Here is a 144,179-nt window from a genome sequence, read left to right as displayed (position 1 = left end):
CAAGTCCTAAATGCAGCAGCCCAGAGCTGGAGGGAGCAGGACAGGGGTCTGTATTTACCTCAGTATTGCTGATAATGGCATCTATTTATGCATGCATTCTTAGACTCCTTTCTGAAAGTGGTGTAACTGCAACATGGGATTTCTATTTGGCTAGTTCATACCATGCTGCTGTCTTAGCATTGTCCCTTGGTGACTGGTGCTATGTGTCTCAAAACCTATATTTTCATGTTTGAAACAGGTAGGGTTTAAGAAGTCCAGTGAAGACAGCTTTCTAATGCTGCATACATACATTTGCAGATATGAATGTCTAGAAACTGGATTTTTGTTTGCTGACAATGTAGAAAAGCCACTTTCCTGTCAAATGCAAACTCAGGTTGTCACAGCAAAGAAAATCTGAGGTCATGGCTTTCAAATGTCCAGACCTTCTTGTGTTTTTACCTTTCTAAGTGTTGGCTCCTGGCAGCCCTGAGGTGAGATACTTAAAAACAGGGAACAGAGGAGCTGAGCTTGCAAGGAGCCACACGCTTGGCTCCAGGGCTGCATGCTCTCAGCTTACCACTAGCCCCTTGCTTAGTCAAACTGGCAGCTTCTCACACATGCCTCCTCAGCAGACAGATCTGTTCACTTTTTGCTAAAACATCTTCCCACAAAACACTTCAGTTTTGATAAATCAGCACTTTCAGATGAAAAATTGTTCTATATAAAAATAAACAACCAGCTTTAGCTTGGAGAGATGTAGATTAGTTAATTGTATCAGCGAGTGCTGACTTTGAAGCTTAAACATAAACACATCCTTAATACCCAACCAAGCTCCGCTAAGAAGAAAGGATGATTTATAGAGCAATGCAGAGGGTGGCAGAGCCTGAGGCTTGAGATTAAGCCCTAGCTTAATACTTGTTGATATTACTGCATCCTATGCCTCCCAGAAGGGATCACACAATACAGCAGAGAGGGACCAGCTTTTGGATATGCTGTTTTCTGCTCCTGTTAATTATCTCCCAGGTTGAAGTGATCATACTTTGCTCATGTGTATGCTAATAACAAAGGATCTGTTACTGTCACACTAAAAACGTTTAGCAATGTGTCCTGAGCAATAAGCTAGGGCAATGTTTTGAGTTGTTTCCCAAAGAATACCCCTCGACTTGGGTTCACTTCACAAATTACATTCTAAATGCTTTTATCGTACTATTTTGCCCCCTGAAAATGAGCTCTAACATTCATAGCCATCTTATTTTTCACTTTCAGGTAAAATTGTTTCTTCGTATGATTTCTTTAATCATTTTCTATATCATATAGAGTCATATGGGAAACAGTGACAAGCTATTTGTCATAGAAACAGCTAAAATGGCACATGGAAGGTTTAAAGTTCATTCCACCTGGCCACCATGTGAATTATTTTTTTACTGTCATGAATTTAAGGTGGGAAAAATGCATCAAGAGCAGCTGAACATATGATCACGTTCCCACCAGCTTTATGCAACCCTGCACATGGGGCACAGTCAAAGCCACTGCAGACCAATGGCTCCAACAGACACCAGTGATGTGAAATTGCATGTGAAATTGTGAATTGTATGAAAATGTGAATTGTATGTGAAATTGCACTGGCATCATTTTGTCTTCAAAAGTGTAGGTTAGGCATATCTGGTCCTATGACAGTGAACTCAGGGAACATCCTGCTAAGGCAGTAGCTGGAATATAGATTTATAAACTCTGAAATATTCCTGTGAACTGCTCTGATCCCGTAACTGTGAGTAGTGCAAATAAGTTGACTGGCTGCACGCCAAAGTGCTGGCACTTTCTGGTTGGAGAGTATGCTTTACTCTCTGCCAATGCAAATGTCTAGTCTACCAAGTGCATCCTAGTCATCTGATATTTTCAATTGTTTTTAATAAAAAAATAAAATAAAAATTAATTTGTCAATATCATATGATGTTTTCGTAAAGGCAACATCTGTTATATACGTTATTCAATGTGAAGAATGTTTCGGAGCCTGCAAGCAGCATACCAAAATCTCTGTATCACAGAGAGCAACCCCATGACAGCTGAATAGAAGGGACATCCAAGCCAGTGTTAATACTCACTAATGAGCAATTTCTCAGATGAGCACTAGTCAAACTAAGTAAAGGACAGAAGGAGAACTTCTCTGTCCCAAAGCATCCAATATTCTGCCTACCCACAGAAATCTGCACTAGTCTAAAGTTTGGAGTAGTCACTTTGGTGACATCATTTCTTTAGTAAAATCTCAAGGAAATTTGATAAGCATGTCTGGCCCCCATCACCCTCAAGTTTGTCAGAAGGCCATCTTCTCCAGCTGGAGACCTGTGACTAGCGGCGTTCCCCAGGGGTCAGTGCTGGATCCGGTCTTGTTCATCTTCATCGACAACCTTGATGAGGGAATAGTGTCTACCATCAGCAAGTATGCCAATGACCCAAAGCTGGAAGGAGTGGCTGACACACTAGAAGGCTGTGCTGCCATTCAGCAAGACCTGGACGGGCTGGAGGACTGGGCAGGAAGAAACAAAATGAAGTTTAACAAGAGCAAGTGTTGAGTACTGCACCTGGGAAGGAACAACCGCACGTATCAGTACAGGCTGGGGGAATGACCTGCTGGAGAGGAGCTCTGTGGAGAAGAACCTGGGGGTCCTGGTGGACGACAGGTTGGCCATGAGCCAGCAGTGTGCCCTGGTGGCCAAGAAGGCCAATGGGATCCTGGGGTGCATTAAAAGGAGCATGGCCAGCAGGTCAAGAGAGGTGATCCTCCCCTTCTACTCTGCCCTGGTCAGGCCTCACCTGGAGTACTGTGTCCAGTTCTGGGCTCCCCGGTACAAAAAAGACAGGGATCTCCTGGAAAGAGTCCAGCAGAGGGCCACAAAGGTGATACGGGGCCTGGAGCATCTTCCCTATGAAGAAAGGCTGAGAGACCAGGGATCTTATTAATGTTTACAAATACCTTAAGTGTGGGAGACAGAGGGATTTGGCCAACCTCTTTTCAGTGGTTTGTGAGGACATGACAAGGGGCAATGGCCACAAAATGGATCACAGGAAGTTCCGCACCAACATGTGAAAGAACTTCTTCATGGTGAGGGTGACGGAGCACTGGAACAGGCTGCCCAGTGAGGTTGTGGAGTCTCCTTCTCTGGAGATATTCAAGGCCCGTCTGGATGCCTACCTGGGCAACCTGCTCTAGGGAACCTGCTTTGGCAGGGGGGTTGGACCCGATGATCTCTGGAGGTCCTTTCCAACCCCTACAATTCTGTGATTCTTCCCATCCCTGTAAGCTATAGTAAGGCAATCTGTTCTGCTTAGGCAACAATCATATGTCAAGTCCTTTTCAGACAATGCACAATGGCCTGTCTTAACCTCATAGCACAGCAAAGCTACATCACTTGCTGCAATCATAAAGAACTGCTTTCCCTAAAGCATACTTTGATTTCTGTTGCTATTTTTATTTTCTTTATGCAGAACTTTTTGTTTTTCTCACTTTCTCCCATCTTGCAAATCTCTCCTAAGTACTGCCTGCAAGTTTAACTACTGAACAATTTAACTATCCCTCTGCGACATTTCTGAAGCTATTAAAGTGTGCAGAGATTCAAAAACGGGAAGAAAAACTGGTCTAGGAAATGGAAGTACTGTTGGAATTAGTGTCATGTTCTGAAATTCTGCTTGGAGAAATGACATTGATAAGACCAGTATATATATGTGCTAATTCTTTAAGAACTCCCCCCTTATGTATCTTTGCCCCTGCCAGTTAACACGCTCAAGTTTAATTAGATCTTTATTAAACATTTCTACTTTCTTGCCCAAATCACATTAAAACTTAATTGGCAATGCTTCTTTCCTGCGTATTTTTATTTATCCTATTTTTCTTTTCCCCCAGGCCAGCTGGGTTAAGCCAGAGAGCCCTATTCCCTTAACCTCACCAACAACCAGTTCTTTTTTTGTCTTCATTTTTTCCTATTATGCACTTCTGTCCTGTTGTTTTTTTTATTCCTCTCCAGCTACTGTGTAATTCTTCCTGAGCACCAGGCTTAATTCTTGACAGAAATGTAATAACTCGAGAGAGTTTGTACATGCAGGTTTGTGTACTGAGGCTTTAATTCAGAAGTGAGTACCAAATTTAGAACAAATCAGTTACACAAATCTGTTCACATTACTTTTTCCCAGTATCCAGAGATAGTGGTGCCATATGCAATCAATAGAAGCCAGTTATCTCTCTGACGCTCACTGCAGGTGAATAGAAAACAGAAGGTGCACACTGAGATCTCATTTTCTCCTCCTTGTCATCCATGTCTGTGGTGAATAACTGGTTATAATTAGAACCCCTAGATCTTCTGAATGTAAGTGTTGATGGACTCCTTAGAGTTTCAGATGGCCATATTTGATTGGAAGGAGTTGAAAAGAGCTGGAGAATAGTCCTTCCTCCCCATATCTTGTTAGCTAGTACCACTATGGAGGGAATATACTCCTCCCTAGTAAAAATTTATATATACCTTCTGTTCTCCCCAGACATACAGGTGAATATTGAAATTCAGTATTCATTGATTATTGAATGACCAGAGACAAAAGGTAATTACTTTAAGAAATTGCAATATAATAAATGTAATATATAAAAAATAAAAGTAAAACTTTAATAGATATTTATGATAGAAAGGAGGGATCCACATTTTTGCATATGGATGGTATTATTATGTTTCCTTGTTAAAATGCTCTAGCATAGTTTAATCCATTATTTTGATTCACAAATCTTGATAACAAAGACCTTTTCAGCAACAAATGCTTGACAAAGTGCAAGCTTATCATTTATTTACCTTCCAATGAACTTTAAGGTCAAATGAAAAGCTGTCTGTTTCCCAGTGTTAAAAATAAAAATTGTTTGTTCTTGACTCTGAGTAGAAATATTATTGATCTATCATGTCACAAGAAAGATGTTGCATGACCTCGATCCCCTCATACCTGGGATCAGATGAAAAGGTTTTGGAAATTGACCACATGGCCAGTGCGCCATCACCCACTCAGTAGGAGAAGTGCTTCCTGGTATTGAGAGGGAACTATTTGTGTTCCACTTTGTGCCCATTGCCTCTTGTCCTGACACTGGGCACCACTGACAACAGACTGGCTCCATCCTCTTTGCACCTTCCCTTCAGGTATTTATGCACATTGATGAGATCCCCTCTGAGCTTTCTCTTCTCCAGCATGAACAGCCCCAGATCTCTCAGCCTGTTCTAACCGGAGAGCTGCTCCAGCCCCTTGATCGTCTTGGTGGCCCTCCATTGGATTCTTTCCAGTACGTCCATGCTTCTCTTGTACTTGGGGGCACAGAACTGGACACGGTTCTCCAGGTGCAGCCTCACCAATGCTGACTAGAGGGGAAGAAGCACCTCTCTTGAGCTGCTGGCAATACTTTGCCTAATGCACACAAGAATACCATTAGTCTTCTTAGTGGTGAGGCCATATTGCTGATCTTACCAAAGGGCCTGGATTTCACTGGCAATACAGCACTACAAACTCTCCTACCAACCTATCCCACCTGCAGATGCAGTTTCTTGGTGACCTCTGTACAAGCTGTAAAGAAGTAACAGTATTGCATTGTAGCCCATATTTTCCCAGCCCCTGTATTGAAATTAGCCCCTGACAAGCAGTGGCAACTGCAGCACCTCGGATCTTCTGCTTCAATATGACCAACATACCCAGCACGTGCCCAAATGGCATCACATGCCATCTGCTGTTTTACATCCCACCCCAACTTGCAGTTTGTCTCCAGGACAATGAAAAATGGTTTACAGGACTGCTTAAAGAGATGTTGTAAATGGGGTATTCCTGCAGCATGCCAGTTTTATGACTTTCCTGTGCCTACTCCAAATGTCTCCTCCCGTGAGACGTACTCCTCCTGTAAGACATAATCCTCCTGTGAGTTCCTCATAAATGGTTATGTCTTGGAGAAAATTATGCTGTTTGCAGAACAACAGCAGCCACTGCCCAGCAAATACCAGGTATATAAAAGGTCAACTATTTTAATGTACTTCAAAAGAGGAAGAAAAACCTCTCCCCTTCAGAAAAATCAGGAACCATAACTATGTCCACTAGGTGCATGATAGAGGAGCTCTTCCTGATACAACTACTTCCAAGACTTTTTAAAGTCTTTCTCCTCATGTTATCTACTACAACACATTGTTCTCTATTCCAATTTATCAGCATTTGGAAAGCAAGGAATAGTTAGTCATGTAATGACTAGTCATATCAAATCTTCAGTTGCCTGAAAGGAATTTCATCTATGAAAATGTACTTGTATTCTATAAATTTATTTTTACAATTTGCAAAGGCAGCAAGATGCATACATCTACCTTAGAACAATGTAATTCAGTCACTCTTCAGCAGCTGCTATTAGGCATCTGCTGTACAAATGACACTACCACTTGTAGAAAACAATCAGTCCAGCAAGCCAGAGTTGGTATGTCCTTTGGATATGGTCTCTGATGAATAGTCCCTCTTATTCTTCATTTCCAATCTATTATTAATAACATTGTCCGTGATCATCCAAACACAAAGAATTAAGACAATAATTCACTAAGTGAATACCAAAGCCTTATCTTGCCCAATGGAATAACAGTCATTAAGTTTCTGCCAAAAGACCATTGCTTCAGACATAATGATGAGCAATTATCATCCATGCTTGGAAAGTGTTTATGCATAGTATAGTAAGTTAAAATATCCTCTTTTCTTGGGAGTTGCCGTGTGAGATACCAAACCTATCAATTAAATTACCTAATGAAGCACATTTTAATATAAAGCAATCTTCATTCCCAGTGTAACCATCTTCTTAGCAATAGAATATCAAGAATACAAATTAAACCTTTTGTATATGACCATCTTCCTGTAGAAAAACTTAATGAAAGAAAAAAAATGGGTCAGAGTAGAAAAAAAATCTGTGTTGCCAAAATCATGACAAATTTTAGGGGAAATATATCTAACTTCTTGGGACAAGGAGGGGGATGTGAAACAAGCAGGAATAACAGTTTCCTAGTTAAGCATGCTTACCTTTACCTGCCTAACTTTGGACACTGTGGATAGTCTGAAATAACACGCTGGTGTCCTAACACTGAAATCCTGTGGCTGCCTCTCTACTGACTACATAGGGAGGGAGTGTTCACAGTATGTTCATGAAGTATTGCAGTTAGGAGCTAGGAGATAGGTGACTGTAATTTAGACATCACAGTTATGTGCATACAGAGTGAGAAGATGAAGGCAGGCAAAAGAGCCTGCTGAGTCACTCAGATCCCTGACCAGTAAACTTAGGACAATGTGCAAGGCATGCCCGGCAGTTTTTGGACTTCCTGGCAGTTTTTTGGACAATCACCCATCCCCATCCTTTTGTACCTGATCCAACTGTTCAGGGTGAGCCATAAAACTGCCGTTCTTGATGCGTAACTTCATGCTGGTTTCTCTTTGAGAAAGCAACCTGGTGCAGGGGGAGAGTGGACTGCACAGTGACTGTCTTTTGGCTGTATCTTTGAATGCATAAAGAAAATGTTGTGGTTTATGGGCTGTAGAAACTGTGGTTACAGCCTTCCAAATTTCATATCCTCTTTCCATGAATTCCATGCATAATCTCCTCTCTATAAACATAGCTTTATTTGTCTTTTTCCATGTCTTTTAAAAGTTACGCATTCTCTTTATTTCACTTAACAAAACCTCAAACTAAGTCATTGCTTTTCCCCAAAGGAAGTTTAAAAATGGCACTAGCACAAGGCAACACCCAAATTCTGAATGCATCCTGAAACACAAAGGTATTCGAATCTGAGATATGTATCTATCCACAACATCCTTCTCTGAAATATCTCAGCTGCAGTTCTGCATCCGGTCTGCAGAACTAGAACACTTTTCTGTCCCTCCCTAGATTGTAGGCAGACTCAGCTCTAGATACAAGCACGCCTCTTGTTAAGAGAACAGCAATATTATTTGGCCCTGCAGTGCCAATTTTAAGTACAGTTTTACTTTCGGTTCCAAATATAGGGAAAACAGACTGTTACGCTGTGCTACAGGAGGCAGCAGGGAGCACATGATAAGGATGCATGTTGTAACATACAAAACCTAAAACACATACATTTACCTAAAAAAAAAAAAAAAAAAAAATTAATTAATATATATATATAAGAGAAAAAAAACCTTTAATTTTTATGTTAATCTTTCATCCTGTAGAAATAAGTGTTATTCTACGGGAATGCTGATAATTTAGAATCTCTCTCCTTTGCATACTAAGGAATTGTTTCTGAATAAAAGTGATGACCAGAACACTAATTGATCTTCTGACACAAAAGCACATCAGATTCCCAGATTGATCTATACAGTCTTGCAAAGCCGCATCCCACTGTCTTCGGAATCTTCTGTACTGCAGAAGTGATTCAGTTCCCAACTAAGCCCTTCTGAAAAGTGTTTGATTTCTTTCCTTTGTTTAAAAAAAAATACCTTCAAGAAAATGTACACTACAATGTACTCGTTATTATTTATCAGTGTTTATGATATTTTACTATTTAATTACTAATATAAAATGCTAATAATTATTATAATTAATATTATCATTGATTATTAGAAGTAAATTTTAAAAGTATTACCAGTCAACATGTTTTAAATATCTATAGAAAACAGAATTGCTTTACAAATAATTAGAAAGTGAAAATTTTACCTACTTTAGCTCCTTTTGTCTTTAATTTTCCATTTTGTCTACCTAAGCAATCTAAACAAGTTTTCTGGCTTCTAAATATTATCTTAAATCTTCAACCCTTTTATTGCTTTGCACAGGCCTTATTAGCATGCACCTAATCTAGGAATGTACTAACAGTCAGGTTCTCTCATCAACACATATTGCTCTTGACAGTGCTTAGCTATAAATAGTCTAGCTTAGCTTTTAATTGTGTGATGTAGAGTTATGAATGACTTGCCATTCTTAATGCACAGTTTCAATTATTTTTGCCTCTTAAACAAGGCTCAAATTTCTTGTGTTCTTTCATGGTTCAAAAGGTAGCTTTATTTAAAATTTGGTGAATTATTACTGACTGAACTGATTTTGAAAACAAAAAGGCATTGTCCAAAATTAGTGGGTTTCATAGATGTAAAACTAACTGTGGAAATGTCAGGTAAAGAATTTGCTGAATAACACAGAACTTTCTCATATGAAGAAACAAGATTTACAAATAATAAAGTTCATATTAAATGTTTTAGAATAACATGCTGACACACGCAATATATTGCTTGTCTGATGGTGTGTTTCTTAAAGGTTAAAGAAATGTTCCAAGAACTTGCAGGTGTGCAGAATTACATACATAAGCCTCAAGAATGCCAAGCTATTATGATTAAATATACTAATAAACGAATCAGAGAGAATTCTTCATTCTGTAGCAGACATACATATATATATTTGACATATATACAGCTGTTACTCATAATACCATTTTTTTTTGTTTTTGTTTTAAGCCTGAAATATTCTGAGAAGCTGAATCTTCAGATTTGCTAATCCAGTAAATTCATTAAATTTTATTTAATAAGTTTTTTGTTTTGTTTTGTTTTGTTTTGTTGTTGTTTTTGTTGTTGTTTTTGGTTTGGGTTTTTGTTTGTTTGTTTGTTTGCTTAAGCAGAAGAGTTTGTAGGATCAGAATTTGGCCAAGATCAGAGAATTTGCAAAATATTATTGGTATTTAGCATTAAAGTGCTTTCAAAAAGCAGAGTATTCAAACCATTTAAAAAATAATGGTTCAAAAAATACTTTTAGCATTTCCCTTTTTTACTTTTTTAAGCTATATCAGAAAAGATTGTGCCCCCTTTATCCATTTAAACAGAAGAGCCTACTACACCATTTCTTCCAATATGAGTACTTATCATAGAATCATAGAATCATAGAATATCCCAAGTTGCAAGGGACCCAGAAGGGTCATTGAGTCCAACTCCTGGCTCCACACAGGTCTACCCAAAAATTCAGACCATCGTGGTGAACACATTCTTTCCTCTCTGTAAAGTTTCAGTACATATTCAAATGCCTGATGCTTTTTCAGTGATCTTTTGATATATTGTTCTGCAATATGTATAGAAAAAAATTACTTTTTTTCTGTTTTCTTGTTTTCATAGTTTCTAAAGTGCTATCATTGGAAATATATCTGTGTATCAACCCATGAATGTTAATACAGTGGACTTAAATTGACCAAAACCTGTTCTCCCTTTCTGGTTCCAGGCAATATTCCTTAATCTCTCCATTATTATTAAGTAGAAGAAGGGGCAGGAACATTCGGTCATTCAGGAAACCTACTGTGTTCAATAATGAGGAGTTGGACTGCAGAGATGGGAGACTGGACTGCACTGATGATGCAACTTTCATCATTTTCTTGCCCTCAGTCAGTCCTGCTTTGCTGAGGATGGGTAACTGCAGAGTTACCCAACTTTAGACAAAAAGGCTAGTTTCATCCTTGGCAACATCCTCAAAATGTGGGTCCTCCTGCATAGATAAATAAAGGAAATGATCTAACAGCTTCCCCATTTCCTGCTCCTCTTTACCCTTTCTTTCCTCTCTTATCCACATTCATTATTAAAAAAAAAGTGGACAAAAACAGGCATTAACTGCACATCTGTTTTAGCTCTGGCAAGAGCTCTCAGGATGCAAGTGGCAACAACTGCCAAGTGCCTTAATTTCAAAACGGAAATTTTCCTGTGAAAACTTTCTGTGAAAGACTGATTGATCTCTGCTGCCAAGTGAAACAGGGTATGGCCATAGCTAAGACATTGTTGTAAGTCCTCTGCTTTCCAAACACATAATAGTAAAATGCTGTCCATGAATTCAGTTAAAAGAATGTGAGGGAAGGGAAACAAGTGATGTTTTCTCCAGCCATTTTGACCCAGATTGCTGATAGGATTTCATTTTTATGAACTGATTTTTTGTAGGCTGAATTGGACTTCAGGGATATGATTATTTTTTCCTCCTCTTTTTAATACTGCAATTAAAATAAAATGATAATATCAATTCCTGATATCAAATGTGTTTTGAATAAATAGTTTTGCTGGACTGTAAATTAGAATATTTCTGAATGCCACCAGAGGGAGCCAATGCAATTGCAAACTTGAAATTCTAGTTCTGCAAAGAAACGCAAGGAAAGATGATTATCACCCTGCCAAATAGCAGTGAAAGAAATAAAGATTATTGTTCTGAGGAACACTGTTTGTGCTTTTTGGAGCAAAAATCTCCTCCACATTCTAACCGCACTTGATGAGAAACACTAACATAAATGAAAAAAAAAATTGTTTATACATTTTTCCACAGGAGTAGATGTGTTATTTTGCATTGCGTTGAATTTTATTAACCCATTATTTTAATTATTGTTACCTTGACAATGGCTCCCTTCACATATTGCCCCACACCAATTACTAAGCCTTTTTATCATCACTTTGAAGTGACATCTCCAAGCCAGTGAGTGCAGATCAACATCTCCCATCTTTAGCAGCTGTGAGAAAGTTATAATATGCCCTGTCTTCTCTGAACCTGGTTGTACCTAGCAATGTATCTGATATTTTTCTCTTGCTGCTTTTTGTTTTCTTTTATTAGAATTAATGATTGTGAATTAACTAGAATTAGATATCGTGATTGTCAGACAATGCATTGCAGAGACACGGTAGTGTTGAGCTCTTACTTAAAGCAGCTGCGCTCTAAGCACATCATTCTCAACTGTTCCTCATTTGTGGTTTTGGCTCTTCAACTGCCTTTAAATATTCATCTCGTTTCAAAATTTAAAGTGCACTATGATTCATTTCTGCATCTTTTTTAAGTGTCAGGCCATTACAATTGAACAAGATAGTTAACCATCTATCACATCTTGAACACTCACTGGTGAATTGTGGGCCAGCAACGTGCACTTGCAGCCCAGAAAGCCAAACGTATCCTGGGCTACCTCAAAAGAAGCATGACTAGCATGTTGAGGGAGTTGATTCTCCCCTTCTACTCTGCTTGTGAGACCCCACCTGGAGCCCTGCGTTCAGGTCTGGGGCCCCCAGCACAAGAAGGGCATGGAAGTATTAGAGCAAGTCCAGAGGAGGGCCACGAGGATGATCAAAGGGATGGAGCACATCTATGACGACAGGCTGAAGGAGTTGGGGTTGTTCAGCCTGGAGAAGAAGAGGCTCCAGGAAGACCTTACAGCAGCTTTACACTACCTAAAAGGGGGCCCACAGGAAAGCTGGGGAGGGACTCTTTGTCAGGGAGTATAGTGATAGGACAAGGAGTAAAGGCTTTAAATTAAAAGAGGTTAGATTTAGATTAGATATAAGGAAGAAATTCTTCACTCAGAGGGTGGTGAGGCACTGGCACAGGCTGCCCAGAGAAGCTGTGGGTGCCCCATCCCTGGAGGTGTTCAAGGCCAGGCTGGATGGGGCTTTGGGCAGCCTGGTCTGGTGGGAGGTGTCCCTGCCCATGGCAGGGGTTGGAACCAGATGGTCTTTTAGGTCCCTTCCAAACCATTCCGTGATGCTACGAAAGTGTACATTTGTATTTCTCTACCATGAATAACATTGGAAATGGCAATTAATTTCTGTAAAGGCTTTTTGTTTTGTTTTATACCATCTTCCTTCTTTCATTTGACAAATCTAAAAACCTATCCATTTCCCTTCTATTGTTCATCCATCCCCTAAAAATTGCATCAGAAGCAAAAGAGGCCAATCCCAGAATCTTCTCCAAGCATAGCTGAAGAGGAGCAGCAGTTTCCTCTAGAATCTAAATCACTCTTTTGCATCCCCATGATTTGGACAAGAGCTGGGCTTCCAATTTTTCCTTAAGGAGAAAGAGTAAACCAAGCAACCAACCAAAAAGGTAAAAGAATAGGGAAGAATAGTGAAAAGGGAAGGGAAAGGCGAGCAAAATTGCAAAGTGGAAAAGCCAGAAGTAGGCGTAATATTACAATGCATGACACGGAACAAAACAAAACAAAACAAAACAAAAAACACTACTGAAATAAGACTTAAGCCTTACTGGCTTTTATAAGCCATGAGGACCACTTGGGGTTTCTCAGTGTTTCCCTGTGCGCACAGATTACTACAGTCCTTGCAGCACTCCCTTGAGTAAGGAAAAGACGACTGTGGTTTCTATGTTGTGTGGCCCCTATATCCCAAAGAGAGGGGAAGGGAGCAAACTATTACCCCATCAAGCCATGGGTTTGTCTAGAACAGAAGCTATTCTTCTCTTCCCTGTGCACAGCACAATGAAATAGTACGTGGTGGTGGCCAGAGGATCAGGAACACACAGTGAAGCCAGCACTACGATAAACCGCTAGAGTGCTGGTAGCTGTGATCTAGTGCTCGGTTGTTAAAATAAATGAGTTGTCAACTTTGTCTTTTGCTGAGACTGCTTTTACCACTTTTGTTATTTTTTTAACCTTTATCTTTTTTTTTTTTTTTGAAAACATTCATCAAGTTCAGAAGGTCTTCTCTAATTGAACCCTTAGAGAAAGATTGCCAGCCTACATTACATTGTTCATCTAAGCTCCATTAACTCAGATGCTATTTAGAAGATTCCAAACTGCCATTCATTTTGCTTTCCACTCAATACCAAATGCTTTCTCGGACGAAATGTACCTTGATGATGCAGTGTGATGTTTCAGTGTCTGTTCACAATGCTGCTTTCTGTCTCAGTTGCGGGGTTTTCTTAACTCTGAATTTTGTGAGTCACCAAGACATTTTTTAGTGATGCATTTCTGTCTGTCATGCTGAAACTTCTCAAAATCTTCACAAAAGCAGCAAAACAAAGAATCATAGAATCATAGAACTGCTTGGGTTGGAAGGGACCTTAAAGCCCATCTATTTCCAACCCCCCTGCCATGGGCAGTGATGCCACCCACTAGATCAGGTTGCCCAGGGCCTCGTCCAGCCTGGTCTTGAACACCTCCAGGGATGGGGCATCCACAGGTTCTCTGGGCAGCCTGTGCCAGTGCCTCACCACCCTCTGAGTGAAGAAGTTCCTCCTAACACCCAATCTAAATCTCCCCACTTTTAGTTTAAAACCATTCTCCCTTGTTCTGTCATTGTCTGCCTAAGCAAAAAGTCGCTCTCCATCTCTTTTATAAGTCTCCTTTAAGTACCAAAAAGCTGCAATGAGGTCACCCCCATTATACTTCCAAAGCACGTTCTGATAGCATTTTCAAGGTGAGGTCAGTTTCCCTTCTGTGAACTGCTAGATAAAAACTAAACTGACTTTTATTCATTCTTGGCTCAGTACACTGACATTTTTTAACCTACTGATTTTCCAGTACTACACTAGGACAATCTCTCAAATGTACAGAGCAGCACTATTCAAGGGCTCTGGCATTACTAAGTTCTGATGTGGGAGCATACAATTCTTTCTCCAAAGCTTTCTGCAGGTTCTTTTGTTTACTTCTAATTTTATACCTTAGGCAAGCATTGACTATTTGGTTTTAATACCACTTCATCCTTAAGCTCATCTCTGTTTTAGATGTCCAGTTTACCCCATCATAATCACTTGGCCTGCACTTGTCCATGATGTTTGTACCTAGTGAGCATCAGAATGCATGAAAGAAATTTCTGATGATCAACTTTCTAGGATTAAGTTAAATTCACTGAACATTCATTTATTCACAATTGTGTAAAATGGACACCTTTAAAGGTCTTCCCATCCTCTTTACAGTATGATTCATTTCTCTGTGTGATGCCTCATGACATTTTTGATTTAGTCACCTAACTTCAGTCTGTGATGCATTTGCCTGTAGTACTTTCTGTGGCTTTTGTTATCTCATGTTTTTTCCTGTCTCTACACTCCATTTTGCTTTCTTAGATTCACTGTTCCTTTTTTTTTGGAATGGCAGGTGTTCACTCCAAGAAGTGATATGATGAGAGAGCTGGACCTCACGATTACATGATGGCTGTGTATGACAGTACCTGATTTATTTCCACGTCTTTATCTCTAGAATTCTCCTTCTTAGGCACTATATTGTGGTCTACTTTGAGGCAATTTATTGACAGTTTCAAGCTCCTAAGAAATGCCGTATTTCAGACCAAGACAGACCAATGGTATAATTGTTTGGATCCACTGCAGTCTTTCATCACAGCTAGGAAGTTATGACTGTTCTTACAGGTACATGATAGGGATATTCTGGTATCCAGAAGTGCATTACTCAAGGACAATTATATCAGTACACAGCGTATCCAGATTTTGCCGTATCCTAACATCTCTAAGGATTTTGCTGCATAAACACTCTTCTGAGATTACTCTGAAACTATACGTCCCTGACACCTGAATTCTGTACACAAATTTAATCAACCATCTTCCCTTTAATTACTGAGTCCTATCCTCTGCTTTCTAAGCAGGACATCTCAGTTTTTTGCTGCTCTGAAGTTGAAAACATTCATTAAAAACAGCTAGCCTCTACTTTTCCCAATTTAATTGAATTTTCCAGTTTTTTATAGTATCTATTCAATACAATTGCTTGGCAATCCCCTTTGAGGGGAGAAGTGATCAGAATGTAGATTCTGTCTGGTAAGAAGTTTATTCTTATTGGGAATATCCAATAGATTTATACCTTGCTATAGGAACATAAACAGATAGATTCAACTGTTCAACTCTTCTTTCATAATGTTTTTTACCTAAATAGAAAATGCAGTTCTGCATGGGCACTTCTTGTCTGTTTTATTTCACAATTCTTAGGACATAAATTTTCAAGCCCCGAGATTCTTCCAACAAGTTTTTAACAGACTCTCTTTATTAGACAGCTCACGTGATGCAACACGGAGAGGAAGCTGCCCAGCTGTGTGGCTGCATTTAGTACTGTATGAACTACACTAGGCATGCTAATAAGGGAAGGCCCCTTACGTCCCTCCTCCCAGTAATACATCAGGCAGTGCCATACAATGTCACAGTCCCCTTTACCTGGAATTTTTTCAGCTCTTCAGTTGCTGATTTTACACAGGAAGTCCCATCACTCTTTTCCTTAAGTGATGTAAATTTTTCTAATGACTTCTAAATCTTTGTTTTAGCTTGATCATAGTACATTAGCACAGAAAAAGATCGCTAAGTCATACAGACTGCACAACAAATCCATGACACTGTGCAGAAATTACATAAGGTGAAAAACTGTAAATAAATGAGTCCTGTAACTTAATATGCTGTTTTATAACTCATAAATTCTTAGCAAAAAGCTAACTAAATCCTGTGCTGTGAACTTACAGGGTGAAGACACAGACAAAAATTAAATGTAAAATAGAACACAAAGAGCAGACAGAGGGCTGGGTATGTATGAATGGGCATCAGCAGGAGTGTAAAAAATAGCTAAGAGTAATCAGAACCACATATATTCAGTTCACAGCATCTCTTATGGACTCAGGCAACAACCACTGAAGACAACAACACCAAAGAGCTTGTCTTCTCTTCTAGGGTTTATTTTTACATTGATTTAGGAGCATTATTTGGTACCTTTTTTGTCTTTCTCTGTTTGGACCCCTTTGGATGGGGTTATAGTCATCTATACAGCAAATCTAAACCCACTGACAATTGGGTCACTTTTCCTAGCTTTCTTCATGGGTTCTGGTTTGAAAAACCCTGTAGATAACTTTCCTTCATCAGGGCAATTTTCCAGAGGCTGTAGTACTTTAGAGGTGACACGGTGCAGGTGTTGACAAGTACTCACCTTGACTACTCTGAAGCAGGTATATTTTTAAGTATTAATATATTCTAAGCCTATCAAAAGCTATCTCAAGAAAATAGAAAGCAATTGCAACATCAAATAGCTTCCTATTTTTTTAATGTGGCCATCAGTCATGTTGTCTTTATGAAAAACAAAGCTTAATGTATTTAATAGAAGACATCATTTTTATAGTGAGGTTTAACAAAGCAGTTCATACTGAGATATGCCCTGATGTAAGAGGTTTGGTCTAGTTCAAGGCATTGTTACATGGCCAAATTTTAAGTGGCTACTTCAAATTAGAGGTGACTTGACTTTGTACCTCTGTTACCCATGAACATGTTGCCTTGTATCCTGCATGCACTGTGTCAAATCCACTGCTTCTGGACTCTGGGATATGAGCACAGCTGCACTGTGAGGATATTGTGTGCAGCCTAGCCTTTAGTTTGGGAAACCTAGCAGCATCTCCAATTATAAAAGCAACTGATGCTCTCAAAGGCAGGAGTGCCGTTCACTGGGACTTTGCCAGGCTGGAGAAATAAAACAACATGAATGTCTTCCAATTCAGCAAAGGCAAATGCAAAGTCCTGCAGCAAGGATAGAATAACCCCATGCGGCAGCCAGGAGCTGACTGCTTAAACAGCAGCTTTGTGGAAAAGGCTCTGGATGTCCCAGTGAACAACAGGGATGGAAACGAGGGAGCAATTGCTCTTGTAGCAGTGAAAGCTAATCACATACTGGGCAGCATTAGTAACTGCACAGCCAGTAGGTCAAGAGAAGTGATTACTGCTCCCCACACTCATTGGTCTTGTTTGAGACTGCCTATGGAGTACTGTGCACTGGGGCTCTGCAATACAAGAAAGATATTGATGAACTGGAATTAACCAGACTCACCAAAAAGATAAGGGAGCTGGAGCACATGTCACTGAGACAGATGGGTCTATTCAGTCCACAGAAAACAAGGCTACAGGATTATCTAATTGTTGTCTTCAGCTACCCAGCAGGATGGTATAGAGACGATGGAGCCAGACTCTTCTCGGAGAAGCACAGCAAAATGAAAAGGCCAACCAATCAAGCAGCAACTTGGCAAATTCCAAGCAGATACAAGGGGAAAAAAAATACTACAGTGAGGGAGGACAACCCATTGCAGCAATGAGGTTGTGGAATGTCCCATCCATGATGATACTCAAAACTCAACTGGGCAAGTACATCGCAAGCTGACTTTCAGGTAAGCAAGCTGAAGGCGGGGTAACAAGATTCCAGTTACAAGGCTGAGCTAGATCCCAGACCTACTCCTGCTTATGGTCATAAAAGGGCCTCTTACAGATGACTGTTGCTCCAGGGATCAACACTCTAGTGATAGCCGATCACTAAACGTACCATGATGAGGAAAGGATGAAATGAGGTTTGGGTTGGGCACATGGAATAGCTATATGCAAATCCTGAAGAGAAGGTAGATGCTTCATACACCTTGGAGCATTGATTCTAGCTCCTAGTACCTGTTCTGCTTTGCACTTACATGTCTCTATGACAAATCATCAGGGAACGCATTTGCTGTGTAACTGTGAGTCACTGCAGCATTGTAATAGTCCATCCACTTTAAAACAACACTTTTGCTTCATAGCTCAGTGCCTCTTCCTGCTTCTGTTCTGCAGTTAATCATCTTCTAGGTTGGAGCACACAATGATGACTTTGAAGACTAGCTTCAGAAGTGCGTATCGGCTTCAATGAGGAAGCAAAGGTGTTTATTGTTTTCACCATAGCAGCGTAGTTGATTAACCCTTCTTTAAGCCTATGTACCATCAACAGCTCAGGTCATAGTACGTATTTTAGCAGATATGATTATTATCCTTGCCAGATGGGGAGTGGGTAGAGGTTGTGCAAGAGCATGAGCTTGCATATTTACGGGCACTTTTGTTTCAGCATTGCACTGGTTGGAAGAAGGTATACAAACTGTGTAAGATGGCTGATGCAGGTAACAGTAGCTGTCCTGAAGTGGGAGTGGGGCAGTTGAGGCATGACCAAGGACTCTCACTACTAAAGTAGCTTCTGTTCTGATACGATACCCTTAGCAATGTACTAAGCCATTGAAAATGGGGTGAAACATAACAGAGAGGAGAACATCTTTAGTAAGCTGTTGCAAACTTTGTGTCACTTGTTCTTGGGGCCTTTCAGAGGAAGCCTGGGAAACGAGGAGGTCAGTCCCAGCTGCCAACAGCCGTTCTCTCACTGCAAGGTACCTCCATTGATGCAGCGTTCATCCCTGGATTCTCTGAAATGGTGAACTGTAGAAGCGGTACCAACACTCTGCTGCAGAATCACAAGGACCATGAGAATTATGCAAGCAACATCACTCAAGTTCCTCGTAACACTGCAAGATGCCTCCTCCTTGGACTGCAGTGCTAATATGGCCACTTGTTCTTCCTTTAGACTCTTCACAGCCTTGGCTTGGGCTCTGCAGAGCCCCCCTGTACCTTTGCTGAAAATGCTTCAAGAGTGTGTCACACCATAGCCTTTCCTTGTATCTCCAGGAGGTTCAGAACTCCCAGACAGATCCACTTGTGCCATCATGGCCAAAGCCAAGGAGCAAAACAAAATACCTACATAATTTGCAGCGAGCCCGGTTCTGGTAGTCCAAAAGTACTTAGCGATGCTAGAAATTTGCAAGAGATGTTATGGAGGTAGCAGAGGTCCTGTTCTGAGAAAGGAGAGGTCTGTGTAAAAGCTTTAGGCAAAACCAGCTCTGAGGCAAAGAGCAGCATCAAAGGAAGGTCAGACTGGAGCAAGCACCACTGCTTACACACAGTTGGTTCCACCTCAGCTGCCTGACCATGGGGACCAAGGAACCGAAAGCACTGGGAAGTGACTGGTGAAAAGGCTAAACTAGCCAAGCACAGGTGGTCCCACAACATGCAAGCAGGCAATATTTGATCCAGCAGGAAGTCCCACAGGTTAAAGTTAACCATCAGCACCTTTTGAATAAAATTTGAACCTGCCCAGCAAGTTTAGACCAGCCTAGCACCACTGGTTTTGATCCTGCTCCGTGAGGTTTAAAGCCCATCACTTGATCATGGCCCTAGCAGTATGTCTCATGACACCACCTCTAAAGTAATGAAATTATTATGAGACTTTAGTTCTTGGTTTTCACTTGTCGGGATAAAACAGGAATTTGTTGCATCTGCTCAGGAACATATTTATATTCAAATGCTCAAATGAGTAGGCCAGTTTTCTGAAATGCGTCAGTCACGGGTCACATCTTGAGATGCCTACATATGGATTGCTGTTTGTTCTTTAGCTGTGCTTGTCTGAAAAAGCCAGCCTGGTGTCCTTTTATCCAACGAAGTATTAGTAGTAGCAGAGATCATCAAAAGAGAGCATGGCTTATTGCAATCGCCTGCTTGCGTGTGGAGCTAATGCTTCATCTAAGAAGTTAATAAAGGAAATACAGTTTCCTGTCTTACGTCGCTGTGTTACCAACTTACAACCACCTTACTGCTGACCAAACCAGGACAGAGCCGCGCAGCCGGCGTGTGTCCTTCAGCCTTTTACTCTCAAATCTCGAAGGAATTGGTTTCCATTTCTCTCTTTCCCTTTTTAGGTAGGTGAGGAGCAGGTGCTGGAGTCCCTTCACCCCAAGGACTGCTGACTGCAGGGCTTCTCAGGTTCCCGTAAAAAAAAAAAAACTCTCTGCGTGAACCAGATGCAAAAATACGAACGCGAAGGCTATCCGCGCTGCTTTGCTCCTCGCTGCCCCGAGGCACGGGAACTTCCCTCCCTCCCTGCAAGCAAACGAGGCCCAAAAGCACACAGAAAACGAAGCGCAGCGGGGCTGGCTCCCCCCCATGCTCCACCGGCTGCTCCCCGAGGCTCAGCCCCTCGCTTCCCCACCCCGCAGGGCGCTGCGGGGCTCCGGGCTGCCCCGCACACGAGGTCGAGGCCCGGGGCCCGGTGGCCGGGGCCCGAGTCCGCGGCCCTGCCCGGGGAGCGGCGGCGCGGCGGGCGCAGCCCCGCGGCTCCTCGTTAGTATAGTGGTGAGTATCCCCGCCTGTCACGCGGGAGACCGGGGTTCGATTCCCCGACGGGGAGAGGCGCTGCTGCTCCGCACTTGTTTTTGTCGTTTCGGGCCTCAAGGAGGCGGCCAGAAAAGGGCCGGCCCCGGGGGGCGCCGCTTCCCCCCGTGCCGCTTTTTGTTTGTTGTCGTTGGCGGAGCGGCGGTGCGGGAGGGGCTTGGGGCTGTTGTTTTTTGAAAAAAATCGTTTTTGGCCTCCCCGTCGGGGAATCGAACCCCGGTCTCCCGCGTGACAGGCGGGGATACTCACCACTATACTAACGAGGAACTGCCATGGTAAGGGAGTTCATGGGCACAGTTTTATGGGTAGGACCATCTTCCACCAGCCCCAACGTTTGTAGTGGGGGTCCGGCCAAGGGGCGGCCTCTGGCCGGTAACCGGGCCCCGCCAGCCCGCGTGTGGGGCCGGCCGGCGGCGCTGAGCTCGACGCCCCCGAGGCAGCGAGAGGCCCCCGCTGCGAGGGGCCGGCAGTGGGGGTGTAGGCGAGGGGCGTTCACGATTCTGCGCGGGAAGCGGGAAAGGAGCCCGTGGCGGAGGGGAGGGGCCGCGGCGGCGGGCTGCGGCTCGGGTCGGTTCGGTTACCGCAGCGGGGGCGGAGGGGGCTTCGCCGGGATGGTCCCCGAAGGTTCGGCCCCGGCCCGGCCGCGGCCTGCGGTGGGCGAGTTGTAAGGCTCTGCCTAAGGCTGCCCAGCAGGACCTCGTGGCGCAACGGTAGCGCGTCTGACTCCAGATCAGAAGGCTGCGTGTTCGAATCACGTCGGGGTCACTTCCTTTTCCTGCTTTTCCTCCCCCGGCCTTAGCCTGCCTCATCTCGGGGGAAAAGGAAGGACTCGCCGTGCTGTTCGGTTTTGTTTTTAAGGCGGGACTTCAACCTAGGCGCTTCTTTAGGCATTATGGGTGTGCGTACAGGACTTTCTAACTTCACACGTAAACATGTGTCCAAGAGCTCCACAAAGACGGTGGGAATTATGAGAAAAAGTTGGAAAGATGCACAAAAAGAGGAGTTCTAAACTTTCAGTGGAACTGAGGCCAAAAAAAAAAAATAAAGAAACCTGCCAGGAAGACGCTGTGTTCGTGCTCCAGCTCACACGAGAAGTGAAAGTGAGGGCGGGCAGCCTGTGGTACAGGGCGGCCCCAGACCTTTGGCGCCAGCAACCTCGGGGGCAAACAAAGCCCTGAACTGGGGGAGCCAGGTGAGGAGAGTCATGTCAGGACGTGGTGGCTTTAGGCTACGCCACAGAACAATGTTCCGAGTCGCCATTTCCACACACTGAGGTGCCGAAGGCAGAAAGACACAGAAAATAATTTATTTTGATCTAGATGTGAGATAGTGAGCCCGAGAGCTAGTATTTTTGTGGTTTGGGTGGCCTAGGAAGTTTGACACTTAACGAAATTTCCTTAGGACGGAAACAGAATGGCTTGTCAAAGGCCTGAATTTGAGAGACAAACATGGCAGAGAGATCTAGGTTTGTAAGGATGGTTTATTAGTGTTGTAAACCATGGCAGAAAATGAAGAGAATACACAAGTCTTAGAAACCAAACTCAGCAGAATCACCACACTTTTTTTTAGACACTTTTGTTTTTAAAGCCTAAGATTTGTTCCATATACCCTTAAAGCCTTACACAAATTATGCAGCCTTTTATGTGCTCTGTTCTAGTGTTTTGCTATCATTACTGTTATGAAGCTAATACGTGTAGTTTAACCATGATGTCTCTTTTGTTGTAACTTAAATCCAGTACTCATGCTATTGCCAGCATCAATGGCGAACAGTTTATTCCCTTCCTTTTTATAGCTACTTCTTCCATATTACAAATTTGTTGTGCCTCCCCATAGCTGTCTGTTTCAGACTAAGACCCTGTTTGCTGGGCCTCTAAATATTTGTATTGCCTGCCTCTGGAGTCTTTCCACATGAGTTGCATTTTTAAAGTGCCCAGATCTAGACGTAGTATTTCAGTCAACGTAGATTGTACTGGTTCTGAACAGACAAGGAGGAGTGCCTCACATGCTGTGCTGACCGTACATCCGTTTATGAGGTTAGTACCTTTTTTTTTTTCCTTAACAACGTGATATTGTTACTAAGGGTCAGCCTGTTTTCCACCACAGCACCTAGCAACTCCTCTGCAGGGCTGATACAACTACTGCCTTTTCCCTGTCCTGTTCTTGTTAACTCGATTACTCCAGGCTCAATATTTTACACTTATCCCTATTTAATTTCATTCTGTTTTTCTAGATCATTTCCAGTTCTTCAGAATTAATTTGAATCTTAATTTTGTCTGTCAATATAATTACGGTACCTGCGAGGCTCATATAATGTGCAAATTTATACCTATGTTTTCTATCCCATCACACAGATTTTTAATGGAAATATTGTACAGAATGGAATGCATGAATTCTTCACAGCTTTTGCAGAAAATAATTGATATTTTTTGCAGAAATTAGTAAAATATTGACAGTTTTTGCAGCAACCATATACATATATACACACATACGTATATACATATATGTACATATATGTATACATATACCAGTTTGATCTACTCCACGTTTTCCTGGATTGTGTTTGGTCATATTGTGTGATAATTTGAAAGATGCTGGTACAATCAGGGTATGTGTACAGTCAGGGTATATATACAACATATATTGCATGAGCAGACAGTAATGTTGATCAAAAACTGTTTGGGCCCGGAGGGTAGTGGACTGTGGTGCAATGTCTATGTGGAGGCCAGTAATGAGCGGAATACCGCAGGGGTCAATACTGAATCCAGCCTCATTCAACACCTTCATTAACAATCTGGACAATGGAGTAGAGTGCACCCTCAGTAAATTCACAGACCACATGAAACTGGGGGGAGTGGCTGCCTCACCAGAGGGCTGTGCCACCATCCACAGGGACCGCGACAGACTGGAAAGGTGGTCTCACAAGAATCTCATGAAGTTCAGCAAGGAGAAGCGAAGAGTCCTCCACCTGGGGAGGAACAACCCCAGGCACCAGGACATGGTGGGAGCCACCCAGCTGGAAAGCAGAAAAGGACCTAAGAGTCCTGGTGGACACCAAGTTGAACATGAGTCAGCAATGTGCCCCTGCCACTAGTAAGGTTAATGGTATTCTTCGCTGCATTAGGCAAAGTATCGCCAGCAGGTCAAGAGAGGTGATCCTTCCTTCCCCTCTACTCAGCATTGGTGAGGCTGCACCTGGAGCACTGTGTCCAGTCCTGGGCGCCCCAGTACAAGAGAGACATGGACATACTGGAAAAAGTCCAATGGAAGGCCACCGAGATGATCAAGGAACTGGAGCAGCTCTCCTGTTAGAAGAGGCTGAGAGAGCTGGGGTTGTTCAGCCTGGATAAGAGAATGCTCAGGGGGGATCTCATCAAGGTGCCCAAATACCTGAAGGGAGGGTACAAAGAGCCAGGCTCTTGTCAGTGGTGCCCAGTGTCAGGACAAGAGGCAATGAGCACAAACTGGAACACAAGAGGTTCTGTTTGAACACCAGAAAGCACTTCTCCACTGCGTGGGTGACGGAGCACTGGTACACGTTGCCCAGAGAGATGGTGGAGTCTCCTTCTTTGGAGGTCTTCAAAAGCCACCTGGACATCGTCCTGGGCAACCTGCTCTGGGTGTCCCTGCTTGAGCCAGGGGGTTGGACCAAATGACCTCCAGAGGTCCCTTCCAACATCAACCATCCTGTGATTCTGTGATGTAATTCCTGTTCCTTCTGCTCTATTTACAAGGCCCTTTGGTTCATCACAGAAGAGAACTGGCTTGATGTGATTTCCTCTTGGCATACATTTAGTCTTGACCTTATCTGCTAAATGCTTACAAATTATTTTAGTATTTTTTTTTCTCCAAGAATGAAAGATGAGATCAGCTTAGTCATAAGAGTCAATAAGAGCACTTTATTTACCCTTTTCCTAGAAGGTACTTTCAGCTTTACAAGTTTCTGAAGATACCCACTTAAGATCTTGCAGCTGCTAAGTTTCTCAGAATCATACGATGAATTCCCAATATGAAAACATCTGACTTACTTGATTACTTTCTGATTTGTTTTTTTCCTGTAGTAGCCTGGGTTCTTTCCCCTGCAGTGCTAATGGTGTTAAATGCTGTCAAATTATTTAGAAAAGCCTGAATCAGTTAAATGGTAATAGAGAGATATATCCAATTAAAATAAACAGTGTATCCTACCCTGAAAAGAATATGCATATTCTTCATAAACTTTCTAAGATACAGAGATCCCCTGCAGAAAAGTCAGGTGAGGAAAACTAGACCGGATGCATAGTCTGTTACATGCTTCACTGGTCCTACAAAATGTCTTATGTCTTCACTTTAGCACCCATCGGAGAGGTGGATGTAAGAAGTAGTGGCAATCTGCTTGCATTCCTGCTCTGCTGCCAAAGCAGGTGTGCTGCTCCAAGCATTCCAGATTGCTGCCAGATGACACCCCTGGCTTGCGGTGCGGAGTTCATCTGATGCCAATACAGAAGATCTATTAATAGCATCGCCGCTCTCAGGGTGTGGTTTCACCCTGCATCTAATGTGAGGGCAGGCTGTCACACAGAGGTCAGTCTCGCCTTCCCCTCACCATCCCTGCCTGCCCGTTTCCCCCATTCCACTTGCATCACGTCTTGCCATTGTGCAGCAACAGCTGCTGGCTCAGCGTGAGGGCCTGGCGGCACAGCTACGAGACCCGACACAAGGCAGGCGTCAGCAGCGCGTGGCCTGGGATGGGATGAAAAGCGTAATTGTCCCTTTCAACAGCAACACACAACTACCAATGATTAGGTTTAATTTTCTGTCAGTTGTTCTTTGGAGGGACAGCCGTTCTCCCAAAATCAAAGTAATTTAATTCAAAATTAAATGAAAGAATTAATGCTATGTTCAAACTTTGAAATGTCTGAGATCTTGTGAGCGTTTTTTCTCCCTCTCAGTTCCCTATTGGTAAAACGGGGATAATAATTCTCTTCAGTCCCATAGATGTACTATCAAGTTGGCTCCATTAATTCTGAGGCACTCGAGTACTCTGCTGTGTATTTGTTTCTACAGTACATGTGCTTCTGTGCTTTTGTCCCTTTTAGCTTTCGAATACTGCATTTTGTAACCTGCCTGATCTCCTAATACAGATTTTTTTTTCTTATGAAATTATTACAAATTAAATATAGACATATAGACAATAACTTAAATTCTCATAAGGTTAAAAAATCTTGGAGCTGAAATAATAGCTCACATATGGTAAATATAGCTTCTGCTTTATCTTTGTCCGTATATGATAAAAATACATACCGCATACATCTTGTTTGGAAATGATTCAGTGCAGGACACTCCTGTGAACTGTTCTTTTCACTTCATTTTTAACTGTCGGTGTACTTAAGTGGAAACTGATAGTTCAGTTTCCATTCCTCACTGATACAGGCCCTTGTCCATCACAACGCCAGTAATAAGTTTTAAACCAGCTAGACCATCCAGTTGTGCACTTTTCTTTCCCTGCCTGCATACAGAGGCATACAGACTTCCCACAAAGCTGGACACCCCTGCATTCAGAACAAGGGCAGCCGCCTGCCTGCCTACCACATCAGGAGACCAAGAGTGTTCCCCAGTGGGTGCAGGAGCCCAGCTTGGTGCCCTGGTAAAACCACGTCCTCTGGCAAATTCAGGAAGAGATGTAACTTTCAGTAAGGCATGCTTTTTTTCTTCCTGCTTTGCCATTTCTACATGGATTACATTTAAAAAGACATTTCTGATAAGAATGCTAGTGCTCATAGAAAGCCACATTATTTTTCTAAATTAGCCAAGAAGATGGACAAGCAACAAGTGATTCTAGAAGGTATAGTTACATTACGCCATAATGATTGGGCAACTGCTTATTTTATTTATAGCAATGCTTTCCAGTTTCTATTGCCTTTCTAAGAGGCAGTATTATTTTCATTGTCAAACTCGCTGTACAGCGAGACTGAATTAATGTTTCATATAGGTTTTTTACATTTCATTTAAATAAGGAAATTTCCATATCAACACAGTCTGAGACAAGGGCATGTCCGTAGCACTTCCTTAAATGTCTTTGCCATGAATGGATTTACAGTTTTCACAATTTTAATATGTATTTTGAGGCAAATATCTAACATGAATGCAAATGATACATGCATATTTCACTATGGATTAAATGTTATCAAAAAATTCCATTGAATTTAGGATAATTTTTTGAACACGCAGATAGAGATAACATATTTTGTCAGTGTAGTTTTTATCATCTATCAGTGGCATTAGAGGTTAAGTACCATAAACATGGGGAAACTCTAAGCTAGAAATCTGAGATAATTAAGAGGCATTCAGTCTTCTCATATCAAAGATGACTGTATGACAGAAAATCTTTTCCTCACACTCAGGAAAGCTAACAAATTCCAGACATTTGGGAGGGTTCTACAAAGGAAGGATTTTTGGCTTCTACTTTCAGCATATTTCACATTTTTAGGCAAGCTTACACCCTTTTTCAGCCAATGAAAATGGCTACAGTCTTACACCATTTTCACTTTTTTCCTAAACCTTCTTTTTGTCACCACTTACACTGACAAGAAGTAAAACATGACTGCCTGTTTCTCAGGTAGAAGTAGGTATTCGGGTCTTTGAAAAACGGAACTTGCTCTTAGCAATAATCATTTAAGTACTGAAATGTTTCTCACAAGGCATGGCAAAAGAAGAGTTGTACTCCAGCCTTTAAGACGCAAATTGTCTAACAGGCGTATGGACCACTTTGTGCTTTTTTCTTTTCCTGTGAAATATTAGAAAGATCTTTCGAGCTGATTCATAACGAACTTATTCCCTTTGAGTGCTGCACTATGCTTCAAAATGAAAGCTTTCTTTCCTTCAAAGAAAGCAAACAATAAAGGCGCAGATCCTCAGCTATATTAAGGTCTAATTGTGGTGTTAGTTGCAGGTTTGCAGGTTACAGTCACAGACTGGAGCAGGGCTCCCTAGAGCAGGCTGCCCAGCACCACGTCCAGGCAGGGTTTGAGCATCTCCAGAGAAGGAGACTCCACAACTTCTCTAGGCAGCCTGTTTGAGCGCTGGCACGCTCGCAGTGAAGATTTTCCAGTGCTAATCATTATGTATGTGCACATGTTGGCTCTCTCACATGTTACTTTCTGTATCTTTACCTTGCCTGGAGAATGCCTGTTCTTAGGGAACAAAATGAAAATTGTAGAGCTAGGGAATAGAGGACAGTTTTGTGCCAAGGTTTTTTTTTTTTTTTTTTTTTGCTTCAAAGAGAAGTCTACTGCTCTGAAATTGGGAGATACAAAAGTGATATGGGTGATATGATGCTTTTTTAGTTTTTGTCACTTTGGAAGCACCTGAAGATAAGGCAATGAGAGTCCAGTGTCCAAGCAATGTAAAAATACAACCAAGAAAATCGCTCATGACAGATAATGTGTGTGTCTGTGGTTGAGGAAATAACTTTAAAAACATAAATGGAATGTAGATAAGAACTATAAGTAAGATTAATCTGAGACTGTGGTTCCACAATCACTCTATTGGATTTTGAAGCTAGCCAGTGCACGATGCAGAGTTTCTACTGTCTTTATGCTTCCAAGCCAGCATGGCCTGAGAGCAGAAAGACAAAAAATACAGGTCCAACAAAAAGCCAGTTAACCCATCCATTTGTTACAAACAAATCAGAACTGGGAGTGTAACTTTGTGCTGATACTTCATACTTTGTACTTATTACTTCATACCGTATTTCCTTCCATGGGAGGAAAACTTCCACCCGCAGTTCAGCCTCATTGTCTAACAAACTGAACAGATAAAATACACAACACGAAGAAATTTATACTTTTAGATATGTTATAATGAACTGTGGATGATGGCCAGCCACCTCATATCATTACTTTCACTAAGGTAAATGAAATTCTGCAAACTAAGCTTCTCCCTTGTATTCATGACGTTGTTACACCACACCAGTTCCCGAGTAGGAAGCATCAGACTTGTTGTGGGTAGGCCCCTGCTTTACCTCAAAGTTCCCTTCTGCAGATAACCCTCAGCACTGACACTGCTGTACTACAGCTGACACCATGGCAGTGCCTAGGCAAACCAGAACGACAGCCATCATATTTAGTGATGGAGCAAATCAAACCAGGGGAATTCCTTTTTGTCAATAACCTTAAAGTCTTTCAGGAACTTCAAGAGGAGCGGGTGCAAACACTAACAATCCTGTTTCACGTCCAGGGTTGATGGACAAATTGAAATATTCACATTTCAATTACGTTCACCTCTGATACTGCAATACGGTTCTCAAAAGTGTAGCGTGCATAACCAGAGGTAAATACTAAACAGTTCCTATTGTAAAATGTGAGCAAATTCACAGCGGTGTGCGTTCCCAGCAGGCAGTATGTAAACACAGGAAAACATACACGCTTGTTCTGAAGACTCTGTATTTTAAAGTGAGCCCTTCTTCCCCGGCTGGGCAGACTCCCGTGAAATTTTTGAAGTCAGCTTGAAAACAAACAAACAAGCAAAAAGCAAAACAAAACAAACAAAAAAAAAACCGACAAGCTTTTCCAGTTTTGCAATACGACAGAAACCACTCGAATTGGGTTTTTGTTTGTTTACGGTTTTTAACACGCAAGCCGTCACGGCTGCGGCAGCCGCCCCGCCAAATTTCCCGCTTCCCGCGCGGGTTCTCGATGAGGCGGTGCGGGAACCCGGGCACCTCGGCGGCGATAAGGGCGGGCGCCTTGGCAGCGCTTCAGCGAGCCTCAGGGAAGGGCTTTTGGCGTATGAGGAGCCCTGCCGGGGCTAGAGCCGGCGCCACACGTCGTGGGCTCCCCCTAAAACCCCCTACTATCGCGACAGGCGCGAGAGAGGCGCGATAGCGGGCCCACAGAGTCGCCCGTAAGGTGGTGGCGGCGGGGAGACGCCGCCCGGGAGGGAGGGAGGGAGATGGCGGCGGGAGGGGAGATGGCGGCGCCGCCCGCGCCTCTCCCGCCCGAGCCGAATTTAAACTGCGCTGCCAGCCCTCGCGCAAAGCACCAACGCGGCCCGAGCCCGCGCGCCTCTCGCTGTTCCCGCCCGGCGGCCAATCGCGGAGCCTCTTCGTCCCCCTCCTCGCCAATCGGGGCGCGGCTTATTGCGGGCTGGGCGAAGCGCCCGTCGCCGAGCTGCGCTCCTGGCGCGGGGCAGGCGCGTCCCCCCCTCGCCGCGCTTTGTTGCCGCCTCTCCCGGCGGGGCGGCGGCGGCGGCGATGCCCGAGTTCCTGGCCGACCCGTCGGTGCTGACCAAGGAGAAGCTGAAGAGCGAGCTGATCGCCAACAATGTGAGCCTGCCGGGCGGCGAGCAGCGCAAGGACGTGTATGTGCAGCTCTACCTGCAGCACCTCACCGCCCGCAACCCGCCCGCCGCCGCGCAGCCCGACTTCTCCAGCGACGAGGAGCGGGAGCCCACGCCGCTCGGCCCCCGGGGCCGCGGGGCCGCCGCCGCCGGCAGGGTGAGTGCCGCCGCCGCGCTTCACTGCCGCCCGGGGCCCGCCCGCCGCTCCCCCGACGGCCGCTGGAGGCGCGGGGCCGCTCCCCGGGGCCGGGGGGGGGAGAAGTGGGGACGGCTCGGCCTCCCCTGGGCCGTGTGGAGCGACCTCTACCCCCCGGGAGACCCCCGATGGAGCGAGGTGAGGGTTGGAGGGGTGAGGGAGGGGAGCCCGCGGCTTCCTTCAGGAGGGAGCCTTCCCCCAAGCCGCCCGGAGTCGCCCCGAGGCAGCGCCGGGTGTGTGAGTGTCCCCACGTGGAAGGGGGAGGCTGCGGAAGAGCAGCGTGTTTGGGTTGTGTGGTGCTGCTTTGGTGCGAGGGTGCCCTCCCGTGTGTCCCAGCACATGCTTTATAGCAGTGCCGCTGCTCTGCGTTCTGCCGGCCAGCTGCTGCACGCTTTCCCAGACCTCGTTTTTAATGTCACGTATGTGTAAGGAAAAAGATGGGAGCCATTGCCTCTTAAAATCTTTCCCTTTAGGGAAACGTGTTTTCCCTTTTATATTTTAACGAGTACCCTGTAAATTTGCATGTATTAAGAAAGCTTTCTTTTTATTCATAATTTAAAGGAGGGTGCACTGTCTGCTCTCACGCAAAGGTTTGTACAGTGATTGCAAGCTACTGGAGTTGAGATTTGTGTGACACTACACTACTCTGAAATACTATCTTTAAAAGCTCATTTGTAAAGCAGGGGCAGAGAAACAGACTCTTTAAAAGAGATTTCATACTTAAAGTTTTTTAAGGGGGGGGGGAACAACGGTTGGTGAATTAAGAGACTGAAAATTGCAGCTAAAAGAAGATTTCTAACCAAATTACTCATCTGTTTTTTTTCCTAATATCTGCTCAATTCAAACACTTAACTAGTATTCACTGGAGTAACTTTATATTGAACTAGACATTTCTGTAACTTACAATAGTCTGCGTGTAGCATGTTAAAAGTGTTTTCGAGTCCAATAGGCTGTTTGTGTTTCACAGCCTGTAGGAGAATAGAATAGAATTATTGGGTAGATAGAACCATTAAGGTTGGAAAAGACCTCCAAGAACATCTGGTCCAACCGTCCCCCTACCACCAATGTCACCACTAAACCACGTCCGTAAGCAACACGTCCAACCTTTCCTTGAACACCCCCAGGGATGGTGATGCTACCACCTCCCTGGGTAACCTGTTCCATTGCCTGACTGCTCTTTCTGAGAAGAAATGTCTCCTCATTTCCAACCTAAACCTCCCCTGACACAACTTGAGGCTGTTCCCTCTAGTCCTGTCACTAGTTATCTGTGAGAAGAGGCCGACCCCCAGCTCCCCACACCTTCCTTTTGGGTAGTTATAGAGAGCAATAAGGTCTCCCCTGAGCCTCCTCTTCTCCAGACTAAACAACCCCACTTCCCTCAGCCGCCCCTCACAGGACCTGTGTTCCAAGCCCTTCACCAGCCTCATAGCCCTTCTCTGGACATGTTCCAGGGCCTTGATGCCCTTCTTGTACTGAGGGGCTCGAAACTGAAAAACGAAAGTCTCATAACTGCTAAAGTTCCAAGATGTTTTTTAACCTCCTTTCCCTTTTCCTGTGCTTGAGCTTGAACAATTGCGGGTGACTTTTCTGTTGTTTGCAGAGTGGGTGTTACCATTACAGTTAACAACAGCTGTAAGGTGCTGCGCTGCTTCTGCTAGTGTTGTGTGTTAATTTCATAGCAGTGTATCTTTGTGTTCCAAAACTTCACGGAATATGCTAGTGGCACTTGTTTGGATCTGGGTGTCCTGTGTCCTGTCTGAAGCCCGACATCCAAGGGAGTGGGTTTCTGTTATGGAAACAAAGTAAAATATTTTGATAAGACTAAGAGGGGACAGGAGGGAAAGCACTCAGACTTTTGAGAGAGAGGAACTACAAGCACGGGGCAAAGGGAGGATATTGAGGCTACGAGGCATTATGGAATAGATAAAGGAATACTGTATTTCCTCAAAGTGCCTTTGTAGGGCCTGGAAACAAAGGTGGATTCAGCATCCTCTACCTTCCACTGTTCTTTGCAACTGCATTGTTTTGTCTTCAGTATTTCGGTTAGGTGTGCACTTGAAAAGGATCAGCAAACAGTTTGCGCTGCATGCGTAAGGAAATAGAAGTGTACTCTATAACTTGCACTGGTACAATAGGGAGAGCTGCATTATTTTTAGGCTGAGATGAGACCAACAAAGCTGCAATGCTTTACTAGTTCCGTTTTTATTTTTATTGCAGGTCTTAGAAATTATAATATTGGTTTGTGTATATTGAGGGGGAAAATGTAAATGGGCTGTTTCAAGCCTTTAGGTAATCAACTTGACAAAACTGTAAAGACATCTCCTGTTATTCTGTGGGATTAAGAAAACAGTGGGCTACCGTCTTCTGTATCACTCCTGAAAGTTGGAGTACTGCTTAATTTGAAGGTTGCAAAAGTCTCTCCCATCCAGGTGATTCAGTCGAGGCTAGTATGAACTTGTAAAAAACACTGAGAGAGCACTTAGGTGGATTTGCATGTTGGAGGGTTCTGGCCCACTGTGCTTTTTTTCTTTGTGTATTTCTTTGGGCATAGCTTAACTTCATACGAGCATTTAAAACCAAATCTGGCTCGGCGCTGAATTCTCGCTCCCGCTGTTGGACGAGCGAATGCCTGATGCATGGAGGGAGAGAGGGGCCAGAACCGCGCCCAGGGCAAGCAAACGAGCGCTTTGAGCGGAGAGCAGCAACGCAGGCGGGAAGCCTCACTCACCTCTGCCTTCCAGGGCTTGCCCTCAGCGGTCCCGGCCCTCTGGTGCCCCTGCCCGCAGGGACCCAGCCCCGGGCCAGCAGGGACTGCCCGGGCTGGGTGCCGGGGGGCCGGGCACGGCACGGGGCGGGGGGCAGCCGCCAGGAGGCGCGGCGGGGAGAGGTTAAGGGAGGGAGGTCGTCTTTGGGTGCCCCGGGGTGGCTGCGAGCAGCTGGCCTGGAGGGTGCCCTGGGCAGCCACGCTGCAGGTGGTGTTGGGAAGATGGGAGCTAAACCGGCTCTCCGGACAGCACAGGTGGGTAGTTTGGTGTTGCTGTGGTCATTGATAATGTTAAACCTTCTGCTGCGGGCAGTGATGGCTTTAAACAGGTTATGCTGCCATCCTGACATTCTTCTCTGAGCTCTGGGCATTTGGTAATGCATTCAGGTGCAAGTTGCTCTGTGGATCTTTATCAACAGAGATTGAGAAGAAAAACATTTTCATTCTCCTGCTGCAACTTGGATCTTTTAAATCCGCTGCTCTTCCAGCACAGCTTTATCAATACTACATCCTGATTACCTTTCTCAAAACTAAAAGCCTCACTATATTAGTGATGTATTGGAGGACAGCAAGCTTCATGCACCCATAGTGCCTGTTCTTGTTTCATTTATATTTGTGTGAGTTGTAGAACTTTTTTGTTCCGATACAGTAGTGAACGTACAGGTGATTAACATGAATGTATGAGCAGATAATACCTGAAAGGGGAATTGTTCTGTAGATGGTATTTTTAGGACCTGAAGACATCACATGTTGGAACAGTAAACTCCTAAGGCAGTTAGTGTATTTTTTGGAACCTGAATGTCACAAATAGACTATTGTAATGTAGTAAGATCTTGTATCTCCTCTGAAACTCATTTTCTTACATGTAATGTGATACAGTAAAAATTTCTATTGCTTATGCTGCACTCTGCATTGCACAAGGTGACTTTAAGTGCTGTGAAATACATAAAACTTCCCAAATCAAAGTCAGGAAAAAATGTCATCCCAAATATATTGCTTAAAAGAACTTCCCTGTGAAATATTTGAAAGTGTCTTTTTAAGTGTGGACGCTTCTGTAGATGTAACACCTCTCTTCTTGAGCACGTTCCGGGGGTTTCACTGTAGCTATATGTGTTTACCAGGAGGGGAAAAGGCTTTTAAAATAATGCTTTTTGGGAACACGCTTTCTGACGATGATGTCTGCAGTATCCAGCTTCTCCTGCTCTACTAATGTGTATGGTTTTTTTTTTGTCTGGTGTTTTTTTGAGGGGAGGAGGGGGATTTGTCCTCCTTTTTAGCACACTGGTATGTGAGGACAGTGACTGGTACAGGAGACACCTTTTTGCTGCAGGGGGAACCATCTGCATCTGGATGCTCATGGTGTTGGTTGATCATGACCTGAATGTCAAGACAGACAGCTCAAAACGGAAATAACTACAAAATAGTTTTTGCCTCTGGAAGAGCATTGCTTTCAAGTACGTACCAAAAAAAACCGCCTTGACATTGTTGCCAAACAGGAGCTATTCAGATCTCAGAACACGTAGTTTTTTGACTTTGGTTACTGACGCCTTTCATGTCTCCCTGGAAGAATTTCTTCTGAAAGTGATATTTTTTTTTTTACCTTTAAAGTGGTGATATAAAAAAGATCAGTTGGATATCTTCTCAGTACTTCTGTAGATGAAGGTATAATGACATTTGGACCTGAAGGACCTATTGAAATTTTACAGGAGATGCCTATCAAATGTTTTTATTTTTTTGATCAGGTAGCCAGGTAAACACAGAGCTAGCATCTGCGCTTAGTGGTGTAGTTGATACGTAACAATAGCTGTAGCTGATATAACTGTACAATTTCAATCCCTTCCCTGTTGGAAATGGGCAGAATAATAAATCTGTACACTTTGTAAGATGAAGAATGTGGAAGGTGGGACTGCCTGCTTGGGTAGGTGAGAGAATGTAAAGTTTATAAGCTACCTGGTGACAAAAGAGGATCTACTCGGTGTTTCCTATGTGGTCGTATCTCCTGATGATGATTTGTTGTACAAATGTGACCTAGAGTGCAGATCAACACCTTTGTGGGCTTTTAAATGGTGCTCATCTGCAGTGTGAGCAACTGAGTAATTCCCGCCTCAGTGAGAAGTCCTGCCAGGCTCTTCTGCACCTCAGACTTTCTGCAGCTGTAGGATCTTGAACTTGGAAGGCACACTTGTTAGTATGCTAGTGTAAGAATAGTGGCCATATTTAAATAAAATAGACCCAAGTGTCCTGGTGAAGCAATTTTGTCTAACACTTCTCTGTCACTCCTGAACTGACGTGACAAAAGCTGCATTTCCAGGTCAGTGTTCAGCTGGTTGAGCCCTGGGAACATCTTGAGTTTGGTTTCTTGATTTGCTTCTTGTTCTGAATTTTTACTTTTTCACCAGAGACTGTGGTGAAACAACTCTTCACCGTGCAGCATTGATCTGTTTTCAGAGCAGATACATTCCTTTTGCTGACTAATGTAGAATTTAGTGCCTGGGGAGGAAGGAGTGGGAGGGGTAAGTAGTCCCTAATCTTATCGTTTAGGACTGTTACCATACATAGGCATGGAAATTCCAAGTCTGACATGTACTAGCTAGGGTTAAAAGGTAGAATTCTCAAAGCTGAGTGTATCGGCATCTCTGAATTATTGCTGCATAACTTCCTTTCCGTTGTTTATTTTGTCTGCCATGTAGCTTTGTAAATATTATGCCAAAGTCCAAGAGGACTTAGTTTAAAATTAAATTATTCTGCAGCAGAGAACTTTGTGTATGATTGAATAAGAAGTGCAAGGGGAATAGCCCTCTCTATTTCCCTGTGCAAGTCTGGTATTGAGACTTGGTAACTGCTGTTCCTTATCTTTTCCCAAGGAGAAATAACTAGTTGCTGCCAGAGATGACGCTGTACAAACAGAGAATTAAAGAGCATTCTGTTGACATGATTTGGGCTTCCTTAGCCTGTCTTAACCTCATTCAGAGAAATAGTAAAGAAGCCCTAAGCCTTTCTGCTGCTGGTGATGAAGCTGCACCTGCTTGCAATTAAAGCCCTTGAATATCCTAGTGTATGGGGCAATTTATCTCAAGATTTGAAAATACTTCTTTTGCTTGATGTCCCATAGTTTTGGTATTATTCAACGACTTCTTGAAGATGTTAGTTCTTGTCTGGTGCACTAGTGCTAGAACTAGTAAAGGTAGTGGTATGGTCTGTCTGACAAACTGGTGTGTGGCTATTGGATTTCTATTCTGAAACTGAGCCTGACAGATACGCTATCAAATGGCTATGTATTTGACATGAACAAATCTCTCCCTAGTGAAGTATGCTGATGCTCTTCCTAGAAAATGGGCATGACTGGAATTTTTTTAATGCTGCTAGCTCTTGTTGGAATTACAGGATCTTCAGATAAGGATTTATTAGTCTGGGTACAGCACTGCAAGAATATTGACAGCATTATAGGCAAAGTGATCAGCTATACCACCTTACTTCAGCAAATCTTGGTGTTCAACACAACTTCATTTTAAACACTTCCTCTGCACTGCAGTAAGACTTTAATTTTACTGAAAGTCACCAAACCGGGAATATGCGTTTTTTGTATTTTTCTTTGTATTTGCAGTGATAAATTTTATTGCAGGTTCTTTTGATCTGTCTCACAGGATAGTCCAACGAAAAAGTTATGATGCACAGAAAATGTAGGGGTGTGTTATAATATGATTATGGTAACTTCAAGTAATGTTGCTGAGATTAATGTGGTTGCACCATGGACAAGGTATGTGAGAGGTTCTTTCCTGTCTTCTAGAAGCAGGGACTGCTTCTAGGGACTAATCCTATGGACTGGTAAGTGGTTAAATGGCAGCTTTGTACTTGTACAAATGAAATCATTTGCTTCTCCTTTAAGGAGAATAGGTATTCAAAAGTAAAAGTTCGAGACCTCGCAGAACACAAGGAAATCAACGCATTGTGCCCTGTTATTGAAGGACACAATTACCTTCAACTTTTCATCCTTCCACTGCCCTTCTTTTCTGCTGAAACTGACTATTCTGATGGTCTAGATTTGTGTTAATACAAAGTGAAACAAAATAAGACAAAGTGAAATGGTGCTTGAAAGAAAAGTATCAAAGATACTGTAGGATGCAAGTTCGCTTGCATTGGAGGACCTTATTACTCATAAGTTGCAGTTAGATTTCTGGTAGCCAAGATTTTTGTAAACTACTTAGAATGCTGCATAGTTCTTCTGATATCTATTTTCAAAGAGTACAGCCTCTTTTGTGGCATGTAAGAAATATAAAGGCAATGGTAAGTTAAAATGGTTGCAGTTTCTTTAACAGTGTTGGAATGTTGACTTGCTGCACCACGTTAGTTGTCTTCTGAAATACCCAAGTATCATCCCAGTTAACCTGACTGGTGGTGTGTGCAAATGCTGGAGCTGACAATAGTCTAAACAGATCCTAACAAGCAAACCCAGCATGCGTTTTGGAACTCTTCCACTGTTTGTACAGGTCAATAGTTGAGGGGGGGGAAAAAGTCCAGATATGAAATTCTTGTTATATAGCAACACTATTTCAAGTTAAGTGTGACCGACAGATTCAAAAGTAAATTCAAGTCTCCTGTAGTTTAAGGTTGGTTGGTTTTTTGTGTATGGGTTCAGTGGGTTCAGTTATTTCAAAAAATAATCAGATTTTTACATGTTAAAGAAATTGAATGACAGATTTATACCTCACTTGATCAGTCATTAGTCAGATCTGCTACTTCAGTGATCTTATCCTTTCTTCAGACTTCTTGGAGTCTGTTTCTTGAGAACCCTAAGTTCTTAGATTCTTGTTTGTCAGCAGTTAGTTTTAAGTTCATCATGCTGGCATTTTCGCAGTCCAAGAGTTAAAGAAAATCTAACTTAATTACAGAAACAGTTTACGCTGGAAATCCTTATAGCTGTTTAGCTTTAAATATCAAGACCCAGCTTATATTCAAACCAGTATTAAACCGGCACTAATGGCTAGCTAGGTACTGTAGACTTGTATTGGTGATCTTACAGTCTTCAGTGCTATCTTACTAAATATACCACGGAAAAGCTGTTAATTGTGAGTGAATATGACAACATACTTGCATTTGGAATTTTAGGGTCTTCAGTAAGTAGAAGACCCAAATAGCTCTTCTGGGCAATCAAGTTGCATTACATTAAGTGTATAACTTATATCTGTTTATATCCTCCTACTTCGAGATAGTACTTCAAAGTACTTTGTGTTTCTATCGGATTTTCTCATAGTTGAGAGCAAGCAGTTCCTAAGCATATTTCTGCTGTCATACCTCATCAGTCTTGCAGATCTTGGAGCCTGGAAATGTCTATTGTAGTAACAACACTTGTTCAACTTGGGAAGCCTTCATGATCACTCTGTTTGGATATCGTGGAAACTGCTAATTTGGGAGTAGCATCTTGGCAGATTATTTTGATAACCATCTGTATGTGATGGTGGTGTGTTGCCAACTGTTCAAGTTGTGTTGCCAGAGTTGGGTTTAGCAAGATAGAGCTACAGTAGCAGTGGCCTAAGCAGGCAGGCAGGCTTCTCAGAATTTGAGGGTGTTCTTGGCTTTGCCTTTCCTCTACTTGTTTCATAACATCGTGTAATCTCACAGAGAACACTAGGAGAAGAGAGGGAATAGGCATTTGGGGAACTTGGATGGGAGGATGTGAATACTGAGGGACCTCCTTCTTATCATTAGAGGAAGAGGTATTGACCTGCTAGGTAGGAGGATAATGCAAAAAATGCTAATGGCACACAGATATTTGTTGTTTAGTGCTGGTTAAATGTCTAGTAGCTTGCCTCTCCAGTTATTGGAGAGACTCTCTCCTGTTGTATACTTCAAATTAAAATATGTGATCAGAATAATGAGTAAGATTTCTTTATTATTATTATAGAGACATCTTTTAATGGTTATTTCCCTTTATAAGTAGGAAACACGTGTTTATTTGGTAGGTGGAAATGGTTCGAAGGGTTTCATATATGCTTTAAGTTGAGGTGTGTGTGAATATCATCACTTTTCTGGACTCTCATAGCTCCCTGTGCCCTCAGAATAAATGAATAAATAAAAATGTATTAACTGGAAACATTCTGCCTTTTGTTTTTGCAGAAAGCCACGAAAAAATCTGACAAACCTAGGGCAGAGGAGAAGGATGACCTAGATATAACAGAGCTGAGTAATGAAGATCTTCAAGAACAACTTATGAAGTATGGAATAAATCCTGGTCCAATTGTAGGTAAGTCAACTGAACTAGCTAAAATGATCACCTGTTGAATGTGTTGAACTTCACTTCTGAGTACTCTGAGCTTTTCTGATTTGGTCACTTACATAATCAATACTGTTATAGTCTTGTGTTTTGCTGAGGATGGGATGTTTTCATTGAGCTATTTACACTGAAAATGCTTGAAGCACTCCTGTGTAGGCAAATCCAGTTTGTTCTTCATGTTCTAGGCCAGCTGTATGTGTTCCAGCTTCTGTTCTGAAGCTATGTAACTATTAAAGTTTAGCAGTGTGGTAATAAGCAGGCAACATCTGTACTAGAAAACCTTAAGTACAAAATATGTTACATAATAAGACATTATTATTCAAGAGCAGGACAAGAATACAGAATTTGCCCTTCCTTAGAGCGTTTCCTACTCTGTATTGTGCAGAAATCTTTTCCTTTGCTTGTTTCTTTTCTGGCCCCTTGAACTTTGTGTTCTTCCATCCTGCCTGCTGACCTACTTCAGCAGGAGGAATAGGGAGAAGTCCCCACCCCAACTTAATCTCCTGCCTTAGGCAGTCTCCTGTGTTACAAGATCAAAGCTCCTTGCCTTAAAAGACTGTGCGCTGACCTGATAGCAAGGTACTTTGATTTCACAGCTCTTCAGTAGAAGATGGTCTACTCTAGCATGCTGAGCCTTTTGTAGAATGTTTGAAATCCTGAGTGGAAGTGCCAGTGATAGAGCCTGGGAAATGACAGTGATAGAGTCTGGAGTCCTGTGTGCATTCAAATAGTCTTTTATGCATAATACTTTGTTAGCTGTTTCTGTATGTTTTCCCATTCAACTCCGTTCTCTCAGATAGCACTTAAGCCTTCTGGAAAATGCAAATACCTCTGCAGTCTACAAAAATATGTTTAGAAAGACGTTTAAGTTTTTGGTTTTAAGTAAAAGCCTTAGTTATTACAGCATGTGGATTCTGTTTCTTGTGAGAGTCTTCCGCTTCTTTTTAAGGATGGCTTCTTCTTAGAAGTTTCCTGATGAGGTTGGACTTTTGGCTGCTAGCAGTGCAGGCACTGGTCACTTCTGCAGATTTTTGCCTGCCCAATCCTGATGTGAGAGTATGTAATAATTTTTTGTTTGAAACAGCTGTCCTGTCAGATTAGGTGAGCCGTCCTAACAGCTAAATGCGGGAAACAAGGGGTTCTGTTTTTGCTGCTTATTTATACCACCTCTGTTTATTGGGCTGAATTTGCTAATAGGTCAAACGTTAAACTAGGAGAAGCTATGTTAATTCCAGGATAAAGAGGTTAAGAGGATAGTGGAATCTGCATGGACACTTACCCTCACAAAATTTAGTGAGATTGACACTGCAAGGGCATGACAACTTGCATATTGTGGCAAATGAAACAAAAAATCTAAAAAGCAGGTAAGTTATCCTTCCCTAGAGAAATGCTTGTAATATTCAGTTTGCTAACAGATCTAAGCTTGTCTTAATTTTCTTGAACCAAAAATTTAGAAGCCTTAGAGGAAGAATTATATACCTGGAGGTATATGCTTTGGGTCATACAGACTGATTAAAAATAGAAAACGTGTCTGGAAATTTGCAAGGGATTATATAATGGTCATGTTCTAGCAGTCATCAGGAAAGACTAAAACTGCATCTGTACCATGTATCTTCCCTTGCTACAGCTACAACTAGGAAACTTTATGAGAAAAAACTGTTGAAACTGATGGAGCAAGGTCCAGAATTGAAGTCACCCATGCCTCTGCCAGTGATTTCTTCAACTACTGAGAACACCAGACAGAACGGAAGTAATGATTCTGACCAGTACAGTGACAATGAAGAAGGTAAGACTGAAGTGGAACTTGCATGTGAACTACTCAAATTATACATAAGTAATACTTGAAGTAGAAGAAATATCTAAAGAGGGCATGATCTGTTGTTGAGGCTTTAATATACTGTTGTAGACCATGTGATAAGTATACTTCATCATGGAGTGCTAGCACAGTGATCTAGGGGCCTGCTTTGGGAAAGGACACTCCAGTGGTAAAATGTTCCGTTCTGTTTGTCCATTTTTTCACATGGAGTTGAGCCTGTAAATCTGGTTCCAGTTTTCATTGCACCTTATCTTTGAGTCTTGTCTTACAATGCACCCAGTAGTTATCTTCATTAGGGGATAGTCTATAAATGTTTGTTAAATTTCAGTACATTAAAAGTATCGTTTAATGTGTTTCTTGTGTATGATAATCTCTTATGTTCTGTTCCTTATGGATGTAGCTTGGTTTGAGTTGATTATTTTCTGGGTGTTTTAATATGTTTGTAAAAAAAAAAAAAAAAGTATGGGGCAGGAGAGGCGGGACCTAAAACACCATCACCAATTACAAAAAGTAAAAACAATAGGCTCTAAGGAATACATTGGATGGAATGTTTGAAGATGATTATTTTGTGTGGTTCATGGTGATTGCTGTAGTTCTGTGGATTTTTTTTTTTGAAAGGAACATCCAGAGATAGAGCATAAGGGATTGAAATACAACTAGGAAATTAGTTGGATCTCCTTTGTATTGTTGTGCTTGCTTTTGATCTTTGATTTCTTGTACTTGGTGGTGGTGATGGGGTTGTTAGAGGGTTTTGTTTTTGTTCTGGGATAGTCAAGACCCCAATCGTAACTTGACAGCTGTCTCCATTTAATTACCGAACTGTTCAAACATTGAAGGAAAAATGGAAAGTTTCTATACATTCAGGCTTAAAAAGCCCAAGGGATGTTAATAACTGAACTTGAAATCTGTGGTGTAATGCTGTTAGAGTTTTAGTAAGGGGACTGGAAGTGATGCATTCTCTTACTGGTGAGATGACTGCTAACCACTTGCAATTCTCTTGCATCAAAAAGGAGTTCTGTATAAGTACCTATTCTAAAGGAGACTAAATTTACAACCTAAAGCAATGTTGAAAGCTTCAGTCCCCTTACTACAATAAACAGTATGATGTTACTTTTGTTAAAGCAATTGTAACTTGGTATCAGTTCCGAAATGGAACTGCTGGATTAGTCAAAGCTTATCTGAAGTGTAGGATTATTTTTTTGAGGATAGAAGTGACATACTTGGGTCAGAATTTGGAAGTAATAAGGTTATTCTTCAGGAGACTTAGTTCTCCATTCAGTGGAGAAACTTAACCTGTACTTCACAACTTTTTTAAGGAAACAATAGTTTGTAACAGTAATAGTGCATCTTAAAATTATTTTTTGGTACTAATTTAAACCAGGTGTAGTTTATTAACAAGTAGTATTTAAAAAAAAATATTAAAACCACTTACAGATCCGAAGACTGAGCTGAGGCTTGAGAAGAGAGAACCACTGAAAGGCAGGACAAAGACTCCAGTAGCACTCAAACAAAGAAGAATTGTTGAACACAACCAGGTATGCTTCATTTAATGGCATCTAGAACAGCTACTAACTGCAGGCAGTGTACTTACTAAATATAATCGCACTTGACAAAACGGGCTATGCTGTTTTCAAGTTTAGTTTTTCTTAGCCTATTCTAATACAGCATGAAAATTCTGTGAATTAACTGTAGCTGCTGGTTTTTGCTTGTGTGAGAACATTCAAAATTATGGTCTGCAAAAAACTATTTGCCTCTCTTGCCGGCATCTGTAGCTCTATGTAGAGGAAAACACTAGGTCAATCGTAACATGCTTAGCTTTGGAAGAAAATAAGTCAGAGGTACTGATGTAGTCCTGTTTTATGTTTGTAGACGACTTAATAAAAGGAACGGTTTCTCAAACAAAAGACTTGGAAAATGTTCCCAATCTTTTTGTCTGATAAATATTTTTTTAAATGCCAGAAACATTATCATATTTCTATCTATTTTAGTATCTATCTCTAGATACATGTATGCATTTATAAATTCATGTGTTTATAATTGAGTTAAATATAACAATCCATAAAGTCATGTATTGCATATATATGCACATAAATAAATGCAGGCATATACAGAAATACCCGCATGTGTGTACACATGCATGCAGTTTCTATATAATAGTTCTTCAGCCACACATGTAGCAGCATTACTAGAGTAGACATTAATTCATTGGAAAGCTTCTCCTTAGAAGAAAATGATAACTGATTTGAATCTCACTGTATGTACTGATTGTCTTTAGAAATACTATTATTGGTTCTCTTTTCCTGGGGAAAGAAGGATTTTACAGAAGCACCTCAGTATTTAGCCAGCAGTTCAAAAGCCTGGATTCAGTGTTTGGTGGCTGATCTGTCCTTACGATGTGACAGTGTCAGTAAATATCCTGTTGCACAGCTTAGATTACTTAGGATATTTACAGCACTACTCATCTGACCAATAAGTAGCAGAGTTGTGCTACAGTAAGGACTTGTCCAGAAAACATTCAGGAGGGGCACAAAACCTAACCTGCTAATAGTTTGATATTAGCAGATCAGTATCTTAGTGGATCAGACTTGTCTGACTACTCTGTAGTATGGTAAATGCTAGATTCTTCCTATTCAGATGGCATGTGTGTGTATCAGCATCCTTTTACTATGGGTATTTCTTAAAGCAGGTAACACGCAGCTGTGAGCTTGGGTAATACAACACAACTATGGAGTTCCATAACTAGTTCTGCGTATTTTTGACTGGCTTCTTAGGGATACAGACTAAACTGATCTCACTTCTACAAATCAAAACAAACACATGGTTCAACACACAAAATCAATATTCATTATTCAGTCAATTTCAGCTCGTGATGGTGTTTATAATGGGCATCTAGATTTATAAAGTTCTTGTACTTCTAGGATTATTGCTTCCTAAGTTGCTATCCACCCCAAAATCCCTGCTAGCCTCAATATGTTAGGGTTATTTAATACAGCTATCAACAGACAAAGCTTCATAATCTTTAGGAACCCATTCCCTTTTTATTCTGTATTTTCATGACATTTTTTAAGTGATGAGGTCTTACTTTTTTGTTCATCCAATTTCACTGTCATAACATTGAGTTATTACTATTTTCTCTTGTAATCTTTGTAATCTTTATCATGCGTAGTATAGATGCAATGTTTTTGCTACTTCCATATTTTAGTAACCAGTGGTTAATGTAATATCACTTGATTAATCCAAAAAGGTATCATTTCAAAGTGATGACACATTCTTCAAGAACTCTAGCTTGTTCAACCTGTGAACTCCTGACTGCTGTTTAAAAAACAAAACAAACAAAAAAACCACCAATGCTTTATAATTGCTCGAAGCCAAGAGGATGCAAAAGCCAGTGTCTTGGGCCAGCAAATACATAGCCATGCATTTTGCTGAGAACGAAACTGGAAGACTGGGAAAATTATAACCTTTATTTTCCCCTTCTGTGAAATTGGATCTTAAGATTGCAGCTTATGTGTCAATTAACCATACTCATTCTACAGAATTATATGCAACTCGTGTTTGCTGTGTGGCACTGGATCTAAGACTGGGGCTCTGAAGAGTGGTGGGCTTGGACTGGTTGGCAGTGTGTTGTTAACAACCTGTTAGACACTTCTAGGTCCTGTGCAGCACTATTCTTAACCTAGAATAGTGAAAGGATTGTCTGTCATCTGGTGCTGAACTGAAGACTTGGCACTGATGGATGTTGCTATTCTCTTTTAAGAAAAGAGTGCAAATAAGTCTTAGAGCAGGCTGGTTGCAATAGAAATTTGGGGGGGGATTTTATGAGGTCTGTGCGTCTTATCAGATAGCAGTGGAGGACTAAATAAATTTGAGCTTAGTTCTTTGTACATATTTGCCTCCTCATAGTGAACTGGAAGAATTGGAAGAAAACCCTAGCTTGAATGTCCTCTTCCAACCAAGTAGGTGAACATAGAGTTAAAGGTGAAAACCTTGAGCTTAAGGCCTCATAGTGGATGGCACTGGACAGAAAGAGGTGGGCTAAGCCACTTGAGGCCTCCTCACAGTGTAGAAAGTCTCAAGAAGAGCAAGTATTTCTATAGTGGCATTCTGGTTGTGCTGTTCTTACTCTTCCCTGCTCTTTTGTTTTTGACTACCTGTATGCATATGCTGAATGATACTTCTGAACCACAGCGCTGTAGCTTTCTGTGATCGTATACAGGGTGTTGGTGTATCTAAATGTATTGCATTTTAATAGGGTTTATTTACTTTGAGTATTTGTGGAATAAGCAGAGAACACCTCTTGAATTAATGGTGAGGATAATCCTAAGTGTAGACTTTTTGTCTGTGGAATATGCCCTGCTGAAGTCTGGATGGTTTTCATGCAGTAGACTTGGTCTTTTCCTAGACTTCTCATGCAAGATCTCCCTGGTACTTAAAATACGTGAGTGTCAAACATGAAAAAGTAAGGAGATAAGGGCTTATTTATTGAAGCACTTCTAATTTTTTATTGTGGGGGGAAAAAAGATTAGTTCCTAGTAAAACAGTCTGGGGCAGGGGAGCTTTCCAATAGTAGGATTAGGGAATTGCCTCTCTGCTTTCTGAAGTGGAATGTATTTGAATGGGACTACTCTGAAATTAGTGTTTTCTCTAAGCTTCTAAGGAAGAACATCTCTCAAATAGAAAGAAGGATATGGGGAGAAGGAGATATGATTGAAGGTGTTGCAGGTTAAGCTTTTGTTAACAGGAAAAGCTGAGAAGTCAGTGTCTGGTGAATGTATAAAGAGGGATCAGGAGACCTTTCATTAGAAGTCTATTTAAATTTAAAAGAATACTGGGAGACATAGGCTGAAATCTACAATTCTATATGAAGCATTTGAATCTATTTGCGTGAAGTCTGTGCATGAATATCCATCATTTGGTTTTCAAAGTATTTCAGTAACTTTGGAATAGGCAAAACACTTGTGCTCCCTCTGCTGGATATGTAGCAGCTGTAACACAGAACTTCTATTTATAAACATTAAACTGCTTAGCTTCTAGTTTCACTGGAGTAACTTACAAGGTACAAGTGGGGAACTGAGAAGGGTGTTAAACTTTTTTTTTTTTAACCTCTCGATAGATAGGTACTTTCCAGTCTACTCCGAATGCATTCAGTTTTGTGGCTAATATTCTTCCAGAGAAGTTATTTTGTTGTGCAGCACTGGTCTGTGTAATTCCCACTAGCACCAAATGTAACTTAAAGCTTGGCAATGTGCCAGTGGAAGAGATGTTAATGTGCAAAGACTTCAGTATTAACAAATAGCTTTTTATTTCTATAGTTTTTTAAAGATAACCAAATAAAAAGGAAAATATTCTTTAATTTTGAAGAAACAGGCCCTCCTTCATCTCCCTTTCCTTCCAGGTGTGTGCTTGGAATTAGGTTTGAGGAGGATTTTAATTTAATTTTAAATATAGCTTGCGATAAGGCATGGGGAATGGTCCGTTTGTTAATGGCTATAAAAATCTGGCACTTCATGTTGTTACACGGTTGTGTAATGATCTGTTTCAGGCTTGATCGTTTAACCCACAGTTAAGTGAGAATTGAGTGATTTTTCAGCATTATGTGGGAACTTCTAAGATTATAAAACATCTCTCCATCCCTCTTCCCCTCTCCCATATGGAGATAAGATCCTGTTGAAATGCAGGTATCTGTGCCTAAACCACTATTGTCTTGGCTTGAGAGAATATGCTGTTGGGTAAAGAACAAGTTGTTGCATTCTGCTTATGATTGTACTGTTTGGTTTTTCCTTCATTTTTTTTGTATAGGTAGGTAATGTAACAGGCGTAGAAGTTATATCTGCTGTCCATGACTTGATGTGACTACTTGCAGCATTATGGATTTCATGCTATTGCAGTGAGCAGATTAGCTCTTGGTCATTATTTAGTCCGTTCTGTATTTGAAAAATAGCATGGTCTAACATGAGTATTGTGGTCAACACTACCTGTCTAGTTAGCCAGGCATTATTGAACATAAGGTTTCAAGTTTTTTTGTTGTTGGTTTTGTTCTTGGTGGGGGTTTTTAATGTATTCTAGATAAATTGGTTCTGGAGTATGCATGCTATTTTGGCGTTTGTTTTTGGGTATCTGATGTTGAGAGCTGGCTTTCATGTGTTTGATCATGTGTTTGATGCTTGAATAGACTTATTCTCAAGATGGATTTACTGAGACTGCCTGGACAAGTGGATCTTCAAAAAGTGGACCTCTTCAGGCATTTTCTAGGGAGTCTACCAGAGTGTCAAGAAGAACACCAAGGAAAAGGGTGATGAGAGGCTTATTATAATAGAAAAGCTTTTTTTCTCACTATTAGGGTCCCAGTGGCTATTTCATTCAACTGTTTTCTTTTGTTTGTTTTAAACAAACAGGTGGAAGCTACAGCACAGTTGCCTGTAGATGATGCTGTAATATCAGAGAGTACTTCCCTAGCTGACACTATACTGACTGCAAGCGACGAAACCCTAGTAAATATGCTTAGTAAATATATGTAATAAATCATGCGAGTGGTATTCTTCTGTAATATATCTGCTGACAGAACCATTCCTTTTGAAGACATTATTTTAAAGAAAGCAAGACTGTCTTCTATTAAGTAGTCTTTGAAACCACATTCAGTATCTATATTAGTGCCTAGTGGTGATCACTTTGAGATGGCACTAGGTAGTCACCTAGTCTCGTGTCTTTTTCGGGGGAGGGTTGAGAAGAACCACTTTAAAGGCCTTGATTTCTATTTAGTTCATTTAAGCACATGCAGAATATCTGCTTTAAAGTTTGGCTTTTTGTGTGAACTAAACAGCTTTTATGTTTCTAAATGGCTTAAAAGAAACTATTTGGAATGATAAGCAATGCATTTCCTGTGCTTATTTCAGAGTATCTGTTACATAACTTTCTTGAATTTATTGCTAACATACATATTTTTGATACATTGTAAGGGTTTTGTTGTTTGGTTCTATTCCCCTTCCCCCTTTTTATTTTGTGTTTTTGGTTAATTCTGAGTTTGAACAATTTTGAATCTCGGCAGGTTGGCAATAGGGTGCCTGGAAATTTCAAGCATGCAGCTCCTACACTGTCAATCAGTGAACTCTCAGACATGCCCAGAAGAACACCAAAGAAACCATTGATGACAGCTGAAGTAAATAAACTAAAATTCAGATTGATATTGCTTACTTTCTGTGAACGAGATTCTTGTGTGTATGTGTTTAGCCCTTGGTATAGAAGGGATGGAAGGTGTCATTGCCCTGGTGGCACAATAGTTGAACTAGACTAGCATTGTCACGTGGCATCAAAGAGAATATAAAAGTTTATGATCTTCCCCTTTCAGCTTTTTTAAGGGAATGGGGAAGGGTGGGAGGATCCTGTGTTCTTTTTCCCAAGCCAAGTATGTTTGGGGCTATTTCTCCATATGCTGCTATTTTTTCTGTACAGAATGTAACTTTTTCTTTTAAACTATTAACTAGTTCAAAGACAGCGTGAAATTGTTACCTAGCATTGATTTCATATATCAGCATTTTCTGAAGGGAAAAAAAAAAAACCACAATGTGCCTTAATTGAAGGACTAGAATAGCAGAATTACTTTAAAGTCTGAGTTTAGAAAGCAGCTGCAGATTCCTGTCAGTTACTGGGGGGCGGGGATTCTTCTACTCTTAGCCTATTCAAGCTGTCAAGATTAAGTACTTATTGGAGAAATGTCTAAAGCACTGGCAAGCCCATGTAATTGTATTAATGTAGTACTGTAATATTGTGCAATTCTATGTAACAAGATTATGCTTGGCTAAATTTAAATGGAGTTTATTGCTCCAAGTAATTACTGTAGATAAATGTGCATTAACACTTATGAAGCCTGCTCTACCAATGGACATGAGATTTATGAAATGGTCTATTTTTTTTATAACATGGGTAACTGCAGTTTAGACTTAGTTGTCAAATAGGAGGTGGTGGGAAAACTTGTTTTATTATTTCAAACTGCATATGTTTTCAGTTGGCTGGTGTTTCACTGTACTATGGCATTGTTTATTACAGCAAAAAGAGACAGAGTATCCCCATCAATGCTTGTTTAATCATGTTGGCCATAAACATTCCCGTGACCTGCTCAACACAGCCATGATAGAGGTGATGGTTAATTTTTTTTGATCATCTAGATCATTGGCTGGCAGTTGTATTTGATTTATACAACATATTCTTTATCTTAAAGGAAACTGAGGAGAGCACTGAATGCTTTAAGACACCAAAAGTGACCAGACAGCTGCCAGTAATGAAGGTTAAACCAACTTTTAAAACCCAAGAATTAAGCTGCTTAAATGTCACTGGGTGACTCAAATGCTTTCTTGCAAACTGCATGCGGTTATGGTCACTGAGATAGTTATATAGGAGCTTATTGTTTTGAAGTTTGTTAGGTCTATAACTATTTTTGTTTTTCTAGGTGCTGGAAAGAACTCATACAGAAGAACGAAGAGTAGAAAGGGATATTCTTAAGGAAATGTTCCCTTACGAAGTATCAACACCTACAGGAATTAGGTATTGTTGATGTTTATGGGGGGCTTGTTTCTCAGTTAAAGATGCTTTTCAACTTAAATAGGTTTTCATTAAATTACATTGCTAGACTTCTGAGGAATGACTTTTTGTATTCTGGCTCAGTGACAGGAGAGAGAAACAATTCTGTTTGTGTACGTAGTTTTTTCAGTCAAAAAGCCCTTTTATTTAAACTGGAGAGGATGGAGAGAATATAGCGTTATAGTAGTAATTATTACTGGAACTCTTGGATGCTGGAGGTTAAATGAAGGGGCTTCTCTGTGGTAATGTTTCAGTATTTGAGTTTTTGGCTAGATGCAACTGCTTTTGTTCTGCTGTTACTTAAGGAAAAGTCTCCCAGCACAGATTTGAGCTTTATTTTTGAAAGCTAAAAGTAACTTTCAAATACTGTTTTTTCCTTAAGTAACAGTCCTGTTGTAGTCAAAGACTACTGTGTATGAATAAGGATAGACTAGGAAGGGCTATGAAGTTCTCCTGGAACTCAGCTTTTAAATAAAAACTGGAACAACCCTCTGGATAATCAATTCATAAAATTTTGACTGTCCCTTTTAGAGACTGAGGTAGTAATTTCTTCTGTGTTAAGATACCGTGAAGTCCACTCTTACATTATTTCCAATGTGTTAACTAAAACTTCAATGTGAAATGCAGTTGCATAAAATCATGCTGTAAGGAGAACGTATAGAATCAGTTACTACTTTTATGGGCACCATTCAGCTCTGTTTTCTCTTGTTTGAGGTTTATCAGTCTAGTTAAATCTATGCCCCGTTTTTTATTAAAACCATGCTTGCATGCTCTCATTGAATATAAGGGCATGGCAATGTATGTGGGTCCCTTAACCCTTACCACTTTGTTACCTGGCTCAGTGTGTTGACGTAGCCATTAGCCACTGGTAACAGTTTAATGGCCTTGGCTAAACCTAGGTTTAGAAATCCTGGAAGGACTGTGTAAGTGGTGAGTAAAGACACAGAAATGCTTTGTAGAGTTTTATTTCTAGTCATGATATGAATGGATAGATTGACAAAGTGACATTGATTTTTTTTAAAGGGATGTATATTTAAATGCTGAATGGTTGACTTTAACTATTGTATCTTTAAAATATAGCACGTCATTACAAAGTGTTTCAGGTACCCCATTCACTGGAAGTAATTTATAATTCTTCATCTGTACTAAAAATTTTCCTGTATACTTTAGATTGCTCTTTTAAATGTACAACATTCTCTTCTCTTTAATTAACAGCGCTAGCTGCCGTAGACCAATTAAAGGAGCTGCTAGCCGGCCTATAGAGCACACTGACTTCAGAATGGAGGAAAGTTTTGCTAAGTATGCTCCAAGATATGGTACCTCAAGCGACATCAAGTCAGAGAAACCACCAACAAAAAAAGAACGCTCCATTCCCCTTTGGATAAAAATTCTTCTCTTTGTTCTTGTTTCAGTCTTCTTGTTTCTGGTTTATCAGTCTATGGAAACTAATCAAGGAAACCCTTTCTCTAAATATCTGAATATTGTCTCTCGAGACAGTGCCAAATGAGTATCTTTCTGAAAGGCACACCTGATTCGATCTCCTATTTTTAATTGTAGAGAACTCTTCTGCCCTCTCATCGGCTCAAGGACTACTTACAAATAATGTGATTGGAACCTGATAAATTGGATAAATGAAACAAGCTAACATTAAATGGACATCAGTAACTTTCTGGACTTTGGACTAGGAGATCACTTTGCCATAAGAGTAACATTTTTTTAGATCTTTGAACTTTTGTAGGCTTTATTTTTTTAATGTGGACATCCTTTAAATTCATTTTTGAGAAACTGTATATTTGTTTTTGCAAGATCTTGGAAGCTGAGAAGGGTGAACATGTAGTAAAATGTGAAGCTGTGTTTTTTAAAGCTTTCTTTGTACAGAAAAGAAGTTGTACTTTTGTCTATAGATTATGGTGGAGGAAGATTTTTAACACAAGTGATAAAGGGAAATGCATTTCCATGCGTTTTTCAGTAACACTTTAACTGATTTTGGTGTCTTAGGATGTAGGGAGAGTACAACAATCTTTTCTGTAGGTTACTGTAACATTTTAGTAAATGTAACTGTAGACCTGTTTGCATTTCTGTAAGTCATAGAATCATATTAGTAACTCTGTTTAAGCGTAACATTTAAGTGTATCACTTCATTTTAATGCTTACAGTGTTGTAGGAGCTGAGTACAAACTTAATTGGCGACAGATATTTTAGACGAACTTATTTATTAGTAATACATGTGTAAGACAAATTGCATCAAATATAATTTGCTACTAAAATGCCTTTCTTTGGGTAAAGGTTGTTATCTAAATTAATCTGAACTTCAACTTCGGCAGTGGTCTTTCTTAAAAAAGCGAGGTCTTTCCAATACAGCTTTATGTGATTTTTGAATATTCATGTAGAGAGGTATTCTCAAAGTGTGAAAATTCCATATGAAGTTTTATTCTTATATGAAGAGGGCATTGCTGCATTTTCTTTTACAGTTTCATCTTCAAAGGTGAGATTTACTACATTCATGCAGTTGAGTATTTTTCTCAGTGGAAGCATGCTGAAACACTCTATATTGTGTAACTTAGTTGAGCAGGCAGCTGGCTTCACTACTACCAATAAGGAGTGATAAGCAACAACTTTTCAAAGTGAATGTATACATTTTTGGTGTGCTTAAATCTGCAGCATACAGATGTTCAGTCTCATTGCTTCATACAAAATTGCAATAAATCATACTTATTCTTAAAGTGCTACTTATGAAAAGCTGAGAACATTAGTTAATAGTCTGTTTTTACTTTAGGTACAATTACTGTGTAGACTGTAGTTATGGGGAAAACATTACTTTCTGTGACCTTTGGGACAAACTCGGTAATTTTGTAGCAAAGCAATAGTTTTTTCTGTTAAGAGTAATGTTTTTTTCTTCTAATCTGCTTTTTGAGTATTTCAGATAGCTGAACTTGTGTCCATCCTATAGAAAATTGTAACGTAAGACATTCACTTTTGGTGTCAAAATGCAGGAAAATAAAGATGTTTTTAATGTGTGTAGGTTTTCCTTACCAAAATAAATGCATTGCTTGAAAAAAAAGCGAAAGTAAGACAATTGGTGCATCAGTGGTGTTTTGTGCTGCTAGGAATTCCATGTTTATAAAGGTAAATAAATCTGATACTAAAAACAGAATGGTTTGTGTCAACATTTGGTAAGGGAAATATTCATAACACTTGCACTATAATTTTTGTACAGTAATCTTTTAGCATACATTAGGTCTTTACTTTGAACAGGGGAAAAGCTAGGCAGCTTTTTGGTGATGAAGAATTTTCCTTTTCATGTTATTTTTCATCCCACTTTGCTACATGTGTTAATGTGAAATATATCTTTATGTTCTCTAGTTACATGGAATACTTTCAGTCGACCTTCCTCAGGGATACTGCTAGTGTCATCAAAAACAAACAAAAACCCTGCAGTGCAATTAAATGTCATCATTCTTTCATTTATGCACTGTTTTGGAGAATCTCCAAAAGACACCTTTCAACTTCAGCGTTAATTCACAGTAGGTAAAGACTTTTCCACGTAAGTCTTTAAAGTGATCTATGTGCAGTTCACTTGTAGTTGGAAACAATTTATCTTCCAGAAATGAGTGATCTTTTTGTTTTTCTTGACATTTAGACAGAATCGGGTTAAAATTTCAGCAGCAATCACAAAATAGAGCAATTGTATTGGCTAGTAATATAATAGCATCCAAATTCCAGTTACAAAGATCAGTTGAATTCTTATGTAGTAATTATTTAAGTTTACTTTTAGGCTAGAGGTTACAAAACATCTGAAAAGAGTCTGTGTCAATTAATCAGGACAAATGTTTTTTGTTGGGTGTATGTTATGCTGTATTCCCCCTTCCATCATTGGTCTTGCTGTGTAGGATACTGAAAACACGGCAGATTTTTATTTTCCCAGTCTGAATGAGAGCTTTCTAACATGAAGCTTAAACTTCTCCCATTTAAACTGTGTGGTAATCTGTTAACATTCACAGTTTCAGGTGTCTGGTATCAGGCTAAGAATCACTTCCATGTTCCAACACTTCCAGTGTTGGAACTTAATTTTATGCACCTGATTCATGGTAAGGCTGTGAGAGTTTACATGGTATATAAGACAGGAAACTCTCAAGGAGGGTCTTTAATTTAAAATTGAGGTTTGAAACATCAATTGCATTTAAGTAGGAAACATTGTGAAGGAACTATTTCCTCTTCAGGTTTACATAGCAGTATGTCTGTACTGTCCTGCAGAATGCCGTTTTTCTCATGGCTTGACCTGTGAAAGTCTCTACAGTACCAAAATCCTCAGTTTTTGCCACCACCTTCTCAGATGGTTCTGTACACAAAATGCCTTTATTTTATTTGTAACTAGTTTGTATGAAGTTAAATAGGAACAGGTTAGTTCAAAAATAATGCCTTTAAATAACAGAGCTCTGTAAGAAGGCTCTTCAGCAGAAAAAATGTGTATACTGCAAGTGAAACTTGTAAAATTGTGTGGTATATGTTGTGTATTGTTTTTGGCTTGCTTCACCTAGCTAGTCAAGACAGATGTGGGTTAGGTTGTGATGTATAATTTTTAAAATCTTGTGTTTGCAAGCTCAGGTATTTCAGTGTACTTTCAGTTGTCTGTTTAGCTTTTACTTGGCAGTTTTTTTAATATTGCTTGTTAAGGCTAATTACATTTGTCTAACATTTTTCCTATTACTTTTGTTTCCTCGGGGAGTGCACCAGGCTGCTTTGCATTGGTGCAACTGCAGGCTATGACAGTTGCATACATGAATGTGTTCATACAGCATATGGTTTGAGTCAATTCAACTTGTAAAATAGTCCTAAGGTGACAAATATGCATATATGTACTGGTTATATATTAGTATGTCTGGGGAGAACTCAAATTGGAAAAGAATTACTAAGGTGAGGAGGCTTATGGTAGTGAATAGTAAGAATAGGAAAGGTTTTGCTGCTTCTGCGTTCTGAGGAGGTGACTGCTGTAGTTCAGTCTAGTTACTCTGGATCCTGGTGAGGGAGGTGCTGTGGTGTTAAAGCTTCTTCCCTTGGGCTATGAAATCTACTCACAGCTTTGACTTGACCTGTTACTGATTCTCTGGAATCACTGTTTAGTAGCTCTTGACACTTTTACAGTGACTGGGTATGTAAAATACATGCTTACCAGTGGAGCAGATGCTACTTGTGCTAACCAGATTAGCAAAGCATCCATCCACACCTTTGATATCTCTTAGTATATTTGTGAAAACAGTAGGTTAACGTGGAGAATGGGCTTATAAGAGCTTTGACTTCATGGGCTTCACCAAAATGGTAGATGTGTGCCAGGTTCTTGTTAAGACAAGTTCTTGTAAAACAAACTAGTGTAAAGTTTCTTCATTGCATGCTTCTGGGGTGTGTATTAATAATAGAAAAAGAAGTGTGTTTAGGAAAGCTTTGGTTTCCAAACTGGTATTTTCCTATTTCCCCAATGTTTGGGAAACTGCAGATTTTAAAAAGATGGATTTATCTTAAAATGGCTGTCTTTTCTATGAATCTGAGACAGGCAGACATGAAAAGGTAGCGTCTTTCAAGTCTTCATCCATTACTATTTTCACTGTGATCGGAAGTCAGATGGTTCAAATTACAGGCTATTGCAATTTTATTCCTTCACATGTAGGAAAAGAAACTGCATAAAATGATAGGCATTCAACAGGAACATGTTATCCCTGTATTTTCACAGGGACATGTTAGGTTCTGCCTTTTAATAGTATTTAATAGTACAGTGGTTTGAAGTTAATTGTTAGCTAAACCCAAATAACTGGTTGTTCTACAGGCTGTAACTCTTCAAGTATCAGTACTGGTTACGCACACAAATTGCCACTGTGAATATAAATATAGTCACATGTTTCATAATTGGAAGGAGCAGAGGTTTTCTGCGTGTTAAAAATCAGACAAGTTTGCAAGAATTGGAGTCCTTTATAAGTAACTTCAAGATAACAGCCCAAGCCTCAGCTAATAACCTCCAAACATGACTAATTAAAAATAAGTGTTAGTGTTTGGCTTTCAGATAAAAGATATTGCTATCAATTTAGATGCAAGTGAGTAGAGTAGAACGAGTAATGGCAAAAAGAACAATTCTGGCCTGTTGTCCTTGCTGTCAGTGGCAATGAAGGGAACTGTACTTCAGGTTCTCAACTGCTTGCTAAATGAAGCTATTTAAAGTATGCAAGTTTCAGCTGACCTTTTCATACTCAGCAGCCGGAGTCTAGTTTAGTCAAGGGGGAGTTAGCCAACCCAGACTTCTGTGACAGTGCTGTTATGCTTGTCGTTTTTGACAGTCTGCCTGGATTAACGTTATTGTGAAACAAGTCGAGTGGAGCTAAGTTGTAAGGTTAGCATAGCAGGTGGTCATGCTGCTGGAAGTTCCAAAGGGATATTTCTTCTGTGTAGCAGTACAGGTGTGCTACTAGTTGTGTAACTGCTTTGAGCCCTTTATTTTATTGTGGCTGTGTCTGGTGCTTTGTCTTGTGGGCTTACATTAAGGAGCACTATAATGGAATAGCTGCCTTGAAGTTAGAGAAACCTTGGAGTTTTTACCTCTTCAGTGAATAGAGAGGTGATCTGTGTTGTTCTAGTTTTGTAGCATGTGAAGAATGTTAGAAAAGGCATAGTTAAGGTAGCTAAGCTAAAGCAGGGCTGCTGCATTAAATGTTCTGCCTTCAAAATCGGTAACTGCCCCTCCTGTGGCTGCAGTAACCGAGGTGCAGGCTGTATCTGGGTGCCTGCTGTGCTCATCCTACAAGGGTGAAACGAGCCGGGGAGGCCGCAGCCCGTGGGGGCCGGTGGCTGGGCCTCCTCGCCGGGCTTGGCCTTATCCAGGGCCGTGGGGGCGAGCCCGTTGTTAAGAATAGAGTCTGTGGAGACAGAAAGGGCGTTCAGACGGGGCCAGGGCCGCCTCTGGTCACTGTCACCGTGAGGTGACCGCGGGACATGGATGGCCAAAGCCGGGTGAGGGCCTGCGTGTGGGCAGGGCGGGGTGAGCCACGGCCACGGGGCCAGCACCCAGCACGGCTGCGGCGGCACCGGGAGGGCTGCCAGGGCAGTGCCGGGCCGAGAGGCGCTGAGGCCCCGCCGCCCCCTCCCCCACCGCAGGAAGGGCGTCGGCGCGGGCCGCGCGCGCGCGCGGCGGTGCCGGTTCTCGGTGCGCCTCCGCCAATCGCCTGGCGGCTTCTTGGGCGCTGGCTCCTCCCCGCGGCGTCGGCGAAGGACAAAGTCACCGCGCCGGGCCCGCGGTCAGCCTCTCAGCCCTGCCGCCGGCCGAGCAGCGGGCCGCGCGCCGCCGCCATCTTAGGAGGTGAGTCGGGCTGGGGGGGGCGCGAGGGGGCGAACCGCCCGGCCGGGCCCGCCGCTCGCCACGGCCGCCTCACGCGTGCCGGGCCCGGCCCTCGCCGCCCCGCTGTGCTCTTGTCGCCCGCCCCAGGTCGCCATGTTCTCGTCCATCGCGCCGCTCGCCCGGCTCAACCCGTTTTACGCGCCGCACTTCCAGCTGGTGCAGGACGGCGTGAGGAAGCGCCCGGAGCCCGCCGAGGCGCCCAGCACGCGGCGGAGCTTGGCGGCCGCGTCCGCTGCTGAAGGTGAGAGCGGCGGGGGGGGACGAGGGGGTGGCGGCGGAGCGGGGCCCGGTGCCCGCGCCCGTTAGGGCGACGGAGAGGGCGCAGCGGCCCCCGGGGTGGGGAGGAGCCGGCGCTGGGCCTACGCGCGGCCGCTTGGAGGACGAGGAAGGGCACGGGCGGGGGAGGCGCTGGCAGCCTGCAGCGGTCTCCGGGCGGCGTGTGCTGGGTGGCACCAAGGGCTCGGCGTTACCGGCAGAGGACACGGGAAGGTCCTGGGCCGGGGCGATTGCAGGGGCCCCGATGGAGGCCCCCTCGGGGGTGGGAGGCTGCTTCATCTAGCTCTGCTGGGCCTGCGGCCTCGGGGGCAGAGGCTGTAGGCCCGTGCTTCTTCCTGAGGAGAAGAGGAAGCACCATATGAATCGGTGACTCTGGATGGAGATGAAATATCCTTTTTATTTGTTGGTTTTAGGTTTTTTTTTTTTTGTTTGAGCCTTTGTTCACAGCTGGAAACCTGAACGTTCATACGCATTCTGTTCTGCTTTCTTTTTCTCCTTGTAAGTTCAGTACATGTAGGGCGTACTCAGGATAGCTGTTACATAAGATACAGTGATGCTTTTTAGGTTCAAGTCCAAATGTGTCCTGCATGTCTTGTTATAGCAGTCACGACTTCCAAAGGTCAGACCTTGACGATACTCCCAATAGTGAAAGTAGTTCTTAAAATTCAAATTCTTTGAAGCTGTTGATAGGAAAGCATCTGCCTGTTTTTTTATTTAAAAAAAAAAAAACACTATAAAAGGATTTCGATAACATGCATGTTCTGAAATAGTATAACTGTTTAAGTATGTTAGTGCTTGCTTTTATCAAAAAATACCGTAAAATGATTTCGACAAGACACATCTTCTGAAATACTGTAACTGTTGAAGTATGTTAATGCTTTCATATTCAATGTAGGATGTGAAAGACAACTGGGTGTTAGATTTTTATTAAATTAAAAATACTTCTGGCTTTCAGTAGTAATAATTTAGCTAAATAAAGCCCAAAATCACTCTTCAGTGTGCTAAATATATTCTGTAAGTACACGTATTTCTTAAAAGTATTATGTTAAATTTTCATCTATTTTATAGGCAGATACTGATTACCTTTGACTCTTAGTCTTTGCTAGTCTTTCCTGGTATTTTTTTTGTTTCACATGTCACGTAGTTCTCTTGGCCTTTGTGTTCGGAGAATAACCACGTTGCAGAAGATATCTGAGCTTATGCAAGGTCACACAAAGTCAGTACAAAGCACAAGACCTTTTGAGTTCAGCTTGGGGCATCAACCATAACGCAGCTCGAGGCAGAGTGTTTTATGATCAGCTCTTGGAATCTGTCCTTGTTAATGCTTCAAATCTGAAGCAAAGATGACAGCTACATCACAACAAGGACTATGACTATTTTACGTAACAGAGTAGACATGTTTTTGCACTGTATATTTGAGTAGCTTCAGGGCATTTATCTTATGTGGGCATCTAGGTATGTTGGAATGGCGTTATTGACTGCTTCTGAAATAGAAATCCAGGTATCTACTATGGCTTTCTTTTCCTAATACTGCTATACAACTGCAGGCATAGGTACACGTAAAGAGCATACGGCAAATTGATAATGGCTTGCTTGTCTTAGGTACTGTTTCTGAATGTCTGGCTGACAGATCAGTCTGAGTACCATTTTAATAAAGTAGATATTTAAAGCTCTAAGTTTCTATGGCTTTTACAAAGGTTGGGGAGTAACAGTAAACTGATGTGTAAAAGGGAGTGTGAAAAAGCAGTTCAGGTATCTTGGCAGTATGGCAGTACTGTAGTACTTACTATGCCACAGGCCAAAGATACAGCTGGACAGAGCTGTCCAGTAATTCAGACCTGGAGTCTGCTCTGAATGCATCTGCATAGAAAACCTCGCCTGTGTATGTTTAACTAATCATTCTGATGAGTTTTAAACAGAATATTACTACTGTTTGGAAAGCTGCCAGCTTAACCATGCTAGGTATATGCAAGTCCAGGAGTAGCATGTGTATAGCAATGAGCAGTAAGTTTAAAAAATTTAAAAAATTCTTACAGGTTAAAGAGAAAATGTCATTTTTATTGTCTTCGTGATTAATTTTGAAGAATATGGTGAGAAATAGTGTGATGAAAAATCTGGAATGCTTTGGGGAAGCTTTTCTATAATAGGGAAGCTATAAATTGAATAAGTCAGCTAGTGTTAATGGGTGATCTCTTGATGCTTTTAAATGTAATTGGAAATTTTTGTTCATGTTCACAAAGGAATTTGTTTCAGAAGAAAAAACACGGCAGAGAAACTCTGAATTCAAGGGTAGATTTTTGGTGTCGTGATTTTCATTAGCGCTTCTCTGGATATGTTTCTTCCTAAATTGGTGTAACACTTAATGTCTGTTCTATTACAGTGGCGTATATAGCACTAATAGCAAAGGAACCTAAATTATCCATTTCCACTCTTGGGGAATATTTTCTATAAGTGTTTTTCCTATGTCCTTATTCTGTATTATAGCTTTGTTTATTTATATATAATATTTGTCACAGAAGCAGAAATGTGCTGCTATCTTATGCTTATTTTTGCTGTTAATAGTATATTGAGTGTTTTCTGGTTGTGTGTAATCGTAATAGTTCTTATCCTGTATAGCTTCTTAAAAAATGGAAGAGAAACTGATTCTTGTTTTTTTTAACTGCAGTAACTTTGCTCCATTAGAATTCATGTATCAAAACAAAAACAACTTTTAAAAGTGGATGATTTTACACACAGTGCTGCGTGGAGCAGTGCAAGTTAAATATCCCTTGACTGAACATGACCCAAAAGCTTCTTTAATGAGCCTTATTAATTAACATTAAATGTGATGATTAAGTCTAAGAAAAATCTAGAGTTTCATTACACAGAAGATGTGTAAATCTCAGTTTCTACATTTGAAAGAAAAATGTGTCTCCATGAAGAATCTGAAAATTACCTGTATAAAGAAAAAATTCAACCTTAATCTGATCTCTGTGGTCTTCACAATCAATGTTAGTGTGAGATTTTAACTATAGTATTTCCTTAAGAACTAAGGAAAGGGCTTAAAGAAAAGAGCAGCTTTCTTTCCAGGATACTAGAGAAATACTTCCCTTGCTTATTTCCTTGTTATAAGAGAACGTTTGATATTGCAATTTTGAGTCATAATTACTACTAGTAGTTTATGGGATTTATATGAGATAAGTGTACTGTATGCTAAAACTTTCACTGCTTTTTTTTAAAGGCATAAACTTAAGTTGGAAGGTCTAGAATCAGATTTTGACAGTCTAAAATGTGTTAATTTAAAACAAGGGAATTATTTTTAATGCTATAGTTACGCAGTATAGCTTGGGAGCTTGTTTTAGTTTAATAATTTTGAGAAGATAGCACTCAGTCAATCTTGTTTCTTTTCTGATCTTCATTACCATGTCTGGTTGATCATATATTTGTAATTTTTTTCTAATTAAATAGAATACAGCTGTGCATATGGCTCAGGCAGATTCTTTATGCTTTGTGGCCTTGGTGGGATTATTAGCTGTGGAACAACACATACAGCACTGGTTCCTCTAGACCTGGTTAAATGCAGAATACAGGTTTGTTCTGCATGTCAGTATGTGGTGAAGCTGATAAAGCATGTTTAGTGTGGTATAATTAATCTACTAATGAAATGGAGCCTTAAACTATCACGTGGACATCATTGTCCAACAGAGCATGGAGTTTATGTAAAAGCATGGTGTGTCTTTATTTTTTGCTGCAGAATACAGTTGTGAATATGGCTCGCTCAAGTTTTATGCTCTCTGTGGCTTTGGTGGGGTCCTAAGTTGTGGCCTGACACACACTGCTGTCGTACCTCTGGATTTAGTGAAATGTCGTATGCAGGTTTGTATTAACTTATACGTTTCTTAAACTTTTTCTGTACATAGCCAGCATACTAAGAGTTTACAGTAGGTTGTACAACCTTTTCTGGTCAACACACAGCAAATAAATTGAGCATAAGTTCTGAAGTCTACTGCTGTGCAGCTTAACAAAATACCACTTCCAAGGGAAGATGAGGCATTTAGGCTAACCTGGGTAAGTTATTTTTGACTGTATTTAAGACAGGTTCAGCTTACTATATTTGCTTGAAAAAACAAACAAAAAACAAACAGCACCCACTACGATGTTATTCCTTGCTGGCTGGTAGGCTACCTAGCACAATTAATGTGTGTGTGAAGTAGGGAAAAACTATCAGTGTTTTGAAGACTTAATAGTTTTTTTTAGCTTGGAGTAACGTGTGTATAATTTTAGCAATTAACATCTTGGATATTACTGCATGAATTATGGCTTCGCTAGTTTCCTTGAAGTGATAGAAGTGTTTCTTCATTGAACTGTAAGTAGTGAAGTCTCATTACAATTAATTATGATACCAGATTCAACACTAAAATCATCTGCTGAACAGCTGTGGCTAAAAACACCACGGTGTTTATTCAGGTCAGTCTGTGCCTCAAGAATGAAGCCAATTAAAGCACACCTAATAGTCTCTGAAAATGTAATAGTTAATGGCTTCCCTGTTGCATAGGCTGACACCAATTCTAAAAGTGGCAATTTTGTAATGACAGAATGCCTGAAAATGAGGAGGAAATGAAGAAGACGCTACTTTCTGGTCAGAACTACTAGTCACACTAGGAGAATTGCATGTGATACTCTTTAAAACTGTGTTCTAGAAGGTCTTAGCACTTTACAGGGAAAGGGTTTTTTGCATGCTTGAGAACACTTGAAATTCTGGTCTCAGACTAGTCATTTTGTAACTCATTGGACAAACGGGTGCATCAAGAGTGGGCAACACACTTTTCTACAAAATGCTTTCTACAAAATTTGGATTGAGGGCTTAACTAACTGTGTGGAGAATCTCTATTTCTACCAGTAGGGAAAAGCTGTAGTTGCATGTGTGTGTTATTTCTGAGAGTGTAGCTGAAGTGCACTCATTTATTGTTATGGACAAAGTGTGTCTTCAAAATCCAAGATAGGTAGCTTGACTACGCAGACAAGGATGGGTTTCAGGGGAAGGAAGACATTGATCATGGGTAAAGAGGATGTAGCATCTCAAACAGTTCTTAATCTGATTGTGAATTGGGTTAATGGACAGAACGCCTGAGAGTGCTACAATGTTGCATATATCACTGGGAACAAAGCCTGATACGTCCTAGGCTTCAGTTGCTTGACAGATGTGTGTTACTTGGGCTATCTTCTGTGATGAGGGTGGTGATGCATCCCCTTCCTTCTCTAGCACGTAGAGAAAAGTGCAATGAGAAACGTTCCATGTGGCTTGCAGTGTGACCTTGTAAAACCTGTCAACATTTGTCTTTTTACAGGTCCGGTAGGAGATCATGTTACCAATTCTTCCTTGATTCTCCAGGAAGAAAGCTGTTTCCTATCTTCTCTTATCTTTTTAAGAGGAGGTGGTCTCCTATGTTCATTATGTTCTATGGATCATTAAACATGGTTCTGACATGAGACTGTCTCATTTTACAGTACCCAATTAAATATTCTGAATTTCAGTGTTCTGAAATTGAGTCTTTTAAATTTGAAATGTTTAAGTGAATTAGGTCTCAAGTAGGTTGTTGCCAGACTGTGAGACAAAGAATTAGACATTGCAGTTTTGCATGCATGTCCCATAGTTTTTCGTGAAAGCTTTGGTTGGCTTCTAATTTGATACTTTTCATCCTCCTAAGGAAATGTTGGGTGATATCAAGTATGAAAGGCAAGAGGACATGACTTAAAATTTGTCAGAATGACCCGCTTCAGAATTTCTGTTGTTTGCTTTCAGATGAAACAAAAATATTCAGGTTGACTTTTTTAATAAGGTCTGATACTCAGAGTATCAGATGACCTCTAGAGGTCCATTCTGACCTCAACCAAAGTTTTTGTGTGCAGAAAATATTTTCAATGTAGTGTTTACTGTAAAGTCAAAGCACAAGTGCAGAAGTTCTTGAGTGTTCTTTGATTTACTTTTCTCTACCTATCTTACTCTCCCTGTCTTGAGGGATCAAACTAATAATGGACAAGTAACCTTTTTTTCCTTAAAAATCAGGTGATTCTTAAGGCTTGGTAACATGGCGTAGGTGCAGCACCTTGTTCATAAGTAGGTGTGACATGTAGGGTTGAGTAGATTGCTGACAGAAGCTGTCAAATTTTTAAAGAATCAAATCTAAGTATAATTGTACAAAAATAGTACTGTCAGTGTTAGAATAGTGACTTCAGTAAATCTTTCTTATGTAGAAGGGCTACAGAGAATAAACGTAAAGCACAATTCAGGCTGCTTGGTTCCTGACTGAGGAATATACTGACTGTTGAAATAAGTTAGGGTTTGAGACTAGCAAGCAACCTACTGCATTTGCGTTAGTGTAACCTTGTGGTTGTGATGATATAGAGGGAACCATAGGAATCCACCTTTGTAAGGAAAAGAATTTTCTATTTCAAATGGGGGTGTGAGAAGGGAAATGATAAGCTATATTGTGTAATTAACTGTCTATTCTGTTTAGGTTGATCCACAAAAATACAAGAGCATCTTCAATGGATTTTCAGTGACGGTCAAAGAAGATGGAGTTCGTGGCTTGGCTAAGGGATGGGCTCCAACCTTTATTGGATATTCGATGCAGGGGCTTTGTAAATTTGGTTTCTATGAAGTTTTCAAAATCCTATATGGCAACATGCTTGGAGAGGTAAGCCTTAAGTGTTTGGCATGAGACTGTATATCAGCAACAGTATTTCTGACACAGAGGAATCACAAAAGGATGATTGATTAATGAAAATGTGTTCAAATTCACTTCAGGAAAATGCATATTTGTGGCGTACTTCACTATATCTAGCTGCATCTGCCAGTGCAGAGTTTTTTGCTGACATTGCTCTGGCTCCAATGGAAGCTGCTAAAGTTCGCATCCAGACACAGCCTGGATATGCTAACACTCTGCGGCAAGCTGTACCTAAAATGTTTGGAGAAGAAGGCATCTGGGCGTAAGTCTCTTAATTTCGATTCAGGTTCTTGATTTGGAATATTTTTCGTAATGAAGGGCTGTTGCTAAAACTAATATTGGCTTTAGCTTATAATATTTTTCGTCTTTATAGTTCAAGATAACATAATTAACATCAAAGAATCTGTGCTGAGATGTCTGTTAGTTCCACATGCTCCTTAGATCCATCTTTGTGAGTATCTTTGTGCTGAGTTCTGCTGGATAACTTCAGTTTCCAGCAGTTCCAGTCAGAGATACTCAGCAACTTTTTTGGTTGTACAGTCAAAGATGCTTGAGTCATTGGCATGTGAGAGTAATATAACTGCATGTTAGCCTTCTGTTCTGATAAAAGTGGCTGTAAATATGCAAGTCATTTATCACTATCAGGACTTGGCTGGTATGCAGACATGAGCCTTGCTGCACTTATAGTAGCAGTACTGCATTAGTGCAGTGCATTGTAATCTGAAAAGTGATAACTGTTAGTTCTTGGAAATGAATAAACCAAGGGTGTTCCTGTTCCATAGGTATTGTGACAATCTGGCCTCACGGTGTTAGTTTTTAGAAGTTGTTTTGCAGATAACAGCAATAAGCTAACAATTTTTTTAGGTTGCAAATATACCTTAAATGCTAGAGAAAATGAAACTGAGTTTCTCTTCTCTGGTTAAGTTTCTACAAAGGTGTCGCTCCACTATGGATGAGACAGATTCCATACACAATGATGAAATTTGCCTGCTTTGAACGTACTGTTGAAGCTCTCTACAAGTATGTTGTTCCCAAGCCACGAAGTGAATGTTCAAAAGGAGAACAGCTGGTAGTCACATTTATTGCAGGCTATATTGGTAAGCAATCTTGAAGTCCTGCACTTTGTTAATGGAGTACAGTAACTCTGGAAGCCTAACCCTTTTCAGAATATCAAATAGGTGGAATCAGAATGGGAGGATTTACATGTAACATTAAAATGTGAAGCTGAAAAACCTTGATTCAATTTGTGAGTGGAATGAGTGGTTAAATGGGTCTGTAGTAGGATGGTACTCTTGATTGTTCTTACGTAGGATGGTACTCTTGATTGTTCTTACGTTAATGTCAAGTTTAGAAACAACAGCTGCTTCAAGTAGGAAAACTTGCATCTTTGCTGTGATGGGAAAGGTCCAGGAAGGTTGAAAGAAGGGGGGAGAAATCAGGACGGAAAAGTGACTTTTAACTTCCAGAGACTCCAAATGAGTTTTATTTCGGCAGAAGGTTTAGCTGCATGAACAGGGCTGAGGTGTTTTCTGATAGTCACATAACACTAATAAGAATGGACCTTTTAGGATACCAGGAGGTTTGGCGAAACTCTGTGCAGTTTATTATTGGTCTAGGGAAGGTGTGGTTTCAGTTGGTTGTGCTTAGTGTACATAGTAATGGTACAGTTAAAATACCACAGAACTAATGTCAAACTGTTTTTTCAGCTGGTGTGTTCTGTGCAATTGTTTCTCATCCTGCTGACTCTGTGGTGTCTGTGTTGAACAAGGAAAAGGGCAGTTCTGCCTCACAGGTTCTTATGAGGCTTGGATTCAAAGGTAAATCCTTACCTTCATGCATTTTGTATTGTTTGTGGTCTCCTGTGTTCTCAAGAGCTTTCTTATTCCCTGGCTTCTTATGCTCATGGCTTTTATTTTGTTCTACAGGTGTATGGAAAGGCCTGTTTGCCCGTATCATCATGATCGGTACCCTGACTGCACTACAGTGGTTCATCTATGATTCTGTGAAGGTTTATTTCAGACTTCCTCGTCCACCTCCACCTGAAATGCCAGAATCTCTGAAGAAGAAGCTTGGTTTAACTCAGTAGACAACTCATGGACTGACTTTGCTGGCTGTCCCAGTGATGAGTTTCATGAAACTTTTATATATTTGACTATGTAGAAAACAAACTCTATATGATATCATTATTGGCTGTGCCCTCATCCCATGTGAGGGTTTAAATTCTACCACTGTCATTACCTGAAATAAATGAGAAACGGAGTGCTTAGTGTCTGTTTACTACTGCATATGTAAGCTTCACTTCACAGCAGCAAATGCCTCAAATACTTCCCAAGTAAAATAAAAAATAGGCTTTGCTACACTTCAGGAATTAGAGAATTAGGAAATAACTGCAACAAAGTAGGCTTTCGCTGTTCCCAGAGAAGTCCCAAGAATCTCTCCATGTAGTAATTCAGAAACTAACTGCAGTTCTGTGCTGTTTTTTTGAGTCCTCTTTCACTTGCCTATACCGGCTGTTACTATACAGTAGCTGGACTCTGAAACGAATGAGATGAGACTGCAGTCTGGTAGGGTATCTGGCTTAGGGCATCTGCATTCTCCATAGAGTTGAGGGGAGCCTTACACATAAAACTATTTCTGCACTGAAGTGATCATCCCAACATAACTTATGCTTACTTGACTGATTTCTGCTTCTCTTGCCTTTGAACTGTATCCAAAGATCTTAGTCCTTCTGCTTGTAGTGTGGAATTAAATGGTAGCTGCTACTTTAACAATAATAAAGCTGATGTTAATGAAGATTCTCAAAGATATCCAACCACTAAAAGTTTACTACAGCTTTATAGTAAAATAAAAAGTGACTGTCTCTTACTGTAGAGATTCAACTTGCCAGCTTTTCCTTAAGCGTGGTACTTCTGTAATTTGATTCTTTCCCCCTTTTTTGGGGGCTCAATTACCTTAATACTGAGTTTTGTTTGAACTGTACATTTCTGCAGTGCAAGAAGCCCATACCATTTTTTTGAACCTTAATTGGTTTAAAGAACTCTAGACTTGTAGGCATTGCAAACTAGCAATGTTTTATAAAGACAATTTTTTTTTTCCCCTGGTCTTTTGTGTAAAATTAGCAGGCTGCCTTTTGAGTTTTGCTTGTTCAAGAAACTTTATAATCACAGAGCAAAATCCAAAAAATGCCTAATAGCATATAAAGGGTTCACCATGTCCAGTACTACTTTGTTCACTTAGTGGAGCTGGAACATAAGTGTCCTTTGTGCAAAGCCATTCAGATCTGTTGTCTTTCAGTGTTTGAGCTGATGATGTTAAACTTAGCTTGGCTTTATGTAAGTTATATTGCTTCTACTTCCTTAGAGTCAAAAGGAGAATTAAAGCAGGCTGTGTTTGGAGTAGCAGACATACCTAGACTGGTACATACATCTTACTGGAATCTGATGTTCTGCTACTACATCGTATAGCGTCGAGAATCCTGCCACTTGGGATACCCTATGACTTTCCGAGATTTGGGATAGTTATGTTACACACGTAAACTAACATTTCACATTTTCAAAGGCAGCAATTCAAAGTAAAACCTATTAAAACTACTGTTATTTCCCTGCTACCATGACACTAAACATTCAAGTAGTGTACATTCTTCCAAGAATGTACATTTCCATACATTCTTGGAAATACACATTCTTGGTAACTGTGTTATACTGCAAAGTCAACTTCTGTAAGTAAATAAAATACTTTATGAAGTACGTTGATGTTGAATTTCAGTGATAAAAGTACATACGTGCTGTTGCCTTTGTTGTGAGCAGGAAGCTTTGAAGTTTAACAAAATGTGAAATGCTCCTAAGACCCTCCATGGAGGACAGCGTTAAAAGGAGACTTTGTACATTGTATGAGTTACTCTGGGAAGAAGAAAAAAAAGCATCACTTGTGCACTGAATATCATAGTTTATATCTGAATATGTTTAAAGGTATGCTTTAACACACTGGACTTTGCTGAAAAATTTCAACTTCTAATCTTGGGAAAGTGAGGCACTACTGTGAACTTTTAAGACAGGCAGAAGAGTGAGACAAAGTTACTTTATACAGTGAGGTAAACTAAATGTCAAGTAAGTCAATGATAAGCTAAATTTCTCAGACAAGACTGTTTCGTGTCGTATGGAGCAAAATCATGCAGTTCTTCTCTAGAAAAAGTTGGATAACCTGTGGGCAGTTGTTTTAAATATGTGCAGTAATAAGAGAATCTTAAATTCTTTTTCTCCTTCCTGAAACTCTCCTATTAAAGATGCTCAGATAGTTTTATCAAGGTAAATCTGAGATAAGACTTCAAGGGACAGCCAACTCTTCTCATTTTCCTTTTTTTTTTTTTTCTTTTTTTGACTGAGAAAGGCAAAAGAGTTCCACTTCCAGTGTTCTGTTCCAGTGGAAAACCCGTGGAGAGAATTGCCTTGCAGCTGCTAGCTTTGTTGATATTCAGCCATAGTTTGGATGTTTGAGATGGGAGGCTTTAACATATAAAATGCTGTTGCACAAAGGGTCACCCACTGAAATCTTTATTCAGCTTCAGTGGGAAAATGGTGGTATTAAAATTATTTAAAGCTCAGCTTTGTTATTGATAACTGCGCTTTATAGCATAACGTAGTATGTTTTCTGAAAGTAGAGAAGGTGGGGCGGGAGAGCTACAGTCCTTTGATGGGCTTAGTTTTCAATGCAAGGAAAGTCCTGTATCAAAAAGGAGCACTCCCCTGGAACAAAATATAACTTAGGTAACTCCAGAATGATCATTAACCCAAGAGTGCTTTGTAAAACATGGATTGTGTATGTGCTACTTGTGTAAATTGCATTATGAAGGAGAAAACATTCTTGCTATTGCTGGAGCTGAGATCTGCTTTCTGCTTTAAAACATACTGTCTCCATAAATTTGGAATAAGAACTCCATTGACACCCCGTGTTTGTATTAGAGTGTACTGCAGATCAAATATGCTGATACTTGCTGAAATGCTTGTTACATATTTTAAAATGGGCTATAATAATACAAATAGTTGTAATTCATTTGCATTTCTACATAGAAATGATGTAGTTCACAGTGAAACCAATAAACATCTTGTGTTTTTTTATAGCAAATATGAGTACCTTTTGGATAGATGAGCTTAATAGCTACATGGCCTTCTTACAGGATACAATTTTTGTGACTTGAGTGTTAAGGGAGAAGGCTGTTGCTAGCAAACTTCTTGGCTGAACTGATGTTCTGGCGTCTAAAAGCAGATTTTAGTGCATTGGAATTACTGTACTTGTGTCATTTTTCAGTATTCATCATTTACCATTGTTAACTTTTTTTTTCTTGTTCTCCTTATTAGTTACTGTCTATAATATAATTGGCAGTTCTACATGCTAGAAGTAAACGTGTCCTGAATAGCATAACAGGTTGGACTGTATGGGATGATAATGCTGTAAGTAGCGTAGCTGTAATATTCATTACTACCTGAATCTATCACTTAAAAAATAAATACAATAATAATTGTAGAGGGTATCATTGAGCACCCTTAGAAATGAAATAAGTAAAGTTTTTAACTTTCCCAATCTGATACACTCCTCACTGCTGACAGCACTAAAGCAAGTAGGCAAGGCTAGCAGTCTGAACTAAACTTGTGAAAACATACCTCACCTTTTCCACTATACAACAAGCTTTACCTCTGTCCTTAGACCAAAGCTACTCTAAAACTTTCATTTTTTTTTCTTTCTTTTTTAGTACAGTGCAGATCTTGAAAGGCAAAGTAAAGGTTCATAACACCTGTACAGACTCTGGGAGTATCACAGATAACTTGCCCTCTGAGGATGTTACAGTGGGTGTGTGAACTTTGATTATAATTATTATTATTATTTTAAGTATATTTTACTTCTGTGACTTAAACTTTTTCTCTTTTGCTTGGTAGCAACAAAGTGTCTGAAAGGATCATAATACCTGATTTGGACCTGAACCTCCCAGGAAGGAAGGGTGGCCTGCATACCTCTATAGGTGAAGGGAAATTGATGATTCTGTTAACAGATTTTGCATACGTAATTTCCCATGGACACCATGTGTACGACTGTATACTAATTTTTATGTTCTAGTATTTGGAGCTTACTCATTTGTGTTTGAAAGTGAAATCACCAATTGTTTTTCGTGGCTTATTTTCTGGTTACTGTTCAAAGAGAGTGAGTGCTCTTTTCATTCAGAAAGACCTTTCTGCTGTTGCAAGACTTCTCTGATCAACTGTGCAGCTGAAGTGTAGTTTCCATTTCTCTCACTTGTGTGGATTAAACCATGTAGAGATTTTGTTGAGGCGACAATCTTCATATTAGTCAAAAATCTGATATTTTTATGATACATTCAAGCTACCTTCACTCATATTTTCATAACTTGTCATGAGGGTTGCACAGCTCCGTTTCAAATTGTAAGTCTCTGTTCCTACACTGGAAAGCAAATTTATTCATTGCAGGCAGTGTATTTGCCTGGCAAAACACTGCGTAGTTACTGTATTTCAGACCAAAAATATTTAATAGTGATCTATTTTTACCTAGTTTTGCCTCTGAAGATTTTGATACCAGGAGATTAATTGCATCATGAGGGCCTTTGTGAAAAACACTTAGAACAGATTTCTCAGTTATATCAATTTTCTTTTGCTAGTTACGACTACTATGCTTGGTGCCCTCTTTGACAGGACTAATATGAGGTTGCACAGAAAAAAAAGAGTGGTTTAAGGATGAAGGCAACACAGCAAGCAAGGTATGGGAGACAGCAACATGACGAAGAAAAGATACCAAATGCTGAATGAAGGTGAGAATAGTGAGTGGGAGGAATGGTCATCTCTTCCATCAAACCAGTAGCCAACTAGTTGCAAGATGTTCAAATATGACCAACTAAACAATCAAGAAGTTGTAAAGGCCTTACTATACTGTTATACTTTTTAATATAATTTCATTTTTAGGGATTTTTCTCAATTGCTGCCTCTCTCCTAATTGTTTTTAAAATTATTTCTATTCCTAATTAAGTCATTTTCCCCTCTTTTCTCTGCTAAGCCATACCTCAGCATCATGTTACTTCAGTCTCTCTTCTACTGCATTTTCAATTGCCTCAGCTCACTTGAACTCTTGTTCTTCACCACAGAAATACTGCCAGGGGCTTACATCAGTCTGACACTTTGAGACTTAAGTAGTTTCTCTTTGCTGATCTTGCTGCTCACAGTAGTGTAAGGCTAAACAACAATAAATAGCACTGTTAGGATTCCTGAGTGGATATGGTGACACTGGGAGGCCATCAATAGGCTTAGAAGGTCTTTCAAAGCACCACCCGTATATAGAGTTCGATGTTTTAAAGATATAACAATGATGTTGCACAATTATGTGATTACAATTACATGATTACAATTATAAGGTCTCACAGAAAATCAACCATGACTGATGTGAAAAACTTTTTGCAGGGCGTCAACAGTATTTCTGGGCATTGCTTGGTTCCCTGTATTATTTAGAAAAAAAAAAAAAAAGTGAACTACTATAGTTTCAAAAGTCAGAATTAACGTATTGAGACTGCTAATGTAGTTTGATTAATTTTTGTTTATTTGGAAACTGCAATTTTATGCAGTTTGCAATTTGGAAACTGCTCCTTTGAAGGAGCAAAGGAAAGCTGATTTGTCAGTCTTGGTCCTGCTTACTGAATGAAAGTAAAGGTAGATACAACATTTTATGCTTGTATACTGTTTTATTGTACAAAACAAGCAGTTTATTAAATATAGCACATCACGCTTCAGAAAGACACAAACATGCAAAGAGAAGTTTTTTGCTCATATTATTAGCTTGTCCCTCAAAATCAGTATGATCTTTTTTCCCGCTCTTTTAAAAGAAAGAGGACAAGTCTTTAGTTAAGTTTCAGTGTGCTTCCAAATGAAGCCTTTAAATATTGTCTTTCCTTAGTACTACTCATAATAGAGTAACACTCCTCAAACACTACTATTCTCCAGGCAATGTCATTTCCCAGTGATCAATTCATCTCTGAAATCTTGGTTATTTCATCTTTCATATCTTCGATCTCAGTTTGAACTCTTGTTAGATTGGTCAATTTCTCGTTCAGTAAAGCAATTTCTTTCTCACCTCGCAATACATCCTCAACTAATCTTCCTATTCTCAGTGTTAGGTCATTTATCAAAGGTTCCAAGATGGCAAAATCCTTTTTAAGATTGTACATCTTGGGTTTTAAATCATTTGCAAATGTAACAGTCTTCAGAACTTTTGCTCTGTCACCTTCGAGATTCAAAAGTCTATCTGAATGTTTGTCAAAATCACTCCTTAACTCAGACAATGCTGTCTTAATTTGTTCAATTTTTCTTGCATTACTGGATGCTAAGCTTTGTAGCTTTGTACTTCGGTCAATGCTACTAGTAAGCAGGTCACCTATATTTTCTACTGTCTTCTTTTCACCTTTTTCTACTTTATCTTCTAGTGCTTGCAAAGAACTTGTCAATGCAGTCATCTCTGAGACAAGGCCTGAAATACGCCTTATGTCAGTTTTTACTGTTACAATCTTCAAAGTTATGTTTTTTGCTACAGAAGCTGCATTCTCTTCAGCACTTGTAACTGCATGAAAAAGGGTTGTTAAATTCTTCTGCAGTTCTTCTTTCTTTTTAATTATGTTGCTAGACCATGTTTTCATTGTATAAATATCTTCCTGTAGATGTTTAATGTGAGAAGTTACTTGGAGGTCTTCCAGCTGTTCCAGTAAGTTCCAAGTCTTTTCACACTAGAGAAATACAAATAAAAATATTTGACAATTTTTCTAACTTAACTCCTACATCAAGATTAAAGTTATACTCTAATGAAATACCTTAGTATTCTGATATTGAAATTGAGAGTAAACCCCGTCTTTAGGAAATAAACTTGCGTTGCAAAACAATTAAAACATTCATTTTTCCTTTCAGCATATGTAACAAATTCAAATATTACTACTTCTTCTGTTCTTAAAAAAAAAAAAATACAGGAACATTCTATATCATTTTGTAGCATGACCTGAGGGAGGGAGGGGGAAACAAATCATCAAATGCAAATTTCTTTTGATTTACAGAAATTTTTCTATTGTCTATAATCTGTGTGATCCAGAAAGATTCATGTAGGAAGATATTCAGAAACATTTTAGAAATCTGCCTACTTTAAAGATTTAATTCCAAAGTCATGGAGCATAATTAACAGATGCGTTTTTATTTTGGGGATTGCAACATGTATTTTGAACAAAACATTCACATGAGAAAAAAACCAAAATGAATTAGGCATCATTCTCTTTTGTTTAAACAGCCACCAAAATGCATCACACACAAAAAAATATTACTTGGATAGCCCACTTTCCTGAAAACTATGTTAACGAGGGAAAACTCATGCTACTCTTGGATTTTTGGCTGAATTTGCTAGTTCACTGTTGTGTTTTGTTACTTTAAATGATTGGTTCTTGGTTTTCAAATTTGAGAGGAAGAAATGAAAATATCTGCTCTCTTATTCATACCTCATAGGAAAATAATACACTACAGACATGTTGAAGTATTTCAGAATCATTCACGTTATCACTTAGTTTCTATATCTGAGATGAAATCTGGTTGGGATTATGCTGATTCTTCATGTCAGTAATAACTGTTGACTAGCTACCTAAATTGGCAATGATGGTTATGATATAATGGTTAAATTTAATTTTAAAGCAACAGAGACTCCAAATTACACAAGATACTAGAAAAAGATACAAGAAGAGAGGAGCAGGTCAGGTCTTCAAACACACACACTAGTAATAGCTTGGTTTTCAGCAGTGGAAACATCAATGCACATGAAGGCTGGAACCAGACCTATGACAGGCATAGCTACCATCTTACTCTTCTCCCTAACAAATGGTTCTTTTCTCTGGTAACAGAATAATATTTGAAAACTCAGAGCAAAATATAAAGTCTCCGTATTTTTTTTATTACTATTTTTATGAGAAACACTAAGGACAGATCTTTTATTCAGTACTGCACCTGTTTTTTGCACTTATCTTAATACCCTATTAAAGGACTACCAGGTTGTTTTCAATACTTAAATGCACTTTTAAATTATGTTTCCTTTCAAACATAAAACTTAATGACCAAATTGAAAGGGTAAGCAGAACAATAACAATGCTTATTTGTTAAAGAACCGACAACATATGTTCCTAATTAACTAGTATTTCACAACTCAAAATGCATCTTCATTAAAATGATTAATTGTCAGTAATTTCCCTCAACTAATAAAAAGTATCCTATCAACCATCCGCTTGACTATTAAAAGCTAATAATTCTGCAACTAGGCACACACAGAACATGAAAACAGAGGTTGACAAATTAAACAAATTAAAATTAAGGTTAGCCACACTACTAATTTTAAAAACAAAAACAACAAAAAACCCATCTACTTTTTTTTTTTTTTAATTGGAATGGCATTGTAAACAAAGCTACAATGTAAAATCTTCTGGGTACTGTCTGCTGGCAAACTTTTAATCCAGATTGCTTTCTTTGACTGACACATAGCTTTTAATCATCCACATTTGTATTGTTGCTGAGCAAGCTCCCATGCAACTCAGTAGAAAATGTTTTATGATCTCTATTCTTTTTTATTAATTGATCAAGTTTTCAGAATAGGTTTGACCCGCTGACCTGCATGAATGATATTAATTTGTTCAATCCACAATAAGCCAGTGCAGATCTTGGAGGAAAAAAAAAAAACACCACCAAACAATCAAACAAACATATTCTAGAGGCCATAATTAGTTTCACAAAATCATACTAATCTTTTTTTCTGAGGCCAGTAGTAAAAATAACACCAAAGAAACAAGCATTTAAACAACTTGTTAGTGTTGGTCATTCCTCATTAGCACAGAACTGTTTGCTTAAGAACAAAATATTAGAATTTACATTGTAAAGAGCTGTGCTGGGTTTCCTAGTTAACGCCTCCTAAGGATGAGGATTTCCTGTTCCATCTTATGTATATTTAATTTTTAACACAGACAGTGATGATGGAAGGCATTAAATTGGGGACCATACCATTGGTAGTGTTACCACCCTTCTCCAAGCAGAGATGAAATAAAAACACAGTAAAACACACTTGTGAAGAATATTTAAAAAATCTTTTAGTATAGTATATATTTATAATATTTTTAATCAAACACTGAACATTAAAGTATGTATTCTGCACTCTTTTCTGGAAGACCAATTCATTTTCAATTAGATTATGCACCAGGACAGGGCAATACACCGCAACATATTTTTATTGAATAACTGTAAACAGATGTAATCTGTACCTAAGCAATAAATATATGAAACTGATTTCTTAGCATTGAGAAGTACAAGTTTAATTTGTATCAATGTGCAGCATTAACTACTTAGAGATTTATTCAGTACAGATAAATGAATGTAGAAAAATTGAATAACTTAAAACAAATTAATTCATAAACATTATACATTCATACTGCCTACTAAGCAATTTCCTTCCCAGAATTCAGAAAATGGACATTACCAAGATGTATGTCTGTAGACACAAAATTATGGTGGTCCTGAGATCCAAATTTCAATACATAGCTACCAGCCCTATAATGTAGCACTATGCCCTGTGTAAACTGATCTATGAATAGATTCCACCCCCCCCCCCCCCCCCCCAGAAGTGCATTAGTATCAATGGCTTCCATGAATTGCAGCCCTTGTTTCACCAAAGTTTAGGAAACATTGTCAGTTGACAAACAGTTTCTTCTCCTTTGAAATGCAAACCAATACCAAACAAGTCATGTTATGCCTAAAAGAGAACATTCCATAGAGGAAAACTCGTTAACATTTCTAACAGCAATAAAAAAACCTCTCAGTCTAATACGATGACTGATCACACTGAACTTGCAAAAGAAATAATGGAATAAGAATCCCAGCAGGAATAAGGACTTCAGTCTATACTTAGTCCAAAGACTTCAATGGGAGAACAAAACCGTGACTGAGTTTAGGAAGGAAAAGGATGGAGGTGAAGTCTAATGAGGCTATTTGCATGAAGTCGAACAAATAAAAGATAACACCAGCTGCTATATACCCCCCACCTATAAATACCAATCAAATACAAGGTTCTCAGTAAGGGGTACTTTACTATTTTCTGTAGTGCTGTTGTACCTAAAATTCAGCATCAGCTGTTAAATATGTATTTCGTGCTTTCTTGCATATAATAACATGCGGAGATTCCCACTTCCCATTGAGAAGTCTGTATCATAAGCACAAAAACGTGATGATATATGTAACATATTAAAAATTATCTACAGTGTACAGCTGTCTAGAGCCAAGAACTTAGTTCGTTGTGTTACGAAGTCCATGGAATATGGTAACAAGAAGTAACAACATAAAAACCAAAGTTTTTTTCTTTTTAATGGAAATGAAATATAAATTACAAATTTTAATCTGATGTCTGTATTTCCCCGCTCAGCCTTTCTCCCTCCTCCCCGCATATGCTGGAGTCAAATTATAAATAAACTAATAAAGTGCTTTTTCATCAATGAAAACCCTAAGTCCAAATTCACTTATCCCCATCCTGGTTATTTTTTAACTTAGAGCCTTCTAAAGTTATTCCTTCAGCACTTGAAGATGCTTTTATGTCAGGTACTACTTCTTCTAAAACCACTGTTTTATTTTGCAGTTTCAATATGCTGCCGTTGTACTGCATGGCTTCAAGAATGTTTTGCATCATCTTTGTATCAGAGAGAGTTTTCAACATATTGTTTTCCACAGTATACAGCTTTGTTGTTAATCCCTCTATCTTTTTCTCCATAGTTAGCAATTCACTTGATAGTCTAAGAATAGAATGAATAGCGTTTTCAATTGTTGGCAAATAGGTCTTGCACTCCTCAATTTTAGGTTCATAGGCTGCAAGTTTCTGATTCAGGTCTGTGTCCTTGGCTAACAGACCATTCTGTTCCTCTTCTAGCTTCTCGACTGCCTTTGCGTGTAAATCCAACTTTTGTTCAACTCTAGTGAATTCCTCATCTTCTTGCCTTTTTACTGTTTTAATATTTCTGGCTGTGCTGTCTTCCAAATCTTTTAATCTTTCTGAAAGGGATTTAATTCTTTGGTCAACCTCATTAATTTGGGAAGTAACTTCTGTATGTATGAACTTCGCTTCAGATTTTATTCCACTAGTGTTTGTGTGCATTTCATCCAAGCTTCTTCTCCAGGAATTTGTAATATTTTGAAACTTCTCATTAATGCTCTGCATCTTTATAGAGAGAGTCTGTTCATTGCTCTGAATATCCCTTATGATGTTATGAAGAGAAGATACTTCCTGCTTAAACTCGGTCATCACAGACATAGATGAAGCAGCGTCTTGTAGGACACTTTCAGAAGACTCAAGCTGTATTTATAACACAAAACAACGTCCATATCTACTTAACAAAAGTAAGACTAGAAAACCACTCGCATTTATTTATCAGAGTATAAAGTCCTTTAGAAGCCACTTTAATTGTTACAAAGCTCAACGTTAATATTAGTTTTCACATTTTGTTGTTAAAAATATTGATTTATTTAGCGTTAAAGAGCCACGTAAAAAGGTATGTTTGTTGATGAATTTCCATAGAATGCATACTTTTTTTGGTAAAATATATCACACTGCAAAATGTTGCACGGGATTTAGGTTATCTGAATGTAGTATATAAACACCCAAATTATAGCATAATTATGGTGTTTATATATATAGACGACAACATTATGAGATCAGTGCTAAAACAACATCACTTACATAAGCCATGTTGTTCTCATTCTTTCTAAGATACAAGTGATAATTCTGCAGCCAGCCTAAGTTTTCTACTTAATAGTGTCACACATAGCAATGAAAAAAATAAATACTACTTTGTTCTCCTAACATTTCAGTGTTTCTTTCCTATTACAGTTATGTAGTAGACCAGTTCTAGTAACTTTTCTTCAAGCAAATGTATATTTGAATTATATACAGAACAGTAATGGTAGAATGAAGTATGCGCATAAACATAAGTTCTCTAAGTAGTTTAGCGTCTAAAAAAAATAAGACAGATACAACTGCTATATTTACATCCTTGAACAATGGTAATGGATTGATACACGTAGGTGCATTAATAAAATTAAGACGAATCCCATTCCTAAGGTGTCTTTTTAAAATAAGAATAAAATCATTTTTATATTTCAAGAGTCAGAATAGCTTTTGATGGACTAAGTGAGTTTTGCTACTACTTTCACCATGGTTATGATTTCCTTATCAATGTGCTCACTGTTCATGTATTAATGTTCATTCTAATATGTACACAAGGTCAGTAAATTAGGATTTAAATAAATAATGCTAAGCAACACACTCCTTAAACTTTTTTCAATGATTGCTACATTGCAAGTATAATACAGAGTACTTCAAAATATTCTTTATCTTCAAAAAAACACTTCTGTAAGGCAGATTTTACATTTATCTTCATTTGAAAGACATAAAAAACTGGCAAAAAGCAACCTGAACAAGATTCAGTAGCAAATCAATAAATGAAATTAACGAATCAGAAGTGAGACCTGATTTCTTGTGCCGTCTTCACAAATGTTTCAATGAAATATTCAAAGGCCAATTCATAGGCAAGTAGAACACATTATAAAAAATTATCAAAAAGAAAAGTCAGTTAAATTTGACTAAAGGACAATGAAATAAGACAATGAAAAATGTTCATCAGAAGTTAATGATTAACATCTTAACTGGATACCTTTTCAGAAATTAAATTGACTTTATTTTCCATGTCCAGGAACTTTTCAGTTTCTTGCTGCAAGAAGTTGTACCTTTTTTCCATATCAGCAAATCGCCCTGACTGCTGAAATAGGAACCTGCAAATTGCAAACAAATAAATAATAAATATAACTATATAACTATAGTTAAGCATTCCAGGATCTGATTCACAGGGATTCGTGCTGATAGAATTTGCCAGATCAATATGTGACGGGGGGAAAAAAAATACAGGGCTTAATGAATCTGATCTGTCTTCGTAATGGAACTGCCAGTTTCTAATAGATGTGTAAAAATAAGGAAATATTTGTAGATGTGCTTCATTTTTACACAGGGTACCTTTCAAACAAAAACATCTGAGAAGGCAAAGATTTCAGAGAATACAGTGAGGTCATTACATGTTTGTAATGCTTTGCCACACAGTTAAAGTAGTATATTTCACTGATAAAGTATGATTCAACTGGTGGAAATAAAACACACAAGACTAATTTGGACTTTCTTACAAAGCATCACAAAATCATGTATAGCAACCTTTAGATTTAGAAAGGCTGGTTAAGCTAATGCTGCCTAATGTTAAACAGCATTAATCATTTAACATTAATCAACATGTGACCATCCAAGAACAGTAAAGCTTCTGTTATGATGATGCTAGCTTTGTGAACAGACAGTAGATATCTCAGTTCTGTACATACTGGATTCACTCACTGTGAACTTGGGAGCAGAAACAAAGTGAGACAACCAAGCAAACCCCTGATTTTTACTGGGCACCTATTAATCCCTAATCAAGCTTTATTGTAGACTATCCAGCAGTCCTCTTAATAGTAAGAGACATTTTATCTAGAATACAGTTTATTTAAAATACTTGCACTATCATAAATTGATATTCTTTAGTATATTGCATAGCAGTTAAAAGTCTCTAAAAGAACTATGATAAGTCTACATGGATTAAGGTATGCAATGAAAGCTAAAAGTGATAGCTACAAACTGATAAACAGAATGACACAGAGAAATAAAATGATTAGCGATGTTTCTGCCCAATGTTTTATGTGTATCTATTTATGTATGTCATGCATTTATCAAAGACTTAGCATCACACAGATTGCATTATCTAAAATAAGAACAAGTTCTGCAGGATTTTTTAAAGAACGTAATAGTCTGGATTAATTTCTTGCACTAGAGTTCTGAGAATTTCATCATAGCAGTTCTGCACAAAGCTCAGTTTCTGATGGAACTAATGTATGGATGTCACTAAGATATACTGGAACACCTTTTACAAAGATTAGTTGTCATCTTCTTGAAGACTGCATGAAGAACATTTTACCACACTGCTGAGCAAATCTACTCTACTTCCCTTCTACTGTTGATTTATTTATTCCCTGCCAACCGAGCCTTATTGTGCTTACTGCAAGATTAAGTTGCTCTTCAGAGTTAGATGTAGCCTCCAAAGCAGATATTTACAATTCATGAGCAAGGCACCTTTTAAACTTTCAGCATGATTAAACAGATTAAGCTTCTGTGAATGCCTCACTGTATAACGATATTTCCACACCTGTGAATACTGCTATTCTTTTCTTGACCCTTCTAGCTTTAACATGTTTCTACAGTCACTTAATACAAACAATATATTCAAATGTTACTAATCATGTTGTCCATGACTGAATACAGTATAGAATACAAATGAAAATATTAAAATCCACTGTAGAGGATTACCTACCAGGTCAGCACCAGGCAAGCTGCAAGGGAAATTACATTCAAGGCTGTCCGCGAGTCTACCCAAAAAGAACTCTGATTATTGCTCATCCTGGGACTTGCCAGCTTCCCACGATTACTGTGCTTCTCAAGCTTTTGCGAATCTTCATCGGTCTTGGATAAAGAAATACCTTTTTTCCTCTGCTTAACTTCAGACATTTTGTGTTTTTAAAAAGCAGGAGCAAAAAGAGAGCTACCAAACAAAACAAAACAAGAGACTTTTTATTATTTTTATTTTTATTTACACAAATACCCCCAAAACGTTTCCTTTGGTGCTTAATATCTTACCTAGTGAGGTGAACTTCCATAAAGCATCACAATACTTCCATAAGACTTTGTGAAGACTTTTTTTTATGTACAACAGAGCACAACTTTCTTTTTTTTTCTGAACAAACTGAACTGACTCTTCAAACCTTAGCTAATTTCACTTTTCCAGAAATATTTTAGCTGTTGAAGAATAAGCCATTTTGAAGACATATTTAGAAGCACAAGAACTGAAATAAGCATGATAATTATTATTTTTATAGTTGGTGATTATTGTCAGGATATTAGCAGAAGTTTCTGTATCCTGTTTTAAATATTTGTACATTTTAAAAAATGTTATCTCCCATTTATAAATATAGCATTACAAATAAAGATTTAGTTTAGACAAGGTCCTGTTGAAATTATTTCATCTGTGAAACTATAGGCAGCAGCTAATATGAAGCCATTCACAGAAAAACACAGAAGACTAATGAAATACATTTAGATAAAAGAAAAACTGTTACTTTCATTAAAAGTGATGTCCAGGTAAGTGAGTCTCCACTTTCAAAGAGTGCAGAAGCTCACATTCTGCCCAGCCACGTGGAAACCCTGAGGCAGTGTCAGACCCGAGGTCTGCCAGCACTTAATTAAAAAGGGATTAATTGCACCCGTGCTGGATTCGCTTTGGCACCGTTTGGGACAGGAGCGCGGTGCTTCTTTCCGCATCACTCCGCAACACCGCAGCTTAGGCGCACATCAAAATATAAACGTTTGGATACCAGAGATACTTACTCGGTTGCATGCACGCCTACAAGGCCCTTTTTAAGACTGTCACAAGCGTCCGAAGCTTTGCGCTGTCTGCAAGTAACGGCACCGGGGCGCGCGCTCCGCGCCTGAAGTACGCAGGAAGAAATAAATAAAACACGTCTCCCCCTCACAAAAGCCTAGCAGGGAAACTGCTTCGTATCTCCTCTGGTACCTGCGGGGCTGAGAGCGGGCCTTGCGGGGTGCCAGCTCCGAGGGGGGCAGCACAGGACAACGGCTCGGGGCGAGGAGGGCGGCCCCCAGCTCGCCACGTCAGGCGCGTGCCCGCCTCAGCAGGCCGCTGGGGCTCGCAGCGCGCCGCCGAGGCCTCCGCCACGGCTCTGCGCCGGGGTGGGGCGGCAGCGCCGGGCTCTGGGCTCCGGGCGTTGTGCGCCGCGGGGCGGGGCGGGGCGGGGGCTGCCGCCGGCACCGGGACGGCCCCGCCGCTCCGCCCGCCCCCGGGCCCGGAAGGAGGAAGCGCCCGTGGGCCGCCGCTCGGGCGGTGAGCGGCTGCTGCTCCGGGCGAGGCCTCGCTGCCGGCGGCTCCGAGTGGCAGGTAACCAGCGTCGCCCCCCCGCACCGAGGGGAGAGCGGCCGCGGCCCCGCGGGGGCGGTCGGGCCGTGGCGGGGTGTGGGGAGGCGGCTGCGGCCGCTGCGGTTTTTGTTCTGGTTTCGCTGCGTGGCTGGGGCGGTGGGGAAAGGGAAAGGGAAAGTGCCTGTAGCCGGCCTCGGTACCTGCCCAAGACTGCGGGGGAAAGGAGCAGTTTGTGTCTTGGTCAGTACTGGAAAGCTTTTCCCTAAAAAATAGCTCTTACCTCGGAAGCGCGTAAATGTATGTTTGTGCACCGGGGGCTGCCAAAGGAAGGTTTAGCCCAGCCTTTGGCAGTGTTGGGTGCTCTGTCGTGTGTCCATGGTATCGCAGTGCACCTGTGGGGAGTCCTGGATCTGGAGGACGTTGGGTTGATCTTGTGGGAATCTGTGAGGGTTTGTTTTGTGTTGTAGTTCAGCCCAGTGCTGCCAACCGCAAGAGGAGTCCTCGTGTCCCCATTGCACGATCCAAGGACTTCAAAATTTTGAGGTATGTAGCGTGAGGAGATGATACACAGATACACTTAACAAGTATGTGAGCTTTCACAGGCCATGAATCTTTAGTTCTGCAAGCTTTCATAAACATAAAGTGACAGAAATGTGGTAAAGGACTTCAGTTCATGTTTGTGGGTCGTCACCCCCAAAATTACCAGTACGTATCTGTTTTTTTTTTTATTATTATTGGAAACTTCCATTCTCACAGTGAATGCAAGTAGTCTTCTGTGAGTCTCATTAATTGTTAAAGACTGAAGTCTTTATACGTATAGTCTTTATATGTTTACATGAAGTCTTTATATATGTATTTATATTTATACCTGGTTTATATGCCTCCAAGTGGAGCAATTGTGGAAAATCATAGGATCATTTAGGTTAGAAAAGGCCTCTAAGATCATCTGGTCCAATCCTTAACCTATCACTGCCAAGTCAACCATTAAACCACGTCCCTAAGCTCTACATCTACACAACTGTTCACCGCCACAGATGGTGATTCAACCACTTCCCTGGGCAGCCTGTTCCAATGCAGCACATCCCTTTCAGTGCAGAAATTTTTCCTAATATTCAACCTTAAACCTCTCCTGGCAAAATTTAAGGCTGTTTCGTCTTTTCTTGTCACTTGGTGAATGGGAGAAGAGCCTGATTCCTACCTTGCCTCCTTTAAGGTGGTTGTAGAGCATAATGAAGTCTGCCCTGAGTGCTTCCTTTCCTCCGGGCTAAACAACCCCAGCTCCCTCAGCCACTTCTCATAAGACTTGTTCTCCGGGCCCTCCACAAGCTTCATTGCCCTTTGGACATGCTCCAGCACCTGGATGCCCTTATAGTGAGGGGCCCAAAACTGAACACTGTATCAGACTGTAGTAAATTAATTTTGGTAATGTTCAGCTGGATGTTTTGATTTAAAATAATAGCATCTGGTATCTACGTAATACCTGAAGACTATTATTCATATTCACAGTAGCTTGTGAACGATTAAAATGTAAATATTTAATGTACCCTTTTACTCTGTTGAAGAGGAATGATATTAAATTTCCCTTGTAGTACTTCCTTGATGCTGTTGTGCTGTCCAGCCAAGCTGGACAAGTAGGTCTCAAACAGTATAACTAAACTTACGCAACAGTAGTATGAAAGTCATTTTTATCAGAACAGAAGTGAATATCAATTAAGTTTCTGCAGTTTGTAATAGCAGCTTACCTGAAGATTCAGTCTGTTTTCCACTAATGCAGCTACTCTGCTACTTTTTCTGACTTTAATATAAAAATTCTTAAGATAACTTAAAACTGTTTTCATTGTACTTGTAAGTTATATTCTGTTTCCAGCTTGACTTTTATTTTTTTCTTTTTTTTTTCCCCACACTGAAGAAACATGGATGTGAAGAGTAGAAATTATTTACTCATGAATCGTCAAGCACTGGAGAGAGACATCAAGACCTCTTATATTATGGATCATATGGTAGCTGACCAAGTACTAACGTTACAGGAGGAAGAGAAAGTGAAACAGCAGGTAGAATCATCTCTCACTGATTTTTATCTCCCTTGGCTGCTTACGTGTTTTATTGTCCTTTTTAAAAATAATTATTTCTGCCTATTATTACTGGATTCAGCAAATTCTTAATCGTATGCTTAGCTTGCAGTCTTTATTGCACTTCATAACGTTGAGTTGAGGGCTTGCTCCAATTGTAGCCTGTTTCTGTAACTAAAATCGTGGTCTATAATTGACAGTGATAGATTAGATGATTTCTGAAGTCTCCCAGTTTTGTATAACATCTGTTTTAATATTTATTCTAGAACACACAGAAGGAGCGAGCAGCTATGCTAATAAACATTATTCTTGAAAAAGATAATAATTCATATAGATCCTTTTATAATGCACTGCTTCATGAAGGGTACAGAGATCTTGCTGCACTTCTTCAGGATGGCATTCCTGTCTTCTCCTCTGGTAATGGAAAGAGTTCTCTGGATGGAATGACTTCTTATGGTAAGTGTAACTACAGTGATCCCTGTGCTTCAAAGTAAAGAGAAGTTGTATTTTTATTCCTTGCCAAGTGACTATAATACCTGTTCCAATGAAGCAGGAGTAACCAACAAGTGCATTCACTTGCTTTGCTAGCACAGTAATCAGTATTCCTGTATTTCACATATTTAATACAGTAGGAGAGGATGGTTGACTTTTGTAGGTCATCTTGAAAATGTTCTTATTTAGTAATGTGTATTTTAAAAGACTGGAAACTTCCTGTTTTTTTTTTTTTCCTAAATTGTAACATTTTACTTAAGTTTACTTTACTTAAGATCAGGTGCACATTTACTTTCCTGTTATGCTTTAGTGGCCCTATTACAAGTCCTGCTGTCTTAGCTTCAATCAATGGAAGGCTGGCATGGACCACAATGCTGTGCTGTTACCCGCAAAGTAAAAGCCCTACGTAGCATATTTTCTTTTCTGCTGCATCCTTGGAACAGTAACTTCTGGCTGAGAAAGTGACTTGACTGTTGGGAATAGTAATGTTGAGTTCCCGTGTTTGTTTGCCATAGTTTCTATTGGTTTTGTTAATTATCTTTTCCCTTCCTGGGATTGATGTAACTAGGTCTAGCTTGCAGAAAATATAGTTAATAATTGTGACATTACTGTAGGTGAGGGGCTGGTACCCACTTAGTAATTTATGTCAAACAAGCAATATTTTTTCAGTATCTGCTCTTGTTAGTCCAATAGCTTTTAGAGCATTTGTATGGGATACAAGCTAGGGGAAAGAGGTGACTAGTTATTGATAGAGAATTCTTTGTTTTGTTTCTGTTTTGCTTTGTTTTGAAGAGGTGTCATGTTTAGAAATTGCTTTTCATTTTCATGTTTCTTGTTTTTAACTTCAGTTAAGAGAATTCTCTGTGAAGGAGGAGTACCACAAAGACCGGTTGTGTTTGTCACTCGGCCAAAACTGGTAGATGCTATTAAACAGAAACTGTACTGCTTGGGAAGTGATCCAGGCTGGGTCACAGTTTATGGAATGGCAGGCTGCGGAAAGACTGTTTTAACAGCAGAAGCTTTAAGGGATCACCAGCTCTTGGAAGGTACTTTTATAGAAACATCTCTGTTTTTATATATTGCTACAAGTATACACATATTGGCTGTGTATGATGAAGTATTTTTATGTCATCTTAAAAGTAATTTAGTATTTACGTTGCTAAATTCCATAGGTGTTTTTGAAATATTGGCTTGCAAGTTATAGCTTTCATATCCATAGTGCTCTCATAGTGCTTTCATAGTGCTCTAGGACCACTGAATATTTTACTAATGTATGGAAAAAGATTCTGAGTAGCTTTTTACCTTGGAATCTGCTTTGGTTTATGAGAGTAGATACACCCTTAATTAACCTGAAATTGTTATTTCTGTCAGTGTAAAATGCAAAATAATCATTTTAGTCTTTATTCCTTTTGGACTCTGCTTGTTGAGTCAGACTTTTACCCATTCTTTGTGAGTTTAAAAAATCGTGCTCAAACTGTAACACAGATTTTAATTAGGACATATGTTTGTGGTGCGATTATGCTAGCATTATGTTAGCTTACAGTCAGTGCATCATAAATGAAATAATCTACTAGTATTTTTTCTGCATAGGACACTTGGAGGAGAAAATGCAACTGAGATAATAGAAAACATAATGGAGGGATAGAGAATACAGCATCCTCTGCTGCAGCTGACTCTTCTAGATGCTTTCTTACTCACTGTTTTGTGATGATTTCACATCCCAGCCTCTTTCTGTAGGGTGAAAACAATGAATGCTGAGTCAGAGTAGCAGGAAGGTTGGATGCAGAAGGGGTTGTCAAGGGTCAGGCAGGAATGCAAGTAGAGAGGAGGGGCAGCATCAGTGGCAGTGTGAATTCTCTGTGGAAACTTGCCCTACAGAGCCTGTTCCTTCAAAAAGAAAAACCAGTAGTCCTGTAGAATCAACCTTCTGTGTTAACAGTAGAGTTTTAAGGTTGCTTGCAATTGACTTTGCAGTTTATATTTTCAATTGTATTATTGATTGCTGTTCTACTCTGCTATAAATACTTCCAGTTTTAAATGTAAAGCATGATTAACATTGCTGCTCCTGTCAGATTATTTTCCAGGAGGAGTTCACTGGATCTCTGTTGGAAAACAGGACAAAGCAGGGCTCCTTATAAAACTACAAAATCTCTGTAGTAGATTAGAACATGACTCTACTCTTTCACAGCGACCACCGCTTAACATTGAGGAGGCTAAAGATCGTCTTCGTTTGCTGATGCTACGCAAATATCCCAGGTGATGTCAGTAAAATGAAACATTATTCGTTTACTCTGAAAGTTTGGTCAGTTACTTTGGTCTAATCATCTGAAGTGTCTGTGTTATGTCTACATGTTTCTGTTTCTAAAAAAAAAAACAACAGAAGAGAACATCCTAACTCTTTCATTTTTTGCTTTCCCTTTTTCTGTTTTACTGTAGAATCATAGAATCATTAAGGTTGGAAAAGACCTCCAAGATCATCTGGTCCAACCAGTCCCCTACCACCAGTAACACCTACTAAACCATGTCCCTAAGCACCAGGTCCAACCTTTCCTTAAGCACCGCCAGGGACGGGGATTCCACCACCTCCCTGGGAAACCCGGTCCAATGCCTGACTGTAATTTTTGAGAAGAAATTTATCCTAATTTCCAACTTGAACCTCCCCTGATACAGCTTGAGGCCATTCGGTCTTGTCCTAGATCATTAGGAAGTGGTATTCAAGTTAAAGCTAACAATGCTTCTGGAATTCTCATGTAGGGACTACCATTAAAATTTTCTATATTTCTAAAGACTGAAATAAGGGTAAAAAGCTGAAGCATAAACAGATGCTTGAAGCAGATATGTAATATACATAAACTCTTTCCCTGTTCAGATGTTTTTTAATGGGGTAACTTAAGGGTAGTCTTGATATCATTGTATTTACCAGGATATCTAGGCTTCTGCTTAAAAAAAATAACAAATGTTAACCAGCCATGCAGGAGTCACCTTCACATAAAAAAAAAAGAGTCATTGAATACTGAAAGTTGGGAATGGATGCAGTTGGAAATAAGAATTGCTCCAGCTTCAGTGTTTTGCAGGTGTCTGGGGATCATAGAGCAGTAAAAGCATGTGTATATTACTGGAGAAAATCTTTCATTTCCAAAACAGTTAAAGTCTTTTTAAAATGTTTGCTTTAGAGTTTTAAAGTGAAAGCAAGTTTTCATGAGATGATCAGTCATGGCCAAGAAGGCTTTCACGCTTCAAGAAAATTGACTTGATTTGATCAAGCAGAGTCTTGGCCACTGCACAGCTTTTTGCATGTTTGAGCAATAGTTTTTATTTGTTGGGGACTTCATTACTCCCTGGGAAAACCTGTAGTAAACTAAACAAACCCTGCACCTGAGTGAGGTACCTTAGGAATAATACTCCAATGTTGTGATCTTCTACAGATGATATGTACTAGAAGAGTCATTTTTGTAAGGAAAAAAAGTCTTTCTTGCAAAGAAAATATTAAAAAAAAAAAAACAAAAAACATTTACAAACAAAGCTCCTCACTAAAGCAGAATTTGGATTTTTAGTTCATGCGCAATATTACAGTCTCTTCTGAGTAGAAGTGGGAACTGTGTGTTATTTTCTTGGGAGATACAACTCTATGGTATTGTGAACATCATGGCAGCTGTAAAGCTAACCAGCACCACGGTCTAACATGGCTGCTATGCTGTGCTATATTGTGTGTAGTGCACAAAGTGACTTATTTAAGAGAGACCTTATTTCAAAAAAGCCTTTATGCTGAGGATACTGAGGGGAAGAGAAAATGCTGGCTTTGGAAAACAGTAGGCACTTCGTTGTATTCGAGGGAATTTCAGTTCCAGCCTTGGAAGTGTCTTACAGACTGCTGTACATCTCATGTAGGATGCTGCTGACCTGGAAATGCTGATGCAAGATAATATCTTAGATAGGAATATTGCAGAGAATACCTGCATCTCAAGGAAAAGGAATGAGAAATAAAGGTTTTCTAGTCTGACTGCTTTTCGTTATTTTGAACCTATGTTGATGTGCCCATACTGTTCATTTTAGTCCTGTTTCCCTTCCCTTCTACATCTCTATCCTAAACACTTGGAACGTATTGACAAAGTTGACTCCGAAGGTAGGAACTTCATATCTTTGAAAATTCTGTGTGTTTATGAAAATTGACAGTTGGATAAAGAAGAAAAACCCAAGTAGGTGCCTACAGTGGAAAAAAGGGATGGACAGAATGAGTTCAAGGGAACGTATCTGTTCTCTTGCTAAATGGCCAGATAGCATTCATAGAATCATAGAATGGTTTGGGTTGGAAGGGGCCTTAAAGATCACTTAGTTCCAAGCCCCCTGCCATGGGCAGCGACACCACCCACTAGATCAGGTTGCTCAGGGCCTCGTCTAACTTGGTCTTGAACGCCTCCAGGGATGGGGCATTCACAGCCTCTCTGAGCTGGGAAGAGGTTACAGTCTCTGTGCTGCATCCTGCCCAGTTAGGTGTATGTCAGAATGCTGTAAGAACAAATTGTGTGTTGTTGGTGATGGGATGTCACAGTGGGCTTGGAGGTAGAGGGACTGCTTCTTACGGGGTGTGAGGTTCATACAGTGCAAGTGTGCTGGAAACCAAGCTTCGCTTTCTGTGGCTTGTGAATGAGCTTGGTCTCCACTAGAAATCTCTTTGGTAACAAAAAGATACTTCAGCTCTTTCCGAATTCAAATTGCAAACGTGGTCTGCTTCTTGGGAGTAAAATACTAGTCAAATGAAAACTCTCTGAGCAAGACAGCATTATGTATATTGTCATATTGTGGTTAAAGAACATCATAGATTCAATTTCCTAAAGTCATAAAGTTCAGAATTAAATATCCTGCATTTGTTTTCAGTATTTTTGTTTGCTTGTTTGTTGGGTCTGTTTTTTTTTCCTTTTCTTTTTAAATAGTTCTAATTAGGGTTGACTATTTGTTGGTATGGTTGGACAACAAAGTCACTGGAACCAAAAGCTGGGAGAACTTTGAAGTTTTGAGACTGTTTAAAAGCATATGATCAGGCTGTAATACATGCTGCCCAGCATATTTTCAAGTGTGAAGGTACCACAAAATTAGTCATTTGTGGCTATGATAGTATTCTTGCAAAATCTTTGATTTACCCAAAAGTTAAATGTGGAGAATTAATGGGGATATTGTATGAAAATGAAACTTGGGTAGCCAAGATTCATATGCAACTTTGAAAATATGATGTAATGCAGATGCACTTGTTTATGAAGGATAAAATGCTTTTGCCATCAATGCTTATTTATGAATCATTTAGCAGAAGTAAAATATGGAAGTTTTGCCCATTTCAGTGGGAATGGGACAATGTAATCAATGACTAGTGTAGCTGAAAACTATTCCTGGGGCAGGGGCAGGAAAAAGGCAGTGCATTTAAACTTAGCAGGATTGGTAATTTTTTCTCCACAGAACACACAAAGCAAGTAACCGGTATTTCTTTTTATAAATCTTTTTCCCAGCCAGTCTTTTGGACTTCTTTCTCTCTTGGAACCGACTTTTTTAAATACAGTTTTCACTAACTTCACTGTCAGATATAGGAAGGTATAGGAAGTCTGCTATACATCATTCTTGTGAGGTTGTATGAGTAACATACAAATGTGACTAGGTATAAGATATGAATATGTGGTCCCTATAAAATGATGGTTACATAAAAAGAGCCCCATCGTCTTCCTTCAGAAGAAGATTAGTCTCGTACAGCTTTCTGAAGACAGAAGGACAAAACTGAAAATTTTTGAGTTAAGAGGAAGTTGAAATTGTTTATCTCAAGAAGTTTATCTCTAGCTTGTGTCAAGCAGAATTCTGTTAAAAAATGGAGTAAATATTTCTGCTTTTATTGACATCTTGTAATAGAAATATTCTTTAAAATTTTATCAAGTGCACTTCAATTGCAGCCATAAATGGTAAAAATTGGAAAAAATGGTAAAATGGTTAAAAAAAAGTAAAAGTAATAAATACTAAAAACTTCATTCTGGAGATACATTCAGCTTTCTGGCACAGTGTTTAATGCCCTTTTAAGATATCTTACATGTTAGCAGAAGAAAATTATAAAGTGGTATGTTATTAATTCTGAAAATGTTCTTTCATTATTAAGATGAAATGCTGTGTCTTATTACTAATAGTTGATCTAAAATCTGCAATGTTTTTTCTTGTATTAGGTCTCTTTTGGTCCTGGATGACATCTGGGATTCTTGGGTATTAAAAGCATTTGATAATCAATGTCAAGTTCTTATCACCAGCAGGGACAGGAGTGTAACAGACGCTGTGTCTGGTAAGGAACAGTGTCTTCTCCTGCAGTACGAATTGTGGATGAATATGTATGCAGTTTGATTTTGTGAGCTTTTAAAAGAATCTGATAGAACTTGTGTCTGTCAACTTGTGCACAAGTGACAAAGTTTTAGAAGTCTGTTCTATAAGACCTTATGCTCTTACATGAAATACATGTTACATGTTATCCTAAAAGTTGTACATCTATATTGAAGAGTGCAGTGATTCTCAACAGGATAAATTGTCACTGTGTGACACTGCTGCTATTAAACTGATTACAGTATGAAGAAGTCATTGCTATGACATACCCGTAATGCAGTTGTAATTATTAGGTTATAAATCTAATTCTTTGTCCATAATGCAAACTTGATTATTTACTTATACTATTTTTCTACTATCCTTAGTACTAAGCATGTAAAATACTATGCATACAATCATGAACCAAATCTTTTGCTCCAGATTTTTATCAGAAAATACTCATTTCCATAGCACTTTAAAAATTCTTTACGTTTTTTCCCTATTTTTCTGTGTCTAGGCAATAAATATGAGATTCATGTAGAAAGTGGACTTGCACATGAGAAAGGACTGGAGGTTTTATCCCTTTTTGTGAATATGAAAATATCAGAACTGCCAGAACAGGCTAACTGCATTATAAGAGAGTGCAAAGGTATGATACTCTCCACTTTTTAACTTACCAATGGATTTTTTCTTCTGTTTTGACTTAGAGAAAGAGGAGAGAACATTCCTTGATGCTGTATCCCTTAAGTAAAACACAGGTGTTTGTTGGATGTCTTCTGTTTCTTTAAACAAAAGTCTCATGATGATTTTTCAAGTAGTTCTCTTCAGTGTATTTTTCTTCAGTATACTTAAAAGAATAATTTGGTGGGTTTGCAGATGTCTACATGGATAACATTTTGTTCGTTCTCTACACCTCAAGAATTCTACTGATAAATTGGGAAAATTACCTGATTTATTCAACCACTAAACTATTGAATTGTTCCTTGAAAACCTCTAAGATTAATTTAATTTTCTTCCCTCAGGTTCTCCTCTTGTGATATCCTTGATAGGTGCATTATTACGGGACTTCCCCAGTCGCTGGGAGTACTATCTCAAACAGCTGCAGAACAAGCAATTTAAAAGAATAAGAAAATCTTCGTCTTATGATTATGAAGCCCTTGATGAAGCAATGTCCATAAGTGTTGAGCAACTGGATAATGATTTTAAAGACTACTATAAAGACCTCTCTATTCTTCCAAAAGATGTTAAAGTACCTACTAAGGTAATAACAGAAATGCAGTGTGGGCTTTTTTTGTTGTTGTTTTGTGCGTGTGTGTTGGTCTGTGGTCCTCATGGACCCCATTCAATTTGGGATATTCTGTGATTTTTAGTGAGTTAGAAGCAATGAATTAGTCATAAAATTTGTAATTGTGTATAACTTGTTGTATTCAACATAATAATAAATGGTAGATTGGATTCATTGTTATATCGTGACTTTTATTGTTAGTAGCGAAACTAAAAAATTGTAACTGAGTAAACTTGTTCATAATGTTGGTTTAACGTGCACTGCATGTATAGCTCTTTAGTTAGTTGTACTAACTAATAATTGAGCTCTCTGAGGGCTTGAAAACTCTTACGAAATTCGTCTCTTAAGAAAAGATACGACCACCATAAGTCAGCACAAATGGACAAATGAAGGGGTAATTTGTATTATCTGTCATATGCATAGTCTGGTATGAAAGAACTGGTAACTTACTGAACTTACTACAGTTTGTAAAATGTCTATAACTTTTACCATGTGTTTTGTTGTCAGTTAACTGTTCTTTTATGATATTAGTTCTGATTATCTTTTCTGTCTTAATGTGCATTTCTAGGTGCTCTGTATTCTTTGGGATATGGAAACCGAAGAAGTTGAAGATATACTGCAGGAATTTGTTAACAAATCACTATTGTTCTGTGATCGTAATGGGAAGTCATTTCATTATTATTTACATGATCTTCAGCTTGACTTTCTTACAGAGAAGAATCGCAACCAGCTTCAGGTACAATTTTGGCTAATCTACTTACTGCTAACCTTGCTCTCCCAAAGTTGGGCATTCAGAAAATGTTCCTTTGTTAAATAGTATCCAGAGCAGGTTCATATAATAGACCCACAGTGCAGTCGAACTTAATGCTTCCCATCTGTCCTGAAGACCCCCTTAAATACTGGAAGGCTGCTGTAATGTCTCCCTGGAGCCTTCTCTTTTCTAGGCTAAATGAACCCAACTTTCTCAGCGTGTCTTCATAGGAGAGGTGCTCCAGCCCTCTGATCATCCTCATGGTCCTTCTCTGGACCACTCTAACAGCTCCATGTCTTTCTTATGCTGGGAGCCCCACAGCTGAGCACAGCACTCCAGGTGGAGTCTCATGAGAACAGAGTAGAGGGGGGAGAATCTCCTCCTTTGACCTGCTAGCTACACTTCATTTGATGAAGCCCAGAATATGGTTTCTGGGCTGCAAGAGCATATTGTCAAGTTTTCAATGAAATGTCAAGTTTTTCATACACGAGTACTCCAAGCCCTTCTCTGGAGGGCTGCTCTCTATTTACTTGTTGCCAAGCCTGTATTCAGGCTAATCTGAGAGAAGATTCTATACACACTGTATCTCTGTCAAAGATGTTTCCCTCAGGAGAAGGAGTGTTCCACTGATAATTCCAAAGAAATCAAGACCCTACCAGAATAGAAAATTTCTTCTTTAATACTGAGAAATGCTTTTTACTCCTTTTCTCAATTTAAGGCAGTGCTCGCAGGGAAATGTCCTAAAAGTTGGGCCAAATAAATTTATCAGTTTTGAAGGAGAGGGCAGGAAGAGTAGATATGAAGAAAAGGCAAGTTGCTTGCTTTAGATTTACATATGACTTCTAGACTTGCTTTAGTTCTACATATGTTAGGGTCGTTTTTATTGTTGGCTATCCGTGATTAATGTAGTGACTTGATAGCTGTTCTCAGTCTAAGAAGGAAGGTTATCAGCTGAATTTTCTATTTTTAATGTCCAGAGAATGTTTCTGGGGAAAGCCTTTAGCAGTAAATTAAATGTACAGTTTTTGAAGATAATTTTTTCTTATTTCATTTGTTGACATCTTAGTTTGAGAAATAACAATAATAAAAACCTTAATACTAAAATCAGTCTGTACTTTGGTATAGTATTCGCTGAAGGTGTGTTTTGATTCACGTTGCAGGAGCTACACAAAAACATAGTCAATCAGTACAAGAAATACTACAAGCTTAACATGCCTATTCCATCTCAAGAGGATTGCATGTACTGGTATAACTTCCTAGCATATCACATGGCTGGTGCCAACATGCAGAAGGTGAGTTCTGACTGGGTTTTTGTTTCCCTTCTTGATCCCCCACCTCTCTCCCTTACACCTGCCCTTCCCGTCCAGGCCACTTCTTCCCTCTCAAACCTCTCTGCTCCCAGGCTTTTGTGCAGATATGCAGACACTGAACATAAGGTTCTTTAGGGTGTCCACTGATAATCATTGTCTATTACGATGAAAACTACTTTATTTCTGCCCTTTGTGTTTTTGTCTTTTCAACCAGTTCATGAGAAGATTTCTTATAACAGTTTGTGTTTTTTCTCTTCCTTTTGAGGAAGATTTGGTAAGAAATCTTCTCTAAGCTTTTCTGAAAATCCAGGCTCACTACATTATATGATAAAAGTAAAATTGATTTATTCAGAGGATTCAGTTAGATTAGTGAAGAGTTAATTTTTTCTATAGAATTATTGTTAGCTTTTCCCGTTATGTCGTATTCATTTCTGTGTAAATGTTTGTTCTCTATATTGACAGACTTCGGGAGCCATTTAATGTTAGGCAATATTTAAATCAGTGTTTACTGTTTTTAAACTGGTAATATACTTCAAGTTTGAAGTGTTTTCTCTAAGCAGTTTTTTCTGACCCCAGCAAGTATGTTTCTTTAATACTTCTTGCTTCTGTTTTTCTTGAGGTAGCGCTCTCATTTTTAAATTCAATGCAACTATAGCATCTTTTTATTTTACTGAAACTTTTCATTTGTGAACAACAACAACAGATCACTATTAGCAGATTGATCTTTGCTAGACTGGACTAGAAGAAGCTTTTTTCAGAGCTGTATCCTAAACCAGGTCTTCTGTACTACAGAAATCAAGATTTGCTTCATCCTCCCCATTCCTTCTCTGATTAGCTGTACCAAGGTACAATCCTTTGGTTCCCTATAATACCAGGCTTAGTCTTCTATATCCAGAATTTTCATAGCCAATCAAGTAAGAGGCAGGAAACAGGAAATCACATAACTTTTTAACTGGAGTCAATTGTACTCCAGTTAATGCTAATTGTATATTAATGGCGTTAATTGTATATTAAATACCTCTTGTGTTTTCCTATGCTTTTCCTTTTCCTCTTAGGTAGATGCAGTCTTGGAACTCATGCTGTGAACTTTAACTTGTATTTCTTGCAGGAACTCCGTGAGCTTATGTTTTCTCTAGATTGGATTAAAGCTAAAACAGAATTGGTAGGGCCTGCTCATCTGATTCATGAATATGTGGAATATAGTTCAGTCCTGGATCAAAAGGTATGTAAAAGGTAAATGATCAGTCTGTTCAAAATATGATTTTCTATCTTTAACTGCATGTTATTTATGTATTTATGGGAGTTATGTAGAAAACTTTAAAAAGTGAAACATAAAGGCAGTGTGAAGTTAAACTTACTTGAAAAATAAGGATAATATGTTTTTCTGAATAGGATAATGAAATATTTCAGTCTATCATATGTACTTGCTAATAGAACTAAGAACTAAAAGTTTCTGTAAGAATATAACCTGTATAGGAAATTAAAAAAAGCAAAGGGCATTTAGAAAATGTATCCACTTTCTGTGTTACCAAATATTATCTGTTCTTGCTCTGTACGTAGGATAGCATAGTACGTGAGAATTTCCAGGAATTTCTGTCTTTAAATGGGCACCTTCTTGGACGACAGCCATTTCCTGACATTATACAGCTGGGTCTTTGTCAACCAGAGACATCAGAGGTATATCAACAAGCCAAGCTACGTGCTCAGAGTGAAACAGGAGCATTTTATTTGGAATGGATGTAAGTAGCAAGTATCCATCTGCTGATATATTAATCCCTTGGTTCAATAAAATCATGTCATGTGCAACTAAATACATTGTATGGCTTTTATAAGGACTTTAAGAAGTACAATATTTTCCATGGGAAAAGAATGTGAAATAATTTTCAGGAGTTTGTGGGGGGAGGGTAACTGGATATGGAAAGCTGCAAATTAGTAATACCTACATAGAAATAAAGGAATATGTTTTTTACTCAGTGATTGTGTATCTTGAATATCTATACAAAGATGAAACTAAGACTCTTTGAAAATTCTCTAAATACATTTTTTAGAAAAGTTAGAAATGTAGGGCAAATATTGGGTGTGTTTGCAGTACGTTGTTAGATTTTCTAGTAAAATATGCACTTTAAAAAAAGAAAGTAGTTATGTTAACTTGTCAAATTTTTTGGAAGTAGTGAGGTGAGAAATACTAAAAGGCTTTGTAATCTCTGCCCAGATTTGATATTTCTGGCATTTAAATATTTTTTTTTGCTGCTTTAGTATCTTATTAAGTTGTTTAAGGAAAAATGTATATGTATATAAATATTTTTCCAGGATAGCAAGTAGCCCAGTAGTCATCTGACCATGTAACTGTCAATTAGATTCTCCTGTTCAGTGTTTCTGTTCTACTGTCCTTGATGGTTATAAAACAAAATGACTTTTGGGTAATCAGGGTAATAACAAGGCAGATCAAACCAGGCGGACTTGAATTCTATCATCACTTTGAATATTTGGTTGTTTCATTTTGCATAGCTAACAGAATTGTAACAAAAACAATGGGAAGATACATGCTTTAGAAGAGTCAATGTCCAGGTAGTTTAGGGATGTTAGTTACTTTGGGTATAGGAGACTTAAGCTGAAATGAGCAGAATGAAGATGGATGACTTTGTCTTGAATCCTAGAACAGGGTTTTCAAAATGATTTGTAGGATATGCAGGTGAATAAGTTGTACTCTTGACTAGTAATTTTAGCCTTATTAAAATATAAGGGAAAAAGAAATGTTTTGAAGACTCACTGTTTTGCAGTGAAATTTGTTTTCGTTCTAAAGCTCAGTAACCTTATTCAAGATATTTTACTCATTTTTTTTTTATTGCTGAGCGTGAAGATTGAAGCTGTTGATCATAAAGAACAAAAAAGTACATGGATTTATTGACTCTAGAAAAAAAAAATCTTGTAACAATATATTCATCACCAAAAATCATCATATTACAGTGACAGCTTTCTGTATTAACACCTGGCTTAACAGGATGATTATGGTTGCTACTAATCCTAAGTCTTTTTTGAAGTGAGGCAAGAACCATGAAAAATGAGTCATTGCTGTAAAAATGAAGTATTTTTCCTTAGATCTAAACAAATGAGTGAATGTTTTTGAGTAAAATTCAAAGAGAACCTGTAGGAGAGCAAGAAGTCTCAAGGAAGTTTATATTTGGACATAGCACGTACCCCCTCATTAAGATGTCATGAGGAAGACTGTCTTGCACTGCAAGAGCTGTGCACATGAAGTAGCATGTTAGTTTCTCATGCACATAGTATCTTTCATGGTTCCTAAGCTTTAAGTGTTGGAGGAGGGCAACGAAAATTCTCAGTGAAAGGAGTAATTTGTTTCCCTTCTGCATGAAGGCTGAGAGGCCAGTTGCTTCTAAAGCTTGCTGCTCAAGATGTGTGAACAAATGTTATCTTTTTAGGGAGGATTTTGAACAATAAACTCTTGGAAATCTAACTCATCTAATATCGACTATCTTACCTTGCAGAAATAAAAAATCTTTGAAAAACCTCTCCCGTCTGGTTGTTCGTCCGCATAGAGATGCGGTTTACCATGCCTGCTTTTCTCAGGACAGACAAAGAATAGCATCATGTGGAGCTGATAAAACACTTCAGGTAACATACCTACGCATGAGTGAAATGTAACACTGTGTACTATTTTCATAACGTTTGTTAAAAGTCTTGTTGCTTTTCTTTTGATACGAAGATCTTACGGATCTAGAACATACTGGAGACAAGTAATTGAAAGGAATGTATTATTACATAAATATCAAGTTGCATGTTTAGAATATTATTTTCTAGTTCAAAAACTAAACTTTGATGTCAGGGTTTTTACTCTAACCAGTGTAATACATCAACATGAAATACCTTTTAATGATACAAGAAAGCCAACAGCCAAAGAAATACGTCCCAGCATGTTTTCTATTTGTTTGCAAAAATATTTCCCATCATAGTGGATTTTCTACAGAACTGAAAAGACATTTTAGTTACAGCTCTGCAATTTCCATGGGATTGTAATGGATGTTATACTACTTCGGTGCTTAGTAAGTAAATTTTCTTATGTGAAAGAAATAAATCTATAAATGGATAAAAATGAGCCCCAGAAGTTGAGGACAGTAGTAGACGGGAAACAGGTACAAAGTGCTTAGGAAGTGGATAAGGGGAGACAGAGAGGAAAGTGACTAATCCAAATTTGCCAGCAGTCTGCCTGGAGGGGAGCCAGACAGCTCTTGAGAAAACTAGCAATCAGCCAGCCACTAACCTGGTAAAGTATGCATATTCCAGACAGACAAAGGTAAGGGTAAAGAGCAACTTTTCTGCAAGCCTTTGGTATTGTTTTGGGTGCTTGATAAGTTCAGTACTGAAGTAAAAACATTGAGTGGTCCTTAGTTGCTGTTCATTTGCCTATTTAGTGTGTTGTTGTTCGTTTGTTTATTTTATTTGCTGGCTTCTACGTGGCATCCACTTAAGGAGATACTTGGTGGATGTACTAGTTCTATGCTCTGCTGAAGTTACTGTGCCGTGCTTCTGTCCTTCATGGCCTCATTACTGAGACTGCAGTTTTCTTGTTTTTCTTGATTTTTCTAGCAAAAAAGAGTAAAATTTGTGGATTGTGACTGCATTTAACCTAAACTTACATGAAAGAAATAATTGTAAAATTAATAATATTTTTACATTGTTTAACTTTGAACTTATTTGTGTTTTTCCTAATAGTGGCATGGAAATAAAACTAATGTTTTTCAAGTTTTAAAACTACTACTACTGTTTCCATGGAATCAAATATAGCATTAGATTAAGAATAGATATTCCACAGAATTTACTGTAAATTTAGATTTCCTTTTACTTTGATATTTATCTTCTTGTTTTAACAAATACCAACTATATTACATTATTATATTCCCGTTTGATGAAAAAAAGAGTGGGAAAAATAGGGACTTTACAATTGTAGCATCCTGAATGCTGCTGTAAGGAAGAGTTTGTGATTTGTTTACATAACTTAGGAGTATATACCCTTGTAAAGGAAAGGATGGCTTGATTTTTTTTCACACTTGTAAAGCAAAATCTCACAATTTGGGGAAAAACGATTAATTTGTAGTACTTCTTCCCAACTGCTCTATTCTTCCAGATCAAGACAGATTTGTGTCATTCTGTACAACTTCTTACTATTACTTTTTTTCCTCTTTCTTCCCCAAATCATCACTTGCTGTTAAAATTCTTTCTTTCGTTAGAAGAATATCATGATATATCAACCTGGAATTTGTACTTTTAATAACAGATTAGGTTTTGTTAATAGATATTGTTTTGTGCAGTTATTCTTAAAATGAGAGAGGGCATGGACTTAGATTTAAAGAGTAGAAAAGGCTTAAATGCTAGAAGACTTAGGTTTAGACTTAAGCTTAAAGGGTCGTCATTAACGAAACGTAATGCATACAGAAACTTTTTAAAAAATATTTTTTCAGTATTTCTTTCCGTAACAATTTCTATTATCTTTACAAAACTGAAGCTCCAATTAAATGTTTTTATATTATGTTACCTTGAAATTATAAATGCTTTCAAAATGCAACCAATTTAATGAAGAGTGTAGAGATCTGTTTGAAGGAACACAAACTTATACTTGCATAGCACGTTTCAAAATTATATGCCAGTTACAAGATTTCATTCTTTATTGTATTTCTTCAGGTGTTTAAAACAGAAAGTGGAGAGATGCTGCTGGAAATAACTGCTCATGAAGATGAAATACTCTGTTGCGCTTTCTCTGCAGATGATAAGTATGTAGCAACTTGTTCAGCTGATAAAAAAGTGAAGGTAAGGAAATGGAAAACACTTTTTTTTTTTCAGTGCGATAGTTCTGATTTCAGTTTTAACCAATTCAAACAGAAGAGAGTCTTAGGACTAATTTTTTTTTTTTTTAAACTGTCTTAAACCTGATGTTGAAAAAACAAAAAAACAAAAACTCGTACTTGTTACATTAAGCATACTTTGTTAGTTATAATGAAGTTATGTTAGTTGCAATTCTGTATGTATGATGCTCATTTTCCTTGTATTATCAGGTGATTCATTTTAAGTAGAGCATAATGTATGAGTCCAATCCTGTTCATAACATAATGTGAATGCCCATAAAGCTTTTTTCATATTATTTTTCTGGTATATATGAATTATTTGTTTATTTTTAATTCTTCAGTATTGCAGCAAAACCTTGATTGATATTCTAGTCTTTCTCAGATTCTAATCTGAACTATGATTTTTCCCCTTCCCCTTTGATTTCTAAATTGTTCAAACACTTTGCCATGAAAGTTTGTATAATTAATAATAAGCTAAACCTGAATTTTAACAAGACCAGATCAGTTCTGTTTGGTCGTAGACACTTTGTCATTAGAAACTTTGACTGTAGATACTGTGTTCTGATTCTTATCTTGAAAAGCGTATGTATCTCTATCTCGGCTACATTAGTGGAAACAATTTAAAATTACAGCTTTTTGTGCCTAAATATAAATATACATGTTTTCTATTTCTCTTCCAAACATTTTCGATGTGTAATTGAGAACATTTTAGGACGTTATTTGTATTTCAGCATAGTTTATATATGTATATTTTTAAATCAAGTACACTGAATATATTTTAAAGTGTTTTTTGTCCTTCAATTCTGTCTAGATCTGGAATTCAAGAACAGGCAAGTGTATGCACATATATGAAGAACACACAGAGCAGGTCAATTGCTGCCAGTTCAATAACAGAAGTGGTCAGTATCTTTTAGCCACGTGCTCAAATGATACTTTCATCAAAGTAAGTGGAAAAGATTATGATTAGCAGCATAAGAATAACCACAACAGACTAATTGTTGTTGTATAAATGTACTTCAAACATTGTAAATTAGCTTTTTTAACTTAAAGAAGAGAGAAGGAAATAGATCAGGAGTACTTACCGCAGCTCTGTCACTGGATTTCAACAAGGCAGAATAGAAGAAATGTTTGTGCTTAGTGAAAGAGAATAAACAAATCCTTACTAGTAGGGTACAATGATAGGGACTCTTGGCAAGACTTTTGGAGGGTGGAATGGGAAAGTTTGGGAGTGGAATACCTGCTTAAAAACAAAATAAGAAAAAATGAAGCAGAAATTTAAGATTTTAAACATTTTTTAAATATGTTTAAAAAAAATCAGGAAAACAACAACCAAACGAACAAACATCCAACCTGGGTGCTGAAGGATTAAAAGTTTTACCTTATGGAAGTGTAGCAGGCGTAATTTTTTTTCTTTCCTAAATTCATAGGGCATAGTAAAGAAATAAAAGTGGAAGCCAACAAAATAAGAGTAATCAAAATGAGATTTGTCAGGTTAGCCACCTGGCATTGTTCAGACTGGCAGGCGGTATGTGTACAGAGAGAGCAGAAACGAGGTAACTGAAGTCTGTATTTGAGGAAAGGGGGAAAAAAGGAGAATGAAGGATGACTTAGGCTGTTGGATAAGGGTGGAATTTCACAGCACAGTTGGGCAAATCAAATAGTTTACTGCTACTGAAGATGATGGACCTACTATGCTTGCAGTCTGTCTTGCATTTGTTGCAATGCGTGTACTGATCTTACTCTGCATAGTATGGTTCAAGGAGCCAGTTCTGGTGGGATTGTTTTTCTCTTTAGTTCCCTGTAGTGGCTCCACTGTCCAGTGTCAGTACAAGAGAAATGCTGGGAATAGACAGTGAGGTGTGGGAGTTTTGGAGGGGGCAGGACTACCTTTTCCAGTTGTAGCAGGCTGTGAGATATTTTAATTGCAATGTGAAATTTCATCTGAAGCGTTCTGGCAAGAGCTTGTGTTTGTGTAAATTGGAGTTAAAATAGACTTGAGGAGCCAATATCAAGATGAAAAGACGAGGCTTTTGTGCTGACCTGGATGTCCTGAGAGATGTGTTTGTTGCCAGAAACTTACATCTTGGAACAAATAGATTTAGAACAAACCTGTTTAAAATGACCACTCTCATGCTGTAAACGTGGCTGAAGTTTTAGACTGTTCAGCAGTTTTCATGTGGAATGAATGATAGAACTGAAGTATGCACAATAATAGAATAGAATAGTAAAATAATAGTTGAAAAGACCTGATTGTTTTCAGAGAACACTGTCCAGATAATTGCTCTTGCTTTGAACTCTCACTTGAGCGGTCAAGTGTATTGCATTTATATAGGAGAAGGGGAAGAAATTTGGAAACAGAAAGAAAGTGTGGGCTGTAGGCTTGGAAAACTGTGCGTGCACATGGCCCTAAACACGTGGAATGTTCTTCTGTCTTTATTAATAAGGATGCAGTAATCCAAGAATAACTAGAGAGATCTCATTTTAGTTATTGTATATAAGCTATGTAATTCTGAACTTTGAAATTGAAAGGGAAAGAAAGGCAAGACAAAGTTTATTCTTCAGTCTGAAGAAAATTTCAGTAACTTTGTTCTGTTTAAGGGCCTTGTCCTCGCTGTACAAAATGTTCTATATAATACTGATGTGAATAATTTTCATGCAAGCTAGCAGACTGAAATAATTTGTGGGGGAGCCTCAGGCATAGCGTAAAGTCTGTGAGCATGTGGGTAAAACTAAGAAAAAATTTTTGAGGATTTGGTTGCCAGTGCACTTTAAGAATGTGAACTGTGTGAATCATAGAATCATTCAGGTTGGAAAAGACTTCTAAGATCATCTGTTCTAACCTTTAACCTAGTACTGACAAGTCCACCACTAAACCATGCTACTACATGTAGTCTACATGTTTCTTGAAGATCTCCAGGATGGTGACTCAACCACTTCCCTGGGCAGCCTATTCCAATGCTGCACAATCCTTTCAGTAAAGAAATTTCTCTTTGAAGAGAAATTTCTCTTTTCAAATTTATCTTGGAACAGTTCATGAATATAATGATATTTATATGTTTGTTTCTCATGCAGCTTTGGGATCTGAAGGGAAAGTATTGTAGAAATACGATGTTTGGTCATGTAAATTCTGTCAATCACTGTAGATTTTCGCCAAATGATGAATATGTTGCCAGCTGCTCAACAGATGGAACAGTAAAGGTACACAGCATATTTGTTAAATCAAATGCTTGGTTTGATTTTTTTTTTCATAAAATGCAAAATATGTATAAGAAAGCTCTGCATTTGCATGATTAGATTTTAATGAATTAAACCCTGAAACAATTGAGTATTGGTACTGTTTTTAATGCAATACTTGCAACAGGCTTGTCCATTACCAGAAAAAAAGTTGGGTGTCTGCTGTTCAAAACAAATTCTACCTAGCTTCATTTTGAATCCTTTACTTTTCACCATCTTTTTGAAAAAATGTACGTGGCTAAGAAAGCAAGGGTAGAGGGTGTTTTGAAACTTACTTAAACAAAAAATGTTAATATATATACACATATGTATATTTTTTAATTTTAGTTGAAACATCTGTCATCTCTGAAAATGAGCCATCAGTAGACATAAGTATTAAAAGTAATTTGTGCGCTGTTTGCCATGTGTGTACCAGAAGAGAATTTGAGAGGGTTTTGTTTTGTTTTTCCTCAGAATGTAAGATTTGTTTTTACTGCCTTTGGCTGCAACAGATCTATGCTATTCCAGAATTGCAGTTCTTAAAACATTATATTTCTGTAGAGTTGCTGAAAAGAAGTTGGGAAAGAAGGGTTGCAGTAGCTGTTGTCATTCAGAAGGAAAGTTGTGGTGGAGGATACAGAAGTACTCTAGTTCATTGGCAGGTGCCTCTGTGAAATTAGGGTACAAAACTGGATATATACCAGATTTCTCATTGTGAGTGGGCTTTATTAAATAGAGTTGCAGAGCAGATGTTATTTTTGTTTTTATTCTTTTGCAGAGTAGAGGTTGAGATGGCCATCTGGGCATGTGAATATTTAATGCCATTTGTTGATTGGGGTAGTGGGAAAGTAGCAAAGGGTTGTTTTGGTGTTCCTTTCTGTTCTCTTCTTTTTTTGTTGTTGTTGGTGGTTTTTGTGTGTGTGTGTCTTCCTTGCTTTCCTCCCTAGAAGTGATTGGGAGATAGCTCTTCCCTGTTATGTTCTTTATCCTCCGCAGTAAACAGAGATTTCATGTATTTTCTGTATTTTTTTTTTTCTTGAAGCTTTGGGAAGTGCGCTCAGCAAATGAACTGAAAACTATTGAGATAAAAGATTTCTTCCAAAATGCAGATGAGCAAGATGATGTGGAGGTTTTAGTAAAATGTTGCTCTTGGTCCAGAAATAGTGACATGATTTTGGCCGTTGCCAAAAATAAACTTTTGGTAAGTACCTCACATTAATAATTTTCTAAAGGTAGTTAGTATACTACTATCTAGATCAAAATTACAAATAACGATTATATTATAGGCCACCTAGATGTTTCAGACATAAGTTGCATGGTTTTAAGTGTGTGTTAAGTAAAAATATGTGGGTGACAAGCATTGACTGAGAGAAATACGTTTTAGATTTGAAGTTGTATGCTGCTGAGTAGATAAACTATGTTTGTAGTGAAGTCATTCCAACTGTGCTAAGTATTGCAATTATGTGTTCACAGCTTTTTGATGTTAAAACAAGCAATTTGTTAACGCAAGTCATCGTAAGTCATCACAGTACAATCCAATATTGTGACTTCTGTGCTGGTGATGAGTTAGTAGCAGTTGCTTTGTCTCATTGTTCTGTTGAGGTAAGTGATTTGATTTTTTTTTTTTGGTGTAATATAAAGTAATACATTTGTCTGTATCTGTATGCATTTTAACTCTGTGTATGCAGAGTTCAAACAAATGTAGCTCTTTTAACAGGCTTTCAATGTCCTTCATTGTTATAATTTTTGTTTGCTTCTAAAATATAAAATGTAAATTGGGAAATAGTACTTCAAAGCTATACACTCAGCTTAGTTTTATATAAAACCACCACGCTACTGTATTTAGTTAATGTTACCACACTGCGGAGTGTATACCTTCCTGTTGCTTAATTCAACACAAGCAAACAAAACACCCTCCTTTCCTCTTATTACTGTTACAGGATGTGGCAGTTTACTAAAGAGGAATGCAACAGCTGAAATAACTTTGACTAGCATGGCTAACTAAGCCTGTAAAGTATCAGGGTTTTCTGGCTCTTTGTTTTGCTTTTATTTGTTTTTGTTTCGTTTTTGCAACCTACTTGGTCAGATCAACATGTGTTTTTATAACAAGTGATATGTGGTGTTCTTTCTATTTCGTTATTTCTTCTCCCACCTTCATCTCTTTTAGTAGTCAAAGAGGTTGCTGATTCCATTTCTCTGACCATCAAAATGTGATAAACAGGCACAGTTCTTGTTACTTGTCTGATTTCAGAGTAAGAAGTAAGAAAATACTAGAAGAAATAGTAATTAAGTATACTTTTGTGTTTTGCACTATTTTCCCTGAATATACAATCTAAATCAATTTAAGTTCTTTCATATTTTTGTTGTAGTTATGGAATATTAAATCCTTATCAAAAGTAGCAGATTGCAGGGGACACATGAGCTGGGTTCACTGTGTGACATTTTCCCCAGATGGGTCTCTGTTTCTGACATCCTCTGATGACCAGACAATACGAGTAAGATCGCTTTTTTTTAAATATGATTTTGTGTATGTGTGTATAATATTATTTGTTTAAGTAGTTATAACATCATATATATAATACAACCATGTATTTGGTATTATGTATGGGTACATGTTTATATAATATAAATGTAGATATTTATTATAAAGTTATCTGTATATACAGTAAAATGAGTTCTCTTTTTTTTGCATATTTAAGTCCAGTGGCTCTTCAAGAGTAATTGTAACCTATCTTGTTTTAGGTTTTATCTACATAAAAAATTGTGAACTATTTTGAGGGTTCTTTTGTAAGCTTACAAAGTTGATGTTTCTTTCATTATTAGATATATTTGTGTGTTAATATTTAAGATAAATTCCTGTAGTTGTAATGCCTCATTAAAAACTGTGTAAGTTGAACTGTAGCTTACCAAAATAACATTTCCTTCTTTCCAAGTTAACACTTAACATTCTTAACATTTTGAAAGCAATTGAAATATAGAAATCAGTACTTAATGTTTATTGTAATTGAATTTTAACACTCTTTGAAATGGAAAATTGTGGACTGTATAGCTATGATACCAAATACAGAGGAGTCTGCTGGTCAGCCTTGGAAAAAAAGTAGTTCTGTTTCATCTATTGGAATCACTATAGTAATTGCACAACCTCACCTAGTAAATAAATATAGAAGGAGGATAACTTCACTGTTTTACAGTTAAAGTTACTTGCAAGTTTATGTGACTTAGATGTATAGGTACTCAGCAAGTTTTATATCTTGTCCTTTAATAAAACTAATGAAATAAAACTAACGTGTTCTTCAACAGATTTGGGAAACGAACAAGGTGTGCAAGTCTTCTGATGCTGTGCTAAAAAGTGAACTAGACGCTGTATTTCACAATGGTGAAGTGATGATTTTAGCAATTTACAATCAGAAGTATATACAAGTAAGCTGTATTTCTCAATGCATTGGTACATTTGAATGTTATCTGCAAATCTCAGTAGGAGAGAGGAAGAACTGAAAGAACTGCTTGTTCATTACTTTTAGCAGCTGAATCTGTAGCAGATGACTCTTAATGTATGGTAACATTTTTATTTCTAGGAACTCTGCCTAGTTTAGTAAGCAAAAACTGAAGATTGAGGGGAAGTTTCCACACTGACATAGGAACTGAAGCTCGATGTGGAGGAACAAAACTGTTTTTTCTTCAAGACTCGGGAGGTTGTGAGCCCTGGAAGTGTGCTCAGACATGCGCAGCAATGTGCACAGTGTACAGTACAGATAGACAAGGTGTTGTTACACAACACAGGTACCTAATGCATCAGACCTACTGCTGAAGTAATAATCTCAAACTGGGGTAATGATACATATAAGCCCACGTCAGCCTGTAGCCTTAGGACAGCATAGAGCCTTTTGTGTTCTAAAAAAAATCATTAATAGTGTATATACTATTTTTACTGTGAGACTTCCTCCCCACCACCTCGTGTGCCAAGTAATAATACAGCAACTTTCAACATATTTTTTTGCCATTCTGTGATAGCAAAAGCACGGACATTTTTTTTTGTTTTTGTTTGTTTTTAGCATGATTCTCTCATATATCAAATAATGTCAGTTGATAGGATTTTCTATGAAGTGAAGGCAATCAGGCTATTCTTTTCTTATTCACTCAGGTTATTCTTTTACTTGATTACAACTGTTCAAAAGCAAAAACATTTTCGTATTTGTTGCAGAGTGCTGCTTATGCAAACTGATTTTGTGTGAAGCCATAAAATGGGCAATGCTGTGCCTTTGGCTATGAGGTAGCTATTTCAGGTATTTAGCCTAAAGCAGCAGCTGTCTAGGGTAGAACCTTTGTTCTGGCGTGTGAAATCAGTGAATTCTTATTGCTGGATATGTAGGTAGGTGAGTGTTGGAATAGATTCTGCCGCCCTGCAGGACATGGTGCAGATAATCTCTTTGTGTAGGGTCGTGTCCTTTCTCCTAGTTTGGCCAGACACAAGCATGTAAGCTATGTAATCGTGGCTAATCAGCATGACCATCGTCTTTATTTCTAGTCCTAGAGTTCCTTGGGATTTCCTCTTTTTCTCTTCCTATTTTCTGTCTGTCTTTTTTCTGTCCTGTCAGCAAATTAGCCAGTTCTTACTCTACCTAAAAATTCTGTTTAAAAAAAAAAAAAGAAACTTTAAGTGGAATATTGATGATATTTGAATAATAGGTAATATAGCTATAGAAATAATTCAAGTATCTCCATCAGAGCCTTGGCAATAAAGACATTTTTGACTTAGAGCCAACAGGAAGCAGTAAATGTTGAAATTAAAATTTGTGTGAATATTTCAAATATGTGAGAAAAGAAGCTGTAACAGCCACAGTGAAGAGAAAAAACACAATGAATGGAGTTGAATTACTCTTCACATGTAAATGGGTGTAGGATAGTCTATTCTTTAATTTTCCAGAATTATAAAATCTGTAAAACTACTATGTAATGGTGTAATCTGACTGCCATCTAAATTAGTAGATCTGAGGTGTGTGTCTATTAGTAGTATATTTCTATTATAGCTTTTCTAGTTGAACCTTTTCCTTGAGGAAGTTGGTGGTTAGATTTGCTGCCCTAAATACAGTATTTTGACGTCCTGGAGAGGTGCAGTCATGAGAGAGGACTTTATTGTAGTAAGAGAATAGATTTTTCACCTTCGTACAAGAAGAGAAATTGACCGAAAAGACAAATTGCAGTTAAGCATGTGTACTGTAATTCCACAGTAAATCTCTACTATCACATCTGTAGTTTTTCTCCTAACTGTGATGTTTTACCTTTTGCAATTAGTAAATTAGTAATTTCTCAGAAATGATTTCCTAGTCGCCTTTTGATGTACTGTATGGTTGTTTTTAAATACATCATACTGGTAGATTTTTTTTTTTGTAAATCATTGTATTCTAAAGATTTTTTTTTCTTCCCCCTGGAGAATTAATTTGAGGGCAACACTGAGTTGAAATTTGGTGCACTGTATATGCTAATAAGTTTTAAGTCATGCTTCTGCTCCGTTTGGCATGAATTGGAAAATCTGTCTGGCAAGTAGCTTTGAGCTGAGAGCTTCTTATATGGCTTTTGAAATCTAGGAATAACATGTTGAGTTACTGTTTTCTGTACTCAAACTTTTAAAAGCCTTCTAATATTGAGGTGTTCTTCCTTCTGCACACTTTTCCCATTCAGAGAGCGTTCCGTTCTATGGAGGTGGTTACACTGACCTTTAAAGAAGTTGATTTATGAAAGTAACTGATCCAGATAATTCAAATTTTAGAAACTGACAAACTATTCTCTTACCATTCTTAGCTCTCTCTTGTAATTTATTTTACTTTACATTTTAAAATATTTTATTAACTTAATTAACTTCCTGTCTTGCAGCTCATTAATGGAAATACAGACAACATTATTATGCAGACAGAACCTCAGGAATCCCTAATTTGTTGCTGTTGCTTAAGTGAAGATCTAAAATTTGCAGCATTTGGACAGGAGAATGGAACAGTAAAGGTATTATATCGTAAACTTTATTTAAAACAATAGGAAAAAATACTTTTATTTAAAAGAATGTCATTTTAATGACTCTACAATCATATTCTTTAGTATAGTACTTTAAAGTTTTTACGTTTGAGTGCTGCTGAAATGCCAATAATTTAGAGGTAATATTAATAACATAGCTCTGCATTTCTTTTTACCAAGTACTGAGCTCATGCAATTTTTGTGTTGACTGAGAATGATGTGTTTAGTCTCTTTATTAATTAAAAAGAATTTAGAAGTTCTTCTCTTCCTTTCTATAAACTATGTAAAGTAAATAGATTTACTGCATTCTTCATTGTAAAGGTATTACAGTTGTTGGATGGGAAAGTTCTGAAATACCGGGAGGCCTACAGGACATCCGTGCAGCATTGTCGATTTACCTCTGATTGTCAGACTCTGATTTCAAGTGCTCATGACGCAGTCATACAGGTTTGGAAGATATATTTTAAAAGATTATATTGTACCCAAAAGCTCATTTAAAACGATCTTTTCTACTATACCTAATGTAAACTTAGTCAATGTCTACTGTATTGTGTGTGTGGAACCATTTTGGTTCTGTGCATTTTGAATGGAGCATCTTTATGTTACATAAGGGTAAGTTGGTACTCTTGGTTCTATTGTTGCTTTAATTGATGCTTTCCAGCTTTTGCACTTTGCAAGTAATTTATTTGTTGCCAAGGAATTGAAAATAAAAAGTTACTTTTCTCTGGATGACCAGAAACAGGAAGCAGCAAGTTAGAGCACCAGACAGAGGCAAGGGGCTCTAGAAATTGTACCCTCTATTTATACCCTACAGACTAATGAGTATTACACAGTTCTGTTTTTAATACTGTGGATGATAGAACTAACTCCTGTCAGTTGGGTGAAAAGAAAGATTAATTTTTGAACAAGATAACAGTTCAGATTACATAAGTGAAGGGCTTGGGATGCAACCCAGCATTGGCTAAGTATCGTGGGTCTGTCAGTGGGCTTGCCTATATTGTGTAAGGGAATAGGATTAAAAGACCCATCTCTGAGTGGGCTGGTGCTGAGTACAGATACTAGCTAGACATAGAATGACTGCACTAACGTAGGCTCAAATTAATAAAGTAAGCCTAGCTACTAAACTAGTATTAGAGCTCATATCAGGGATGCACTTTTGAAGTGAATCTCCTGGCCATTTATACTTTGTGCTTTAGTTTGCACTTGCAGCACAGTTGCAGGTATGCAGACAGGATTCCTAAAGTTAACTAAAGTGTGTGTACTCCAGCTACGTATGGACATTCAGTTAATACAACCAAACTTGAGTTTGAAATAAAACCTCCAAAATCCCCATGGATGCTGGTCCTCGAGCACTGTTTTGCTCAGCGATCTATTTCAACTTCTCTTCTACCTACTTGCTAATGTACATATAGACTATGCTATGTCCTACTTCGATTTTTGTTTTGCTCTGACTGCACGGAACTTGTGGGTCTGAGGCTAGCTTGACTGCCTTCGCTATGGCACTCACTCACTACTAGTTAAGGTAGTAGTATGGACAGCTCGCAAGTTTATCACCTTTCTGATGTGGGTGCTTTTTTGCCTAGGTCCTCAGCTCCCCCTAGTGGACAGTGCACCAGATGTCATCTGACCATGTTTGGTTACTGTTCTTTCTTTGATGCAGAAAGCCTATTAATTTGAAAAGCAATTAAATCATCGCTATTTAAATTAAATTGAGGTTGAATAGCTTCTGTAAGATAAAATGACACTTCTTCAATTTTCATTGAATAGTTAAATTAAAAATAGGAATGTCATTTTGCTATCAAAACAAACTGAAATGATATTGCATTAAAAGTACACTTTAAAAATACAAAAGAAATTTAAATCAGGTATAGAAAAGTATGAGGTCTTCCAGATAACAGAAATGTATTTATTGCAGTAATCAGAGGTTGAAAGTGGAAAACTTTTGGGGTGCCTAGAAAATGATGGGTTTGCCTTTTTTTTTTAATTACCACTAAGTTTTTATAGAATCATAAAATCACAGTATATTCCAAGTTGGAAGGGACCCGCAAGGATAATTTGAGGCCAGCTCTTGGCTCCGCACAGGACCACACAGAAATCAGACCATTTGTCTGGTGGTCAGGCCTGTCCCAGTGCTTGACCACCCTCTGGGTGCAGAACCTTTCCCTAACCGCCAGCCTGACCCTCCCCTGTCCCAGCTCCATGCCGTTGCCTTGGGTCCTGTCGCTGTCCCCAGAGAGCAGAGCTCAGCGCCTGCCCCTCCGCTCCCCTCGTGAGGGAGCTGCAGGCCGCCATGAGGCCTCCCCTCAGCCTGCTCTGCTCTGGGCTGAACAAACCAAGGCACCTCAGCTGCTCCTCTTATGCCTTGCCCTCTAGGCCCTTCACCATCCTTATAGCACTCCTTTGGATGCTCTCTAATACTTTTATGCCCTTATATTGTGGTGCACAAAACTGTACTCAATACTTGAGGTGAGGCCACACCAGCGCAGTAGACAGTCACTTCCCTTGACCAGCTAGCTGTGCTATGCTCGATGTACCCCAGGATACAGTTGACTCTTTTGGCTGCCAAGCAATTAAGCATCACATTCACTTCAAAAAATCAGTTTCTGTGTATACTACAGGGAAACAGTTTTCTTTCATACTTTTCAATGATCAATATATTAAAGCAAATTATCCCATAGGTTGATTATTAAGTATTACAGCATGCCTCTTCAATATCTTACCTTTTAATAAATTGCCACCTCCATAAAACCTTTTTGTATTTCTTGTGGGTTAAAAATAAATCAGCTATTTCATTCTTCAGTTATGTTTGATATATATTATTTTTAAAGTATTCCATCTTTATAATTAGGTATGGAATTGGCAGCTGAACGAATGTGTCTTTCTAAGAGGGCACAAGGAAGCTATCAAGGACTTTAGGCTTCTGGAAAGTGCAAAACTTCTTTCTTGGTCATTTGATGGAACAGTTAAGGTAAGTAAAAGACTGTTTATTGACAAATTGTGTAATATGTTTTGCTATCTCTTTATTGTATTTTTTTATTGTATATTTATTATATTTATTTATACAGTTTATTGATCTTAAAATGGAAGCTGCAGAGACTTAAGACAAAAATGTTTTCTATTTCTAGTAAGATTTATATTGTTACATTTTAGCAAAAGCTGAGCTTTATCTCCTATGTATTGTCCTGTAAGATGCATGCTTTTAATTTTTTTTTTTTTAGTGTTATAATGGAAAAATAGGGTACTTTTGTATTTTGTAGGTTTGGAATATCATCACTGGAAACACAGAAAAAGATTTTGCTTGCCATGGAGGTGCTGTTCTTTCCTGTGCTGTTTCACCTGATGGTAGGAAGTTTTCATCTACTTCTGCTGACAAAACTGCAAAGGTTGGTTGCTTTGTATACAAAAATAAACACAATACCTTGTTTGGCCTGAAATGTCTGCTATATTTTTTATTATGAGGTAACAGGTGATTATTTGTTATCCTGTTGTATTTCTAGTGTTAAGTTTCCTATATGTGTGAAGATGTTTCTAATGCTGTTACAGACATTCAGAATTGATCTGGATATAATTTGAGGCTGTCCTGGTGACCTCTGTACAAATAAAACACACATGTAATGCAGAAGTCTGTGCAGAACATTTCATTTACTTTTCTCTATTGATTTCTCTGTTAATAGCCTAGTGATATAATTTGGAAATATAAATTAAGAAAATTTCTGAAACTTCTAGAGAAAGTGTTGTCCATAGTTGCTGGTATCATTTCTGTTCAGAAGCTAGGCTCAAAAAGTAGTGAAATGTTAAATGTTCTGGGGCTACCCCATTAGCTTTTTAAAGTGTCCCATTAGCTTTTTTAAATATAGTTTTGAATTGACTGATGAATCCTTTTTCTAGGGACAATTCTGTGAACTTCCTTATAAACGAATCAGTTGCATTAAAGAGCATATTCCAAAGAAAAATATGTTCACACTTGGTTCTGTAATTTGTAGCAAATGCATTCTTGTGTGATTAATAAAAAGAAACAGACTATGGTATAATCCGTACATAAGTAAACACACATATATGCCTATATATATATAAAGTACTTTGTACATTTGAACACTAAACCTTTTATAGAAAAAGTGGATGACATCATAATTGTTTGTAAAATTACTGTTTTTACTCTTCTTTTTAATTTAGATATGGAGCTTTGAAAGTTCATGTGTTCTTCATGAGCTGAAAGGTCACGAAGCCTGTGTGCGGTGCTGTACTTTCTCTCCTAATAACAAATTACTAGCCACTGGGGATGACAAAGGAGATATAAGGGTACTGCTTTTACCTTGTTGTTTATTTTATAATTCAATTGATAGTTCTCATACTAAAGAATTCTAATTGTTTGTGTTCTGCATATCTAATTAATTAACATCGTAGTGAATATCAGACAGTTGAAAATAACAAAGATACTTTGCATGTTAATACAGGGAGACAGTAGTTTGTAAACATATTAATAGGTTTATGTTCCATGAATGCTGAGGAACTATGATTCACATGATTTACTGGCAATTCTACTGTGAATTGCATGTATGATTAAATTCTGCAAATATGATACAGTGGTAAGATGGGAGCCCATTTTGGGTGGTTAGTCTGTCACTTCAAATAGAATGTTTATTTTAAAAAAAGATGATAATAGTACGGGAACACATATTTCAGCTTTCCTTACTGGAGATTTTTTTTTTTCCTAAGTTCACTTGTATACATAACCTTTTCTCTCTCTTAGATTTGGGACATTTTAACAGGCGGATTACTTCACTTCTGCTCCCCAGTCACTGTAGATGAAGGAGAACCAACACACGGTGGCTGGGTAACCGACCTCTCATTTTCACCTGACAGTGAGATGCTTGTGTCATCTGGAGGCTATCTTAAGGTAAGCCCTGAAATAATAAAATATGCTAACATACCTAATTAAAAGGCAATGCACTGATGATTCTAAAGGAAAACACAAATCTTACATGCTTAAAACAAACAAACCTTACATGTTTTCCTTAAAACAAGACCACTCCATTTTTGTGATTGTCTGGCACTTTTCACTTTTCTTCTCCAATCTGAAAGCTCCCTGAATATGTCTTAAGAATTCTTCAGACTTCTAGGATGGAGTTGGTTTTTGAACTCCATATATGATATTTTTCACAGAGTTCAAGAAACAATTAGGAACTTGAGAATTTTATTAGCAAAGCCCTTCATTAACATTTTTAATATTAAGGATCTCAGTCATTTCTGTTTGCTTTAATATCCACTCAATTTCAGCAGCAATATGTTCTTTCTAATGAGCAGAAAAATGCTCCTTTTTTTTTTTTTTAAGATAACTGAGTTTTAATTTTTTTCATAAATAAAAATTCAGAAGGAATTGCAAGTGGGAATATTCGGCCTTGAAAGATGTTCTATAGGTAACTATTGGAAAATGGTATGTTGGAACTGAGAAACTCAGTCTTCATTAGTCTTTCGTTGCTCAGAGTTGTACTAGACAGGAAAAGCATAGGTCTGTCTTTAAGTCTGTGAATTGGGTTCCTCATAATTTTAAATTTCTCATGAGTTTTATTTTTTCCCCTCATGCAGTAGCTAACACCTTAGTTGAAGTTGTGTGTGTGTGTGCGTGCACATGTACCAACAGCTAAGAGACCGAGGAGGCGTAGGATGGATGGATGGATGGATGACCATTTGTGGAGTTCTCACTTCACAAAGTGCCGAAGGGTAGTTGATTGTTGGTCAGTGGATGACCATTGGTTGTGCTACCAGACTAATTCTTTCAAGTCAGTTAGTAACCACTAAACAAAGACCATTGAATTGTCTAATTTTGCATTGAAAACATTTTCTGACATTCATTTCTTATTAAAGAATAAGGCATACATCCTGTTTGTAGTTTCCTTCCTGTTTTGTCTTGCGGTTACAAAGTATGGTGTTGTGATGGTTCTTATTTGTCAAATGGTTTAGGATGTTAGGGACCTCTGGATCTCATCTAATCCAGCCAGTTGTTTAGAGTGTTAGGTAAGATTGCTTAGGGCCTTGCCCTGACAAATCTTTCCCCTCCAGCCGAAACAGGGAGCTCTCTGGGCCCTGAGAGAAGAGTCTGGCTCTGTCATCACTAACCATCTTTTTGGTAGTTGAAGATGGCAGTTAGCCTTCTCCAGGCTAAACATATTCAATACTCTATCTCTCTTCTATGACCTGTTCCAGGCATCCAGCCATCTCAGTGGCCATGTACTGCACTTGCTGCAGTCTGTCAGCCTCTTTCCTGTACTGGAGGAGGGAGCTCAACACACAGTGACTAAATTGCTGCTTTTTGAATCTAGCAGTCCACCCAGTTTGTCACCTACAATATATTCCACCCATCCAGTCTTTATCTCTCCAGTTTGACTACAAGATAATATGGGAGACCGTAGTGAAGGCCTGACTATAGTTAAGGTAAATCACATCCACCGCTCTTGACGTGGTGTTTACAGAGCCACCATTAATGTCATAGAAGTCAACTGGGTGGTTTGGCATGATTTGTTTTGGTAAATCCATGCTGGCTGTTAATGACTGCTGTCTTGTCATTCATGTGCCTTGGAATGGCTTCCTGAAAACTTGTTACATAATATTCCCAGGGACTGCAGTGAAGATTATTGGCCTGTATTTCCCAGGGTTGTCCTTTCCCTTTTTTGAAAATTGGAATGGCAAATGCCATTTTCTCATCACTGAGAACAGATTCTGTCACCGTGTCTTCTCAAAGTATTGTATTACTGTTTTTCTTTCAAAATCTACAGGTGGATGAGTATGATGTGCATGCAAACACACCCATACAAACCCCTTTTTAAAGGGAGATCCTAGTCAGTGAAAGTCTGAAACATTTCAGGAGTTTGTACATCAGAAAATCGAGTGGAGTTAGATTATGCTACATGGAACATACCTTTAAACAAATGATTCATTAAATAACAGACACTTTGGGAAAGGTGTTTTTAATCAAAACATAGCTGTGTAGTTACAAAACTGAATTATGCACACAACTACTATCGTTACATACTTCATGAAGTGAGTAAGTTAAAAAGTAGTAATGTCAGCTGCTTTTGTCAAAGGTAATCAAAATTAAGGGTAATCTGTTTCAGTATTTTTCTACTGCACTCAAATATTGGAACAGTAGAGGGTAGACTTCTTATTGGAACAAGTGAAAGGTTTTTGCTGGACTGATTTTGGTTCATTGTGGTCTCCAGTTCTTCTGAGAGCAGTATAAGAAATGTGAAACGATTCTACAGGCATGGAATAAACTGTTGGTAGAAGGTTGTTCTTTGTTACTACTGCTTACTGTACAGCCTCAACAACAACAAAAAAGGATGTACAGACTAACTGGAAAAAAGGCTGTCCTGCTGATGTAACTGAAAAAGGTTAATCTGTATAAGTGATTAATCCTTTTGTGATTCCAGTGAAGTGCGTGGGTTTTTTTGGTTTGCTTTTTTTTTTTTCACTTTAGCTATAGTTTCAGTTATACTGTATGGCAGTAAGTTTTGTGTATTCATTTGGTTATATAAAAATACATAATCTTAAAAAAAAATTAGCTGTGCTACAGTTTACTTCTATTGATTGTATTTTATGAAAGAGCAGTACCTGAATTTGTTTTATATGTGTTCCTTAAATTGAACAGCTTCAGTCTTTCTGAAGTTTCTTTTCATCTGAAAGTCTTATATCTCTAGTAATTAGTCTTTCGCTAAACCTCTTCTATTTAAGATTGCTTGTATTTTTCTCCCTTAGCTCTACCTCTACGAGGAAAGCAGTCAATTGGGCTAGCCATGCTAGGCCTTTTTATATGATTTATTCTAACTGTACTTTAACTAACTGAAAGTGTATTGTTTTATTTTACAGTGGTGGAATGTAACTACTGGAGAATCCTTACAAACATTCTACACAAATGGAACTAACCTTAAGTCGATACATGTGTCCCCTGATTTCAAAGTGTACGTGACTGTTGATAATCTTGGTATTCTTTATGTATTACAGAAATTGTGATTAATGGGCTGAACATTGCAGAGATTAATTCATTTTTTTTGAGCTGGAAACAAATTCTGCTAATTTTTTGTCTCATTAAGCTGTGAATTATAGTGCAGTGTTGCATTCATGATGTTTTCATGCATATTTATGTACATTTGTGCACGTTTTGGCAAATTAATTTGCATTTAATTTTGTTTTTAATAAGCATTATTATAATATTTAAGTCTTGATTTGCATCTTAAGTATATTGCTTCCAATTTTTTAACAAAATTTTATTAAGATTTATTCAAATTAGGTGAAGTTAATAATAAAAGTCGGTAAAAAATAATAGGAATATAATAGGTAATGTATTTTGTGCTAAGGCTGATGGCTAAATGCTCTCTAGTCATGGACACAACCATACGATAAGAAAAAAAGTTTCCTATGATGCAAGGTTTTTCGTTTACAACAGAATGGAAAGAATTGGAGACATCCTTCATTTGAAAAATGAAATATCTTGGTGCTTCTAGTTCAAAACAAATCAAGTAGCTGTTCAGTTTTCAGCAGCATTGCTTCCCTCTTTCAGTGAGAACCTTCATGCTTCTAACCTTGTGGAGATAAAAGTGTATTGTAACATGTACGAGCTATTTCTTGTTAAGGGGGACATCTTGAGTTCTGTTTGCTCGAGGCAAAATCTGAAGGGATATTGGAATTCAAGTGGAAGAGATTGTGCCACGTATCCATTCAGAGGATGAACAGAACTAACCAGCTAAACTGGGATTGGAAATTCTTTAAAAGACTTATATTGAAAAATATTAGGAAGTGTGAATTTTGGTTATTTTTCCTTTTGAAATTACTATTCAGTTAATCACTGTACGCAATAGAGACATTTTATTGTTGTCAGCTTTGTTTACATGAGATTCTTTGTACAGGGCTCTCTTTCCTGGTAATATGTGATTTTTTTATTTTTTACAGTCTATTTATAGATTCTATATGGACTAGAATCTTTGACATTTTGTACTTAATAATTGTACTTGACATATCTTTTGTGAATAATTAGTTAACTTTTTTTCTGAGGTGCCAGTAAGCCTTGTTCTAGTAAGTTGCCTCTCAACTACTATGATCAACTGCACAAGCATTAATGTCACGATTTTCATATTTTTGTTGTTGGCGGTAGAACACTTCATTTAAATACTTGATTGCCAAAGGTACATTAGTAAGTGTGTATCAAGTGATACTAAATAGTGAAATTCACACTTCTAGTAATTTTTGTGCGCATTACAGAAGATTTAATATACGTTCTTAATATCTGCCTGTTTTTGACAATCATTTTTTTCCTCTTTTCTAACTTGAAATTCCACTGTTTCTAAGGTGCTATTGAATACGGGTCGGGGTAATTAAAGTACTGCTGGCAGAAATGTAAAGAGAAAAAAATTGATAGAAAAAATGTAATGTTTTGTATTCTAAGTAAGTACAGCATTCAATAAAGATAATCCAAGTAATATTGGCTGAAATTATGAATGAATTTCAATTCTTGAGTGCGAGTTTGTTGTTGTTGTTGGTTTATTTTATTTCTTGTGGGATGGGAGGGAGGGGAAGTGCTGCCTTCTTTATTAAGTTCTATTGTGTCTTTATTGTCAATCTGAATATAATGCTACTTTTCAAACCACATCAAAACTTCTTTGGCAGATAAACAATAGTATTAAATATGATGATGGAGGAAAAAGTGAACAAAGGGAAACTGAAGCCTTGGAACATGTCCTTTAATGTTTGGGACATAGTTGCTTCTACTCTGTCTAGTTTATACAGACCTCATCAATATCCTCCCTGATTACCTGAAGGTGCAAGTAGTGGGATGCTCCTCTCAGCCAGTTTCCCTTGATTGCACAGGCAGTGCTGTCCTTACTGCACTGACCATGTTAGTCAACTTAGAGACCCAACTAGGTAAAAAGATATGGGATAAATGTTTCACATGAGAAACCAGGTCAGAAAGCTGTCTTTCATTACAGTGTTAATGAATCTTGAATGATAGGAAAATCTGATCACAGCTTAATGAAGAAAACGAATGATTGGATTTTATAGTGCATTTTGATTTTGAAGCAAGTGGGTGACAAGTAGCACATAAGCTTGGAAATGTGAGGAACATACAGTGCATTCTTGAATTATTCTTCAAGGATGACAGCACCGTAGGATTGTGTTGCTGCCACGGGGGAAGCTGTGCTTCATAGAAGGTGGTGTTAGAGTCTGGACGTTGGCATTTATGTACAAATGGATGGAGTTGACTACTAAGACTTCATAGGTGTGGTGAAAGAAGAGAAATAGTGATGAGAAAGCCTGAAGAAACAAAGAATAAATATGATTCACAAGAAGAAAATGAAAAACTGTTAAGAGAGGGGGCCAACCAAGACAGCAACATCTTTAAATGTTTAAGAAGTTTAAGGCAGTTCATTGAAACAAAAACAAAGTGCTGCATTGCTGTAAGATTTGGCTGTTTTCTTTGATGCTTAGATGTATTTTAAAAGACACGAAATATAGTTTGACCACAAGATTTTTTTATTTATTTTTTATTGAACACTAGTGCTTCCATTATGTCTTGTAATGCCAGAGCAAGTAGCGTCACCCAAATTTAACTAATGGGCTTTGCCAATTTTATGTAGTTCTTTAACTGAAATTATTATGTGCTTTTGTGCAAACAACTTTAGGTACACTTTCTATTAATGATGCCCGTTAGCTTCTGTAGAAGTTTTGAGTCTCTTCATTTTGGCAATTAGGCCTACAGCTCCTGTACAATTTTTTCTCCTTTGCTCCGTCTCCTTTATTAACAAAAAACTGTACCTACGCAGTGCAACTGCTTAAAAGGAGATCTTTTATTGCCTTGAATTGTGCCATTCCCTTAACTACATCATTCTTCTTTCTAACAGTCATTTGAAATGGAGCTGTGCAGGTATTCCCTGAGGTTTTTCCATATAGAGGTTTATAGACTTCTTGTCTACTGCTGGAGTGTGTGGGTACAGCTGGAACTGGTAACCTGTTACAAGTAGGGGAATGTCCTCTGCCCCAAAATTATTCTGCCTCCCCTAGAAAATTATGTGGCTAGACTCTCTCTTAGAGAATGCTGTGAGAATTACAGTCTCTGTATGGAGTCTAGTTAGACCTAGCTACAACAGTGTGTGTCCTCATCTCTGCTCTTTCACAGAAGATGATGCCTTTGAAGGTTTTAGGGGAAAGCCACACTGAGAAAGAAGTCTGATAGTTTTTTTTTTTTTTCCTTCCTGGAAGAGAACAGTGCAGAGAGGCCATGCTGTCTTATCTTTAAGAAGACAGTAAATCCAGAACACCAGTAGGTTACAGAGAATTTGTGTGTCTTCTTCCAGTTGCTAGCAGAACATGAACGCCTTACACGAACTGTTCAGTTGCTGTCTCTCCTCCATAGTAAGTTCAGATGCAACACAAATGGCAATGCCAAGGAGTGCAGCGAAGGCCAACCTTGTGTCTGAGAGGTGCTTTCTAGTGTTTCCCTGATGGTGCACTCAGATGTGTTTGTCCACATCTTTCCTTCTTCCTTCTGTCTACTACAAATTTATATTGTCTCAGAGGTGGTGATGATGAAACAAGATCTCTGAGGACTTGAGGCACCTTATTTCTGTTGTGATTTCAAAAAGAGCAGAAGCCAAATAAACCTTCCTGTTTGGAGAGAGGATAGCGTGCCATCTACTCAAAACTGTGTGATTTTCATGCCCAATTTCACTTTGCTCTTTCCAGCTAAGAATGGGACACAATTACTGGCTCTGCAAATATGCAATAAGCTGTTAAACAGACTAGGCTTGTTTGTGGCATGAGCTCTGAAGTAGGTTGACCAATATTTTTCAGCACTTACAAAGCTGCCATGCTGTGTGCTGCTACCTACCTTGCTTGTTTTATCTTTTTTTCAAAGTAACTCATGCTGGTCTTCCAAAGGCTAGGTCTGATAGAGGCCTAAGCTGGGGTGTCAGAGTGCAACCGAAAAGATCCAGTGAGTGTAAAGGAGTAAGATTTTTAGTCTGCTTGTATTATTGACAACTTCAGTACTTCCTATACCATCTCCTAACTTGACACTTGGGGGATGCTGCACAACTGTGTGATAGTTGGACTATTTAAATGAGGTGTGTGTTCATTTAGAAAGATGAGAATGGTAAAGTATCTCATAAGTATTTCAGTAGGCCTCTTGGGGCCTGACTGGGGCCTGATCTACAAAACACATCAGCTTCCTGTGCTTGTTTCCATGTAACAAGCCATATATTGTATGTGTAACTGGGGCTCTGAGGACAATTATAGATCCTGGTCCTTCTGGCTAGAGAGGATTCTACTTGTTCTGTGCCCAAGAGGGATCATCTGGGTGGCTATTTAGGGTGCCATAATTAAACTGTATACTTATGTGGTATTTTTAATTTCTTCTTATATTTACTTCATTACACTTTGTGTCTCTGTGATTTTTTTTCAGCTTTCTCTAATACTGCCTGAACTCAGATGAATTTTGAAAACTACGATGCCTAAAATGACTCTAAATGAGGCAAAGACAAATTTACCCAGTTCAGCTGTGTAAACGTAAATATGATGCTATTTAGGCAATGCATGTATTATTTCTAATGCATAAATGCATTTAAAGTATACTTAATGTTTAATATTTTAAAGATGGTATTTTCTATTAGTCATGCTTCTGAAGCAATAGGCTATTTTAATTGTTCTCTGCAATTGTGTAAGTAATTTCATTCCCATAGATACATAGGTACTTTCTAGCAGATGAGAGCAGGGATTTCCTTACTCATGCAGTTCTGAAAATCACATTATTTTTTCTGTTACTGTCTCCAAACATAGTAAGAACAGGTCCACGCTTCTCTTCTTCACTAGAGTCAATATTCACAGAATCACAGTATATCCTGAGTTGGAAAGGACCCACAGGAATCATTGAGTCAAACACCTGGCTCCACATAGGACCACCCAAAAATCAGACCATGTGTCTGAGAGCGTTGGCCAAACACTCCTTAAACTCCAGCAAGCTTGGTTCTGTGACCATTTCCCTAGGGAGCCTCTTCTAGTGCCTGACCTTTTGCGTCATGAAGAACCTTTTCTCAGCATCCAGCCTGAACCTCCCCTGATGCAGCCTCATGCCATTTCCTCAGGTCCTATTGCTGGTCACCAGAGGCTTGTTGGGTTTCCAGAGGAAAAAGACAAGATGAGATGGTGCTTCAGGTTTACGTACACTAAGACTTTATAGTGTGCTGATGCAAACCCTTACTCCAATACTAAGAAATTTCAGTCTTGTCATCAGAGAATGTTTTTAGATCCCAGAGATACAATGACAGATACGTTTCTTTTCTTTCTGCACTTCCTGGTTAGAACCACTTAACGTCATCTTTTAATATTATGAGCAGTGTTAGCTGTTGTAGATAAGGCCATTGGCAGAAGTGTTGAGGAAAAAAAAATATAAGAAAACACTGAAAAATATACTTTTGGTTAAAAACCACTGCAATAATGCATGAGACGCCTGACATTTTTAATGTGAGGTTTGGAAATGCTTGGAGTTTTGTCTTTTTAACTTTCTTTCTTTATTTATTTTAAGAAAGAGAATAAATGAATGAACAGAAATAGGTATTGGCCAGTGGAAATTTGTCTCTAAATACAGATCATGCATTTTACTTTAAAGGATCTAATCTGAAACTGATAGTCATGCCTTGATGGTTGAGTACTCATCATATTAGATAATAAAGTAAGGTACACTTATGCAGGTTGGTAGAGCCAAAATTTTTCAGTGCATTTATATGAATTCTTAAAATATGCTGTGGAGTTTATATTCAGTACACGATAACAATTATGCATTTTATATTAACAGCTTTACAAATGAGAGATTGAGGAACTATGTGGAAGGGGTCTTATCAGTATTTGACTTTGTGACTTAATTTCAAGAATTGGGAAATGAGAAGAGGAACAATTTTTCAAAGATTTTAAATGGTTTAAATGCTGGTAAAATCTTATTTCTAGTTGAGTATATGTTTAACAAAAGCACACACACAAAAAAAATGTTGCCTCAGTGCATTTGAAATTTCAAAGCAGTTACAGAAATATTTTAAACATCTTTCAAATTCTGCACTTTCATATTTCTCAAAGCCAAGCAGTTGTGTTTTTGTCCCATCTAAAAACTGTAGAGCAGATAGTAATTCTTCTCTTTTTCTGCAGTATCAAGGATTCAGCTATAAGATTGCTCTTCTGACTCAGCAGTTTGTTTTTCATCACTCTGGAGAACTGAGTTTGAGGTCAATTCCCTGGGTACACATTCATTCAAAAAGAAGAGTGGTAAATGGCCAAACTGAATCTGTGGAAGAATTGTTTGTTTTTCATGATGGTATCAGTGAATACCTGCAAGAGACAGGTACAGTTCAATTGAACTAAACATGACCTGGAATTCTCTTCATAGCATATCCTAAGCATTAAAAATCGGTTAAAGAATTAAATACAGTAGATCAGAATAAGCTAAAAGTCTGCCAATTTGATTGTTTTATCTCCTTTTTCTAGAAATATCTGTTGAAATGATTAAACTTTTCTTTATGATAGACATGGGAAAAAAGTCTATCCCTTGAAGTTATGGTCTTTTTTTTTCTTTTAAATTTCTACCAGCTGTGCAGTTCTTTACACTTTGCAGTTTCATAAGATGCTTTATCTGTCATTACATATCATATTTAACCCTCAGTAACTGTTAACCTGCTTTCAGATAGGAGTTTCCACTGTTCTAGGTTCTAGTATTGGTAATATTTGCTGGAGAAGATTTGCTGAAAGCAAGGTTGGACTTCACTATCCTTTCTTTTATCACAAAGTGTGGAATAGGACATTTTCTCAGTGTGTGCTCCGCATCTCTTTTTTCACCTTGTATTACTGAAAAAAAGAATGACCCTTAACAGACGGTTAGATAGGAGTATCAGGATGCTTTTGTCACTGAAGTATGAATCTAGGCAATTAAGATCACCTTCTCTATTAATGATAATCCTTTCCCTATCTGTATTTTTAGTTTGCATGCAAATTAAACTTCCTGCTTTTCAAAAACTATACCACAGTGCCTCCAGCATGCAGCTTTTTACCTCCATTTTGCCATACTCATTTTGCTTGAGTTCTGTTAGAAATTATTTTAGGGTATCTACTTACCTATGTAGTACATCTTTTTCTTCTTCTTGTTAAGCAGGAATCCATCCAGAAAATGAGAACTTGATGCAGTGAATACTTCAAGTAGTTAGCAGCAAAGACAAGATTTCTTAACTTTAATATATTCTCCTTTCTCACAAAAATGAAGTTTGGTTTTCTCATTTGGAATTGATAATTATGACAAATAGTACAGGGCTTTGAGCCTAGGTGTCTTCTGTTTAGAAACTTGTGTGTTTTGCACAAAGTTTAAGTTCTAACAAATTGGTTTTCCTTATTGAAATGACTACACTGAGGTATTTTGTTCCTATTTCTAAGGTGAGTGTTCATGGCTGGTAGGATTCCTTAGAAGGAAAAATCAGAAGTACCTACGCACAGTCAATACTTAAAGGCAAGAACAGCTGAATTTGGTATTGTAACCCAAGGACTTGGTCAAAGTGAGACGACTGTAAAAGCTATTCCCCAGAGGAAGTAAAGACAAAATTAGCACAGAAAACCCAGTAATTGTGGCATGTTAAAGGTCAAGGTGTAATTGTGGTGGTAGTTTTTGTACAGTGACAGTAGTTGTTTTTTCTTTAACAGTTAAGAACTTTTTGTTTTTCATTTGAAAGGCAAATTTAGCTCTTATGTATTTGGGGGATTTTTTTTTTCTACATCTAAGTTTTGTAGGCTATTTTGAATAGGTTATTCAAGCAATTCTGGCATTTTCCCTAACAGCTCAAAAGAAATGGAAAACTGGGTACCTTGAGTTATTCTTCTCTTTCAGAGTTGTTTATTCACGAGAGATTCTTACTGTGTTAAACAAGTGAAGCCATAAAACAAACATTTTGGTAATCAGGCCAAAGTACTCATAAATTATCACCAGGCAGCTCTAAATCTGTCATAATTTCTTACTGACTTGTTCACAGGAATGTTTATATAATTGAAAGAAAATATAGAGAGGAAGTTATGTCTCCATTTTACAAGTTAAATCAACTATAGTGAGATGAAGAACACCCACACAGTTGGCTCTGGATCAGCCAAGACATTCTTGAAAAGCAAACCTTAAGAAATCTTTATTATATAACAAAATTACAAAATCAAATACAAGGTGTAAAAATTAGCAGTTTTCCAGGTGTCAGTGATTGTACTCTGCTTGCATTTTCCTTGTATAACAGGATATCACCTTGAGCAGGGAATTACATGTTTGGAATCTTTCCAGAAAAGCTAATTTTGGCATAGGTGGGAACATAGATGTAATTAATGTAGGACGTGTTAGAGCTAGGAATCACTGAAAGGGGTCCACAGAGCCACAGTTCCACAGATGTGGAAAAAACATCTAACCTACTGAATGAGATGCTATCTTATGATATTAAATATCGCCTTAAAAAGAGGTGTAGAAACTGCAGTAAAACATATACAAATATATTAAAAGATGCTTATGATACATTAAAGTATAAATTACAAAGTAAAGTATAGGAGCAAATGATTAGGGTTTGTATACCAGTCAGTGAAATATCAATAAGCAAAGTAAATGAGAGGTCATTTAGTATTAAAACGCTGCAGTTAGCAAAATGCAGCTTAGGCCATTGATCACAGTGATACAGTTGTGAAATATGATGTTGGAGAGAGAATATTTGGAAATAAATGGCAAGGTGTATCTATTCCATGTAATTTTAATCACAGGAACAGGAAGTTTATAATCTTAACAGGTGGCAAGGATGATTTGTTCAAACTAAAGAATATTCAATCAGCAAATCCAAACACTAAATAGCCAAATGTCTGAGACATGTAAGATGAAGAGTCTTTTGAACCACTCCTGGTAAAATTCATCATGTCTTTTAAAAATGACAAATTACTAAAGGATCGTGAATCATGACAATTCTAGTATTTAAAATAAGGAGACCGAGGGAACTATTGTTTTCAATTCAGTCCTGAGTAAAATAGTGGAATGGAAGATTTAGGGCTATATGAAAAAGTAGAATCTAGCCTTAACATTGCAGAAATTTTCTATGTATTCCTGATTGTTATGGTTTTATGAGAGATTGGTTTTGTCAGACATTACTGGCAGATATCTAGTTGTTTATCTTGTGTTTTTTATTTTTATTTTTATTTTTTTTTACCCCATCAATGTCAATACATGAACTTTGAATTTCTTTAGGAAATTTGATTCATTCTTTCACAGCATTTTGAAGTGCTTCTATTTTATAGCATTGGTAGAAAACATATTAGATGGATTAAAACATGGGCCACTTCATTGTTACAATGTTATTTAGTGCTTTTGTCCATGACCTAGAAAACCTTTTATGATAAAAATGCAGATGATATAAATTGGTTAAAAGTAAACAGCAAGAATAAGTAGTTATCACTAGATAACATGAACACATTCAACAACGTGTTTTTTTGTTATGTTATGAATAAGGTATAGTTATGTCATACATAATGGAGTCAAGAACGCCAGTGAGACCATCTTGAAAATGGTGGTGTGGAAATGAAACTTGATGAGGTCATCCATATAATTTCCAAAGTGTTTGCATCGGTATGTAAGCAAGTACATAAAAAAGATTGAGCTTGATGGAGTAAGGAAGTGATCTATGTGTTTCATTAATAATTCATCAGCTGGAAGAATGTATGAAGCTCTGTTATTTATATTTCAGGGATGAACTGGCTTCAACCAAAATTTAGAAGAGGACTGCAAAAAGTAATCCATGGGCTGGGGAAAAGTCTTGCAATGCAAAGTTTAAGAGCTGAATCTATTTAGTTGAATTGGAGAAAAAGCTGAGAACTGACCCGTTAGTGAGGCATGTGAGAGAGGCAGGACATTTCAGGATTGCAGACAAAAGAATAACAAGGTCTAGCGGATGGAAGGAAAAAAAGAAAGAAAGAAAGAAAAAGAACTTGTAAAGTCATGTAAAGCAAGGGAATTAAGATCTTAGTTTCTACTTCTCTACACAAAACTGAATCTAAACAAAAGTCTCAGTAAAACATTCAGTTTCTACTTATATGCTCCCATCTGTTCTGTAACTATGGATTCTGCTTCTAAAGTTATGGATTATTATAAAGCTAAGATCTTTATTGCCTTGCTTTGCATGTCTCACCCAAAAATAGGTGCACAGATGAACCTGAGACCATCTGATCATGTTCCTTGCCTCAGTTCTGTGTAGTCTGTGCTAGAACAGTGATTGTAATGAGATACTGAGACTTAGAGCTTCTGTTGATCATCTGTGGGTCAGGAAAAATTTATTTCTTGCAATGTATAATTTTGCTTCTTAACCTCTTACCTTCCTTTGATTTAGGCTGCTTTAGTAAGTGCAGTATTTAACACAGTTGAGCCATGCCTTCAGGTGCAACAGCTGTTCATTTTTTTTTTCTGTTGGTGTAGTTTCCTTGCAGACCACCATTTAAGACTTCTGGCTGGGAAGCAGTTTTCCCCAAAAGCAGGTTGGCAGGGGTATTTTTTCCCATCTTTTTCTGTAGCACAGGGAACAGAACATGTGCATTAGCAGCTGCAATTACTTAGGAACTTCTTACTGAAGTGCTTTCCTGCCATATCAAAAGCTGGGGACAATGGTGGCATATTAATAGTCTCATATTTTTACTTCTTGTAGCAACCAGTTTAATTTTCTATGATTGAGGCTTTTGGCCTAGATCATTTCTGAAGATTTGTTTAAGTATAGCTGCGTGAAACATAAATGGTTGTGATACAAGGATGGTCAGCGACTGATCTAGCATCTTTTAAAATTAACTTCTAATCATATACACCATTTCCAGATACCTGGATGCAGCAGTAGATTTAATTCAATTCTAATGCAAAATTGTTCAGATAATCTGTAACTTTATCTTCAAGACAGCAGATAACAGTATACTATTATTATTTTATTTATTTATTTATTTATTTTCAACATAAGCTCAAGGAATAAGTACTGCTAGCCCCAATTATATACGTTAGGATATTTTTGCTTAGAACATGCCCAAGCCCTTAATTCTGCAGCCTAGCAATTATCATTATCTAATAATCACAGGCAAAAGAGTGAAGATTGCATTGCATCTACTATATCTTTAAAATCAGTGTAGTCTACTTCTTTTTTCCTCATGGTGTCACTATAGGATAAATTTAATGTTCCTTGGGTAGCCTCCATATTGGAAAATGCTTTGATTTCCCCTGTCTCACTGGATTTCTGGTCTTTCTAATACTTGTTTAGAGGAGATGATAACAAATATATTGCCTTGAAATGTGGACGTGTTCTCTCTGTCATTGACCACCCTTAACATTGTGCATGAATATATATATTTTCTTTTTTAAATGCATTTATTATTGGAATAAATTTAGCTTTGGAAAAGGATCTGGAGAATCTAAGCAGTTCTAATGATTTGAAGGTAGTTATATATAAAAAAGGCATGTAGCTTCTAATTAAATGTGTTTATTATGTTAAAGATCCAGGCTGAGGGTGTTAAGGTTGCTCAGCCTGGAGAAGAGGTTATCTGAGGATAACTTATAGTGGTCTTTGCTACAAGAAATCTGTGGATGGACTCTTTATCAGGGAGTATAGTGATAGGACAAGGAGTAATGGCTTTAAACTAAAAGAGGCTGGATTATTTTAGGTATCAGGAAGAAATTATTTTCTACAAGGGTGGAGAGGCACTGGCACAGGCTGCCCAGAGAAGCTGTGGATGCCCCATCCCTGGAAGTGTTCAAGGCCAGGCTGGATGGGGCTTTGGGCAACCTGGTCTGGTGGGAGGTGCCCCTGCCCATGGCAGTGGGTTGGTACTAGGTGATACTTAGAGTCCCTTCCAACACAAACCATTTTGTGATTCTATGAACTCTAACACGTTTCTTGTATGTGAGAAAGTAGTCTAAGGCCCTCAGTTACTCCCTAAACAGAAAGTGTTTTGAATTCAGATTTTTCTGATTGATAGAAAGAATAGTTTTCTTTTCCACACACTTGGTGGCAAGAACAAGGACAGGAGAGAGTGAGAACTTTGTTTGGTTTACATATTGATCACATCTTTTTCTGTCCATTTATTGCAACATAACCCACACCCACATTCTCAAAGACAGCTGGGTAACTCACTTCCATAGCAGGAGTGATGTGGCAGTCGTGAATACATATGCATGTTAATTGGACTGATGACAGATTTGCTTGTGGTATTGTACAGGAGAGGGAGTCAGTCATGGAGGTGCAGCTTCCCCTTCCAGCATTTGGGACGCATCCTTCCTTCATGGCAAGAACCATAGACCATAGCCTCCATCTAGCTGGGTTATGAGCTCACAGGTATGAAAGCTAACTAGAACCAGGGTATTCAAAGCTGGACTGGATAGTGATACGGCCAGGAACATTAACTATGCTGCTTTAGCAAAGAAGTTACAGAGCTCTAAACTGTTTCAGAGAAACGGTTCAGCCTGAACAGTATTCCCCTGTGCTCCCCTGGTTTGGAGTCCTTTCTTCTTCCATTCTTCCTGAATTTTCCATTTCCTTATATACATGCTTTCACTTTCTTCATGTGGTCTTTTTCCATGAGATAATGGACATACCTTTTCTTAGGTACATGCCCTCATTTAAATATTGTCTCTGATCCTTATGCCTTGTCTTTCACTTAGTTTGTCACTGCCACACAGTGTGGAGTCAATTGTTTGGGCTTATGGTTTGGAGACAGTTGAAGTTACTATTTCTAGACTGTTGTCTTGTTGACATCTTAGACATCATCCTACGGTGAAGTGTGAAAAAGGATAGATGAACAGAATACACTGAAAGAAATCTAGGGCAAAATTAGATCAGAGTCTGCACATGGCACAAAATTTTATTCTAGAATGGAAACTATAAACTTATTTCATCTTTGGACATGAAAGCTTATTAGCTGTCTATCATGATGTTGTCTTTTGCAAAGGACTGACACAACCTTTTTCATGACCATCTAATTCTCTTCCAAGTGGTCACCATCTTATGGCTATGCCAGTTTTTGATGCTGAGATGGGTAGAAACTAAAAGCCGTGTATAGTTCTGGGGTTCTGCAGAAGCAGCCTCTCTTATACGTGCTGGCAGACTACCAGAACCAGATTTGCTGTATGCTCCCTCCTGTCCGCAGTGAGCAGTAGCTCCTCTGACGTTTAATAAATGCCAGGCCAGGTTGGAATTACCACCATGTCCAGTCTCAAAAGCAACAGCTGCTTCAGAAAGCCTTCCAGCTCCACAACACAGGATTCCCCCCTTGTTACCTCCTGAGTTCCTCCAGTCCTTATGAATTCTCCCAGCAGCTTCTTGCCTTGTATAATAGAGATTTCACTACCCAAATAATGTTCACAATCCTTTGACACCCACGCTTACCTCACTTTGATTCCAATTTCTTTATCATCTCATGTCAAATGCAATCTTTTTATCATCTCTCATCTTTCGCCAGTACTCCACCCTTCCACTGTAAGGCAGTTGTTGCAATTAACTCCTGTGTTCACAACATGCAGATGCTCCAGTTTCTTCATGTACTCTCCTTGATTGCCTCTGCTTCCCTCTTACCTTGAGTAGACAGCATGAAAAGCAATCTTCCTCACTTCCTGATCTTTTGGAGGTGTCTGGCTTTTTCTCTACCTTCACTTTTAAGATTGACCATTGTCTCCTTACTTCCTATAAAATGCCAGCATCCTACAGACTTAAAAAGAAAAAAAAAAAAAGTCAGCTGTTCACCAAAAGGACTAATGATCAAGTGCTAACTCCTTTGGGTTAGTGCAGATTTGTGTCCTGTGTTCAGAGAAGTCTCTTTGGCTCTGAAGAAAGGAATGCTGAGCCATTGTCCCATGACAGAGGGGACCCCATCAATTTGCCTCCAGTGGGCTTATATAAAATCAGTAAGTGCAGGAAATGTTTTCCTCTAAAATCCCAGGTTTCTGCAAACACAGAATTACCTTATACCCATTAACTCTTATCTTTCCTTCCAGCTTCAATTTACGTCTGCTGTGGGGGCTCCAGTCATTTGCTGACTCACTGTCCCCCCAAACTATTCTCTTCATACTCATTCCCTGTCCTAGCAGTCTTTCATCCATCTCGTCTTTCATCAGTCTTGCTAGCCATCCTCAGTTGATTTTGCCTCTTATTATCTCTCCCAAACAAGTCCAGCTGCTCGCTGTGCCACCATACCTGTTTGACATCTCTTTGATAAACCTGGATCAAATTTCTCCCACAAGTTGCCATCCTTCCTGTTGCTTCACTTCCCTTGTATCTTAGGGTTGTGTTACAGCTCCTGCCTTTTCCTTTAATTTTAGGGGTCACTCAGCTACCCAGTTTTATAGCCTGAAAATCTGGACATTTTTTACTTTTGGTGTCTGAGGTGTATGCATTTTAACATAACCCCCCCTGCAACTCTTAAGAGTATGCGATTAAATATGGAAAGTCAGCAATTGAATAGTGCACTGAAAAAACAGTTAATTAAGAGCTTTAAAGTATAAGGTGTTTACCATCTGTAAACAAAATCTGTATTCTAAAATAAAGCTGTCTCCACAGCAATGCCTGAGTTTGCGTGGGACAAGATTCAAAGCCCAGTGAAATCGGGGGAAGGGGAGGGAGGACATTTCCCTGACTTCAGTATCCCTTGGCTCAGCCCCTTGTTTCATTTAGCAATGATAAAATGACACATAAAGCCTTGTGACTGTACAACTTCATTTTATTTTGTGTGCTTTTATAGGATATAAATAAATGACAAAATTACAAAATTTATAACTGGAAGCCCAAGCATATTTACATAAGTTTTGTTGCAGTGAGGCTACTATTTACTGTTCTCCTATACAATTTTCCTTTTGGTACCATATTTTTAGTGTTAGTTTTTTACTGTCAGTTGACTACGTACATATCAACAGTGAATAGGCAAAATATGTACAAGGAACTATTTTGTTCAAGTAAATTGAATACTGTATTAAAAGTATGTCATCACTCAGCGCTATGATTAGGTTTAACTAAACCATATACAATTATCAGGTTTAAACCAAGTTCAGTTATCCATTTTTGGAATTTACCAACTGACCATTCTAACTGAAAATCTCAGCTGGATATGAAATAATAATTAAAAAAACGTTAAGACAACCACACAATTTATCAATATCTCTATAATGAACTTCAAAATGATTCACAATTTGACTGGATAGAACAATATACGTTAAAATGCCATTTTTCTCCTATAGTGATATTTGTACTGTTATAATTTCAGTTCTACATAAATATACATCATGGTATTATACAAATACTCCACAGACATTAAAAAAATTAAAACACTTTAAAGAAAATGTAAGTAAATATTATTTAATCAAATATTAAGCAAATGCTTAACCATTTTGTTCCATGAAAACATTTTTATTACTTTGGAATTTTTTTCTTTTTCTCACCATTTTTATTTAGAAAATGTTTTGCAGTATAATTTTATCAACAATCTTCCAAACAAGTTTTCTGTGACAGAAATCTTGATAGCAAAATCCAGAGTTTTGATTTTGTTTTAGAACCACTGAGATTATTTTTAAAAATACTAGTAGAATTCATGGCTATAGCAATGTCAAACTGCATAAACTATTATGTAGGTGTAGTAGAATGACCATTCATTCCACTTGCATTCCAGACTGATCACACGGAACATCCAGTGCACTGATGCTACAACTTTTATAATTTTCATAATGCTGCAATAGCAATGGTTTAATCAACTTTAAAATAAACAATATTTGTCATAATTAATCTGGCTTCTTTTCCATAAATACTCATATGCTTTCCTATAGTTCTTCTCTTCCATAAAAATATCTAATAAATGTTTTCTGTGCATTATTAATACTTTTTTTCTAACCATTCATAAAACTCTGATCCTTTGTTACAATTCAAGAAGCTCCTATTTCTGTAGAGGATCAAAGGACACCAATGATTACATATAAAACCAGCGCACACAGAAATCAGGGTACCTAATTTCTTGTCACTTTAATGAGTTCTTTATTCAACACAGCAATTATTAATGAATTCAGTGGTTTCACAAATACTCTATTTATTAATTCTGGTTCTATTTCAATTAAAAACTGCCAAGATTTAAATAAAAAACCAATCAAATATCCTACTTGTAGGCAGCATTAGTGTTAGTTAGGAGACCTTTTGTTTTTTTTAAAAAGTAGAATTCTAAAATAAGAAATCAAAGAAAGCACTGTGGCAAAGTCACAAGGGAGAACTGTGTGAAAAATAATGTTTCTCACTCCTCTTGTGGACTGTAATTTTAAAAGTCTTCATATAGTGTCATTCTTCTGTCAGTGCTGCAGGAAGAAGATCACCAGAAATGACTATCAGCCTTTTTCGTTAGTTACAAGGCCACTCATACAGTGCAGTCTTCCTCTCTGCTGGATTGAAACGTTGCCATAAAGGAAAGGCTGTGCTGTGACTGCTTGGAGTGCAAGGCACAACAAGGAACAGGGGGACAGTTTTGTATCAGAAAATTGTAGTTTCATACTTGGTATTAATGCCTCTTTTGGCTTCTTGTCCAGGTTCAACAATCCATGGTAGATTCGCAAGAGTCTTTTGTTCAGATGGATCTATTTGCTTTAAAACAAATGCAAATAAACAGATGGGTTACCATCTCTGCACACAGCATTTCTAGTACAAGTTTTTTCTTAAAAATAAAATAAAATACTAGAACACACCACAAAACCTTTATCAACAAAGTTCTGTTCTAACATCTACAGCAGTAGTCTGCAGTGGTCTGCATTCCCATCTACCTGCTGATGGTTGCTCTGATTTACAGTTTAGATCAGAGCTGTGCTGATCCCCAAGCTGTAGCGCATCAAAGCTTGTTAACGCTACATTTAAAGCAACATTTGATCCTGCAAAGTCCTTTCAGTACTGAGACAGATGAAATCAGGAAATGTTCTTTCTTAAAATCCTATGGTGATGAACAAGAAAGTGTATGGTCATACATACACGTTCATGTATACATGTCCACTTCCCCGCATCCCAGAATTAAATATCGCAGAGTATGGTTCTCCTTTACAGCCAGTGAATATGATACACTATGTAGTCAACTACACGATCACACTGTGCTCACTTGATTTAAAATAATTTTCGTAATTTTTGAAAAGCTGTATCGTAAAAGCGCGTTTCCCTGTCAGCTGTGCACTCTAGGATGACACTTTAAATAAAGAAACTCAATATGTTGCTCCGATGACCTACGATTTTTAGGAATTTGGGATTCCAAAGAAGATATTGAAAAGGTGTATTGAAATGCTGTTCTGAAACAGGAGGTTCCATAGAGGGTCAAAAAAGCAAAAAAAAAAAAAAAAGGTAAGAAAAGAAGTTGTTTGGTGTGACAAGAAGATCATTGGAGATTGATTTGGATTTGCAATTTGATTAGGTTTCATCATCTGGCAATCATACCCAAATCAAACATCAAAATTTTTGAGATACTGATTTGCACATGCAGTGATTGTGTACCAAAGATAGGTTTAGTGCTGATTTTATTTCTTGACACGAGCTCCGGGAAGTCCATGGAACTGAACAGTTTTAGATGTATGCATTGGCTGTGATACACAACACTTAAAAAAGGACAATACATTGGAATTAGGCTGAATCAATTAAAACTTTGGAATAACTAGAAAAGAGATATGTTCAACACTAGTCAAGCAACTTTCTAAACCGGAGGAACACAAATTGGGCAGTTCTGAGTGGCTTTCTGCACTGCAGTGACATAACCCTACCAGGTGATGAGCAGAGGTGGCACAGCTGAGACGTGGAGAATTTCTGACTCAACAGGTGTATTAACTTACACAGCTTCTACACATGCATCAATTCTTACTGTATAGCTTACTATTATTATTATTGTTATTTTTCTTTTTTTGCATGCACCACTCCTTTCTACTTACCACTGACTTCCGAATACTAACACGTGGTTTTGGAATAGGTTTGGAGGGTTTATTTTCAAAGCTTTCTGGGAGGGTTGAAGAATGGCCCCCTTTTCGTGCTTGTAGTGCAAGCTGATAGGCCACCTCAAATGCTTGTCCTAATGTAAGAATGATTTCATAAGCTAAATTCTGGAACAAAACAAAAACATTTAAAATTGGAGTTAGGTGGAGTTAATGTTAGATATAAGAAGTGACGTAGTACTGTTTACAGAATGCATTGTAATGAAAATAATTAAAAACAATATCTGCAATATTTACATCTGTTATTTGATTTCTCATTTATTAAGGACAATCTATATGTAATCTACTGTAGTGAAAATAACTACTTTAAAAAACTTTGAAAACATTATCTCACTAAACATGAGAAAAGGGGTGGGTGGATGGGTGTCACATTTTCTTAGAACAAGTCATTAACCCCCTCACCTCTTCCCACCTCACCCTGTATCTGCTGTTCTCAAGACCCCACCCATCTTGCACTGCTGTGGGTATCTGACATTCCACCTTCCTCTGCTTCAGACCTCCTTTGCTGACCTCTCCTTCTCCAGAGCTGGCTGACCATAATCCAAACTGCAAGTGAAAGTCTTTTTTTTTTTTTTCCCTCCAGGTTTGTGGGGTTGTTTTGGTATATTTATTTCTAGGCTCCTATAAACTTTCCAATAATATTTTGAACACCTGCAGAGCAAACACAAGCCTGCAGGCTTACTTTCTTATGTCCTGCATTCTCCTTAGAGTAATTCATACATCTTGGATGTAATTCAGAAGTTACTCTCTCCTTCCTGAACATCTGTAGCCCATAGCTGGGTGCATTCCTGTATTGCTTTGAAATCAGGTGAGCCCTTAAATCACCTACATGCTTTCGATGTAATTTCAGATGTAGTAATTTTACATGACGCATCTTTTTAGCTTGTCAAGTCTAACTGTTGGGTTTCTAATATGTGAGAAAGCAGTGCAAGACACACAGAAATACACTATCTGCCCTTCAGTCATTAAATAGTTAACAGACTGTGTCTTATTTCATGCCATATACTACAATTTCACTGCAGTCATGAAGAAATTCTATCCCTTTGTTATCGCACTACACTGAGTGATGTACTTTATAACCTACACTTTCTCTGTAATGAGAGTCTTTATACTCTGTAGAAAAAGTGTAGGCTAAATTCAGCCTATTTGGCTCATTACAACAATCTTATAAAGGTGCCAACTCTGGCCTTTGTTAGGTCAGAGAGAAAACAATTATACTCCTCCACGGGGACATCCTCTCAGCTGTTATGACTGCATTAACAACAGCAAGCTAGCCAAAGTTGCATAGTTTCCTGAGTAAAAACGTTTGTCTGATTTGATAGCAATAGTCTCCAAATTGTCTCACACTTAATTTAAGGAAACTGGCCAGGACTGAGAAATACTGAGGTTACAGTTTGCCAGTGGAGTCATAAATGAAAGGCTAAAGAGACTATTATAAAGTGGTCTGCCTTTTAGCAGGACACTAGTTATAGAATTAAGACCAATTGAGTATAATCGTTAAAAAGGTACAGAATAATATTATTTGAAATAGACTGCACGTATTAGTAGCACGAGGATATTATTCTAACAACATCTTAATCTGCTTTTGTGACACTAAAGTAGTGTACTATGTCACCATGGGATTATCTACACTGGATATTATTATTGATAAAGGAATACATCAACAGAACAGGGTGTAATAAAGGCTTGGAGAAAAAGCAGACTGTAATACTATTGGGACTGGGAGAATGCACTATCCAGAGAGGTATACATAAAGGTCCATGAGAGGCAGACTGAACAGTTCTGAGATCAGAGTAGAGAAAAGCAGAGAGTCTGCCATGCAGAGACATGGGAAATCTAGTCTAGGTCCTGCATCTTGTCGTAAGCCACTATGGTTTGTTTTCTTGTATAGTGTGTAAAATGAAAAAAAATAGGCCTGCCTGGAGCATGCAGACATGTAGATGTTTCTATAGTTAATACGTATTTGAAATATGACAAACAATACAAAGTGTGTACTGTTCTGTTCAATATTCTAAACATAAACCGAACCATAACTTGTGCATAAATGTTACACATGGTGTACTGTGATAGAGCTTTGAAGAAGTGAAGCATGCACTTCACTTGGATATAATGGAGGGCTTTAGAATTTTACCTTTTAAAATTTAAAACAAAGTATCTGCAAAATTATAACTGAAAAAAAAAACCAAAACACAACAGAAGCAAATAGGTTTGGTTTGAGAAATTTCTCACTTGTAGTACTAGGAGAGGAATATGAAGATGAGAGTTAGCATATATTGTTGGATGGGCTATTACTGGAGAGGTAAGAGCAGGATTCCCTTGAGGATATGGGAGGAAGACAACAACTATAAAAACCATAATGGAAATCCTTCTGATAGACTGATCAGACCATTTGATTTTTTTTTTTTTTTTTTAACATATGACACGAAAGGAAGTAAACAGGTCTACCCAAGAGATGCTTAGAACAAAAGTTGTAGACCCTGTGGTCGCTGTGGAAGACATTGACCTTTACGTCACCCCATCAAGCTCCTTGGAAAGGAGGTAAATTTTTTAGGACCATGGTGATTCCGAGTGCTGCTACAATCCCATTCTTTGCTCAGCATGGCAGAGAAGGAGAGTAAGCTAATGCCTTTAAGCAACAATTTGTGTGTTATGAGAAACTGAGGTCAACTGCCTTGTTTCCAGTGTAATGTTATATTTCAATTCCTTAGTGCAAGTCTGAGTCTATTCTTCAACCACTTTAATTCAGCCAACCAATTACAACAGCTAATTGTTTTGCTACAGTTTAGCTTACCTTTTTCTTTTTTTTTTTTCCTGCATAAGTTGCAGCAGGCACTGTTTCTTCATTGTATTTTCATGCTTCCATAAAGCTATGTTGAGGCTTCAGGATTATTTTAAGAATGAGAGCAAGATTGCTAGTTTCTGTCTTTTGATCTACAAAAACTTAAAATGTCACTTGCAAGGGATTTTGCAAGGGATTTTTTTTTTTTTGAAAAAGTAACATTTTGCCCTTTTGGAAAAACACTTTGGATATAATGAGGATTTGATGGGTTTTTGCTTTTAGGCAACTAATTTTTTCCCCTTTGTGATCAATGTTATATTTGGTCTTTAGACTGAATTTACTGGAGAAGCTTCCTTTGATATCTCACAGATAATTGGTATGAGCTCCCCACCTCATTGGCTGTGTAGGAATGTCGATTAGGAGACCCTCTCTGCAATGTACTGAACTTAAAATCCCAGTAGATAAAACCAAACCAAACACAGTATATGAAATCTTAACTTGAAAAATCTGAAAATTCTATCCCAGTTCAAAATTTCCATTCCCTGGGATGCAATCATTTGCCCAATTCTTAGTCATGATGGAGTCTTCAAGGCCTGATGTCAAGGATTTCTACTATAAAAACCTGACAAATATGGAAGATTATTTATTAGTAAATTGAGTTCTTTGGGTGTAGAGCTGCTATACACATATGTTTACACTGTTGACTGTACAGATGCTTTACCCTCCAGACCACAAAACATTTACATTTAGGGGCACCTGAAAGGACGTACATTTGTCTGCACTCTAATGCGTCAGCCTTTGTGCATTCAAGAGGAAGAAAGCTCAGCTCACCGAAGCTGGTATGACAAGAGAAGCACACCTGGCATTTGCCTTTAACAGCTGTGGACTCCTGGGCTGCACGAGGTTTTCATGAACAGGCATTCATGCAACTTAAATTCTAGATCCTTTCTCATTGTGGATTTAAAGCAATGATGGGTGTCAAACTCTTTTGAATCCTTCCCTCTCTTCTAACATGACACAGAGAGATATTGTATGCAATACAAAGATGGAAACAGGCTTTCAAAATGTGCTTTTCAGGCTGCTGCAAAAGCCATCTATGTAGACTAGACAAAGAGGAGAGACTCATTTGCTCATGAGCTGAAAGCTCTCTGTGCCTGAGTGTGCTCCATCTCAAGAAAGTTGTGAGGAGGAACTAAAATGCTTTTACACATTCTGCCTAATTTGCCCCTGAGAGGATAGCATCTGGGCATGCTCTCTCTGGGTTTAGGAAAGGAAAGAAGTATTCTGTTCTGAGGACATGCAGATGCTATATTGATTGTACCTGGATGGTCACGCGAACAGAGAACAACTTTCAAAACAAATTTCAGTCTCCAAATCCACTGGAAGAAGGCAATAAAGAGAACTTTGAGACCTGAAAACATGTTTTTTCATCTCTGCTATATATGTATACTAGCTGTTTCCAATGCTTATCCAGCTTAATCTGTGCAATGAAGGACAGAAGAATACAGAAAAGGAAAGTCTTTGGGTTATGCAGAGTACTAGTCTGGCCCTTTACATGAACAAAAGCAGATACTGCTCTAGTTTATGCGGATTGTCTTCTATTAATTGGTGTGTGGCGCAATGAAAGAATACCTGACTGAAATTACTTTGGATATCTCCCATATATGAACTGAACTTTGGAACAGGGACTGTTATGATGGCTTTTTCTCCAGTAGGAATCCCTCACTGGTAGTTTTAGGGCTGCTTTTTCTAAGTGAATGAGTGAAGTGGGTTTCAAATATTGCTCAGTAAATCCTCTTCTCCCCCCAAGCCTTGTCTCCTTCAATATTCTTCAAGCAAGTCTGATGTTTTTCCCAATTTTGATTATAGCATTATAACTCTGAGTAGAGAAGTTGAATGTACAGTCACTTCTAAATAGTAAGTGTCAGTAACGCTGGTAGTTGACATGTTATACTAAAATACTTTCCTACTCAAAAAAAAAAAAAAAAAGCTATTTCCCACATTTCCTGAGGAATTGAAGGACCTAAGAGAGTGAAAAAATCATCTAATAGTGTACATTATATTACCATAATATATATGATTTAAGATGCATCTTTTTTATACTTTATTGTGGATTTTACCATTTTGAACTTTACTTTTCTTACCATGGTTGGATTTCTATCTACTAAAAAAATGACAGGGCTGTTTCTATTAGCAAACTGTAAGATCAGGCTCCATAAATGCTAGACTTAAACAGAAAATTTAAGTTACTCTATGCTTATGTTCTGAGTATCTAGATATTTTTTTCATGGAGCTTGTACTTCCATAAGAAATGTTAGATCCTGAAACATAAAAGAACACACACAGACAAAAAGAATATTTGAGTAGATAACACCCAACTGAGGATTATGTAGCAGGAAAAAACTACGACAGTTAGACATTAAATGGCTATTTTATGCAATACAGAAACTTTAAAGTGCTTGGGGTATTAAATGTTCCTCCTAAGGTATGGGAAGTGAGCAAAATGTTAGAATTATTCCTGGATCACTGTTCTTTCCTTGACAAGCAAGGGAAAATGAATTTTACCTGGGTCTGTGTTTGTGCTTGATTATTAGACCTATAAATGAAGACATGGTATTTGGAAACTATTTGTTTTTTAACTGAAATAAGAGTTTTGAGACTTATTTACAAATGAATGCAATCTGTTTTCAAAAGGAAAAAGTGGTGTTAGAATAAATTTTCCCCAAACTCCATATCTGGATTATTTGTTAAGCTAAAACTCCCACTGCCGTGACAGAGAGCAGAAGAGAACAGAGGGGCCATCTAGTAATAACAATCTGATGATGGTTACGGGTGTAACTTTTTACACAGGAACATAAAAAGGACAGTGTTCTGCCCAGATCTCTGTTATCACAGATGTTTCAGATCTATGAGATTTAGTGTGGTAGCCAAATATTCCTAGGACCTCTTGAGATATGTAGTTATCTCTCTGTGTGGTCTCCTCTTTCTCAGATCTAAGTTTTTTTTTTTTTTTTTGGTTGTCCGTTTAAAGTAAGAATAAAACTTTTCATATTTTCCCTATACGTTTGCAGAAGTTTCAGTTTTCCAGGTTATTCAATACAATACCAAAAGGTTTAAGGAATACTTAGAAAGATGTTTGTGTTATTGGGACTGATCCAGCTAAACACTGAAACCCATGGAGCAGCTGGGCTAAGAAATCCAAAGAAATCACTTACTGAGATAACATCTGATCTCTGTCCAAAAAGCAGACCACATCCACATCATAAACATGGGATGTTTCCAAAGGCCTCCATAATAAAGTGTTTTTCCCTCTCACCCTTTGTTTGTTGGTTTGGAGAGACTGATGAGGGTAAAAGCCAAAAAGCTGGAAGTCACCAAACCAGTCCTTCCTTGACTTTGCAGGCGGTGGAACATAGTCCAAAATGCAAAGTTAGTTTAAGCTACCTCTTGAGTCAGCCTTTCAGCAGGACTAAGCACTGAATGTAACAAATATTGATTCATTTCTGATTTATGTGCTATGTGCTAAAATTTCAGACTGGGTGGCCAAAAGTGCTTTTTGTGAACTTCTTGGAAAGCTATAGCGTAGATTAGAAGACTTGTGTGTCAAGACTCACTTGTAAACATGTTTCAAGAATTCATACATGTTATACTGTATTAATGTTTTTGAATAATTTTTGTTTCAATAGCATTTCAAATTTCTCTTGTGCTACTCACTGAAGTTACAGTAAAAATCTGTAATTACAGAGGTGAATTATTTCAGATGTGAAATAAGATAGTATCAAAGAAAATCTTTGCTTTTCTCCAAAAATGTTCGTTTACTACCCCTTAGTAGATTAGTATTTTCATGTGGTAAATGAACAATACCTTCTATTAATCACTTTATAGCCCGAAAATGATTTAACAGAATTAAAGAACTATAACTATTACAAAGCACTATTAAAGGAAGTATCTTCTATAAACTGACCACATCAAACGCAGTGAATACATGGCAGTAGTGGTGATTAGTCTTCAAGTCTTTAGTGATGTACGCAAATGTAGAAAGGTCTTCAGGGTCTTGTGCAGCACAGGAAATGTTACGGATTTCATGTTCAGCAATAATATTCTGTTCAAAAAAAATCAATCAATTTAGGAATTACATGTAAAAGCTGCAAAAAGATTGCTTTTAGAATTGTATTTACATTCATCTAGTGTGCTGAAGTATTTCAGAAGTTTCTTACTAAGAAGAGATTTAATACGCTCCATGTGTGAGCTTATACATTTCATTTCAGTTTTGATCCTCTCCAACAATAACTAAAACTGTCAATAAGCTGGTAGGCAACAAATGCATTCTACGGTCTTCCCTATGATTTTGCTTGGGTTTTATACAGTTTATGCAGTATTTTTGACAAAAAGACATCTTTCTGGCATAGGGCTGTAAATACAGTTTCAGAGCACTATACAAGCATCTTCCAATGCTGCTGGTTTTCTGTCTGGTGGTCACTACCTCACCCTCTTTCAGGCTACATGGTTTTCAGGACAGGATCTGTTGAAACCCAGCAGGCTCAATATCCTTTTTTTTTTTTTTTTTTTTGCATGTGGTGTTTGATAAAATTCAGATACATTCTTTCAAGAAAACAAAACAAAGCATCATCATTTCTAATTAAAACCCTGAGCTCTTGAAAGGTTTCTGCTTAGCAAGAAGTTTAACTATAGAAGGATCCGGCAACTTTTCTCCACTTAGCAACAACAGCATCCTGTAAGAGATTTAGAAATATTAAACTGTTCATGCACTGAGCAACACTACTTGCAACAGCCAATGTAAGCTACAGCATATGACTGAGGTAGAGGTGGGGCGTGGCTGTCTGATGAAATAAATAAATAAATAAAAAGCTGTCTAAAGCTTTGAAGAAAATTATGAGTATTCATTACATAAATTACTGATATGTAATTATTGTGTTCAGGCCAAAGGAACCATGAAGCCAGAGAAGAAGATACTGCATAGTGGCTTATGATTAGGCCTTGCTTCTTCAACACACACATTTCAAATAATTTAACAGAAGAACGACTCATCAAATAGGAATTTCCTTAGAGGTTAGTTTATATGATCTTCTGAATTGTGGCCCTCCTGACTGTAGCTATGGCTTTTCCACAAAGCAAACAAACAAAAAAATAACAAAGAAAGAGAACAAGCCTGCTGCAGTATGACATCTCTATTGCACCAAAGAACACATGACATCTGTAGTGTCACAGTCCCTCACAGCTCTACATTTCACTGTTGCCTTAGTGGCATCTGTTCAAGTTAAAACAATCTCTGAGCATCTCTGTTTTTCCCTCACCCTTGTCTTTTCCTTTTTTCCTTTCCAACTCCCCTCCTCCTCCTTTTTTTTTTTTTTTTTTTTTTAAGTACAGGAAATATATACAGCTAAGTTACTTAGGATGCTTTGCCATATCTTCTTTCATTTGCTAAGTGGCAACTTTCCCCCTTGTATGTAGGTGTCAAGTTTTCTAAAAGATGTTTTAATACACCTAATTGAAGAAATAACGGGTTGGGAAAAATCTTAATAAAAAGCATTCTAGATTTCAAATTACAGAAAAAACATGATAAGGAAATGTTTACCAAAGACACAAAATAATCCTCTTAATCTTGTAGTGTTGCAACATACTTGATTATTTCTGTTTAATGCATTATTCATAAAAATGACAAAAACATTACTTATGTTTCAATATATACCGGTTTATAATGACACGTATAATCTCTGCTTAACGACCATTGGCTTTTTATGTTACTTTAAACATTTTAGTTCCTTTGTTCTCAAATTGATAACTTTTACCCTCAGTAAAGATTTTGATGAGAATTGTAATTATACCAAAACCAGGGATTTAGATATCCCTTTAAGATTACAGATATAGCTGTAATATATTGTCATTGATGTTGTAGTGTCAACATTGTAGTTTAATAAGC

The 144,179-nt window shown here is 38.4% G+C and overlaps 5 protein-coding genes and 1 long non-coding RNA gene across 27 annotated transcripts in view; 4 read left to right on the top strand and 2 right to left on the bottom strand.

The window, feature by feature from the left end:
• The first annotated feature begins 29,737 nt into the window (after positions 1-29,737).
• TMPO (thymopoietin) lies at positions 29,738-52,719 on the top strand. 9 transcript variants are annotated; one of them, XM_080596073.1, is made up of 11 exons: positions 29,739-30,194; positions 39,112-39,238; positions 40,896-41,054; positions 42,519-42,619; positions 47,257-47,376; positions 47,480-47,575; positions 48,127-48,240; positions 49,128-49,217; positions 49,300-49,365; positions 49,528-49,622; positions 50,874-52,719. In XM_080596073.1, the coding sequence occupies exons 1-11, from the start codon at positions 29,952-29,954 to the stop codon at positions 51,163-51,165; spliced, it is 1,503 nt and encodes a 500-aa protein (XP_080452199.1). In that variant the 5' UTR covers positions 29,739-29,951; the 3' UTR covers positions 51,166-52,719. The 9 variants fall into 9 exon arrangements, with proteins under 9 accessions (XP_080452205.1, XP_080452199.1, XP_080452202.1 ...); XM_080596074.1 differs by having other exon boundaries at positions 29,740-30,194; positions 48,130-48,240; XM_080596076.1 differs by lacking the exon at positions 49,300-49,365 and having other exon boundaries at positions 48,130-48,240.
• Positions 52,720-56,793: 4,074 nt separating this feature from the next.
• On the top strand, positions 56,794-66,278 carry SLC25A3 (solute carrier family 25 member 3). The gene is made up of 8 exons (XM_080596189.1): positions 56,794-56,997; positions 57,124-57,277; positions 61,046-61,167; positions 63,810-63,989; positions 64,100-64,281; positions 64,944-65,116; positions 65,726-65,836; positions 65,945-66,278. The coding sequence occupies exons 2-8, from the start codon at positions 57,130-57,132 to the stop codon at positions 66,103-66,105; spliced, it is 1,077 nt and encodes a 358-aa protein (XP_080452315.1). The 5' UTR covers positions 56,794-56,997; positions 57,124-57,129; the 3' UTR covers positions 66,106-66,278.
• A 2,035-nt stretch (positions 66,279-68,313) lies between these two features.
• IKBIP (IKBKB interacting protein) lies at positions 68,314-81,955 on the bottom strand. 3 transcript variants are annotated; one of them, XM_080596152.1, is made up of 5 exons: positions 81,760-81,955; positions 81,573-81,673; positions 80,503-80,730; positions 78,772-78,889; positions 75,289-77,414 (listed from the first exon to the last, which is right to left on the bottom strand). In XM_080596152.1, exons 3-5 carry the CDS (start codon positions 80,694-80,696, stop codon positions 76,584-76,586), a joined length of 1,143 nt encoding a protein of 380 aa, XP_080452278.1. In that variant the 5' UTR covers positions 80,697-80,730; positions 81,573-81,673; positions 81,760-81,955; the 3' UTR covers positions 75,289-76,583. The 3 variants fall into 3 exon arrangements, with proteins under 3 accessions (XP_080452279.1, XP_080452278.1, XP_080452277.1); XM_080596153.1 differs by lacking the exon at positions 75,289-77,414 and adding an exon at positions 68,314-72,789 and having other exon boundaries at positions 81,573-81,952; XM_080596151.1 differs by having other exon boundaries at positions 81,573-81,954.
• A 39-nt stretch (positions 81,956-81,994) lies between these two features.
• On the top strand, positions 81,995-118,906 carry APAF1 (apoptotic peptidase activating factor 1). The gene is made up of 28 exons (XM_080596068.1): positions 81,995-82,140; positions 82,587-82,662; positions 84,029-84,170; positions 84,455-84,644; positions 85,529-85,726; positions 86,753-86,936; positions 90,875-90,987; positions 91,519-91,650; positions 92,024-92,262; positions 92,855-93,022; positions 94,198-94,329; positions 95,456-95,569; positions 95,908-96,086; positions 97,854-97,980; positions 100,045-100,170; positions 101,017-101,148; positions 103,278-103,403; positions 104,461-104,619; positions 104,892-105,020; positions 105,788-105,913; positions 106,719-106,838; positions 109,290-109,415; positions 109,746-109,871; positions 112,273-112,392; positions 112,682-112,807; positions 113,598-113,723; positions 114,175-114,321; positions 117,288-118,906. Exons 3-28 carry the CDS (start codon positions 84,033-84,035, stop codon positions 117,429-117,431), a joined length of 3,747 nt encoding a protein of 1,248 aa, XP_080452194.1. The 5' UTR covers positions 81,995-82,140; positions 82,587-82,662; positions 84,029-84,032; the 3' UTR covers positions 117,432-118,906.
• Positions 118,907-132,173: 13,267 nt separating this feature from the next.
• Positions 132,174-144,179, bottom strand: part of ANKS1B (ankyrin repeat and sterile alpha motif domain containing 1B) — a 441,985-nt gene continuing 429,979 nt past the window's right edge. For 11 of the 12 annotated variants that reach the window (XM_080595951.1, XM_080595956.1, XM_080595957.1 and 8 more), the window contains 3 exons: positions 142,203-142,340; positions 135,400-135,567; positions 132,174-134,083 (listed from right to left, as the gene is read on the bottom strand). In XM_080595951.1, coding sequence (XP_080452077.1) covers positions 133,973-134,083; positions 135,400-135,567; positions 142,203-142,340 — 417 coding nt within the window. In that variant the 3' untranslated portion in view covers positions 132,174-133,972. Of the gene's footprint in view, positions 134,084-135,395; positions 135,568-142,202; positions 142,341-144,179 lie in introns of all 12 variants that reach the window. The other variant, XM_080595955.1, reaches the window with a different exon arrangement.
• LOC308196733 lies at positions 135,575-139,883 on the top strand. Its single transcript, XR_013952370.1, has 3 exons — positions 135,575-136,007; positions 136,168-136,267; positions 137,888-139,883. It is a non-coding gene; the product is annotated as an uncharacterized lncRNA (long non-coding RNA).

The sequence above is a fragment of the Anser brachyrhynchus genome (assembly GCF_964034855.1).
Source record: "Anser brachyrhynchus genome assembly, chromosome: 1".
In the NCBI taxonomy this organism is placed as follows: Eukaryota; Metazoa; Chordata; class Aves; order Anseriformes; family Anatidae; genus Anser; species Anser brachyrhynchus.
The sequence above is the reverse complement of the archived record's forward strand: the minus strand, read 5'-3'. Positions and strand labels throughout refer to the sequence as shown.

Bases quoted from the DNA above. Each gene is read 5' to 3' on its own strand.
- TMPO (XM_080596073.1), top strand. From the start codon at position 29,952: ATGCCCGAGTTCCTGGCCGACCCGTCGGTGCTGACCAAGGAGAAGCTG. The intron at 47,377-47,479 runs GTGATGAGAGGC...TTAAACAAACAG, and splicing joins GAAGAACACCAAGGAAAAGG to GTGGAAGCTACAGCACAGTT. The intron at 49,218-49,299 runs GTGATGGTTAAT...TTTATCTTAAAG, and splicing joins TCAACACAGCCATGATAGAG to GAAACTGAGGAGAGCACTGA.
- SLC25A3 (XM_080596189.1), top strand. From the start codon at position 57,130: ATGTTCTCGTCCATCGCGCCGCTCGCCCGGCTCAACCCGTTTTACGCG. The intron at 61,168-63,809 runs GTTTGTATTAAC...TATTCTGTTTAG, and splicing joins TAGTGAAATGTCGTATGCAG to GTTGATCCACAAAAATACAA. The intron at 65,837-65,944 runs GTAAATCCTTAC...TTTGTTCTACAG, and splicing joins TATGAGGCTTGGATTCAAAG to GTGTATGGAAAGGCCTGTTT.
- IKBIP (XM_080596152.1), bottom strand. From the start codon at position 80,696: ATGTCTGAAGTTAAGCAGAGGAAAAAAGGTATTTCTTTATCCAAGACC. The intron at 78,890-80,502 runs GTAGGTAATCCT...TGCAATTTGCAG, and splicing joins GCTTGCCTGGTGCTGACCTG to GTTCCTATTTCAGCAGTCAG. The intron at 77,415-78,771 runs GTATCCAGTTAA...TTATAAATACAG, and splicing joins TCAATTTAATTTCTGAAAAG to CTTGAGTCTTCTGAAAGTGT.
- APAF1 (XM_080596068.1), top strand. From the start codon at position 84,033: ATGGATGTGAAGAGTAGAAATTATTTACTCATGAATCGTCAAGCACTG. The intron at 86,937-90,874 runs GTGATGTCAGTA...TTCTTGTATTAG, and splicing joins ATGCTACGCAAATATCCCAG to GTCTCTTTTGGTCCTGGATG. The intron at 92,263-92,854 runs GTAATAACAGAA...GTGCATTTCTAG, and splicing joins ATGTTAAAGTACCTACTAAG to GTGCTCTGTATTCTTTGGGA.